This window comes from Harpia harpyja, chromosome 1 (assembly GCF_026419915.1).
Source record: "Harpia harpyja isolate bHarHar1 chromosome 1, bHarHar1 primary haplotype, whole genome shotgun sequence".
NCBI lineage: Eukaryota > Metazoa > Chordata > Aves > Accipitriformes > Accipitridae > Harpia > Harpia harpyja.
In genome coordinates, this window is record NC_068940.1 from 49,059,066 (window position 1) to 49,203,244 (window position 144,179).

General features: G+C 41.3%; 1 protein-coding gene across 1 annotated transcript; it reads left to right on the top strand.

Annotated features, from left to right (window-relative positions):
- Nucleotides 1-32,443: 32,443 nt before the first annotated feature.
- Nucleotides 32,444-99,210, top strand: SEPTIN7 (septin 7; the record flags this gene model as incomplete). The annotated part of the gene is made up of 14 exons (XM_052810814.1): nt 32,444-32,470; nt 35,424-35,526; nt 71,144-71,250; nt 77,584-77,684; nt 78,323-78,457; nt 81,478-81,595; nt 83,438-83,530; nt 84,751-84,847; nt 86,970-87,021; nt 87,947-88,072; nt 92,611-92,631; nt 95,383-95,518; nt 97,504-97,643; nt 98,185-99,210. Coding segments are annotated over 14 exons (1,296 nt in total), but the record flags the coding sequence as incomplete, so codon positions are not given.
- Between the last annotated feature and the right edge of the window lie 44,969 nt (nt 99,211-144,179).

Consider the following 144,179-nt stretch of genomic DNA (forward strand, 5'->3'; position numbering starts at 1 on the left):
TTTTAAAAGACGTGTCAATTTAAAGGATAATGAATAAAGATATATGTGCCTTGTTCTATATTCCAGAAATGAGCAGATATTCAGAACAGGGAACTGAATAAACCTATTGCTTCACATCACTTTCCATTCTTCTTCCATAATTTTCACAGCCAGAATAGCTTAATGGGAAAGCAACACAGGTCAACAACATAGCAAAAAGCTGAATGTCAGATGGTGAGAAAAAATCAGCAGTGGCTGTAACATTATCAAGAGAATCAGAGGCTTGAGCTTCCCTGAAGCAAATGGTATATACAACCAGCTTTCACAGCATTTGAACTAGGGGGATGGCTGATGCAAACGAAGCAACGCAAAATGAAGTTCAAGTAAAGACCTATTGCCAAGGGGTGGAAGGGTTTAAGCACAACAGACACCTCAGCTTGACAACGTAAATTCTGCAAAGACTCAAACAGAGAGGGGCAATTACTGCCTTATGTTCCAGTTCTAATCTTAAATTATAGGATAGTTTCTTAATGAGGGGGAACATTGCCAGAGACAGCTGTGGTGGATGGAAGGGAACACTGATGTAATTACAGATCCTTGCACATCGGTGACAGAAGTTCCCAAACTCCAAGGGGAAACACCTTCATAATGTTTGTTTTTGCAGAATTGAATAGCATTCTCAATTTGCAATGGAATGGAAATGTTTGAGTATGTGAGCCCTTAAACCAGATTGCAGCTACGTGGTGCATGTTAGGAGCTACACTAAACTGGCAGAGGTGAACTAGTGTACTGGGATCCTCACTCAGACTGGAGGTACAATAATGATGGTCAACTAGAGAAATGCAAGATACAGCAGTAGCAATCAAGAGAGAGAAAACAAATAAAACAAGGAGACAGGTCTTAGGCAGAACATCTAATATGGCAAAGTCAAAACAAACTCATTCTCTTCTTTCAAGATTACTGCTAGCAGCAAGGGCATGGAATGTTTCATACACTTTCTTATTACACAGAGCATGTTACTGGAAAGACCGAGAAAACGATTCTTGATTTAACAGGAGTTTTTTGCCTTTGTGAGCTATACAGAGACAGTGGTTTACAACATGCAGTCTACAGACTCCTAGGGTTCCACAGATGACTTCCAAGGGCTGCAGAAGAGGTAACTGAGGAACACACTGTTGTCTTGTCCCTATCCAAGGATCTGCATCTCTTCTGCAAAGTTTATAGGGATCTACAACTGAAGAAAGCTCAAAACCACTGCTTTTACACTATTACTATTACATGAAAAGAAATCAGTGGTATTTTTCCAATTAGTACTTTCAAGAATGACTCAGCTCCTAGTAGCATGATGCATAACTATATTTTCAGAGTAGCTCTGCTTCAGCCAGTATACAGAACAAGAGCCGGTCATGTTCAATGATTTGTGTTCTCATTGTTTAATGGGGCTTCAGATTTTACTGTGCTGTATTCTTTTATTTTGCTCTGAAGGAAGAATTGTTTGTTCCCTAAGGTACTTATTTACTGGCATTTAACATTATAAAATCTGAGTACTTCGCAAATATTTTTTTTTTTTAAACAAAACTCCGAGATGAGTGGATGAAAAATTGGGGGAAAGATAAATTAATTTTGGCATCCAATTTGAGATATTAAAACTTGATCCTTCTAAGCACTTGACTTTTTTTTTTTTGGTGTACACAAAAAACATAGCTCCCCATTGACTTTAGCTAAAGCTCAGCACTTTCTCATGTCAGGCATCACACTAATCACCAGGGAAATGAGGAGCTTCCAGGTAACCATATGTGAAGTTTGCCTGGTGTGCAAGGAGTTCTGGAGCAGTGGGAGAGGGTCCAAGGCAGCATTTAAACCCCAGGGGCCATTTATCCGGACCACATCTTCTCCTTGCCCTCAGCTTTAAGTTCTGTACCTCTGATTGAGCCACTCCTCACCTCTGCTCTGTAAACTTCCCACCCAGTCCTAATCTTCTTGCTCAGCAAGTCCTAGGCCCTAGCAAATCCAAGATAAGTGGACTGCAGACATCAGCCCCACGCACAGCTCATTGCTGGGACCAGCACCGTTATCCTCTCCCTGTCTTGGCATAGCTGTCCCCACCACCTTTCTCCCTTTCTCCTGTGCCACCTCAGCCAGGTTCAGCCCCAGGCTCTGCTCAGGGGTACTTCCCAGGTCCCCCAGCACTGATGCTCCCTTCCCAGCTCCCTTCCAACTTCTGCCTTGCAGTTTGCTTCAGCACCAGTGTTCTCTCCCCATCTCTGCTGCAGGTTTAAACCTCTCACCCTTCCTTCTGCCACCTCCAGGGCCAGATTCCACCATTCTAAGGCTCCTTTTCCCCAGCAGCTTCCCCTTCACCCTGTAGTGCCAGCCAGGGGATGCTGGCTGGAAACTAGTCTGTGCCCCCAGCTCAGTTCAGATCTCAACATAAAGCGTGACCTGCCACAGAGCCTTGTAACAACTGTACGGGGGAAAAAACTATTTTAAATTTGGACTGGGGTGTGCTCAAGGCAGACAAAATCATCGGGGAGGTTAGCTGCTAAAATTGTAAAGCTTTCTGTTGAGCATGTGTGAGCTACAAACTTTCAAAGGCCTCTCTCTGCCTGACCTAACTGCGGCTGAATTTGCTGAAGGAGTGTAAAAAGAGAGTGCCCTTTCTGCAAGACCGCTTCCTCCCTCCTCCCCCCACACCTCCTGACTGCAAAGGCCAAATCCTCACTCCAAACCCCTTTGACCTGAGCAAGATCCACATATCACTTTTATCCTGTATCTGAAAAGCACAGCCAACTTACCTAGTGTAGGTGTACCTAGTGTAGGTGTACCTGGTACAGCCAGATGGCTCTGAACGGCTCAATTCTAGGAGCTGAATTCAGAAGTTGTAACCAGCTGGAAACAGGGCTTTGTAGTGAGATGTGCAGACAACTCTAATAATACCTGGAGCCACCAGCCTCACCTACAATAACTGATTTCATTTGGAGAAATCTATACAAAAACTGTTTTGGTGAAGCCTACAGTAAACAGGCTTTGGTTTTATTCTCCTACTCCCCGTGTTGTGACAGATACAGCCTGACATCATTGTAATCTGGGAACCAGATAGTTAGGAGAGGAATTGCAGCCACACCAGCACCTAGCTTTCATCTGACTTTGTGCTCTTTGATCTCTTTAGCTGGCTAATTAAGAAGCTTGAATCAGCACCCTGCCAAAATAGGTTGTGCCTTTTTCCGTATCTGTGACCCTCAGAAAGAGCATCCAGTGTACTCACATTCAGTAAGAAATGTATTATTTGTGAGTCTTTCAGCTCTGTTCATTTAGGTGACCATATAAATGTGTGCTGTGTTCTACTATGGACCCTCCTCTTTCTGTGTTTCCTATTTTAAGATGAATTGGGGGGGGGGGTGGAATATAAGCCTTGACATCACATTTTGCAAAGGAAGCAAATGCACTCCTCCCTAAAGTCTAAATGAATGGCCTTTTAAGGTGACTGCTGAATTAAATTCCTGAATGATGAAATCAACAGGCATGAGAAGGCTCTTATTTCCGAAAAAGAAAAAAGCTGCAGGGAAAAAAACCAACCAACCAACCAAACAAAAAACCCCCAGTAGTGTGATTGCAGGGCTGAGAGCTGAATAGGAGCTGTTTACACTGACTCAATAAAGATACTTTACTCAGCTTTGGTAGTAATGCAGCTTCACAGGCTGAAGGGAAACAGGGATATACATATTCTGAGCCTGCTAAGCTTCTCTAATGTAAGACATGTGCATTTAGTTGAAGTCCTGAAATACTTCACTAAGAAGAAAGATGATCAAAACCCCAAGCACATCTTTCTGTTTATCATACATGACATATTTCTGAAATACTTTAAGCAGTACTGTATGCATGTCTGTAAGGTATGCAGCTAAACCCCAGTTTCTGCAAAGACCTAAAATACCCTTAAAAATAATCTCATTAGGGGAATGGGGCACGTCTGGACATTCTCAGGACAGAAGCTCTACCCGAGCACAGCCTGTTGCTCCCACCCTTGCAGGGGGAAATCACAGTGAATCAAACCACCATGAAACACAGAAATGAAACAATCTCCCTGTAATCTTGAAAAAAAGAGCCAGAGACCTCCATGAAAGCCATAAATTCCCTAGAGCTCAGGAGGTCACTAGTGGTTGATTAACACTACCTAAGCACTTTTCTATCATTTTTCACAGGGATATCGCAGAAAGATGAAAACACAATGGACATGAAATCTAGTTCCAGATTTTTTCCTCTCCTTATACCTGCTGCCCCAGTGTAACTCCAAAACCTGGATCTCCACCAGACTCTCCTCCATAACATCTTCTGATATTGGGACTTCCCTTGTGGCTGGATTGTCAATAGCAATATGAGCTTTAGGGCAGGAGAGGTAGTTAGGCATTGGTATTTTTTTTATTACTACATCAACCAGACTTGCTTTAAGTAAGGTTAGACCACACAGTGATAAAACACTGATGTCTTATCTTAACTGTTCTCAGTGTTGCTATAGGCAATGGTGCTACACCAGAGATAACTGAATGTTAGGGGAGGGTGGCTATTTTAGACAAGCCTACATCTGCAGGAAGGAAGGGAATGTGACACCTCTGTAGGGATTTAGCTTTAAGATAAATGAAGCAGAAGGCAGTGATTTTCCTTTTTTGAATGTAATTCCTCCTACTATCACGGATCTACAGGTGGTAAATGAATTACTTGGACAGTTCAAATAGGGAATGAAGAGGGAGCTGAATGATGACTTGAAGACCTTCCATAGGTTAGTCACTTCAGTGGACTAGAAGGACGTTAGGGCCAGATTATCACAGCAGGCAGGGGAACACTGAAGTCAAAGCTACTTTCTGTGCCATCTGGAGCTAACCCTGAAGGATGTCTCAGCAGGGGATGTGACAGCACTATACTCTTTTAACTTCTCTGGTCTTCTTTGCTCACTCTACTAAAAGAATTCTGAGTTTTGGACCCTACGTATATTTTATCCATAGCAACCACAACACTTCCCTCAGATTTGCTAAAACACAAGTCTTTAATTTAGAATAAGGAAGATGGATCTTCGCCCTGATACTTCTACTTCTGAGCCTGACTGAAGTTTAGAAGTCAGCATCTTTGTCAGCATCAGGGCTTCCTGATGGCCCTTCCCATCTTAAAGCCTCCAAACTCTGGCTTAGCAACCCATGACCTTTGCAAGCAATCACCGGGAAAGCGCTGAAGAAAAATTGTTGAGTGATGACTCACTCTACCACAGTTTGGTTGCTTTATCATTTTCTAATGCTGCTGATGGGAAGATATTTTCTATTGTGAGAGGCTTGTTTTCCTGCTCCATAGGAACAATGATCCATAAGGATTTCCTGAGGAGTGACTTCTCCTTAGAGTGTGTGAGATTTCTTGTCTCTTAGCTCCTGGAAGGCTAATTGAATTAAGCATCACCCAGTTACTTATTACCTTCCTGTTCCCTCTCACCTTTTCAACACCTACTTTAATGCAGACGGCTCCTCATAGGACACAGGCTCTGGGAAACAGGGTGTGACTAATGAAAAGCTGTCATAAATCAGCATTGTAGGAGGAAACACATAGGACCAGGCTAGAGCAATCAGGGGCCACATGTGGACAACAGTGTGGGGGATTGCACATGGAGGGGAGCAATGCTGCGGGTTCAGTCCTGGCTCTGCTGGCCTTCGGTGTGAACTCCAGCTTGGAACGGCCATAGCTGATGACAAGGGTTACAGCAGAGGACTTCTTTCTCGTCTGATCAGAAACAGCATTTGGGGCTTCTTAAGAAAGCAAAGGCGCAACAGCAGTCAAGGTTTATCTGCTTGGGCAGAAGGCCCAAAGCCACTACATTCTTCTCCGTTTATTTACAGCTATCAGTGAGGACTCCTCTCCTCTGATGATCGCAGATTGTAATGTTTCATTGCAAGCACAGCTGGCTGGTTTGGGCAGCTTACAGGCAGAGCCGCACCTGCTAGACTAGATGCTAAGAAAAAAGACATGTTCTGACAGATACAGGAAGATTGTCTAATCAGTGATGGATTGCATGGCCAAAAGAGTTCGTTAAGACCATCCTGTGTGGCCTCCTGCATTGACCATCCGTTGACTCCTGGTCGGGTGACAGAAAGTCTTTTAAGATGATACCAAACTTACAGAAATGACTCTGATCTGATGGTGAGTATGGGTAAATATGTGTGTGCGCCTTGAGGTTGGCAGGGTAGAAGAGATGTCAGTCACTCATAGCTCGCTATTGTCCCTTTCTCTGCTCCCAGGAGGCTGGGAGAAGCAGCTGTATTGCAGAGATGCCAACCATCAGCAAAATACAGCAATTGTTTGATGAGTTTAATGCTCTTTATCTCCTAATTTATTTACCAGGGACCAGTTGTGTAATGCTTGGTGAATCCCAGCTTGGTGAGGAGAAAAGTCTTAAAAACACTCTTCCATTTGCTAATGTCTTATTTCTTAATAAAGTGTTATGTTTTAGAAAATTAAAGCTTTATTTAAAAACAACAACAACAAAAACTGAGGGTGGGGAGGGAAGGGACAGACAGGCAAACTCCGGAATAGTGAAATATCTCCTCAGCTCACGCTGAGAGAAGACAGCAGCAGGTACATGGGAAAGCAGGTCGGCCGGGTCTCATCTTTTTCTAATTATTTGCCCCAGCAAGGATGGGATGCCATTGCCCTGGGAGCGTACGGTCCCTGCCCCAAAGACTCACATGCTGAAGGGTGAACCATCGCTTTGTGTAACCGTATCTGAAGGAGTTCAATCTGATCTCCTATACAAATGCAAGAAAGCTGCTGGCTTGGTATTTGCTAGCTCAGGTATTGCTATCTCCTTCATGTTTACGTACAGGTATCTGTAATGGCTGGGACCCCACGGTAAGCACTGCCAACCTCTGTACCAAGAGGAATTAATTGCAGGATAGGGGCCTGCTATGGAGCAGATGAGAGGGATCTAGAAAAGCGCCGGAGGCCAGACAGCATTAGATAAATGGTAGTGAGAAAGCCTGCACTAATAGCACTAATGTAGCTGTGTTTCCTGAAAAGAGTGCAAGAAATTCCCTAGTGTAGACATACTTCTTGTTGGCCAAAAAGCATTCTGAATTCCTCAACAATCAGGCAGGAAGTGGTAAAATCTGTCAGACAAAATGACCAATATGTTATTTTTTCCAATATCAAAAATATATTTTAGGTCATAACTATTAGAGAAAAACATTTTGTGGCCAGATTTATTTTTTCAGCCACACTAAATTTGTCGGTGATATACAGCAAATGGAATTTCTGCACACAAAAATGTATTTTAAGAACTTTGTTTCAGTCCAGATCAGTACTTTACCTTAGAGGTGCATTATGCATAAGCACTCGCTGCTCTTTCAAAAATTTACACAAATAGAAATTATGTTTTAGTATTTTCCCAGTCAAGTAATCAGAGAGAAAAGCAGAATTATAATAACCATGGGTTTTGTGCTGCCCGTAAAGAGCTGGAGTTTTTATAACAAACTGACACAAAACATACAAGGTAATTTCTGATTTTATTTTTTCACTTTGTGTGATTACTTTTGTTTAGCTTCCTTCATGACTGAAGTCAAAGTGTTGACTCTGTATCACAACGGGTCTACAGTCTTGTACCTAGCTTGCTTTGTTGGCTGTTCTGAGAACCTCCTACCAAGATTTCCTGTTGTATCCATTTTAGAGGAGCTCTGTCTTTTCTCTGATGAGTGGAAATTAGTAAGACCCACCTGGTGCTGCTGCCTGAGTTCAGTCAGTAGAGTCACACTGTGATTCCTTCCAGTTTCTTTGCTTGTAGATAAAGAGGAAGGAGGATGCTAGCTTAATAACTTCTCCCCATTGTGCCCCAGAGGTTAGGCACCTTGTCATATACAGATGTTATAAAAAATGGAATCATTTTATAAATAAACTGTGGATTAACAGCAGTCTGGATAAATGTATGCTTTGGTTCAAGACTGATGTATTCTGTTCTTTGAGAACATTCTCTAAATAAACTGAATGTTTCCATTTTGTACTTTGTTATGATTTATCACATTGTGGTTTATGTAAGTCTTTCAATGCTCTCTCTTCCATTTGCTGAACTTTAGATATGGAATTAAAATATCCTTGACTGCACAGTCTTCCCTCTGTGTTCGAAGGAGAAGCCATGTAGCTATCACAATGGATTAAGATGTCCTGCTTTAAAAACCTGTGTCACTTTTGCAACTGTGTGCATTTATGCAACAAGACATCAGTAACTAATGGGTCTAAGACATTAAGTTGAATGGACACTTTTTTTCATAGCTGTGGTAATTATGAATACCCTGAGAAAGGCTTCTTTGCCAATTGTAGCCCAAGAAAATCAAATACTGTTCTCTTGCAAAAAATGCTCTGCAAGTATTCAGCCACCTTATTCCATTACATGCCATTACAAAAAGACAGCCACTTTTCTATTCATTGGAAGTTACATGCACATACAGTAGATCTTTTGAAGGTCCATAAATGCTGCTTTAGCCTGCTTTCTGTCAAAGGCATGGCCTCAAGCTAAGAACCTTCTCCATCTACCTGCTATGGACAACCCATAGCACTAATAGATCCATAATCATAAAAATTCGATGATCCCCAATTCTTTCATATAGAATTACAACAGCCACCTTTGCTCTCTGGACTCAGCCACAACAGAGTTGTGGGGTGATCCACCCATCCATGGGGAGAGGGTTTCTTTTGGGGGACATCTCCCAAAACATCAGGACCAAAGTCTCAAATGTGCCCAAACCAACTTTTTCTAAACTAGGGTTTTCCAGGAAAGAATATTGATGGTGTTGACGTATATTCACAATAAACACCTTCTGCTGTTACCAAACATATCAACTCCCATTTGGTATTTAGTTATGCCTTAAACCATTTATTTACTGTCTAGTTATGATTCATATAACTATATATTGCTGCCAAGTGAATTCCATTACCATGGGGATATTTGCAGACATTTTAAATAGTTGAGATAAATACAATAAACTAGAAAAACATCAAGAAATAGATTGATATAAAATGGGAGATCACTGGCTCGTAAACTGGAATTAAACGAATGGAATTTTTGGACCAACTAATCACCACAACAGTAACTGCATGAGCCATGGAATAATATGCTACAGGTAGAACAAATACTATGATTCTTTTTGCAATAAAAGTAGTCAAAACTCTTTTTAAAGAAGGATAACATAGGCAAATATTTGCTTTCTACACAACTGAACCCTCTTTCAGTAACATTCAATTCTTCAGCTAGGTATTTCAAAGAAATAAGAACACACAGCAACTAGTCTGTAACTGAGTGTCATGTCCAACAGACTATTTCTATCACAGTGTTTTTGGTGAAGATGAGTAATATCTGAAAACAGGCATGGACATTACAAATACTCGTGTATTCCTAAAACATGAAGTCATGCAACTAGGCATTCCATGTATAAAAAAGTGTGGTTTTATTTAGCCTATTATATAACAGAGGTGTTCCCATGCTCTCTACAGAGCACACGATTAGCTATCAAAAAGTGCTATCAATGTATAACCAAACAGTACATGCGCCACGTATATTCAACCACAGGTTTTAACCACAGTTTTTACAGAACATTACTACATTAGACCGTTAGGAAAACAGAGAAGAAGAAATGTGGGCAAGGAGCTTAGGAACACCCTGGGTAGGAAGAGTCCACACTGCTAGTTAGTCCAAAAAGGACATTTAATGACCCCATGATCCAGAAGTGGGAAAAAACTGTCATTTCATAAAACATATCTATGATATTATGCAAATAACCCCCAACCCTAATTTTTCTACACTAACACAGATTATGTATTTTGCTTGAAAATGTATACACTGAAAGAACTGAGCCGGAAGTTTGGCTCTGTAACAAGCACATAATTTCTTGAAAAACTCTCTAACACTCTTAACTTTCTGTTAGTACAACAATACAAGAACTTTTATCTGGAAGACCGAGGGTATGTCCTGGGTTATGCTAATGGATCTACTTTGAAACAAGCTCTTGAAATATTCTTGGCTTATACAGTGGATTCATCATCAAAAAGACCATTATCTTCCATTATGAATCCCAAACGTCTACATAACAGATTCTTTCAGAACTGTGCTCTATTTCTAGTATTGCTCAGTCATCATAGCAAAATCACTAAGTACTGTTCTCCTTATGTAAAAAAGAAGTTCAGCATGATGTAATTCAGAATACAAATATGAAAAAGTAATCTGAATTAAGTTTCAGCGTTTTTCTTGATCTACGTTTCAGTTTTTAATTTTTTCCACATTAGGCACCTATAGCTTAAGTAACTGGATTGAAATCTAATGTATTTTGGGTATTTCTATACTGTTACATTCATATTTTAGCTGTTTGTGGTTTTCTTAGAAAACACAGTTTTGAGGATTTTTTTGATAATAGACAGATTTGACTGTAGGAGATTGTATAACCCTTAAAACCAATTGCAAAATTCCCACTGTCATCAGTGGCAGTAGGCTTCAGTCAGTTCCATGTGTAAACAGACACCAGTCCTTACACATGGCTTAAGAAAAAATTGGTTTTGCTTTTTACTTATTGGTAAGTGTTTAATATCACCTTTTGTTGCAAGGGACAAGTGAGTAGCTCTATCGGACTAACTGGAGCTACATACCTAGGTGTGTTCAGCTTAATGGCTGCCGCTAGATAAACTATCACCAAAGTCCAAAAGACAGGTACAAATAAGCCATCCTCTGACAAAAGCAGGAGATAAAGCCAAGCAGTGAACTGTAAAGATTGTATTCATTGATTCTAGCCCAAGGGTTCCACAACTGTTTTTAGGTTGGAACCTAAAGATCAAAAGCACATTGAATATCTGAAATTGAGAAGTGCAATTGAATAGCTGAAAAGTGACTTTCAAGAAGTGTAGGGTGGATGTTCTGGTGCTGAGGCACCAATAATTTTGTTCACACAAAGCAGCTGGTCACAAAAACAGGAAGGATGGTCTGACTACCTTGGGTGAGTTACATGTGTATGCATGGTAGATTAGACCGGTGTGGAAGTTCAAGTCCTCCTCTGTGAAGTGCTGAGCTCCTGATGGTTGTGATAAGCAATCCATTTTGCTTAATTGACTCATTTAATTGCCAGGTGCAGCCTCAAAGGGTGGATCTGGGAGCTCAGTCATGTGCAGGTCAGAAGAGTAAGTGCAGCAGTGGACTCAGGACCTGCCCACCCAGAGGGAGCAGGGTCCAGGCTGGTCCGACTTGCGGTACGAAGGGAGAGACTTGTCTCTTTCGGATGAGTTTGGAGAGGACTCCGGATTGTAGGTAGCCCAGTAACCATGTCAGAAGCTAGAGTCACATTTTCACAGGTAAAGGAAATGGAACAAAGTGACAAAGTGATTAAAAAGCCAGTAAGTAGCACAATCTGCAACACTTCACTTCAGTTGTTCAACATTTGTACCCAAGGCCTTGATGTGGCATACCGCTACCTCAAGTCTAATGTCAAGTACTAGGCATACTATCGCTTTAGCGTTTGCAAGGGCAAAGCCCGATGCAATGTTCCTAGGGTGATGTAGGTGTCCTTTAATCAAAAGGGGACAACTGGAAAATACAAAGCCGGACTGCTGGGACTGCAGTGGCACAGGGTACACAGTACTCCTTTCCTATCAGTACCCGTCATTGACTTTACTTTGGAGAAACAATGTTCCAATATGAGTGAAGAGAATAAAGAGCTGACTACTGTACATACAGAATTAATCTGTTTTCATTCTGTAATATTTTACTATTATTTATTCTATAATATTTTATTTCTGGAATTAAAAAAAAAACCCATCTAGCATTTACATTTTAAGCTCATGAATTCACTTTAAGAGAAATTATTTTTCTTTTGGAGGGCATAACTCCTTTCCTTAAATAAAAAAAAAAAGTAATAAAATGCCACATTGCATTACATGTCAAAGTATTTTTTTTCCTAATGTAATATGCAAAGTGTGATGGCAGTACCTTACGCTATGCTAGGAAGCGCTTGCTAATGTAAACAGGCAGTAAGCCCAACTCTCTGAAGGCCCTGCTCTTGCAGTGGCGGCAGTATGAGCAGACCCTTTATGCCCACCGGGCTCTGCTCAGACACAATGGTTCATCAGTATATGTTTGGCTGCCGCACTGGTTATTAATGTTTTCACATCTGGGTATATAGAAAGCCTCTTAAGGATTTACTGAGACCTGCCCAACCCCAGTGGGGTTTACTTATTAACAAATAAACAAACGGAGAACTGGAATTACAGGACGCATGCTGCACACAATCGCCTTGCTCCTGGTCATCCGAGCAGCCGCTGCTGCTGCCTGCAAGCGGAGGGGCAGAAGGTTGAGAGGGCCCTTTGCTTAAGGCTCAGGAAAAGGCGTAGGAAACATATCTTTCAATCTGTCAGCCCACCGGCTTGCGTCTGTGAATGTTGTACAAATAACATATTAGATGGTGCGTTTTTCAAATAGTTTAACAGTACTGGAAATCTGCTGTTTCCCAAGCCACAAGTCCTTCACCAGGATGAAGGAAACTACCATGAAGGTTGTCTCACCTCACTTAAGGAAGTAGTTGTTATTGGTATGAGTACATGACTAAGCGTTAGGCTGCCTTCCTGCTTCTACTGATAGAATATTCCCCGCTACACAACTATAACTGCACAAAGCAACCATTTTCTACCTTAAACAATAAGTGCATGTGTGTGCCTCTCACAAGGATCACATCATTGGGTCGTAATCTATCAAAGCCTCTTTCTTTAGATAATTGAAGTAATGGATGTATACCAGGACGATACAGTAAACACACTACAAAACAAGAGATGCTGTATTTTTCCCATAGCAATCGTTCAATAGAAGCCTGCGTTCATAACTTTTACAGCATTTTATAAGCCTTTGCTGATGAATATACCTCACTCTTATTGTTGCAGAGCATTTTTTTAAACAGCAAATGGTGAGACTTAAAAGGGGGCCAAGAGGTATACATTTTATGTTGCTTCATTTGCATATTAGTAGAATACTGTTGTAGGTGGCAGCCAAAGACAACAGCTGTGATGGCAGCAGCAACAATAGTTAGTATAGTTGGTTACTGTGCTGCTTGTGAGTTTGCCAGGGTTTTCTGTTTCATGACAGCCCTCCTCTGCATACAGAAAAGCGCCACAAATACAGGCCTGATTCTGGAAACCTTTATTCAGACAAGTGGCCCTACTGACTCAGTATGTCTCAAAATAGGAAAGGGTTGATAGACAAGACATCAGGGCCCAATGAGATGTGACACCTGATGCCTCATACTATTGTTAGCATTTGTATTACCATGGTGTTGGGCCGTTTCTTGTACTAGCGAACAAAGCAAAATGGCAGCATTTACAAAAAGATCATCCAATGTAAAGGGCAACAGATGTCAAAGAGGCAACAAAGTACAAGGACAGGAAACGTTTCTGGTCAGCGTGACAAGCAGTGGTCAAAGAGTGGTCCAGATACTGGTAGGCATTACTGCAAAGCTGAGATTTAAGGGTGGGTTTGAAGGAGGATACTGCGCTTATTATTCAGTGTTGAGCATCCTCAGCCTCCTATCTTGCAAGAGCTAGATTGTTTACAAGAATGGGAGTTTAGGACTTCACCCAGTTGGTATAATGAAACTGGTTGTTTTGGCAAGGGGTTGCTTGGTATGCAAAGATCTGTTACACCTGCACAGCAGCTCAAAAGGATGCTGCATACATTGGACCAACTGAGCAAGCGCAATTCGGTCTGGAGATGTACCACGTGCCCTACAAACCCAGGAGTTATTGGAATTGCCATGCGCAAGCAAGTCAACAGGGTACAAGCACAGTAATTCCACCACATCCCATGCTGGAGCTAATGCTATGTTCAAATTCACCTAGTGAGTCACGTCTTCTTGCATTAAAAAAAACCGAAAACAAAATAGTCTTCATATGTCTCACCGGCAAGAAGACACTGAAACTGGCTAGGCTGGTTGGGAACCAACCTGGTGGCAGCCCTAGTTAGCAGACTTTGTAAATAAGGTGAGTGGGTTTTGTTTCTGTATCTGAAGACAAGGACACAGATGGGTTCTGAGTTATGGCAGGTAGCCTTCTATATTTGAGTTTGCAAAGCTTTTTATTAATTTCACAAAAAGTAGTCACAAAATTGTATCTTCTTTCAAAAGAATCAAATAAATAGAATCTAAAGAGTCTTGAAATTTACTTCTTGAGTTCAGTTTTTTAAAGTTTAGTGACAGACTTAGTGAAGTCTTTTCCCTTTGAAGGAAGAACAGCAGATTGCTACAGGAATGGAAAAGTTTGGATTTATTATATTGTACACAGAACACAGCATTCTTCAAACCTCAGGGACCCATTTGCATTTGCTTTATTTCTTCTCAAAATGAACACAATTTTGCAGAATCTTCCTAACCCTGTAAATTACCGTATGGAAAGAGAATCCCCCGCCCCCGCTATTCACAACACAGAAAAATAGGACATTAACCTCACATAAAGCCCACTAGCTTGCATCTTGCTTCCTCATTAAGGCTGTACCAGTTTTGCAGTTAGATTTCAAAGCTGCAAGCTCACTTTTGTTTTTCCAATGATCAATCCACAAAGTAATGTCTTACTTAAAAGGAAATTACTTAAAAAAGCATCATTCCCTTTTTGAAGATATCCCCATCAGTCACATACTATTTTCTCAACATTGAATATCTGAAAACAAAGGTAAATGGTTTTGGGCTATTTGAAGCCCTTACTACAAGACAGAAAACAAGTATGATTCGTATTGTTTGTTTTCCCACAATGTATTTTTATGGGAGAGCTGCGGGGACCATATTTTGTATTCAGTGAACAACTTCTGCGGTGTAAAATGTCTCTTTTTGGTATTCAAATAACCATGAAAGCAATGTAGCTATATTTCATTGCCATGGACATTACCACCTAAACCAACCAGAATGAAAAAAAAGGTTATTTCTTACTTCATCCATTGTGACAGACACAGATTTATGAGATAACATTTGGCAGTCCTGTGACCAAAGATAATAAAAATCTCTTTCCCTTGGGCATCCGAGAACCACAGTACATTGTAACAATTCCAGTTCTTAAACAGCGCTGAACCACATTGTGCAGGGCTGCATACCTTTCTGAAAAGATGATGTGTTTTCCTTGTTGTCATAAAACATATTTGTTCATCAAACGCACCCCAAAAAAAGAAAATCAGACATTAGACAAGAAAGAATTGGATGGAAACGTGTAAGAAACAAGGACAATCTTTGCGTCTTCATTGTTGCTCCTGTCTGCCTTGCTAGGACTCTACCTACAAAAATACTGCATTGTTGAAAGTTTCTCTTTTGCTGCTGAAATGAAAATTGCTATTTTCATCCTTCTAGTACCAGCGCAAGCTCTTAAAATGTACTTTTAATAACGGCAGAAACAAGTTATATCATAGGCACAATAAATTTATATATTTCTCCCTGTTTGCCAAGTACCTTTCCCTACTAGGGAAGTGTACTGTGCCTTGTGTGAAAGAAAAGGCAAGGAACAGACCATACTCGGAAATCCCTAACACAAAATAAAGTATGTTAGGTTTCAAATCACACATCATAAATACAGGTCTCCAGTATTTCAGTTTGGGCATGAAATATCCCAGAGTTTAAAAGGCTCCAAAGATACCTGTCTCAAACATAAAAAGGAAATACAACGTTGAGAGCTGTACTGGAATAGGAAAGGCAAAAGTCATTTTTCCACCTCTCTTGGAGTCCATCGTTTTCCAGTGTCACTTCTTTACCTCAGCGGAGGTTTACCCTGGCTCACAGCAGCGTTTCAGAGGAACCAGTTCAGTGTCTTGGGGACGGTAAGGCTTGCCAGTGTAATTCCCAGGGCGTGGAAGCACCCCTTGGGCCTCCTAGAAGGATTTTACCTGGTGCCTGTCAACAGCTGTGTTCAAATTTTTTTTTTTTTTTTTAATGAATTCTCATGCCTTTTGGGGGACTTGGGCACCAAATTAACACATGCCGATGGCAAGAAAGATCAGGCTTCGGGCCCATTTGCAACTCTGACGGTGGGAAAATGACCGCCTCGCCAGCGGCTGCCTGGCAGAGCCCACACCTCGCCGGAGAAGGCCAGTCAGAAAGCCCCCAGCGTCCTGCGGGGAGAAGGGCCCGGTCCCCTCGCCCTGCCGGGGGCGGACCAGCGTCTTGGCCGCGGGGACCGGCACCCGCGGCGGGGAGCGGCTCCGTGAATGAGGCGGCGGTTATGAACGGGACGCAAACGCCTCGTTCGGGGGCGGGCACGCCGGAGCCGCGGCGAGGGGAGAGCCCGGCGTCAACACGCCGCGGTGGGGCCCGCTCAGCCGGGCGTAGGGGGGAGGCAGAGGGACGGACGCCTGACCGCCCGCCGCAGTGCTGCAGCCCGAGCGCTCCCCGGGGACAAGGGCGGCTGGCGGGCCCTCGCCTCAGCGCCCCCGGGCTAAAGGCGGCCCAGGGCCTGCCGCTGGGCCCCAGACCCCCTGTCCTGCCGGCCTCTCGCACGCCAACTGTATGAGAGGGCGGGCGGAGGGAGCGTAAAGCGCCGTAGCGTTCATTGGGCTCCGCAAGGCGTATAGGACTAGCGATGTTCCGAGAATAGCCCCGCAGAAAGGAAGGGGCGTTGTAGCCACCTCGCTCAGCCTATCGAAGTCGGTGGCCATCTTTGTTTCGGGCAAAGCCCCGGCGGCCGCTGTGGGGCTTTCGCGCTCCTGAGCGTGCCCGGTTTCAAAATGGCCGCCGAGCGGTCCTTTTTTTCTCTGACACGGAGCGGGAGAAAATAAGTGAGATCCCAGGCTGGGCTGGGAGGGGAGTGGTGGGGGTAAAGACGTGGGGACCGCAGCGACCCCACGCTGAGCGGAGGTGCCGAGCCGGAAGCCACCGCCGTTGCGTGCTCGGGGCAGGCGGGCAGGGAGCGAGCGTGTGAGGAGCGGGGCGGAGGCGGCGACGGAGAAGGAGGAGGAGCAGCAGGCGGCGGCGGGGTGGAGCGGAGCCGAGCCGAGCCGCTAAGTCCGTCCGGCCAGCAGAGCGGGCGCGCGTAGGCGCTGTGCGGAAGAGCCGCGGGCCCTCGGCGGAATCGGCGTAGGGGGCGTTGGAGAATCGCCGCGGCGGCCGCCGGGTTGGCTGGCGGGAGGCGCGCGGGGAGGAGGGGGCGGCCCGCTCGGTGCCGCGGCGGCTGAGGGAGGGAGGGGAGGGCAGCCAGCCGGAGCCCAGCGTCAGCAGCGGCAGAGGCACCACCACCGCCGCCGGCCAGCGCCATGGGTGAGTCTCCAGCCCGGGGCCGAGGCGCGGGAGGGCCGTTGACAGTCCGAGGCGGGAGCCTGCGGCCGTGGGGTCTCCATAGTGGGTGGGCTGGGAGGCAACCCGGGAGGAGCGGGTGTGGGGGGGAGAACGGGACAGCGGGCACCTCCGAGAACTCCCATCCTGCTGGCGGGGACCGGCTGCCGGGCGGAACGGCGGCCCCGCCGCGGGGCCCCCCGTCCCTCTCGCTGCCCCCCGCCTTCCTCCTCCTCAGATGTGGCTCCAGCCCCCCTCGCCGCTGCCCCCCCCCCCCCCCCGCAGTCACTTCCTGCCTCGCCGAAATTGTATAATGCCTGCGCCGAGCCGGGGAGCCAGGCGGCGAAAATGCCGGAGATATTTCTTCTCCCTCGCTTTCTCCCCTTCCCCCCCACCCCGTCCCTCCTCCCCTTTTCTCCTTTTGCGCCCAAATTTGGGAGGGAGGAATTCGCTGCAGGAATTAAAGCAGCTTTCAAATATGCGGGAGAGGAGCGGGTGGGACTGAAATCACGGCGGCGGGGGGAGGAGGAGGAGGTGGAGGAAGAAGAAGGAGAAAGAAAGAGGAGGGGGGGGGGTGGGTGCGTGTGTGGCAGCGGGAGAGGGCCGAGGGCACCCTTCCCAGCCAGCCGCCTGCCCGCCTCCGTAGCTGTCTTTTTTTTATTATTTTTTTTTCTTTTTTTTTTTTTTTTAATCCCTGGGGGCTTTTTCGGAGGGCTTTATGCCGTTCGGGTCTGGCTTTTATTTGGCGTGCGCGGGGCTGGTCGCCGCCTCCGCGGGGGGGCCCGGTCCGTGCCTCCCCCCCTCCTCGCGCTGCCCCGGCCGACTCTTGCCTCTGCAGCAGGGCCAGGCCCTCAGCCGGTCGTTCTCAAACCAAAACGGAAAAAAAAAAATTAAAAATTACAATTTACGAACGACTGCCCCAGAAATCTGTATGAAATGCTTTACGAGCAGTTTCTGTGTGATCCCCTCGTTTAGCCAGCTAGTGCTGCAGAATAAATTGGAGGGTTGCTTAGTGTTTCAGGAGGGTGACTGGGAAAAGGCGTGATTATGTACAAAGTTTTTTAATGGGCAACTTAAGGAAAAGCAGCTAAACTTATTTTAGCATGAAGTTGTTGACTTCACACTGAACCAGTTATGTGCAAATGTAATTCTGTGAAAGACAACGTTCAAGAATCTTCTGCGTGCCGTTTGTGTGCCGCCTCCTGCAGATGAAAAATCAGTGAACAGAAGACTGTCAGAAGTACCCATTCGCTGAATGTTTTTTCTTGGCTATTGGAGCCTCCCTCTGACTGACAGTGGCTTTAGGTTATGTTCAGTAAAAGAAATGTTTCTGTATGTAGAAATACCTATGAACTGTCTTAATATCGGGACCAAAAAAAATGTCAGCTTGTGAGAATATGCAGGCTCAGCTCCCATGAAAGTTAGACGGACCACTGCTGTATATCTTGGCTAAAAGGTAGACCATACCTTCTTGTGCAAGATTTTATTGTAGTGTAGTAGCTTTTCAGTGCTAAGTGATAACTTAATTTCTGAGCAGAACTTCCACTGAGATATCAAACTAATATTATTGTAAAGTATTTCTCCTTTGTAATTCTGTCTACATATATTTTAAAGTTTTTGCCTGCTGAAGTGTTAGGAAATTGGGGAAGATGTGTTTTTGTGTAGTGTTTAACATCTTTCACTTGATACCTGCTTAGTTTGTAATGTTTGTGTCTTGTTTGCTCTGTGAGATTACTAGCATCTTTGGTTGGTGACTTGTGAACGTAAGAGCATTATTTCGTCCTGGATTTGGATGACTGCATTTTTTTTTTTTAAGCTGACAGGTGAATAACAAAAAGCAATGAACAGAAATTTTTCTTAGAAGAGCAGGTTTCAAAAAGCCATTGCTTTAAAGGTCAATTACTGCCTTGTCTGTGTTGAAACCTGAATTGAAATGCAAGAACATCACCTACCTGTTCTGCATTTGCTACTATGGAAGAAGAAAGGGTTGCTACTTAGTCATTCTGAAATTGAAGCAAATGCACCCAGGACTGTGTGTATCAGTCTGTGTGCTGATAGTAACTCACAGCATTTCCTTCAGTTTACCCACAAGGACAAGCAACTAGTCTCAGTTAAAATGGTGCTTCAGATGTATACTCAGTGTCACAAACAAATGCGTGTTTGTGTATATATGGATAAAAACTTGGTTGTTTATCTTATGCAGGATTAAAGGATTAGATTTGTCTTTGTAAGCTAAAATACAATATCTTTTTGCATAAAAATGTCTAAACACGCACAGTAAAACTACCTTTAACTGGTTGGCAACTGAGTGGTCTTTCATTACTCTCTTCCATGGGTCAGGCTCATACTTCTTGTACTTTATTTTCTTCAGTTCTAGTAGCTCGATGCTGCTGTGGTGGTGTTTTTAATACTATCTTAAATACCCATTAAGGCAACAAATAGTTATAAAGTACAATGGCTACAGATTCAAAACCTCATTTTAAACGCAAAGTCAGTGAAGGAGAATTTGCCTCGGAGAAGGTGTAGGAGAGAGGTTTCTACTCAGAACTGTAGTGTGACATACATTTTTAGCTTTAATTTATTGCCAGACTATTCACTTAACCTGTCTAGACCAGAGATGCGTATGTATGAGCGACGTTCTCTTTTCTGTAAGTTGGTGCTCTAGCTCCTGAAATAAGCTAGTTAATTGCAAATGTGTTCTCTGTAATTAGAATGGCATTTAGTCACCATTTAAGTAGTTTAGTTAAGTCTCGTTTAAATTAGTAATTCATATTTGGGGTAGTGTTAAACTGTAGGTGGTCACAAACTATTCCCTAGGAGAGTTTGAATATCTTGAACTGATGTTTATAGATAGATGTCTTACTGAGGTGGGGATGGTGGCATAGGTGAAGACATTTCTCAACTGCAAGGGCTAGAATCTCAGTTCACAGAAACCAGTGACTTCCTGCTCACCTTGCCAGAGTGAGTTTCATGTATGTCAAGGATGAGTCAAACTGAACTTTAGTTTAATGGTCACATCGTGATAGCTCTGTAAAGTCATCAGGTAGCTCTTTTCTATTTGTGGTTGGTGTTTTGGGGTTTGGTTTTTTTTTTTTTTCCCCAGAGGAAAGAATCTGATCAATATTTACTTACGTAACTTACAGTTTTGCCTTCTGCTTTAGTTTAACGCAGCTGCCCTGCAAAACCAGGTATTTGCTGCACTGCATGAGCATGGCTGTGTAAGTTATGATGTTCTTTGTGTTACATTAAAAATCGAAAAGTAACCAGTAGGCTCATAAGCGCTTCAGAAGACAATATGTATCCACTTTCCTTTTGACAGAGTTTGAACTAGAGGTATGTAAAACACACGCCTGACTAAACCTTGTTCTGATGTACATCCTGGACTTCCTTCCCACAAAAGCCACTTAATCTTACTTCTGCTTTTTGTGCATCAGCGCTGTTCCGTGCTTCTAAGTGCGTCTTGCAGAAACCTGCCAGTCGCGGGCCAACTTCAGTGTCTGGACTGGCAGTGCTGCTGCACAGAGCAGTGCACTGCCTGGTAGCCCTTCTTAAAGCCACTTATGGGGAATCTCTTCTTCAGTGGCTCTAGCTCTGTATCTTATTTTCAAATGGCTCTTTGTGTGGCCATTTTCATGCCAGATTTCTATCATTTAATGCAATGATAGTTCAGAATGCATTTGCAAATAATTTTGGAAGTAGTGTTACAGAACAATAACACTATGGGTGTTACATTCAGAAGCACTTAAGCAACTAAAATAAAATAAATAGTTCTGAATTCTAAAATAGAACTGAATTATTTCTTAGTAGCACAGAAGATTTAGAAATTTTTTTTTGTCAACATTGAAAATCACATCTCAAGATGTAGGTTTTTTAATTGCTTTTTTCCCCATTTTACACTTAATGGTTGTGTGCTTTTTGTTTGGGTTTTTTTAACCTGAATAGTAAAAATGTTAGGACTTAGAAGCAGGGCGAGGCTTGATTAAAACATTAGGGAGATTTCTCCCTCCTTTGACCCACTGTAGCTTTAGGGGGATCAATATTAAGATACAGCACCTAGTTTTGGCGTCAGCATTTTTTAAAATAGAGCTTTTTAAATGGAAAGATTGCATCATACAAAAGATGTGAGACCTGAAGAAAAAAAAATTGACTTTAGACTTGTCTTTCATTTGACCACGGAAAAGTCCAAGGGGTGACAGTGGTCTTAGAAGCATGCTCTCAAAGGAGAGAATATCACATACTAAGCTTTTTCCAGTCCTTTGGGGTAAAGCATGACAGGAACAATGACCAGAAAAAGAGAAATGCAAACTAGATATGCAAAGCATGCTCTTCAATGTTGTTGGTGAGTTTTGAGCTACAAAGTAGCAGTTTATCAAATTCCAATCAAAATAGTCTTATTATATGTAGAAATCAGTCTATCGTACAGTAATGTTATTACAAAGAGACCTTTCAGAAAGGCAGCTGAAGTCATTGATGGCAGAATTTCTGGTGTGACATTTGTCTGAAAAAGCATTGTAGGTCATTGCAGTTGATGCTGAGAAAAATGTAAGATGGCATGAATGTTGGTACTGGTGCCAGTGGTTATCACTGTATTATAGGCAGGCAGATTATTAGAAAAATAATGTAAGAAATATCACCTCTTTTTATATCTCATACATTAAAAGACCATTCATGTAATGATTCAAGTTCAACTTCAAATAAAATGAAACTTGACCGAGTGAGGTGGTCAAAATTGCCAAGAATGCTTAAGTTAATGTTAACATAAAGCTTAAATCAAACCTTGTCCAGTGTTGGCCAGTTGGATTGTTTTAATCTCATGTATGTGTAATTCTTTCACAGTTTGCAGGAAATTTTAGTATGCCCAAATTTAGCATTTTTAGTATTTTCAAACAGTATCCTCTGCTTTCCTTTTTGTTCTTTCTTAAGAACCTTATCATGTGATTTCATAGCTTATGCTGGTATAACTGGACTGCAGCTGAAAAACACTGTCTTGAATGTGTGTTTTTCTCTTGTCCTTTGTGTTACCTCTAATGTTCATATGCTGGTGTGATTAGATGAGCTTGCTGATGTAACAGAAAGTTAACGTTATGGTAGAGTGGTTTTCAGCTGGATATGTGAGCTGATCTGGCTTGTTCCCTAGCTGTACACTTACCAGAACTGATAGGAGGGAAGCCTAAGCTCATCTGCAATGGTACAGTTGCTGGGTGAATCTGTTGGCCAGCTGCTTGAAAGGAGGCAATTCTGCTGCTCTCCCCACCCTTGCAGCGGTGCCTCTGACCCAACAGTGAGTCAGTTCATAGAGCTCAACTCACAGGAACCGCCTGTTTTTTCTTCCTCAAGATTATTTTTCTTTCTATCAATTGAGCTCCCTGAACCTTTCATATCATGGGATCACAGAAGTGTTAGCATGAAAAAATAAAAGCAGGCGTGCTCTAGGAAAGACATGGAACTTCAACCTACCGTTTTGGCAGTAGGCAGGTAGCTTGCGATCTTGGTTTAGTGCCTGTTTTAGGCTAGTGTAACATGGCACTGCTGCAAAGAGAAGCGAGTTTGATTTTCTGTTCCCACCCAAACACTGAGTCTTAACGTAGGCTGAAAGTTGTGGTAGTGTGCCCAAGGCAGCAGAGATACGTGGTAGCTGATCTAGTTGTACAACTTGTTTATTTCCACTCTACCAGTGGTTAAGATAGGGAAAGAGGAAAACCGTATCATGTTGGAGGAATCAATGCTAGTGGTTAAGAAGGTAGTACTCTCCCCTTGCTGCTGAGCTGGTGACTTAGCTGAGGATAAACACAAGTGGGCAAAGTTTAATGGCTCTTGTTTCAGCTGCTATCATTTACTCCTTGGGCACTAAATGGGTGAGATGACTTGCTCTTTTTTCATCTGCTGTTGCATCATTACCTGTGATGTTTGTGGTAATACTAATATTAGCATTTGGACTTTCTTGAGTGATATGCAAAACTAAAGCCCTGACTAATGATGGCTGCAGAAATTTGGCAGTGCAGAGGGTCTTGTAGTCCTGACCAGATCCTAACTGTGATGATATCTTCAGTAACTCGAGATACCAGTTTTAGCTGACTTCTTGTCAAAAACAAAGCAGTTCTGAAGCATTGAAAGCTGTTGTTGGAGAAATGTAATTTTTCTGGAAGCTTTCTGACAGCAGACATTTTTCTGGCTGTGCAGTCTTACGAAGACTCACTGTAGCTTTTCAAAACGAGAATGCAAAACTCAGAGTATATGACTCAAAATCTGAGTTCCAGATGCTGGCTTAAATGTAGTTGAATGCTTTCAAGTTTGGGACAGTGAAAATTTCCAAAGTAGAATGAGGCAAACAAACCCATCTTCTTATTTCCACCATCCTTTCCACCCCCTTTTCTGGAAACAAACACTTTCTAATTGTAGCTAGTAAAGGTATACCAACAAACCAAGAGATTCAAGATTAAATGAGTTTCCTCTTGGGAGGCTTTGCCAGATTGTGGGAAATCAAGGTCTGAGTAATCTCTTGATGATGGGTAAAGGGGAGCCATCCTGTTGCCTTCCTCTGTGTTCTTTATTTATTTTAGCACTTAGTTGAGGGAGAACTTACAGAGGAGAGCTGCTTACAGACTGCTGCAGTATTAGTTACTGAAGCTCATGATCATCTCCTGCTGTTCCGCTGTGCCAAGTATTGACCTTCAGTGCTCTTATTTGCAATTCTGTGGGCATCTGCAAACCTGGAATTTTTCAGAGCAGTGCAAGGAACCTGCAGTTTGTTAAGTGACAGGCTAAAGCAATGGGGAACAAGACCTCAGAGACTGGGGCAAAAACTAGAGGATATGGTTGTTCAGTCTTTTTTCAGATGTTGTAAAGTTGTGGACTGTGAATAAAAGGAATCTCCTTTTTAATCAGTTAAAGGAAAAATGTCTTAATGTTACAGGTTCAAAACACTACTGAAGGCTAGATGCTTGAAAGGAGGAGAAGGGTAGGGGTAATGAGCCCCCATCTGATAAAAATTTGGCAAGGAAAGCTGGGAATTTCAGCAGGGAGTTTTTTCCTTACTAGCAGTTTCAAGTTTAATTAGCAAGTTAATTTTTGAGCTGGTTGGTGTTTTTTCCTTTTTAGGTGTTTAACAGGGCCTCTGTAAAAGGTCTGTAAGATTTGTTGTGTTCTGAATCCTTAAACAGTTGAACTTTTCAGCATGTGAGTTCAAAATTGTATCAGTACTCAGTATTTTATGCAGACCAAGTTAAGTTATTTGAGTGTTAATACCTTAGTAATGAAGGGACACTGAAATCTGTTTTGTCCAAATGTATGCAAGAGTTGGTTTTGGAGAAGACTTTGGAAGCGGTTAAGACACAGCTTCTCCAAATAAATGTTCAATGAATGGCCTCTAACCTTGTCACTGAATTAATTTCACTTGGCCGTAGCTTTATGTCTCTGGCTTCTTGCCTAGCAATATGCCTGCAAGGCATCCAATATCCCCTTAGGTAAAGGTGCTGTGGGTAGCAACAACTATCCTGGGTTTCCTGTTCTTTTGAATTGTGTTTCTGGCTGTGAATCTTGGCCGTCAAATACTCTGGTGTGGCAGAAAGGTATGGAGAGGATTTAACTCCCATGCTAAAATTTAGCAGGGCTGATCATGCAGGATAGCTGCTCTGCTGGTATACATGTTGGACCATGTAATGCATGCTCTTCACAGCTAGCCTCGTTACTAATACAAAAAACAAAAGCACTTGGGAAGTTGAGAAACCAACAGATTGGGTGCTGTTGATCAATGGGATGGTTTGCTATCGAGCTGTGGCTTCAGTCCTCACAGTCTTTAGTTTTGTCATCCAAGGCAATTAGACCACTGGTGTCTGGATGCTCTCAAATGGTTTGCCTTCCTCTTTGAAAAATGTAGGCAGTAAATGCCAAGTTAAAAATTAATTCCTTGACATGGAATAAATGAAATCAGAACTCAGGGTTTCTAACTCCCAACTTACACTACCGATGAGTGGTAATTATACCAATTGTACATTGTAATGGTCTTAATATTAAACCCGGATGATGCATTTCTTTATCAGTATGGACCATTCTTTGTATCAGTTGCCATTGCAACCCGCAGGGAAACAATCTTAAGTTTTACTTACTATCTTCCTTACACAGTAATTATAAGGCGAGTTATCTTTCTGTGGTATCTCTCTAGCTTAAAAATAAAGACAATTAAAAACAATGCAGCCAGCCAGCTGTGTTTCAAAATATCTAAGTTAAATGGAGAGGTTTTTATTAGTTGGCCTAATTCTTTAAAATAGCACCCGTGTCTCTCTTTTAATCTTCTTGGTCTCATTAGAATTCTTTATATTATAAATACAAAACTCCTCAGACAGTGTGGAAATAGTTAAGAAGTAAAATCCTGTAAGTAATTTAATAATATTGTTAAGGACCTCTCCTGGTAGTGTTTGATGGACCTTGTAGTATAAGTATTGAAACACAAAAATAAACATGATTTCAGGGTATTCTGAAAATTCAGTTTATAATTAAAAGTCTAACTTCTGTCTTCTAGTGTCATTAAAATATGCTGTCATGGGGGGAAATGAATGCTGTGGAAAAATACCTAACCTGCTTCAAGTGATTAAAAATACAGTAATTTAACTTTGAACTACCACTGTGCTTTTTTTCATAAAAATGTGTTTTAAATGATTAGTTGATAACAGCTTGTTAATGATAGTCTCAAGATATATTTTAATTTTTCCAAAGAAATTGCTTGTCTGAGACAAAAGGATCAGTGCTTTCAGAAGTACTTGGGTTTCATGTTCTGGGGTGCTAGTTCGCTACAGCACAAAAATACAATAAACCTTAAAAGGCAAGTGAGCGGGACATGTCTCTTAAAATTTTAGCTCAAAATGTCTTTCTTGGTGAAACCTACAGGGCTTCTGAAGGCTTCTATAAGTCAGATCTTGAGATGTTCAGCATAGAAACTAGTATAGGAAAGAGAGAGAAAGCAGATAGCTTCCATATGGGAACAAGTTGCATCCACCATACAGAAGTGTATGATAAAAGCCCTTCACTCTACTTAATTTAAATGAGAATTCCTCGTGTTAACAGAAGCACCAGAGATGAAATACTCTACTTTCTATCATGATTTTAAGGAGAACACACTTCACTTAGAGCATGTTGAACATACGTGAGTATTTCTGCATGAGTGATTCACCTCTCATTAGCATTTCTGTGTTCAAGAAATTTTACTAGATCTGATAGAAGCCCTTTAGGCTAGAAATGTAACAATACTATTTCTTGTATTGCCATCCTTACAGCTGCTTGATGAGGAGAATGGGGTACACTACTGGGGAGGTCACTTCTGTTGGTATCCAAGGCATAGAACAGAAGGGAGCGCAGAGTGGACACCTGCAAATGCCTTTTTCAGAGACCCTTGGTTGAAATACTGCCAGTTGGATTGCAGGAATCTACTCTTCCTGAAAAATTAACTTCTGTGCTTGGGCAGATTAAGATGCCCTTACTGTTGCTGTTGCTTCACCCAGAGATTTGGGGTGGGAGAGGGAGGGAATAATTTGGTTTTTTGTTTGTGTTTTTTTGTTTGGTTTTTTTTTTTAATGGGTCTAAACCTATAAACTGTAATTTATCACCACCTGCTAAGTCTTTGTGTTAACTGACCAATCTGTTTGCAAATTTTGAAGGAAAATGCAATGTTAATGTGAACCTGAAGGAACTGAAAAATGCTCAACAGTAACTTAGATTCAAAGGAAAGGGCAAAGGAACTAAATGATACATTGCAGCATGATACTTTAATGCGTCTTAACACTTACTATGCTTTGTTGCTTCTTTCTACTATGTTTCCAGTGCTAAGTAAGACTCTTGAAATGGTCTCCAGGTTGAGGCACTAACCTACTTTGTAGAGAATTTGTTTCCTTAAAAATGGCTTAAAAAAAAGTAGTGTGAGAGAAAACTGCCTGAAAGTTCCAACCAGTTTTTTTTTTTCTTTTCTTTTAATTCTTCTTAAATCTTTTCTTTACATCTCTTTGGGAAACTTCCACAAACTAGACAGACAAGAGACGTTAAATATGGAGTACAGATACTTTTTTATTTTGTTTGGCTTTTTTTTTTTTGCTTTCCCTTGGAGGTTTTGTATCCAGGAATCTTGCTTTTTTCAAAATATTTTTCCTTTGCATCTTTCATCTTCAACCCTTGGTTCAGTACTTGTATTGGAATAAACATTCAATGATAGCAAAACTGAGGAGGAGGAGTTAGGAAGGAAGGTTAAAAGTGGTGATAGACGCACCAAGTGATGTGTGGTTGATGCTTGATCTGCTGCTGTTCCTGACACTAGTTCCCCAGCTGCTGTTTTGGTGACCTCTTTCTGTAAGCTTTCTTATCTCCTGTGCCATTTCTTGCTGTAGTTATTTTGACCCCTACTTTATGGAGTGGAAGATAATCAGTCACTTTACTGTCAAATTTGATTTCGAGTTGGTCATTTCAGTTCGGTGCAAGTTGCTACGTGATGGTGGTGTGTGCGCTGCTTTCTGCAGGCAGACCAAGGCTGCTTTTAAAGCCAGAATAAAGGGGAAAATGTACAAAAAGAACAAGAAGCTTTAAAACTGTATTCTTGTACTTTGAAATTGTCTTTAAAATGCACAAATAAGGTTTACTTTTTCTTCAAGGAATTAGTTGTCTAGCTAATTCTAGTGAAGGATGAACTGTTACGTAGAAACTGTCAATATGTGTGGCTGGCCTGAATGTTTTGTGGAGTCAACACGGGTAGAACTTTTAATATTGTATATTTTAGTTATACAGGCCTGTATTTGTAGTTTGATAACTCCCTCCCCCCACACCCTGCCCTTTCTTTCCTGCCCTCATCTATCTATAATTAGTTTTGTTTTTCTAAATAGTTAACTGAGTTCATTTTCCTAGTTCATTTTCCTGTAGTTGTCTGCTTTCTTGCACTAATTTGGCTGCTCTAAGAACTGCAGCACTAACTGTTCACTACAGCTGCTGCAGTCTGTGCACAGTTTGCTCAGGCATGCCCTTGTATGCTGTATGCTGCCTCTGAAGGCTGGCCAATGTCTTAACAGGCAAGTTAAGGTTTACTTGTGTGCCTGCTACCTCCCCTTTGTTTTTCTTCAGAGTTTTCTGCTTTCCTTCTGGACATGCTGCCTGTAGCTCAACAGATGGACTATGCTGTCTGCTCTTTCTGATCTTTACAGTGCAGAATCCTTCTTGTAGAACCATTTTGCTCTTAGACCTCACATGTGTTTCAGCACTATCTTTTAATAAACCAGGTGATAGTGTCTGGCACAGGAAAAGAGAGAGTCTAAAGCTCACTCCACTTATACTCACTGTGCCCAGTGAGATTTTGAGGAACAGTTGAATTGAAAGTGCATTCAGTGGATCAGTGACTGAAGTTACTGATTATCGACTTAATCAGCTTGCTCCTAGAGACTGAGAGAAATAATTGTGCTTATGCATTGAAAGGTGTAGGCAAGACCCTAGATTCACACTTGGAAGCCAAGTTATCTTATTATAAAAGAAGGCTTTTAATAGGTTTCTGCTGTCTGCAGTTGATGCCTGTTTGAGGGAGTAAAAGTGCTGATTTCCTTTCCATCAGTACTAGACTTCTACCATGCAGATTATAGCAGATGCTACTGACCCAACAGATGTTTTCACTTTACTTTGGATAGTGAAAGGACAAAAACGTTCATAGATGTTCAGCATAAGTTTAACTTTACAGCTAGAGTTGATGAGTTTCCCCTTTTATATTGTTATTTCCATACTTTTTAAATTCAGGTGAGGTTTTTTTTAATATGGATTGCCTATATCTTAGTGTTTTTGGGGAAAAAACCTTTAAGTTAAGGTACCATCTATTACATTAACAAGTGCTCAGGGCTTGTAGAAGCATTACTACACTAAACACTGCTACCTAAAGCTCCGATTTTAAGAAGCAGTAATAAAAACTGTCAGTTGCAAGACGTATGCAGTTGCTCTCTGCCTCTGGGATGTGGCAGGACAAGATAGGGATATGTATTAGCTATATGTTTTTTGTATTGCCTCCATATTGACAGTTGGAAAAAATGCAGACTTTGTTAAACTTTAGAAAGCTTTTAGGGATTTTGAAGATGTTGGTAAGGTAAATCCCTAGGCCTTCTCGCAGGTTTTGGAGGCTTCTAGATACTGGTGTGGAGACTTTAAACAGCTAGCACTGTTAGAAAGAAGAAAATAAACAAGTTACCACATCAGGTATATTGGAAGAAATGTAAGTACACAGTGTTTTATAGACTAGTCTTTCTATGTAGAACTAGAAATTACTAAACTGATCTTACTCATAGCATGGTGGTAGGAAATTGGATAGAAATACTGTGGCTAAAGACTATGCAGAAATTAGCTAAAAGTTCTGAAGATGGTTTTAGCTTTATTGAAATTAGTGTTAGAGCAGGTGCAAATTCTTATGTTTTGGTGGCTCTGACATCTTTTCAAAGTAAACTGTGTTTAAAGGAAACTTGCCCTATGTCTAGATATCTTAGAAGAACCAATTGACTCCATAGCAAATGTAAATTGTAGAAAAAATACCATGTTCAGAATGTGTTCCCTGTTCCAAATGTGTGAAATAAATTAAAAATGATCACCTTTTATTTTCATTGTCGATGACAAGAAACATCACTATCGCATGCCTAATGCAATGGGTATTTGCCCTATCTAAGACTGTTTTATGTTGCTTATAGTTGTGGTCAGATTTCAACAATTCTTGGGTTTTCTGTGATGCTTCTGGAGGCTTTTTAAAATAATGGTTCCTAGAAGGTCACTAGGGAAAAAAAGGATTGTGTTTCTTTCTCTTTGAATAAGTTTGATTGAGAAGCTCCAAAGCCAGCTTTGACTGGAAAGGACAGTGACTGCCCCCATGTCAAACTGCTTTTCTGTTTTGTCTTTTTTTCTCTCCTGCTGTCTTAGTTAATATTTGCTGCTAGTTTGGCTAGGTCATAAATCCTTGAAGAGTTTTCATACCATCATGTAACAGGCTGCTGGTTACTACCAGTGCACAGCAGCTGTATTTTGCTGTGTAGAGCGTGAGCTGAGGTCTGAAGTTCCATGTAGTAAAGGTAAAAAATGGTTTTAGCTCACCTTGGACTTGCATCCTCTCTTGATCAGGGGGATAAGGTATGCTCTTTTGTCAGGCAGTGAACCTTATTATGTCAGAGACTGTCATCTTTTGGCCCAGATGGTAGTACCTGAAGAATGACTTTAGATTTATCATTCCTGGACACAGTCAGCATGGAATAAAGGAGAGATGTAAATTATGGTGATTGGACAATAACAAAGATAATAGACAGACTTGATGGAAAACAAGGAAAAGAGGATTTTTTGATTGTCAGTGTTCTTCCTTAAAACTCCTTGGAAAGCCACTGATTGTGCCTCCTTTCTCTCTTTTTGCTCATTTACATAGTTACAGCAGCTTGCTGCTTGCTATTAATCCATCGGTTCAGATGATGGATCTAAAAACACCAGCTCTGCAGCTGGTTTATGTGGGCTTTGACATTTTGCTTGGAGGAGACATACACTAAAGTAACATTGAGTGCACAGAGTGGATGCATCAAAAGTCAGCTAAGGCCAAACTTATAATTGTATGTATGGCTTGCCTTTGTTTGTGCTAACTTAGAGCAGAGATGATGGACAACTACAGAGACTTAAAAATGTTAGAAGACTTGATATAAAATGATAGCTGAAATGCAGTGTAGGTGAATGTAAAGTGATAGACACACAGACTGCTTTCGTGCTGTATGCTCAGTGGTAAGCTGTGAACATCTGTTAAAGCTCAGGAACAAGGTCTTGGGCCTGTGTACAGTTCACAGTATTGTCAGCTCAGTACTTGGAAGTAGTCAAAAAAGAAAATTGCGTGTTGGGAATCAATAAGAAAGGGTCAGAGAATAAGAGATACCACATGATCAGACTGTGGATCTGTGACTGTTTTGCATCTTGGATACTGTATGTAGCTCTCACCCTGGCCTCTCCAGACGAGTACAGAGCTAGAATAGTGTTATGGAAGAGCAGCAGACACAATCAGAGGCACGAAATGGTTGCTTCTCAATGAAGTATGCTAGATTATTAAGGCTGTTTTCCAACACAGGTAGTACTGTGCAGCAGTTAAGCCAACAGGTGGGGATTTTGAAATTATGAAGTCCTCCCTTTAACAATGTACAGGTAATCAGAGGGAGTCCTTGCTACAGGGGCTTTTGTGGATGCTCTGTTTACGTGATGCTAAGAAAAGTGTACGAGTGCATGGAAGACAAATCAATCAAATGCTTTTAAAGTGCATAAGCTAGACTGCTGGCCTAGAATGTGGTACTGAGATTTTTTTTTTTTTCCTCTTTTTTGTGTGGGTGTCTTGAAATACTCAAGTATGGGAAGATGTTTAGTGAAAACCAGAAATCTAAAGGGTCTTTGTGATATGGGTTTGTAGTTAAAGTATTTTAAGTGCCATGTTGGTGAACTAGCATAGGTCTCTTGTCATCCATTTAGGTGATGCTGAACAGACACTTGACTTGTGCCCTGTAATTTGTTCTTTATTTTCTGGCTGTTAACCATGTCAGTTATGCCCAAATTTGCAGCAGTGCTCCAGTGCTCAGTATTGCAAATGAAGTGAATTGACACTGTTCCCTGAATGTATAAAGTGACATAGAAATGCAAAATCCTGAGACGCATTTATGATGATGATAGCTGTGATCTTTGTACCTTTCCACTCTAAAATAAAAATATTGTGCAGTAGTGTGGGGAAATGAGATTACATGTTCTGGTGAACACCTCTGAAGAAAATAAATACCCTTGAACCTATTACAGGTTCAGATAGCATATGGTAAGCAAAAAGCACACTGAATAACTAGAGTAAAAACAACTGTTGAATAACTGCCTATATTGATCATTAAATGGCGTGGAGGTCATGTAGTGTGTTATCATGAAATGAAGCTGTTGTATAAACCAAACTAAACTAAGATTACATAAAACACTACGCTAAGCATACTAGATGGAAAGTATTGTGGGTAAATTTGGTCAAATGTAAGTAACTTTTTCTTTCTTTTTCCTTCTCTCCTTACACTGCCCCTGTTTTTCTTTCTGGATTGTTGCTGCACTTGTTTGGACTCGTTGCTCCAATGGTTCAAATTCATCGGTTTACTGGACTGCTACTGGATGTATCCTATTGATACCTTCAACACTGGAAATGATGGAAATGTGTTGTTTACAAAGTAGCTGTAAGTATTACTTTGATACAGATGTATTACAGCTATTGTGGAAATAGAGGAAGCATTAGTGTTTTAGTAGGTGAGCTGAAACTGAGCTTAGGTAGCAGCTGTTTGAAAATCAGGAAGGGATAAAAGTTAAGGGGAAGCTATTGTAAGTATTAGAAACATGAGATCTCACCTGGCACAATGATAATACAGTGAAAGTCAATGCTTCAACAAAAAAAGTAGTAACTTCTTTTAAAAGCTGTTGCAGGAATTTAAGAAACTCAATTCCTAGTTTGTTTCAGTGTGTTTAGAAGTAGCAAGTTATGAACAAATGCAACCATTTAAAAATCAGTATGTTGAGAGCTTCAATTTTAATCGATATTGGTATACCAGAAATCTGAACCTGGCATCCGACTTCAGTTTTTTAAAAGGCTCTTTCCTATGGAGTATAAATGATCACATTAAATACAGCATTAATGCCAAGTGTAACATTTCATACATCCTTCTGGTTAGTAACACTTATATTTCATTATCTAAATGGGTGTAAATGCTATAGACCCACTTAACAGAGCAAACAACCTGCAAGTTGCCATCTGTTCTTGTTTAGCATTTCATACTCAGTGTTCTTAAAATTCTTAGTAGTAAAACTATGCTAAATGTGGAGCTATATATGAAGGGGAAGAGAAATAAAAATAATTTAAAATAAGAATTACATGTAAACCTGTTCTTTTAAGCAAAAGAAGTATTACCTAGATTTAATGAGGGGGTGAGCTGTTTCTGGTAAGCATGACATACATTAAAAGGTATCTAGACATTAAAAGATACAGGTGGTTGACAAGTAGAACTATAAGGAGCACCTGACTGTGATGACATATTTTACATCCGGTAGCATGAATAGCAGTTGCATATCCTTAATAGTTATTAAGGACCTGCACTGTTAAAGAGCTCTTTAATATCTTAAAGAGCACCCACCTACATGTCATATAATATCTCCGAAGCATTGGCTCCTGTTCAGGGTTTTAGATTGTGATAGATTGTATTCCTCACATGTAGTTGTAGTAATAGATGGGAAAAGTAAAACAGTCTTTGGATTTTTAAATTCCTGGCTGATTTTTTCCAATATTTTGAAAACTTTCAGATGAGACTATTGCTGCATCAAAGGCTGAATTGAAACAAAAAGAATCTTAAAAAAAGTTCTTGATGACACAAGGCAAACATTCCTATATTTAGAGAAGTGATAACATTTGTTGCATTGTGTGTATTTGAACTTGAAACTGTAACACCTAGCTTTAGCTGGCTATCATTAGATGTTCCTCTCTTATTCTGTATGAGTTAATGAGTTCAAAGATTCTGCCTTTTTTTAAACTTGAAGGAGAATTGATGCAGTGTATTATCACTAAATGAGAGGTGATACTAATTTGCAGTAGTATTAAATCTATCTTTTTCAAAGTAGTCCTGCTAAGTTTGGACTTTTCAGACTTATTTAAATATGGTGATAGCACCAGTATAATATGTCTTTGCAGTGGTGTAGCATTGCTTGAGAATAATCGTTTGTTTGCCAAATGGAGAAATCAGTTATGTGACTTAAAGCAGAGAGTCAATTCATTGATTAGTGCTGTTGGATTGCAAAGAAGCTAGTTATTCTGGCATTCGGTGCTTTAAAAGGGGAAAGGGATAGTGTTTTACATCCTTGCAAGGAAGGTTTGCTTTAATTAAAAAAAAAAAAAAATTAAACTCTAGGAGTATTACTGTAATAAGTTTATTCTGTCAATTTTAGAAAAAAATATACAAATAAGCACGAGTCAACCACATACCAAACTTAAATTAACCATACTCTATCCCATATACAGAAGTTCTGAGGCAATAGTGCCTGTAGTAGAACAGATTTTTTTTTTTTTTTAATTACTTTTTAGAATTCCTCTATCCTCTTGAAGATAATCTTAGGGAGGGGAATGTAAACTTGTAGACAGCGCTGCAGCTCTGTGGAGGTACATAACTCTCAAGCTCTGAAATTGAGGTAGTATCAAATCACATCCTCTCAGCTTTGGATGGATGTAAAACCTAAAGGCTGAAATCATTGCTCCATGAGAAACAGTACCTTGTATTGCTTTGAGTAGAGTACTCCGAAAGTATTTTCAGATTCTCTGTAAAGCAACTAAACTGTCTTGTCTCATAAGACAATCCTCAGACCTGCTGTGATACCAAACACGTTTCTTGGATTCTACTGGAAGAGCAGTTTAAAAGTAGCATGGCTGGTCTCTGAGGATCGCCAGGTCTAGTACAGTGAGGGAGAAGCATTTTAAGCACCTTCAACATTTTCATTAATGTGGTGAGAAGTAATGGCTAACATCCAGAATTCTCCTCTCTTTTCATAGCAGGCAATGTTCTGAATAACTTCTTCACAGTACAAGGCAACTGAAGTTTTGCCTTAATGGAGGGTGTGTTGCAATGCATGCTGCGTTAGTGTAGATCTAGATTTAACATGAAGGCCTCCAGTTGAGTGACTCGGAAGTAGAGGGCGTCAAGTTAGTCCCAATCATATTGGGGCAGTACCACCATGACTCTCGGGAGTATAGGAAAGCTACACTCATACTACTTGCCTGCATTTCAAATGGGCATTGGAACAAAGTTGATTTTATTTTAATCTGTTTGTGCTTGTACGCTCTAGTGCTTGCGCAGTCATAATGTGGTAATTGTACTTGCTCAAAATACTGTTAGCATAGCTAACTTTCTGTGCCAGTCTTTTGGCTATCCAGTCAAAAACAAATCAATTTTTCTTATTTATTGTTGCAGTTCATTGGACTGTCTTTGATGTAGACAGCTTAGGTTGTTGAGAAGTTGGGTAGATAGCACCTTTCTACAAATGTGAAAATGAAGTGAACATGTAAGTGACTAAAAAAAAAAGACAAGCAAAGTAAGAAGTTACAAGCTTTTCTTTTAACTTTTTTTTTTCTTCCCTAAATATCTCTTGCCTTAGCAACAGAAGAACCTTGAAGGATATGTGGGGTTTGCAAATCTTCCAAATCAAGTTTACCGGAAGTCTGTGAAGAGAGGATTTGAATTCACACTCATGGTAGTAGGTAAGTTTCTTTCTTTGTTGTTGATGGTGATCATTAGAAGTATATTGACGTAGTTCTTAAAATCTATGATGATGATGTAAATATGTTTTGCATGACCTCATGAGAAAATATGGATCTTCCACTTCTAGACTGTTAAATCTAGAGTGTTTAAAAAGAACATGTTGTCTGATATGCAAGTAGATGAGGAGGAGAATGAAGAATGAGAACTGTATAGTTCATACAGTCTAAGAAAAAAGTTTGGTGTGGATCTAGTTTAAAATGTGACTTGCATGTGTGACATAATAGAAGTAATTTGAACTTGGATTTTCATTTGAATAAAAAATTTGAACTGCTTTTATAGTTGCATGCAACATGGCAAACTGGGATCCAAAAGTAAAGTTGAAATCTTTCCTTGCACATAACCAGGCAGCAGGATCCTGTATATCCTGCATTTCTGTGGCCACAAAACTGTGCTATAAAATCAAAGCTTTAATTTAAACAAACCTTTCTAGTTTGTATGGTTGCAAAGGAAAGCAAATGTAAACAGTGTGTTCCCTATGGACTAAAGAGAATGGGAAATTCTAGTTAGTATGGATGAATAATGCCATGCAGAAAGGTTCATTCAGGCTTCAGTGATGACCTAAATTGTCATCTGTCCTTCTAGGACATCAGATTTCCTTTTTTTTCCCTCTTTTGAGTACTTGTATGATAGTAGACCATTATTAAGGTTGGGTATATTTGTATGTAACTGATACGTATATGCTGGATATATGACCCAGTTTTGACATGCTAATCATTAAAAATAATAATAAAAAATGTGTTTTATAATTGCCGGCTGTCTCTTTGTTGATATCTACCTTTATCTTTTGTAATTTGGCTAGCTTGATAAAGCTTTGATGTTTTGTCATCACTACAGTGAATATCTTGTGCAGTTGTTACGTACATGTAGCATGTAACATAATAGTACTATTGACAGAGTTAGAAATCAAGGTCAAATTGGTGAAAACTCATTGTAGATCACTTATAATCTTCTTTTGATTACGAAGTGAGTTAGAATTTTAAAATTTGAGGGTTGCTTTTTTCTTTTGGAACTTGATTACAGGTTCCTTTGTAATCTAGCATCCAAGTACATAATGAATTATTTGGTACAAGACTGTTTAGTCTTACCTAAAATTTGGTTTTTTGCCATCTGTGGGAAAAAGGGAGGAGGAAGGGAGAGAACTGTCTTCATAAAGTATTATTCCAGAATGGGGTATAATTTGTACTTCCAAGTTTCATTCTTGCAAAAAGCAAGTCACTTAAAGCACGAGTAGAGGATGTAATGATGTATTAGAACTGGAGAAAGTGCGTAAAATTACCCTGGTGTTCTTACGTTTGCCTGTAGTACAGTCTAGTGCAGTTGCAGTTACGAGAATTGTAGAAAATTGTGACTGTCAAGAAGAAAAGTTGGTCCAAAATTAGATTGAAAATGAGATGTTGATCAGAAAATTTTGTTACTAGTTTTACGTCTAATATTTTAGTATTTAATACTAAGACTTAATTAATTTGCCATTGTACCATTGTCTGGAAGTTTACTGGGGGAATTGGCAGTAGTTTTCTAAATTAAAAATGCATCTAATTCTCTCCTTCCAACCCCCAAGTATAGAAATCAGATACTTGAAAGTGAGTGTTTAAATAAAATGATGGCTGATGTTTTAGTACTCCAACATCTGGGGAGGGTCGGGGGGGAGAAATGATTGTGTTTCAAAGTGATGTGCTTGGTAATAGTATGCCCTGAAAAAATGTGTCTGTTTTAAACATGAAGATGAAGTAGTTTGTGTATTACTGATCACTTTTGTTGGTAAACATTGTAATGTAATGTGCAATTAGATTCTTGGAATTGTAATTATTGCTGCGTTCATCCTTTGAGATACTGTACTCTGACTTGGTTTGAGGTCTTTAGCTGACATTATGGTACAGTTCTGTAATAGCAGATGGAATTATCTATAATCTACTTACTAAAACTTAAAAGTTTTAGAATGTAGTGCTCATCTGTATATGGTCAGTGCTGGCTGAACAAGAATACTGTATATATCATCTCTTGGAGATAATGTAAAATACTCTCTCACTCTTTCTACTACCAACAATTTTGTGTGCATGGCTGCCTTCTACTGTAGATTGCACAATTACTAGCCTGCTGGCTATGCTTTATTTATAGGTACTTCAGTGTCATTGAGTTACCTGTTTGTTCTGAAATGAAAAATGAGAAAAACAATGCTTGTGGTTGCTAAACAGGTACAAGGAAGAAAACAAATCGTGTTTGGGATGTGCAGTCTCTGTGTCCAGCAATTTTCAGGTGTCTGTGAGGCTTGATATTGCAGCTAATGCATTTGTACAGAAACTACTTTCCAGCTGTCCATTTATTATCAGTTAATATGTATTTTTAATATATATATAATATATCAGTTAATATATAACTGGAATTATCAGTTAAACTTAATAGATGCACATGGTGTGGTATCTGGCTTCTTTGTCTTGAAATATGTAGTACAAAAAGTCACCAGGTCAGTGTTTTGGGAGGGACTTGCCCATATGGTCATACAGCTGTACTGACTGTTGTAGAAACAAATCAGTTTTCAGTTTAACTGTGTAAGATATTTGTCACAGAGGAAGTAGTAAGTACAGCATCCAACAGATCTGACATTGTTTCCAATAGGAATTTTTGCAGGGAGATCAGTTTTACAGAACCTTTCTTGTGCATAAGACATGATGAACGTACTCCCCAGGCTGCTGAGTTACTATCATTGCCCTGGAGATGATTGGGCTGCCCATAGCAGTGTGTGGTGGTTTCCTGCGCTTCTGTTATGCCAGTGGAGTTGGAGAGAGGGCTTTTGTTGAACAGCCTAGAGCATGGTTTCTGGAGCAGGTTCAGGACATAGGTGCTCCTTATCTAAGCTGATCTGAGCTGGTTGGGGGCATTGCTTTGGGAGTGGCTCCATTTCAGCCATGTGGGCAGCGCTCTGTCCTGTAACTTGCTCTTTGAGTCAGGACTCAGTAAAATTACTTTATTTGAGGCCTATAATGCTAGTGAAGTCTTTTCTGTAAATACAGTTGCTAATTTCCAGGTGTTCTGGTGTTTACATTAAAGGTAACTAAAGGGTGAAGTGTTTATGAACTACATACATACAAATCTGAAAAGTTGATGTTAAAGTATCCTTTTATATTTAATGTTTTAAGAATAATTGAAAATTTAACCTTAATAGGAATGGGGGTTACTCTATAACATTTAGCCATAATAAACATTTCAATGTTTATATCTCATTAACCGTATTTATATTTTCTCTAAGTTGTAATGGTTTTTTTTTTTGGTAGTGTTTCTAAACTTTTCTTCCAAAACTGAAGGCTGAGATAGCCAGCCCTTTGTTTTCCTTATTGATCAGTTGTCATTGGAAAGTGATTTGTTTTTAAAATCTTCATGAGACAATGAACTTCATATTAGTCATATTCTAAAAGGCTAATCAGTAGTTTAAATCACGCTATTTGTGAAATGACTTGTTAGTTTTTATTCTACAAAATCAAGCATTTCCTCTGAGGATAAGACATAAAGTAGGCAGAAATATGCATTAAACTGAGGTGTATTTTTGATGTTTTCAAAAGATGACATTTAAATAGTGATTTAAACCAACTAATTCTACCTCTGAAATATTAAAGCTCAACAGTATTAAAAATGCCAACTTTGCCTAGGTAGGCCGCTTCCTTCATAATCTTGTGTAATCTCTTCAAGTATAAGATGTTGAAACACTTGAGAACCCGACATAAATATTTGGTCTGTTTGAAATACAAAGTGTATTCTCTGCATTTTTCTGCTGTATAGGTTTTTTGGAGGAAAGTACATGCTTAAGTCAGATGCTTAAGAAAACTTCCAAAAGTAATACTACTATGGGTAGTAGCTCACAAATTGTGAAATTGTAGTTATGTCTGTTTATTAATATAATTACACTTAAGTAGTGGGCCAGTGTTTTTGTTTTATTGTAATGAGGCGTGGAACAAAGAGTTGCTTTTTCATGTGTCCTTTTTCTAAGCACTGAATCAGGAAATCCTGCTTTTGTTGTTGTTGCATTGAAATTATGCTGGTAACATGATTTGAACCAACACCCAAGTAGATGCAAAGTCATCATTTAAAAAAAAAATTCTTTTCTCCTATAGACTTTATGTACCTAAGAACAATTATTTGGAGTGGCTTTTCTTAGAGCTATATACTTGAAGGTGTTCTGGCTTCATGAGCCTTATTAGAGGTTAGACTCTTAAATTTTATTTTACTTTATTTTTTTTTTTTAAATCGTCTGATTTGCAAAGTGCAGAACACTTACAGTCAAGTGACTTTGCAGAGGACAGTTCCTATTTCTTGAACAACTGTTTGGTAGCTTTGACTCTGAAAGCTGTTTTGAAACCTCTCCTATAGTAAATTGTCTGTTTTGTTTTCTAATTGTCACTTTAGCCTTGTAGATCACCTGTAGATTACAACTTAAAGGAAAAAGTCATGCAGTATTGTCATACTGTTTCATTTGTCATTCTATGCACCGCTCAAATGTTTTGGTTTAAACATGGCTTTTTGGCATGGACACAAAGGAAAGGGCTGTATTTTGCAAGATTCAAGTTGTGTTAAAGAAAAAGCACACTCTGATTTTAAAACACTCGTATTGTTCACTGGAGAAAACTTGGTCTGCTTTAATACTGGTATCTTCTGGTGATGGATCATGTTCTGATTAGAATTACTCCTTTCATTTGTTCACTTTCTGGGGCAGTTTATTCATCGTACCCAGGAGCCTCAGATGCTCACAGCTACTTGTTCTTTGCTAGTCTGATATCCTCCTCCCCCAGTTTTAAAGCCACGAACAAAATCATTAAGCATATGGCAGGGTAGGAAGAATAATTAAGTGAAAAATAACCTGTGGATGGGCAGTACAATTTAATAGAAACCATTTGGGGATGTCGCCAGTTCTTGTTGACCTGCTGTGATTTGAAATCCTTTTAATTAAGCCTTCTGTAGTGTCCCTACTACCACAGTATCTTGAGTATGTGTTTGGCCTTTGGTGTGACCTTCATACTTGGCTTCATAGGATCAGTGAAGTATCATTGCTGAGTATTTGTTGCCTAATTTTGCCATTATTTTAGAGGTCTCTCGGCTCTACTACCATACAAATATAGCTTAAATTAAAACATGCTTTCTTTTAAACCTACTTGAGGGGGAAAAAAAAAAAAAGTGAATTTTGACCTTTCCAGTCAGTTGTTAGCTTCCCTGGGCTGTATTGTTGCATTGTTGGTTATGGAGCTTTTCCTTGTGTATACAGTCAGGGGTGTATGCTGGCATACATATCTTAGAAAGAAAAAGCATATCATGGCAAAGAACTAGCAAAGCCTTTTTTATCTATTGATGTGTCCTGTCTCCTTTTCCCCTGTAACTTCACTTCTTCAGAATACCTCAATTCCCCTAATTCTCTCATCCTTTGAAAACTGTCCCGTGTTTCATGCTACGACCTTGGCTGCAGCCCATTTTGAGCTACTTACTTACATGGTGGCTGACTGTCTGGCCAGTACTGCTGTGCCAGTGGGCTAGGGCCAGATTAGATAGCAGTCCTTCAGTTCCCAGGGTACTCTTTTGGTAAAGAATAGTAGTAGTCTGTGTTCAACTGTTTTGTAGCAGATGTGGCTCCCTTAGGAAACTAGATTTAAAAAAAAAAAATAAAAAAATTAAGTTGCAGGTATTCTGTTGACAAGATTATGAGGTTTCAGTGAAGTACAGAAATCAGAAAAGTTCCTTTCAAGACTTCTGTAACCTTAAAAAAATAATTTACTGCCTTTCATGTACTGGTTCTGTGGATGTGTGTTCCAGCGATGCTGTCTACAGAGTATTAAAATTGATAGCTTAATACTTACATGTACCTGATGGGGATGCCAAAGCAAAATATGTTGAATTTAGGGGAACTGGCAGAGATAGAAATGAAAGTAGTAGAAAACTAGTGGAACTCAGAATGAAGCCGGGGTATTCCTAGAGATGACACATTCCTCTGGAGTAATCTGTATTGATGGAGTAATGCCTTACCAATAGTGTATCCCTCCTTTTTGTGGAAAGAAGTTGATAAAGGTTTTTTGAGAAGGCAGAACAGAAGAACTCTGAAGATCTTTCTGTGGAAAAGAAGTGAGTATCTCTTCAAGATGTGAAAGGTCAGTAAACTAACAGTGAGTTTACTGGCCTGCAATGCATAATTTTCCACTGAGTTACTTTAAGGTGAGAGCTTGAAGTATAGATTCATGTGACTACTTGGCCTCAGTTAGAAAATCTTTTCTCATACTTCTTTGTTGGTTGTATGGGTGGTTTTTTTCAGGTTTTTTCTCCCCCTCTTTCTTTTGTAATGCAATGAAATACAGTTTGCAGTGTGCTTGTTCTTCTTGCCTCTTTTGTGGTATTTTACTGTGCCTTTTTCTAGTGTTGGGGGAAGAAACCTGCACAAAGTCTAAAACCTGATGGATGAAGAGAAACTTTTTACAGTGTATTATTGTTGCAACTCAGTGTTGGAGAAAGTCAGTTAATCTACCTATTTGAGCTTATCTAGAAACCATAGCTCTTCAAATGCTCTCACAAGTTGCTCATAGTGTAGTGTTTTTTGATCACTCAATATAAAAAAAACAATTTTTAATCTTAATTTTTGTTAAGCTTGTTTTAAACATTTCCTTCACTGTGTAATAGCTTAGACTTGTACTGAAGGATGCTTAAAGACTCTAAGGGGCAGAACTGAAGCTGGTATTTAAAATGATTGCTCTTCAATTCTCAATTTTTCATTGTTTGCAACTGCAACATTAATTGGGATTGTAGTGCTTACTGGACAACTTTTAAAGAGCCTTTGGGTTTTTATTTTCTTTATTAACTGTATGGATGCAAAGTTTCTTGAGTAGATTATATGAAAGCCAACTTTAGTATGGTATCTCTTACTGGATGCTTGCTGTCATATGAGTCTTGAGTTCTGACAACTAACCTTAAGTACCAAGTATTATTATATTAAAATATTGCTTTGAAAAATTAAGGGAAGGTGTGGTGGGTTGACCCTGGCTGGATACCAGGTGCTCACCAAAGCTGTTTTATCACTCCTCCTCCTCAGCTGGACAGGGGAGAGAAAATACAACAAAGGGTTTGTGGGTTGAGATAAGGACAGGAGAGATCACTCATCAATTACTGTCATGGGCAAAACAGACTCAGCTTGGGAAAATTAACTCAATTTATTACAAATTAACCAGAGTAGGGTAATGAGAAATAAAACCAAATCTCAGAACACCTTCCCTCCACCCCTCCCTTCTTCCTGGGTATAACTTTACTCCTGGATTCTTTACCAAACCCCCCCAGCGGCACAGGGGGACAGGGAATGGGGTTTACAGTCAGTTCATCACACGTTATTTCTGCTGCTTCATCATCCTCAGGGGGAGGACTCATCACACTCTTCCCCTGCTCCAGCATGGGGTCCCTCCCACAGGAGACAGTCCTCCACGAACTTCTCCAACGTGGGTCCTTCCCACGGGCTGCAGTTCTTCATGAACCGCTCCAGCATGGGTCCCTTCCACGGCGTGCAGTCCTTCAGGCACAGACTGCTCCAGCGTGGGTCCCCCACGGGGTCACAAGTCCTGCCAGAAAACCTGTTCCGTGGGCTCCTCTCTCCACAGATCCGCAGGTCCTGCCAGGAGCCTGCTCTAGCGCGGGGTTCCCATGGGGTCACAGCTTCTTTCGGGTACCCACCTGCTCCAGCGTGGGGTCCTCCATGGGCTGCAGGTGGATATCTGCTCCACCGTGGACCTCCATGGGCTGCAGGGGGACAGCCTGCCTCACCATGGTCTTCACCACAGGCTGCAGGGGAATCTCTGCTCTGGCGCCTGGAGCACCTCCTCCCCCTCCTTCTTCACTGACCTTGGTGTCTGCAGGGTTTTTTCTCTCACATGTTCTCACTCCTCTCTCCGGCTGCCGTTTTCCGTCTGTCCCAACTTTTTTTTCCTTCTTAAAAATGTTATCACAGAGGCGTTACCACTATCACTGATTGGCTCGGCCTTGGCCGGTGGTGGGTCCGTCTTAGAGCCGGCTGGTATTGGCTCTGTCAGACATGGGGGAAGCTTCCAGCAGCTTCTTACAGAAGCCACCCCTGTAACCCCCCCGGCTACCAAAACCTTGCCACGTAAAGCCAATATGGAAGGTTTTGTAAAGCTTTGGTGGTTGTATTTAAACTAATCTAAACTTAACTGCTTGTGTTGGCAGCGTTTTGGCCAGAGCCTAATTTCTATTTCAAAATTCTTTGTTTCCTGGCAAAGGTTTTTGAGGAAAGAGACTTCTACCTAAGCGTGTGTATGTGAATCCATAATTTGGCAAAAATCTGCCTGTAACCTAATTGGCTTTTATTTCTTTAAACAAGTGATGATTCTCTTGGAAACATTTTCTTTTTTCTATTTCATATATCATTTCCTTGTCAGGCTCGTAACAAATTGTATGAATTCTTTTACTTCAATCTGTATTTAAAACTGGGTCCCTAATAGATGAATTCAGGGAATTTCATGAAAACCATCTAATGAGATACCATTCTCTGCATTGTGTAGGTCTCATCTTCACTGTCTTTTTTTAAGCTTTGCGGAGTTTTTCAGTACTTACCTACATAATTAATCCTGTTGCGGTATTAGCTGTCTTCAGGCCAGTTGTAACTTTTGCTGTGTTTCTAACTACATAAATAGGTGGTTTTTCTTATCCTAGCTTACCAGTTTTTATTTTATTTTTAAATAAAAATGTCCTTGCTTATTTTACACATCTGAATATGTGCGCACATGCACACAAACACACAGTTACTCTGTTGGTATTTCATGTATTACAGTACGCTGGTTCATGATGGTGAGATCAGCCTTTGAACCTGGTCCTTGTTCCTGTTGGTGACAGGCTTGTAGGTCACAATTTAACTGAAATGAATGAATCTGGGGGTTTTGATGTTACAGTAAGAATAATTAATCACTGCATGATGTTCTTGTTATGCTTTTGTAGATGCTCAGATGTAATGGTGTTTAATGTAATGTGTGAACTTAAACGTGTCTTAGAGAAGGTACCTTAACTAATGGATACATTTTACTTCTTAAATTGGTTATCAAGGTGGCCAACACTTATTTCGATTCTACCCTCAAAAGTCAACAGATGTCCTGAGCTGCATTGGTAAGGTGTGAGCTAAAAGTTGCACATCTTGTAAGCAATGACCTGTTAGAAGTCACACTACTACCGTTTCCAGTTCCTTAGCCCTGGATAATCAGGTGCCAGTTTACTGCAGGCCTGGTTTTGGGACCATCTTTGCTACAAGCCCGGGTCGAGATTCAAAGTAGAAGTCAGGTTTTTTGTATAGATAAATATGCTGTATGAGTTGAAAACTGCTTCTTTCTTCCTGTTGGCTGAAAATGTTAGGCTTGCCTGCTGTATCAAGAAATACTGACAATTGCATGAATGAATAGGTTAATACTGTAACCAAAGTGATATTCTTGGATGGAGTATTTGTGGTCTAAATATCCAATTGTAGTTAAGCCACTGTGACCCATTAAATGTGACTCTTCTGACTCAATATGCTTGTTTTCCCTCTGGCTGATTTTGCAATGGTCAGTTCAGATCTTCACTGTGAAACCATTTGAATATGTTAAATTTTGTTCCTTTTCCCAGTGTTTTTCTGTATGTAGTATGGCTATTGCATGTAACTGTTCCGTTTTGGTTTTTGGATGTTTTTCTGTTGAGCTTCTGAGCACATTTACTGACAAATTAGAGTTTATACCATACTCTTGTCTATAATTTCTTTTATTGAAGAGAATGAACATCTTCTAAGAAGAATTTTTTCTCACTTCTGTTCTGGTGTTGTAGTCTGTTTTTTCTAGTCATTTACCATAATATAATACTTAAGGCAGAATATTTAGACTTATTAGTGGTTGGAGGTGAGAAAGGCTGCTGAAGCTGACTGTTTCATCAAATTAGTTTTTCCGTTTGTGTTCTTGTCAGCCTTTGCTTCCATCCCAATTTTTCACTGTAGGTAGTCTTGTTATGCATACCAAGAGCATAAATGTAAGAACTCTTACGCTCTATGTTGGAATGGTGCTAAGTTTCTGTCAGTGTCAATATAAACTGTATTAAGTGTGTAATGATGCTATTCAATGTAGTTCCTTCCCTCTATTAAGCTTGAAGTGAAAGTTTTTTGGAGGGTCCTGACTTCCTAATTTCACAAGCAGTTCTGGCTTTGTATCACTGAAGTTTTTGACTTCTATCACTGATGAGGCTTTAAGCCAGAAATTATGCTGATATCTTATAACCGAAACTACAAGTGTGTCAAAGCTAATGCAAAGTGCATCATTCTGATACTTGTTCGTGAAACTTCTGCTGTGAAGGGTAAACAAGTGTTTTTCATAGGGCAGACACTTCTCCAGAAGGGCAGAAATGGTCTGCAATTTAAGAGAATTAAACTCTTGGCCTTGGGCAAAATGAGAATCAATGCAACATAAGGACATAAATAAATGCGGGACAGATAAGGACAGCAAGTGTCAGTTCTAACAGCATCTGGCTCTGGTAGTTTACTGCTTGGGATGTGTGAAGTGGTACTGCTTTCTATGTAAGGTGACAGCTTGCTTATTTGAAAAGAATCTGAAGCATTCCCAGGTAATATCTCTTAACTGCAAACAACAGTGCTTTTTTAAATAGAAATTTTGCAGTCTGAAGTCATTATATGTAAAGTTTTGAATTTATGGGCTAATCCTGAATCTTGGGTCCATTTTCTATTGCTAAGTCACTTCAAAAATAGTAATTCAGTGGTCTGAAAGCAGTTGTTGGATATCTGTGGAGCACTTTGCAGTACAGGCTAACAAGCATTGTGTTAAAATGAAAAACTGTGAAACAAACCACTGCTGAAAAATATAATTATCAGGTAAGCAGTTGGTGACACTTCATAAGCTTGAATGGCATGGAGCACAAAAGAGAATTCATTGTACCTATGCATCGATTATTATTACTGCCTTGATCCACATTGCATATGTCTTTTATCTTTCAAGATAGAAATGCTATGCTTTGTATTCAAAAGCATGGTAGGGAACCATGTGTTTTAGAAGCAAGGGACATTGATCTTCAGTTTGTTCCAGTGTTTTGGAACTTGCTGTCCTTGATCTAGTCTCATTTAAGACCTGTATTTTTTGACCTTAAATGTTACTTGCCAGTGATATAACAAAATGTTATGTTCCACTGTGATGGAAATGCCCATTATCAAGGCTCTGGTTGTTGCCAGTCAGACCAACAGTTCACTAAATTAAAGGATTTTGAACTATTGCACCAAATGTAGTTGGATTTGTATTCTTTTAGAGTAATCTGGTTTTTGTTACAAATGGGGTAATCTCAGGAATATTCTGAAGTTGTCTCATGAAAGATCTGAATAGTTCACCTGTGATACAATATTCTGGTAGAGAGCTAGTTGAGCTTTCATCTATAAATATCTCCTCAAACCCTATGATGTAAATCTGTAAAACATTTACTTGTATCTGTATTAAACTGTGATCCATTAATTTGCCTTCACATCTACGTGATTTTTTCTGATGAGGAGCTATTGTTAAATTTTCTATCCCACGCTGCAGAGTTAAAAGGGAGCTGTAGGTTTTCTGAGAGTAAACTTTTTTGTTTGTCTTTAAAGTCAGCAATTCTCTTTTACCATCTGCTCTTCCTTGGTTTAAGGTATGAGAAAGTTTACTGTCAGTTTCCGGTTATTTCTGCTTCACTGTTTTCCTTATTGGCTATTTATATCTGCCACTGATGAAGAGGATTTGGTTTGCTTTCTTTTTTTCACCCCCAGAAAATGCTTTACATGACAAGTGGCACAGTCTGTCTAAGAGGCCTTTGAGCAATTGATGTAATACCCTGAAGTAAAATACCATTGTCTTCATGTAGGATAGCATAAGTAACAGAAGGAGCTCTTTAAGACAAGCTTGACTCTGAACGTCAGTTTTCTGGGGTCTTGGATAATGTGTGATGGTGTTTTGCTTAATGACCTGTAGAGAGGTTAGCAACATAAAATAGTATTGAAGTTTAATTGTAATTATTTTTAGGGGGATTTCCCTTCTGAACTTACTACATTCTGGTCACCAGAATTCTAATCTTGTATCTCCAGACTTCTGGCAAAAGACTCAGGGAATGTAGAAACCTTTGAGATGGTTGCACGGGTTTGTGGCTAACCATTCTTCTGTGCTCCCAGCAACAGAACTGAAGTTGTGAAAAGAAATTTTGTCATCTCTTTGTAGACTTTTAGTTTATGGCACTCCTTGCTCTGAAAATGCCAAAGGTAGCCTTGTTAGTGCGAGTCTTCTGATGCAGAAAGAAATAGCGTTAAATAAAATTCCAACCACTGTGTTTCCATGTACTCTGAAGCATGTGTGAGGGGACTAGTGCAGGGGTTAGCATGAGCAGGACAAGTGAAACCCCTTGTCCCACACACCAGGTATGTTCCACAGCACTACCAGTTGTGGTCCCTTGATTAACTTCAGTGAAACTCTAGTGAAGTCAGACCTTGAAGAGCATGATCTTGCCTGCTACACCAAATCCCCTCCTGTATGTAGATGACTGTATCAATAAAAATAGCATTTTTACATTCACTTTTCTGTAAAGCTGTGCTGGAATTTTTCCATTTTTGTTCTTTTATGGTCTAGGGTGCTTGCAGTACATAAAATTTTTATTTGAACGGTTATTTCAAGGGTATATTTTGTCTCCTACTTCTTCCTGAGTAACTGAGGCTAAAAACCTAAACCAATTACCACTGCAGGGAAATGTCTTCTATCAGTGATTTTGCAAAATCAATACCTTCTTCTCCTACAATACAGGTAGAGCTTAATTCAATAATGCATGTTACTTATTACTTTGCTCAATGGACTAATACAGTCTAGTGGCTGGAAAACTAAATCCATGTACTTTTCTTACAAGGAAATAAATACTGTGTTTCTGAAATACAGTTCTTGCTCTGTGCATTTTGGTCTTTTTACCTGCTGTTGTTGAACTGTTTAATAGTGAGGTCACTCTATGATCAAACATTTTTAGTGACTGAATGCAAAGAAATGAGTTAAGACTTGGATGATTGGGCCAGATTTTAGCCTTAAGTATTCCTTGAATTGGAACAATTTGGCTTGAATTATCAAAGCTATTTCAGTCTATACAATATGTAAAAGGATTGGATTTTTATATGCTTGTGGTTTGAACTGAGGGCACTGTCTAAATTTTTATTTGACTGAATTTATCTGCTTTGGTCGATTTATGTCAAATGGCAAGCATTCAGAAAACTGAGTAAATAAAACTGACTCAGATGAAGTGTTTTATGAGCTTTGCAGATACTTGGACTGCTTGAGGTTCTACTCAAAACCAGCTTCTGCTTTAAGTAACAAAACCATTTATTCTACAACTAATTGCAAAACATTTTTATACACCTGTCTAATTAGAAAGAAATTGAGACCTGAAAGATCAAAACAGCAACTCTACTACATCAACTCTGTAATCAACAGACAAGCTTCTAGGCAGTGTATATATATACATATCTTCTTGTCCCTCAGTTTTGGCACTCTTCTGAAATTTTCTGTGTGTCTGGTTTTTTACTAAAAATAAACTCAGTTTCTTAGAAGTAATTTGCTTCTGGGGCACAGCATAGAATACTGTAATTGTATTTTCTAATGCCTGTTAAATTGTGTTGAGTGGCTGACTGAGACCAGGCAAGGATACAGACAGCAGCATAAGTAGAAAATGCAGGATATCAGAAGGAGGATCAGCATAATGACAGTAGCTGAAATCATGACATGGCACTATTTGGAGAAAGCAGGTATCTGCTTTTGTCCTCTGTCAAAACTGGGTATTGGATATTGGGTTAGATAAAATAAGCTAGGTCCCATTTTGAAGTCACAGTTGATGACAGTTTATGAGCGTTTCAGGAAGGTGCTGGTATGGAGCGTTTGGTCAGACCAAAGGTTCAGTACATAGCTTTTATTGAAAAGGCTTATTGAATTCTTTTAAAGTGTTAGTGAGCAATTGTCTCACTTTATGTTCATGGTGAAAGAGCAGTTGTGTTTCAGGCTAGATTTTTTGGTTTTTTTTATTTTTCCTTGTACTTGGGATCACACTTTATACTGGAGTTTTCTGAAAGGTCTTTTGTATGTTACCTATGGCTATGTAATATCTGGGGAAGCAATGTAGGTTTTAAGTGGAAGAAGGCAAGGAAAAAGCAAAATCCTGAGTTTGTGCACAACGATGATTCATTTGTCTGTATGGTTTAGATGCTAGATAGGAGTCTTTACCATTCAGCTTTCTCATTTTACTATTTAGGCGGTTTCATTTTCCCTCAAATAAGGCTGAAATACAAAAATGCTTTTATACCATTTCAATAAGAAGTAGAGTTCAGGAAGTTGTAAGACATTGACAGTTTGAAAGGACTTGGAAATCTTTATGAATCTAATACCCTTTAGAATTTGTCTCTGGTTAAATTTGTGTCCTGACATGCTTTGCAATTGCTAATCAGGTGAAGTTAGGCCATTTTCAGTTTCTCATTAGCCAGATACTGTGAATATTTTATTAAAAAGTAGGTTTTTAACCAAAGATTAAATAGGGTTGCCTCAGATAGAAACTAGCATTTGATTAAATTGCACATAATGACAGTTTTTATTTGAAGGACACTAATTTGAATATGCAAAGTGTGAAGACCTTTGTTGGTGTATGTCTTTTTTAATAAACTGTTAAAGAAAAGATCATTCAATTGAGTAAACCTGTAGTTGATTGTCTTATTCCTTTAGCATTTTAAAACCGATATGTTTATTGCATCATTTTTTGTGCCATTGGAAAGCAGGGCAAGAAAGGCTTCCCTGTTACTAGTAAGTAAGATGAGCTGATGGCAGATGCAAAGAATTTTTTGTGCTTATTCAAATAAGGTTATGTTTGTCAACATTGTGTTTTTACCAGTTTCCTTAACTGACTGCTGCTGTCAACTTAAAAAAAAAAAAAAGTAAAATCAATTTCATGAATGTGGAATATGATTAATATTTAAATAAATAGTTTATTGCAATGAAATAATAATTCAAAAAGCCCAACAGCCATGCTTCACTAAGGATATTGTGTCCTTGTTTGCATGTTTCTAAGTGGTTTAATTTGGATATACCTTTCTAAGGTTAGGTTATCCTCGACTTGCCAAATGCAAAAATAAGCACTAAGGTCAGGGCCCTAGCCTCAGTAAAGATTAATCTTTACTGACTGCATTTTGTGGTTTTGGGGAGGCATTTTATAACTTGTTCTATGTGCTGTTCTTATTCATGCTTTATGGAATGCTCCCTCTTGAGAAGTTGCCCTCTCTCCCCAGTTAAGTGGTTAAAGGTTTAATTTGCATTTTCATCCATATCCTTGGCTGTAAAACTTTCAATTCTGCATAACCACCTTCCCTATCCAATCAATAACAAAGTGGTGGGATTTTTTTGGTTTTTCTATTTTCTGGTTAGTTTTTTGTGGGTTTTTAATAAGGAGGAGAAAGCTGCTTGCTAATTGTCTAGCTACTGAGAAGTAGACCTTTGCAGGTATATTAGAAGAGTCAGTACTTCCTAGAAAAAGCATCACATCTTAAAAGCTGGGGTTTTTTTCTTCAGGTAGACACAATGTTCTAACACCACCCGTTGTCAATGTACTTTAGAGGAAGCTTGAGGCTGACTCTTATTGGATAAGTATTTGAGAGCCTTTAGCACTTTTAACTCTGCAGAAAAGATAAAAAATTAACTTTGACACAGTTAGAAATATTGCGATTGTGGTATCTTTGAGAGGTAGATGTATATGCCAAATTTAGGTTGGCAGTAATTGCTCTGTATTTCCTCTCTTGAGAATTTCCCCATGAAGTGTCTCTTTTTTTGAAATACCTGTTTTTTTCATGTAAGATATTTCTGGTGCATATACTAGTACTGACAGTATTGTCTGAGTGACATGAACACCTCAATAAATATTACCTGTTTATTATGAAGAGGCATAAATACGCAGCTTCTCTTACTTGTAATGAAGGGCAGTCTCAATTTGCTGTGTAAGATTCCACCCTGGCCCCGCCCCCCCCAGCATTTTATATAAAGTCTCTTCAAGCTGAAGTTTTATGATAGGTTTTGTTACATATAGAACAAAAGGATTTAAAAAAACTCAGCTGGGTTTTCTTGATAACAGCGAGAAGCTTTTAAATGAGGTGTATTTTTTTAAAAACAAACAAACAAAAACCCAGGAGAAATAAACAAGTGAGAAATTCTAATTTTCCAGCTAAGAAGACTAAGATAACTAAAAAGACTATCTTTGTTTCTGTAGATGATCACATATGACTTTTTAGTTAAATTGTGCCTTGATTATATTTATGCTTCTGAGAATGGAAGATCAAGGGCCATATCTTACATGCCTTTCTACCTGTTTTGTTCAAGCTGCTGTGTCATAGTAGTACTGCTGAGTATGTTTAGCATCCTTACATGTCCAGTAAATTGTAGAGATCTTGTTTCTGATGTTTCTGGCTGCAGCTTTTTTTGTTGATGTACTTTGGACCCCTTCTGGAAGGCTTTTTATTACTTGCTGTTCAAAAACATCTTTAGCTCTTTCCACATATTCTAACAAAGTGACTTGTGTATGTCAAAACATATGTATAGCTTCAGAGTTACCTGCTTCTAGAAGCAAGCTGAAGCTGTGGTTCTTGAAGCTATTCTAGGAGCAAGTGAGGACTTGATATGCTGCGTCTGAAGGTGGGAGAGTGAAGGTGAAAACAGAAGACAAAGGAAACTTCTTGTATTGCTGTTTAGTCTTAAGATGTAAATTTTGATTTGCAAAAATAATTAGTAATTGAATTTCCATGGATAAAAAGGTGGAAAAATATGACTGGGACATATATTCTTGCTGTGTGCTGCCCTCTCAGTTCGAATCCCACGATTCAGATTTAGCATTGGGTGTTGCTGAAGAAGTGGAAACTGCGTGGCTGGCTGGTGATAAGGTAGGCAGGGACAGCAGAGAGCTGTGGTTCATGGAGAAGTTTCCTTGGTCAGATCTGCTAATAGAGGTGAATTTCTGTTCAGCCTCTTGCAATATGCCACAGGAGGTTGTTGGACAGTACCCCACTACCCACAAGGATTTCTCTTACCTCAAACCTGCTGAATACCACAGCTTTTTGTGATCTTTCTTTGAGGTGACTGAAGTCCTTGCAAATGAGGATAAGAGGACATATTGGAATCATGCAGTTGAGTGAGGTGGAGGTGGTGTACAGTGTTTCCCTAAAAGGTTAGGGTAAATGAGTTGCCACTTGACACAGTTTGTTACAAAGATCTGTTAGGGGAGGCTTCTTGTCTGGCTAAGTTGGGCAGGTTACCGTGCCTTGGACATTGTGCATAGACACTCTGTTCAGAGTGAGTGCAATTGCCGATATTCCACTTAAGCTTTTGGAATTGGTCTGAATATTGTATCATGGGGCCTTTTTATAAGCATAAATTCTTTTCCATATTTCTTTCATCAGAAGCTTTTCTGCCGTTTTTGTTACATGTGAGCTCATTGGGTGTTTCCTCTTGAAGGCTTAAATGTGTTTTGGTCCTGCCCTTTCTGTCATCAGAGTATCACTAAATACATTAGGCAGTCCTCTGGGTAAGTCTTTTTTTTTTCTGACTTACATGATTCATGTCAAAGAAAGATAGGCATCTTAAAGGTTAAGTGCAGGATTAGGTCTTGCACAGATGTGGTGGTTCATTTGTTCATGGTCCGAATCGTGCTATGGATCTATTGACTCCTGCCATTCTGAAGGATTGTCTCGCTTTTTGCTTTGTAGCTTGCTGAGAAGCTGGGTCAGTTTATTGGCTTCAAAGAAGGGTGTTTGGCACAATACTTCAATCTAAGTCTCCATCTAAAACTATAGATCGTAACAAATCAGCTCCATCCAAAACAGCAGAACATACTGGTTTTCAGAGTCCAGTATGGCTGTAAAGAATGCAAAAGAATACATGGAAGCTATTCCAAAGCTCTTTGCCGCCTTCAGCTATTTTGAGACATTTCATTTCATTCTAAGCTAGTTAGAGACCTTCAGTATAGGAATATGGATTTTATATTTTTTTTATAAATAAAGCCTGGATATGGAAATTACAGTTCTATGTTTTGTCTGGTTTTTTTGTAAGAGTCTTGCAAAATAGTGAAGAAAACTTTGAATACTTTAAAAAAAAAAATTCCCAACAAAGTGTAAGTTTTGCTAAAATGCAGTAACATTTTACCTTTTTTATTTGTGTAGATAAGTTGTTGTGTAATGCTGTTTTTGAAAGTTGGTGTGGGTTTTTCAGTGGGTTTTTTGTTTGTTTTTTTTACCATGTCTATATTCCCTGTTGGCCATATTTGAGTTTATGCATAGTGACTATGACTTGTACTATGTTGATAATTTAACTACTCAAGCCTTTTGAAACTACTCTAGCTTGCCTTTCAGAACAGGCTTCTTAGTATCTTGGTTCTAAGCCTGCTAATTAGCAGTTAGCCTTGGTCATAAATCAAAACTAAGCACTGTTTGTGTATGCTATGAACAGGATGAGTTAATAGAGCTTTCTGTCTTGTTACATGGATGTTTTTCTTGGCACTTTTTGTTTGAGGGTACATGAAAAGTAGTAGTTTAATGTTGATCCTTCTCAGTTAAATGCACTGGAGTTCTAAAATAGTTTTTTTTTTTATGTACGCTTTGGGTCCAATAGTGCTTTTGGAAAGGAGTGAAAAAGATAAGGACAACTTTAAAGCTGCAGTGGTGTGGGTGTTTTGGTTTTGTTTTTCAGTAATACTGGTTTATTTAGTTTTACATAAAGCTTGTATGTGAAAAGGTTCTCAAATATGTTGTTTTCTATGAAGTCTTATGAGATCCAGTGCATAGTGACACATTCAGGTAGGAGTATGTTTGCTATGTACTGTGCCATCCTTCGTTTTCAGAACTGTGAAGACAGAGATTGCATTAAGTTTCCCCCCACTATGATCCAAAGGTGCTCAATTCATTTTCTTGTCAGACATTCATATGTACTTGCCAAAATACTACTCAGAATAGTCTAACCATATTCTGCAGCTTGTTGCTGCCTGGGTCAGTGGACTAATGTTAGATTTGTAAATAAAATGTATTCAGTGGGTTATGAAATCTCTGAGAGTAGGAGTGTGGTTGCAAAAATTGCATGGTTTTACATAGTCTATTTCAGGTTTGTTTTCTTGGGCAGGATTCCCAAATAGAAGGTTAAGAGAACTGATTTCTAGTCCCTGTTTGATAGTGGAGTCAACTGGTTGCTCCCAATAATTATATTCCACTTCCAAGATACCAACATTATTATAATTTTCAGCTTTGACTCTGGAAGGGGGAGCATCTCTGCTATTCTGCGCGAATCCTGCTGCCTTGGTTGGCAAACCACCACCAAGTTTTGGTGGGGTTGGTGAAAGTGGCTGTTGACGCAGTGGGGGCTGCTGTAGGTAGTCTGAGGGGATGAGGACTAGAAAGTACTGCTCTGTTATAGAGGAAACAATGCTTCTGTGCTTGAAGGGAGAGGGCATAAACAGACCAACACCAAGGCTCTGGATAAGAAAGTTGGAGTCCAAAAGCATTAATACAGATGTGTATGAAATATAAGGAAAAAACTGGTTTGGGTGTGTTCTTCTCTTGGTTGAATAAAAGCTTACTTCCTCACTCCCATCCCTGGGTGTGGGAAGACAGACCCTTAAGTTTTGAGGAAAAGGAAAGTTTGTTTCCTTTCTGGATTGAATGTAAATTATACCCCTATAATTGGATAGTTTATCTAGGAAAAAGCTTTTAGATAACTAAGGCCAGCAACACTCATGCGGAAGAGCCCCTTGAGACTGGGGAAGTATTCTGCATTTAGATTTTAAAATTGGTGCTTTTATAGCCTAATTTGGGATTGCAGATGTCTGTGTAAAGTATCAGTGCTGTTTTTTCCCCATACCTTTTGTCTGGCACCAGAACACTTGTTCTTCCTTATGGGTGGAACACTAAGTGATCATGCTGCCTGTTGTCAGTTTCCTTTTACTCTACCACCTCTCACTAGATGACACTGGGGCATCTTGAAGAATTTCAAAAGGTGCCAAAGACTAGAAATGTCATGTAACTATATAGAAGTTGGGTTTGCAAAGTTTTTATAGGATTGTTTGACTTTCTCTCCCTGGGGGTCAATATAAATAAGCTTTTTCTATTCCACAGTTGGTGTTAGTTGGCTGATTAGTTACCACAAGTGTTACTGGCTAGCAGGTCTCACTTATGTTTCTGGTCTGACAAAACAGCATGCTAGATGGTTGCATCTACAGGGGAGTTTTAGCTCTGATCGTAATTCCATTCTTGAAGTGAATCTCCCAGTTGTTCCCATTTACTGGGCTTTCATTCACATCGTGGGGCAGTCTGGCGGAATGCGAACTTGGTATCTTTCAGAAAAAATACTAAATCAGAAGATTCTGTCAGGGATTACATCTAGTAGTGTCCATTTGCTAATTAGTATTCAGTCTGTCTGCCTTGAGGCTTACACTGAGGACGCTTTTCAGGAAGAAAACAAGAGAGGGAAGAGGACTGAAAGAGGAACCTGCACTAACTGCCTGGTGGGAAGTGATGGCCACTGGTGTCTAGAAAACCAAACTTGGTTCTGCCAGTTATGGAACAACTTGTACAATAATAATGCATAAAATTTATAAACATTTTTGTAAGTATATACTTGCAATTAAGCCTGTATTAACCATTTCCAAATTAAGACAATTTTTCTGAGCATAGCTGTTGTTCCAGTAAAAGTGTAAATGTGGCCTTAGGTGTAGTCAAGTCTTAATTAGTTCTCGTAGTACAACTTCTTATGCAAATTTTGCAGTGTTTGGCTTTTCTTGTATGTAGGAAGTAGTTCGTATTTTCTGTGAAGTGATGCTCATTTCTTTAAAAGGAGAAAAAGCAAGGTGTCTAGTAGCAAGTTTTAGAAGTTTTTTTTGCGTAGAAACTCTGAGAATCCGTAAAAGCACATGACACATTTAACATGCAGGCTGTAAGCTGTAACTTAAACATTGCAAGTTAAATTGAATTAGCCACAGTAGTTCTGACCACTTTTTACAGATGGATTGCTTTGTCAATTGTTGAAAACTTGTCAGTGGTAAAAGCTTCAAGCTTGTTCATCTTAATTCTGTAAATGTCGAGGTGTTTAGCACAGACAGGTAGCACTTGAGGATCTGCAGTGGGCTTGCTGAGTTTGCTTTTCCTAATGAGGAAATTAGCAGATAGTTCTGTTTCCTCTTTGGATGGTGGGTTTTTAATGATTCCCCCCCTCCCCGTTCCCATTTGTGACATTTGAAGATGGTCAGGCATGTAGAAGCACACAGGAATGTAGGTATAGTGTGTCTGGAGTAGACTTGAGTGGCTTCCAAATGCTTGCTGAGTAAAGGCCAATAGTTGTAATGATTTCTAAGATCAGGAAATTGATCCTAACAGCAAAAAGAAACCAGTGAAATCTCTTTAAAATCTCGTTGGTAATAAAGATGTGACCAATGTTTTTGTGCTTCTGTACAAATGCTGTGAAATCAATATAGCTTTGAGCAAATCTGACCTGATTTGAAATAACAAATTTAATACTAGAGAGTATCTTGCATCTGCTATCAGAGGAACTATAGCTGAAATGACCTTTATTTCTTAGTGTGCTGCAGACATTACTGTTGTCCAATCCCTTTAAAGATCTTAATGTAGCTCTTTATGGGCTATTTATATTTAAATAAATACATAACAATTAAAAAAACCCCAACTATACTTTGGGACTGGAAAAAGCCATCCAGGTCAGTTTATCTGGTCTTCCTCACTCATGGTAACTAGCCCTTTTAATCATTGCAATGAAGCCTTTCAAATTAAAAAATGCTGTGCCCCCCCAGCCCCAAAACCAAACAACCCCAACCTCGGCATATGCATTTTGCTGAAATACATTCAGTAGGCCTGGTACAAGGACTTCAGAAGCGACTGGTTGAAATACTTCATTTTTAAAGAAGTGTTCAACTTAAATCTTTGTTGAATACATTTTAAATGACTGCTTTCAGAATCATAGCTAGGTATGTTTTAGGAAATACGCTAACTTTATGTCCAGTCCTTCAGGATTGTTTTAAGTAGCAGAAAAGACACAGGTCATGGTTATGATCAGGAGAGGGGAAGCCCTTAAATCTAAGAAGAGACAAGTATGCATCTCATTCTTTTTGCAGGGAGTTAGAGGCAGGAGGATGCTCCTTTTCCAGTAATTAGGAAGTTAGCTAGTACAGAAGGAAAAAGTACAGCGTCCTGATAGAGATGGCAGTGCTGCATCTCCAATTGAGGGGGTGGAAGATATTGTGAAATGTACTCTGGTGGTAAAAGTAGCAAGTTATGTCCAATTGCAAATAAGTCTGTTGGTTATTTCAGTACCTGCATTATCTCTGGAGCAATTTAGGCCTATAATTCAAATGAAGCATTATTAGAGATGAGTGGGGAGAGAAAAAAAAAACAAACCAAAAACCCTTCATGGAAATTTGGAAGGAAAGATGATGTTTTGGAGGGGTGGTTCTGACAACCTCTACCTTTATTTTACAGTATAGATGAGTTTAGATCAAACTTTAAAAAGCAGTTAACCTGAAATGCATACTGTAAAGAGGAAGTTTGTTGTCATTGTTTATGGTGAGTTTATTTTTGGAAGGAACATTCTTGGGAGAGTAGAGGCTTATTGATGTACACTGTATCACAGCTCGGTGTAGCACAGATTTTTGCTGAAGTCTGAATCTTGCCTAAAACCATTTTCCACAGCTTTCTGATTGATTTTTCTGTAAGGCTATTTCACTCCAGCATAATTGGATGCTGGGGTGACTAGTACTGTTCTCCTGGTATCACACTCTATTTAGGACTCTGCCCTTGCTTTCTTTCTGATTAGTCTGTGTGGCTTAAGTGTTTCACTGTTGAGAATTTTTGTTCAGAAGCAGCATAGGTTTGGGCTGCCTATGTATTTTTGAAGACTGTCTTCTCCAGTTCCCCTCATCCCAACCTCAGGTTTTCTGTTGATTCTGGAGTGTGTGGGTGTTTGCTGGTTTACCTTCTGATGTGTATTGATGTTTGAGACACTTTACAGTGCAACATTTACTGAATCTGCTGGCTTCATCCTTTTAATTCCCTACCTTTTAGGCTGCTTCAGTTAGGCCTTCATTTTTGTGATCTTGATTTGGCTGTTGTCTTGCCTTTACTTTTGAGAACAGAGTTCCTGATAACGCTATGGATATTCACGTACAAAAACTTGCCCTTTTTTTTTTTTACCATACTAATTTTGAACAATAACTGATGTTACTGGAACTCTAAAAGTTGTCTGTCCCCTCTCCCCCCCTTTACAAGGATGTTGTACTACACAATGACCTATTTTAGCCGTAGCATTTGGAAACAGCTAGGAAGAATCCAGACTTGCATCTTCCTTTTCAAAAATATTAGAATCAATGCAAATTCCTTGGCAGTCATTGCCTTAGCCATGACTCTGTTTTGCAGTTCTTGACCTCATTTGGCTGCTTTTTTTTCATATCGATACCAGTCGATTTCTTTAACATGGCTCTTTTTCCGCTGGCCAGTCTGATGTGGCAAACTGTCTTTTTCTAGTCCTTCTCTGATCATTTTAACGTTGGTAGATCTGTAACGTGACCAGCATAAAGTTACCACTGGAAAATAACTAGAGCTTCTGTCTCCAAGATTGCTGGTTCCTTTGAGACGTTTCCCATTGGAACGTGGCAAATACGATTAGCGTCACAGATGTTAATGGATAAAACACTCTACAGAAAACCACTTTTTTTAATGTGGCACTGGAGTCACTGTTAGACTTGTTTATTTCAAGGTTTATGTTTTTTCTCATTTTTTCTAGCTTTTCAGTAATCATATATCTTTAAAACCTGTAAAATTTAAATGAGTATTTTCATTTCAGTATTGTGTGCTTGTCAGCTTTTTATCCCAAACCAGGTTACAGTGACTTTTAGGAAAATGAGACTTGAGTACTTTTTGTTGAGGTGAAGGAAAAAAAAAAAAAAAGGAAGAAAAAAAAAAAACCCAAAACAAAAACCACCACCCAAAAACTTGAAGGATTTTCTTGCTTAATGAAAAACAGAACAACGTGAAGGGGAAAAAATTAAACCGTGCATTCCATATGTGGTCAGCCTCTTTTCTGCTAGTTTTTCTGTAGAGCTTTTTTTTTTTTACTGAGTTTTGGGGGGTTTTTTTTGGTTTGGTGGTTTTTTTCAGATTCTGGAATTCCCTTTTCACACTGTTTCTTAATATAGTGGACAACCTTTTGAAAATGCTTGGGTGGGAAAGTTTGGTTGATGTAGAGGGTGTCAGTTGTGTAAATAAGAATACAGAAATGATTCTCCATAATTTTTTAAGTACTTGAAGAGACATACTGGCCTCAGTGGCATTTATGAAGTGTCGTTCTGGTTTGATTAGGAAAAACTGTGATCCAACAATAGCAGCTGTTCCTCTAGGCTGAAATTCAGATTTTAACCTGGCCTAAGTCTGTGCTGCTGCAGAAAGCTAATAGCACTAGGCCCAAATTGGGTTAGTGTGCAAATCCAGCTGGAGAGTTTTCTGAGAGCTGCAAGAAAGGTTAGTCTTCAGTCTGTTTGTAGCATGGCAAAAGAAAAATCTTGTGTCAGCACAAAGAAGGGGTGGCATGGAGGCTGGGATTTAACTTTTTTGTTTTTTGGTGGCAGTACTGGCTGATATGACAGTGATTAGGCATTTGTTTCAGAAACTTGTCAAAATGAGCTTCAGTTGCATTGAAATAATGCTTGCTTTTGGCTAAAAATCTTCAGTATTATAATTACTGACTATACTGTGGTGGTTGTAATGAAGGATCTGTGTTTACGTCTGAGATATTTTTCCTTGAAGAATTTTAAGACTTCCATAGTTGGAAGAGCAGCTTATCCCATAGATACCTTCATACTAAAAATACTAAATGAAGCTATGCACAAGTCAGTCTTGTAGGATGCGATTGAAAAATATTCCTAGGTAAATGCTTAAAAATTGTATTTTGTGGATTCTGTATGTGTCTGAAATTCTTGAGAGCTCAGGGGAAGAGCACGACCTGTAGCACTGCTCAGCTGGAGTCATGCATCAGATCAGCTGATGTTAATGGATGTGTAACTACACTTTGGCAACATGCTTTTGAGATGACACTTTTTTTGAAGTGCTGGTTGTTGCAGCTGCCCAATGTGATGTAGGATGAAGGCAAGTCTTTGTTGCTCGTTTTAAAAAGAACAGCTTAAAGTTTTGTAAATGACACATCATTTAGCACACATACAGTCTTGTTTAGGATGTGTGTTTCAAATGCAACATTTGTGTGGTATGGAAATCTTATTTGTATGTATTTTCAAATGACTCCACAAGTTTTTATTAAATGGGGAGCTTTCACATGTGTTGAACTATAAATAACTAACATGTTAATCAGATGTATCTTATTTGGACTTCTGTGCATCACTGAAGCTTTTTATTTTTTTGTAACATCTCACTAGTAGAATTACTATTTTAGTATGAACAAGTATATGATATACCACTTCCAACAGCAAACTTGAATAGGAATCTGGCGATTACTCAAGCAAATTCTTAAACATGGCACATGAGGAGTGGGAAGCTTTTTGCTGTAGGAGAGCAACATGAGACTTTTTAAATTCAGATTTTGAAGTTCAGATAAAATGAAAATCCGTAGTACTGCAAAGGTGGTATCCTCATATTCTAACTTATGGAATGTAGAAATTACTAGAATATTTTATGTGCTGCTAGCCCTACAAAAGCAAGTAACTTTAAAATCCACAGAGGAACTCGGAGCCTTAGAGTAGCATAAATGTTGAAGTAGGAGATGAGGTGAGATTTTGTGATATTTTGTATTGAAAAGGCTAATTTAAAGGAATACCATTACACTGTAGTGGAGGAGAAATTGCAAGATTTCTTATTTTTTAGGTCTTGGAGGCATACACTGCTGACAAAAATGTGGAATATATACAAAGTTGCTAATTTAGAGGAACCTGACTATTGGCAAGTATTTATTCACCATTTTTCTGCTACATCAGTGCCAGACATAGCAGAAACCAATAGCTGACAACTCAGCAGATGTTGAGAGAGAAAAGAGAAGGTTAGATTTTCACTAATTTACCAAGTCAGGTTTTTAGTGTGGGTTTTGTTTTGTGGGGTTTGTTTTGGTTTGGTTTGGTTTTTTACATTGCATGTGACTGAATGATTTAAGAATTTATGTGAGAAAATATTTTAAGAATTATGTTTTGTATCTCTTCTGCCTAAATTCATTGTATATCATCCTCACCTTCTGTAAAGGACAAACCTGTGACTGACCTGATTCTGTGTCCTTGGCTCTGGGCTGTGTCTTCCCTAGCTGGCAGGAATTCCAGAAGGAGTCCTGGTCCACCTCCTGTGTCTGTCCTTCACGCTCATCTGCTGCAAAACATAGCAAGCACACTAGACAGGTCTTAGGATATCACCTTATCATAAGACCTATCCGTTTGCCTTTCAGCTTTGTAAATGTATGCTTCTGTTGTCACTACAAAAGCGGCTCAGTTTTCCTTAAGTATAAATAGTGGTGGCAGCAATTTGGAAGCAATGGCTTAGCACTTAAGCAAAACAGTTCTTCTCACCATATTAAAAAGGGTGTAGTCTTGACAACACAAGCTTGTTCCAACCTACCTCAGCCTTTGTTAGAGATAAAATACCCATTTTTATGACTACAGTGGAAGCTGTCTTAAGGAAACAAAAGCATGTAACTGCTCCCAAGTAATTGAGGTATCAAATCTGTGTATTTTGCCAAGGTTGCTTAGAATTGGCAGCAGTGTATCCAGCAAAGCACATCTCTGCAATCCTTTTGCTCCTTGTTTGACACTAGACCAAATATTGAAAAGCAGAGTTATCCTAACTTGCAAATGGCATTGCCCTAACTTTTCATTCCTTATTGCCACAAAAATAATATCACTGGGGTAAATTTGCAGAATTCTGTCATGTTATCTGTATCTTTCTCTTGCCACTTGTGCTGGTTAAGTGTCTTGTCCTAACATAGTTTCCCTTGTGCTGCCTGCAATAACAAGTACTTCCAAAGACATTAAGGAGAGAAGGCATCAAGAGACAAGGTATAAGGTGTTGAAACAAATTTTGACTAGCACTAGAAATCTAGTTCAGTCCTCTGACAGATTTTTGTGGATTGACTTAATAGCAGAATGTCCCACATGGGATATTTTGAGAGCACTCAACACTTACTTCCAGTAGTTTTTATTGTGTTTGTGCATAAGTTTTCAAGGGAAGAGCTGATACAGTGTTGAGTAAGTCAATCTAGGTGCTCTTTGTAGAGTTCTGTAGAGACTCATTAGTTTCCATGTAAAAAAAAAAAGTTTTCTTTTTTTGTCCTTTTGAAATTTTCTGTGATATTCATGCCTCAGATGTATCAGTTGGGTGACTTTTTTGAGTAACATCCTGCCTAATGTGCTTCACCTTTCTCTCCTTTTGCTCGAGTTGATCTGTAATACTTCTTGTTCTTAAGTAGAATGTAATGCAAGCTATACTGTCTTTAAGGTTTTGACCCTGTATCTGTACCAAGTATTTTAGTCTTAAAGATTAAGTAAACCCAGTCACTCTTTTGTTATTTTCTTATCAGCATGTAGATAGCTGTGTGGGTTTTATTTCTGCCAGAGTAATGAAAGATCCTACTGTGACAAATTAATCTGTGATAAATATACCTTTCCTTCTTGAGTCAGCAAATGTTAGAAATTATGTACTGGAAATGCTGTACAATTAGTTGTAAACAGTAATGTATAGATGACAAATTTCATGTTCCTATCATCTTTCTCACTTTTTTTACTTCTTTTTTAAAATTCATGTAATTGGGGAATTTAATCAATTCGATTTGTTACTGTATATGTCTCCAGAGAGTAAGTCCAGCTCTGCAGCTTTCTCTAGACACATAATTCTTCCAGACCAAGCAGTGGTAGTCTCAGATATATGCTTTCTTAGTCTTAGAGACAATCCTTCCTTCTTTAGCATCTTTCACAACTGTTTTTGTTCCTGTTGCTTTCATTTTGAAGCAATATGGGTTTTTTTTCTTCTCTTGTGAAGGCTCGTTATTTTGGCTTTGTCAAAGCCTGTGAAAATTCAAGGTATATGCTGGTTATGACATTTAACCATAAAAGATTTGTTGTTCTGGAGCTCTGTTGCTTCTGTCATTTCCAGTTGAATCCCTTAACCCAGTTATTTCACAGATAGCTAGTACGTTCAGATTTCCCACGTACATCAGTTTTGACAACTTCTTGTTGCTTGTCATGTCTCTGAAACTGCAGTGCAGTATGGCCACAACTTGATCAGACATAGGAGTTTTCTTTTAACTAATACAGAAAACAAAGCAAGGTAAGCTTTGGCAAGCCTGGGCTGCATCTGCTAATTGCATACTTCTAATTCCATGCAAGCTTGGATGCTGAAGCCCAGGTTGTCACATTTCAGCTGTTGCTGGTACTAGATATGGGTGGACCAATGCCATGGGGTGTTTTTTTCATCTGTAGTCATGTTGAAGATCTAAAAATGAAGAGAAACTTGTGATTTCAGTTCCTTGGTTTTACTAGACTAGAACTTTTTTTTTTTAAATGCTGAAAGCTTGCTTCCTTTGCCTCATGTTTAATTAACATATCCTATTTTAAATGGCTACTTTGCAGACATGCTATTTACCAGGAGCAAAGCCTATATATGTAACTAGAGCAAATGTGACTTTCTTCGTGAAGTGTCACAAAATCTTTAACTTGTGAATTGTTGGTGGTTGTTGCAGAGAAGGGGTCTAGTTTTAAAAGCAGACTTTTACATTTACCCTCCCCTCTTTTTGGAAACCTGTAGATTTGACTTACCTCATCTGTCTGGTGTCTTCTTTCCCTCATTTTCCCATCCTCGAGCCCCTGATGACTTGGTTTGCTTCTTGCCTCACCATGCTGCATCATGAATTCTAGTGCAAGTGGTGGGTTGGGAGTGCTATCTAGAATCTGTTGCAATATTCTTCTGAAGTACTTCCCTTCCCTGCTTTTAATGGCTTTTCTGAATTATTTAAATGACATCTGTGACAAGAATGATATGCCAAGAGTCTGTCCTCAGTTATTGCACTTAAAATTTAAATTTTGCTCTAAGAAAGCTTATTAAATTGTCTTACTGTATACTGAATGCTGAAATTTTGTTGCTGTTGATGCAGTTGCTGATAGGCAAAAATGAATTCATTGCTGGTAGACTTCCCTGTTACTCTGTTTTGCTAGGATCAGCTTTGTGGCTCTAACAGAAGTTACTTCCATATGCTCCAAATTCAAGTTGTGAAATGATGGAGCTTTGGCTCTCTTTCCTTTATAAACATCTATGAAATACAAAGTTGAACTTTTTGCAAGATTTCACATAATGCTGTCCTACATGGAACTGTAGATATGTGGGAGCAGCTGTGTAGCATGGTGCTGCTCCTACCCCTCCTCCTGATTGGTTTCATTTGGATGTTCTTGTACATTTATCCAAATATTGGTTTGTATTTTGTAGAGCGCTGAAGACAGGAACTAGCCTTTATGAAAGCTTCTAAAATCAGACTTAAAATTAAAAGCATCTTATAGTCTCTGTTTCTGTGGTCATCTATAATGACATGGCAGAACATCATTCCCCCTTGCGAGAGGACGGTTCCATCATACCATTTGGTGTAGTTAAGGCTCTATGATTATTCATGTAGCTTCCCTTCTATATAAAAGCAAAAAACTGTGTGTTATCAGTGCCATCAAAGCCATTGCACACTTGCATAAAGCTGCAGGTGCTGTTGTACACATAAACTGTGAATTGTACAAGGATGAAAGAAGATGAAATGCATTATTTTTTTATGTCTTCTGACAAGCTTTTTACCCCTCTGAGTCACCAGTATCAAACTGATGGGATTATATTTTAAGCAAAAACTGTCACAATAATTAGAATTTATGAAATGGAAAAAATTCCATGAAAAAACTGGCTCACCTAAAAATAGAATACACTTTGATGTAAACGTTCTGTATATGTAAGTTGTGAAGTACAGCAATTTTCTGTTTAATTCGATCCCTTTGTAATAACTCTTTGGGGCTATCAAATGCACTAAAAATCTCTGCCCCCTCACATCAGAGAAGAAACATATTGTTGGATATCTTCATTCTGATAGATCAGTAAAGCAATTGCAGCTTGTGTTTGTATCAAGTAACTCTAAATACAGACTTCTACCTAGAATGCAGTGGAAGCTTTGAAAAAAATTGTGCAGTTTGTAGAAAACCCATTTACCCTGGGACATTAGATGTTGGTGGCTTGTCTCTAATAAACTACAAGCCCCACTGGGATGTTACCTTCTCTCGCCCACCAGAGTTGTTAGCAGTTAATGCATCTTCTGAATCTGTACTTCCTACTGTTCTTGGTTAATAGATACAGCGACAGAGACTGGGTCATCTTCTTGGTGACAATACATGAAGCATACTTCTTTGAGCAATTTAACTGAAGTCTTGGTTTATGATGCTGTGATCACCAAAAGCGTTTTCCTTGCACATGGGTGGTTCCTAGGCAGTCTTGTAGTCCCACCTGGAGCTTGGGAAAGCAGCTTGAAATTCCTAAGTAGAGATAGCATGTGTGGTCACATTCCCAGCATTGCAGTTGACTGTCACAAGGCATGAGCATGAAATACTGTTTGACTGGTAGATAGCTAAGTAATTGTCAGCAAAGAATAGAAAAACTTACGGTGAATTCTGCAAGAGTAATTTCTTTCTCATTTAATGAAGAGGTAGGAAGTAAAACATGCAAAGAGCACACTGAGAATGTTCAATATTGGTTAGTGATCTTGATCACTTGATATGTTTAATGAACTCTCACATGGGGTCATAAATCTAAGATTGTACGTCATGCTTTTAAGTTCAGGGCTTGGATTTTAGAAAAAAAGATCCTAAAAATACAGTAGAAAACCGATCCTGGATTTTCAGAGTGGCGTCGTAGCTAGAAGATGTAGTGAGGTGCATTATCAGGAGATGTAATATATACAGGAGAAATAGTAGTCTCCAACAGGAGTTGCATATAAAGCTGGAAACTGGGTTGGACTGGACTGCTTGTCCATTTCTGTTGTAGGTATTTGAGTTAGAATGGCAGAGGCTGAAAAGTTGGAGGAGATTGGAAATATGCCACATTCTCAACGTGCCACAATAATGAATGGTGGAAAAAGCAGCTTCATTAAGATTTAAGGATAAAAATCCACTTCTATTACCATAGGGAGGAGATGCTTGCCATTTAAGTTTCTTTGTAGTAATAAAGTCATAACAAGAGCTGATGGATAGAAGTTGAACTGAAAAAAACCCCCATGTATTGAACACTTGCAATTTTAGCTGCAAGTAGATTTTCTAACTGATTATCACAGATTAGGATTTCTGGTTTGTTTACAGGGAGTAATTTGGAAATGAAAGATTTATGTAGCTCAGTTGAGAACAACCTGAATTACTTATTTTTCATTTCTGGAGCACTGCTTTCCCCCCGTTCCTGTGGATTGCACTTCATTGTTGCAGTTTTTCAATTGTTAATCCTCCATACTTATCTGCTTTAATATTATTCTGGAGACTATTTACCATTATTTGCAAACCATTCTAGCGATTGCTAGTGGTCTGTTCTGACCCCCCAAAATGTGTTTGAGATAGAAAAAGCTGAATGTGTTGGATTGGTTGTTTTGTTTTGTTTTTTGTCTCTCTTCTCATCTTACAGCTAGTCTCATATGTCTAGAGAAAAAAGGGAAGTACTTGGTCAGTGTTTTGTTCACAGAAGAAGAAATTTTTCTATCCAAGGTTAATTTTAAGTGATGTGCCATGGGCCACCTGTATAAAGATGCTAATTGTCAGCAGGAAATTGTTGTGTCTAAGTGTATAAGAAAAGCTCCAATATTTGTACAGCCATTTAGAAATTCATAGACTTGAGAAGAGTTGGAACTTCTGTTAGTCATGTAAGGGCTGACAAAAGATTCTGTCCTTTGCAAGACTGACAGGAGTACGTTAGTGGAAGTACATGCTTATTTCTACCAATGAGAGTGGCCAGCTCCATATATTTGAAAGTGACTATAGAGGAAAAATAGCTTGAGAAAATGCTGAAATTTTGAAACTCTAATTTGCTGATAAACATGAGACACAAAATAATGAAGAAAACCATATATTTAAGAAGAACTTGAAGCATATATGAAACATTTAGTGGGAGAGTGAGGGCAAGGTAAAAACAGTCGCTGGATACCAAAAATAAACTCTCGGATTCAGGATTACCCTGCAAAGTCAAAGTATTTTTTTTCTTTTCTTTTTGAAACAAAATATTTCATGCTGAAAACAGAAGATATTTCTAAAAATAACTCACTCCAAATTAGGAAGCTAGATCTAACTGCATCATGATGCATTGAGTGATTGGAAGTTATTACTACTGAAATGGTTCTATTATGTTGAATCCTTATGCCACTTTATGTAACGGTGAAAGGGCAAAATCTCATCAGAAATGCTTGCGAAGAGTGGGAAGATGCATTTTTATTTGGGGTGCATCTCTCTTTTTTTTGTTGTTTTGGTTTGGTTTGTTAAGGCAAAGTAAATTCCACTTGTTTTCCCTGTTCTCTTGTGTTTTGTTTGTCATATTCACAGCCCATTGCATCCTTGGAAGCTGCATTCCCAGCCTTTCCAGTAGGGAAACCTTTCAGGTGTATTTGGGTTGAGCAAGGTTCTACATGGAAAGAACAGAAGGTTTTGTTTGTTGTGGTTCCCCCCCACCCCACCCCCACCCCTTACCATATTTCTAGTTAAGATCAGAGTATTTTAACATGTCCAAATAGGCTGCTAGAATTGTTCCAATACGCTTGGTTTCTATAATTCTGCTTCCCCTGTAATCAGCAGAGAAATTCCTCTTTGATTACAGTGGATGCAGTATGACTCCCCATAGTACAGTATCAAATGTTCCAGTTATGTTTTTTACCTACAGTTTCAGTGTAATTTGTTTTATTTGATATTATAGCCTTTTACTACCATCATAGGTGTTGACTGTTACATGGTCTAAGGCACAACTGCATCCAGGATTGGTGTATTGATGCTAACTCTTACATGTAATACTTAAATCACTGGTAGCACTTAAGCAGTCTAAACTGTTGTAATCTGCACTGGCTGATTAAAGTTAGGTTAGCATGGGTGGGGGTATCTGGGAGGCTGGGCACCTTTGGGAACAAGATGGTGCATAAATACCCTTAGCATACTTATCTTTTCACTAATTTTGTCTCAAAAGTGCCTTCCCATCTTTGCTACTGTAAGGTGGAGGGACCAAAACTCAAATCTATTAGGGCGTAATCAGGAACTACTTGGTACCACAGCTGCAGGAGCCATCTAGGGGGAGCTGCTGGTTTTCCATCACATCCTGTAAAAGCTGAAAATCTTATTTCCATATGTTGAATTTCAAGGGCAACTTGACAAGCGCCCGTGGTTTTCGGGAGAAGTGGTTGTTCTCAGTGTTTTCCACCTTAAATTCTGTATCATGTTAAGACCAGCAATAACCCTAATAGAAGGGAGAAGAAGGGACAACTGTTTTTGTATATTGAAGTAGCATCTGATATGCAAATCTTTCTTCAATAGTGCAGGAGAGAGCTTTTTGCGAGATTATGGTCAACTTAAAAAGCGATGTTCACTGAAAGGATGTGAATTGTACATTGCAAAATTGGAGCCCTCCTCTTCAGGGGTTCAGTAGGGTGGATTAAAAAACTCTTCAGTTTAACTGGAATGATATGTGCACCTTAAGCAGAGTAGTGAGATGGAGAAGGTTATGCTTCAAACTGGCTGTAGCTATGAGGTTGGAAAGCTGTGCTTTTCAGAAGCTTCTTTCTATTGCAGACTTGGTAGGGAAGCCTCTCAGCTGTAGGTGACCCTGCCCTAAAGATCTTGCAAGTGCAGAGTAGAAGACGTGTGTCCCTTAGAACCAGACACTTTTAGGCACTGTATTTACCACACAGTTCTGAAATGTCTAATGCATCTGACCACAGAAAAAGGCAGATTCTGCAGTGGTAGTGATGAAATGCTTGTCGGCAAGCCTGTCCCTTCTGGCTCACATAATAGCTGTTGTGTTGGGGTTAGTGTTCCCAGCACTGCTAACTTGAGTGCCACAGCCCATCTTCCTGGCTGTAGCCAGACCCTGCTTGCAGCATGAGTTAGCTCATCAGTCGGACAGGGTGGAGTTTGAAGAACAAGCACTATTAATAATGTAGGCAGCCTGCGGGAGCTCTGGTTGCAATGTTTCATCAGCTGCTAATCCGTTTACAGTATATCTAATCAGATTGCTCTGTTAGGTGCTGCAGAGACTTTGAGCTACACCATTGTAATCGAGATGGCTGATGTGTATAAGCTAGCTTGTGTATGAAATGGAGCCAGCTATTACAGCTGAGACAAGGTCTTGTCTGCCGCAGTTCATAACTACTTTCTGTTTTGTAACTCTCAGTTACTTGCATTAACCCAGGACGTTTATCTGAAGACAAGTTGTGAAGCTTTCTGAATTTTGTCTTTAAATCAACTGGTATTTGGGGATGGGGAGGACTAATGGGTAGGTTTTTTCTTTTCAAAGTGTGGGTGTAGTGCAGCTCATTCTCCTCCCTCAGTGAAAGTATGTCACCAGTGGTTTGCACCCAAATTCATTAGCTTAAGAGCAAATTTCTGTGTGACTGTTTCTGTTTAGGTCAATGTACTAACAGCACTGCATATGAAAACTTAAACAGAAAGCATCATTTCCATATACTTTTTTCCTTGGTTCTCATGCTAATGTGAATTGTTGTGTTGAAGTAGTTTCTTTACAATAGAAAACTAAGCAGAAGACTTGTCTTTTTTAATACTGTAATAAGTAGTTGATGTGAAATTCTTGCTCCTGTCTCTGTAGAGCTGTAAATGGGAGGTAATCTTTGCTGTGGGAGTTGTAACTGTATTTGCTTGGATTGTCATGGCAGTAGTGTCTCCAGATTCTTTAGCAAGGCTGACTTATTGTTGCTTATGAACAAATTACCAAAAATACCAAACAAAATCCAATCCCCCTTCCCTGCCCCAACAACAACAAAATTCCCAGGCAAACCACATAGTTCTGAAACTTCATTTTAGCTCTTGTGGCTTTAGTAGTTAAACCAAACTAATCTCAATCTCTGTTGTCTTCCCCCCCCCCCCCCCAACAATAAGACTCTCAAATAATACTTGAAATAAAGGAGATAACTTAGTCTGCTTTGGCATTATGATAGGAAGTCATACCAGGAAGACAACTTGTTTATAAAGTTTAATGTGGGGTAATATCATCTTTGTGTGTTGTAATGGGAGCAATGGAGAAGTACTAAATGCATTCAGTACTTAATGTGATCAGAAAAATGAATGTCTATAGAATCCAGCAGTGACAGATTTGCAGGGTTTTCCTTGAAATGGGAGAAGATGATAGATTCTCAAAGTGTTAGAGTGCAGTGTGTGTTTGCCGGTACTATGTTTCAAGAGTATTTGAAATGTAAATCTAAATGTTTATACTTGGTATGATACTTCCAGTTTCAGTAAAACTGTTCTGTTTTCTTCCAGGTGAATCTGGACTGGGAAAATCAACGTTAATCAACTCATTATTCTTGACAGAATTGTATTCCCCAGAGTATCCAGGTCCTTCACACAGAATTAAAAAGACTGTACAGGTATGTCTGGGGGAAAAAACCTGCAGCTTGATCAATGTAACTTGCAATTTAGTAATGTAAGGTGATACAGTTGTCACATAAGCATCTATATTTCAAGTAAGTTTAGCCAAGATGTGAACCACTAAGAAATATTCAGTCTTTCAGTGTGCCTTAGCTATACAAAAATTCCAGGCTCTGAAACTTTTAGCCTGTTGAAGTGTGGGAGCCCTGAAGTGAAGCACTTGGTGTGCTGCCTGTACTTTAGAAACCTCATATGGGTACAGTCCTGTTTGGACATGGAATGTTTTATTATCAATTAAAATATTAAGTATATACATAGAAATACGTAGATGTACACTAGAACGCTTGACTGTTTAAGGCAAGCTTTTAGGAGCTGTGTATTGAAGGATTTGTCGTAAGTGTAAGGACCTACGGTATAAAAGTATCCACCGGTCTTCTGCAGCGTGTATCCTTTGTGGTACATTTTTTACCTATTATAAGTTGTTACTCTGAAACATATCAGGGACTAGGGTGAACCTGGCTGCTTTTAAGCACTAGACTTACATAGGTAAGAAGGTGGTACTGCAAGTGCATGATACAACTAAAATATTTAGTCAAAGACTAGAAAACTGAAGTTGATCCATTTGTTTTGTGTCATAATTTGCTGCTGATCAATTCTATCTTAAGAAAAGGAGCATGCTTTTTGTATTATAAAAAGGTTATTAAAACCCCCCCCCAACTTAGTATTAAGAAATAATTAAATAATGTTGTAGGTAGTTTAGGAAATCATTATGTTTCAGTGGGGTATCTTCTGCCTCCACAGCTGAGCAGCTGAATAAGGATGCATGAGCTCTGTTCATCTCTCTTAATGTGTGTCAGATGCTTGTTTAAGATTTTGGTGAAGATAGCTTGTGATAATCTAACTTCATACAGATGAGGGCTGGGGGTGCTCACTGTTGCTGCTGTTGTCCAGGAGAGTTCCTTCAGCTGTGAAATGACAGTCTCAATCACTTCAGCCACAGCTGAGGTGGTCTGTGCAATTACAGAGTTGTCATAAAGTGATTAAGCCTTGTGTTGAGTTAGGAGGGTATGCAAGGTGCTAAACAGAAGCTGTAAAATTGAATGCTTTTTTTATTCAAAGGAATTGAATAACTGTGCTCCAGTGCTGTGATCCACTGACCTTACTGTTTTGTGGGGCTTTTGGTTTGTTTTTGTTTGGGGTTTTGGGTAAGGCTTTTTTAGTCCAATCTCAGAACACTGAATAATTACCACAAGGCCAGGAAAAAGTTAGTTATGTTCGTACTAAGAAGGTTAAATGACATTGTCAGTTAGCTTAACATCAAAGCTTTGAATACTAATAAAAAATAATGCATTCGTTGCAGAATATCAGCTTTTTAATTTGGAAGAAAGCTTTTGAACAACCTGAGTTTGGTTAACAATATATTTGGTTTTTTCTAAGCTTTGGTCATGTCTATTAGGCTATTTTATCAGTTTAATGTAAAACCATAGTGACTGACAAAATGGACTTAAAAGCTTGTTAGCAGGGGTATTTGACCATTATTTGAATTAGAAGGGTTGAATTTAGGTACCTGTTTCAGAGAGATGTTAAGTGGGATGGAAAAGGTGTGCAAATAGTTAAGCTCTGGTATAATATACTTATTAATGAAATAATTAGTGACTGTTGGAAAACTAAGTAGAAGGGTGACTTTTATTGGGAGAGAGATGTGATTTCATTACTGTTGATTACACATTGGTTTAGCAGAAGCTAAACTAATTTAGGTTGTGTTCATTGGATTATAGTTTAAATAATGGGGGGTAGTATTCCCTGTCATTGGAAGATTTTTTTTTTTTTAATTGGGAAAAATCATAGGAGGAATTTACACACACACTAATGAAAAATATAACAAGGCATCTTTCAAAGATAACTCAGTCCCACCCTGGCTAAAGGTGGATCAGGGTAAGAAAAGTTAAACTAAAACTGTGTGTGGAGCTTCTGGAATCTGAGTTAAGTGCTTTCATCTGTTAAGTGGCAAGATTAGATGAACTGTTCATCCTGAATTTTGAGTTCTTCAGAGGTGGTTTGATTTTTATTCTTTTACTGGTTGAAGAAAAAACCCCATACTTTTCAGGAAGTTTCACTTAATTGGGGGGGGGGGGGGTTGACATGTAAAGCTAAAAAAAAGGGGGGGGAGGGTGGGGACGGGGGCTTGAACAGAGCCCTGGCTGAAAAGCCATTGCATTTTTTCCTACTTCCACTGTGTGGGCTAAAGCCTGAGGGTGGCCGAGAGCTAGCCAAAACTATTTTCAGTAGTGAATTGGGGTCTGTCATGACTTAGCAAATAATATGATTGGAAATTAAATATATTTAAAGACAAACTTCCCCCTTAGAAACTATTGCTTACTTTATCTAATGAGTATTTTTTTTTTGTTTTAGTATAATTGTAGTGCAACATTGCTTTGCTTTCAGTTACTTGTGATGAATGAAAACTCAGTAAGCATAGCATTTTAAGATGGAAACAAACTATCTTATTTCAGTGTCAATGTCTAAATGAGGATAAATTTGTTTCCCCCTACAACCTTGAAAATTGTGTGTGCTGGCAACTGGGTATGATGTGGAGGTGATTCCAGTCAAATATTAAATCAAAGAGTTAACAGTGGCAGCTATTTGGATCCATGGAATTTGTGCTCTTTGCCAGTGTAAACCTTTCTAAGTTAAGGATGTCAAGAGTTTTGCAGGGTAGAGATGAGGCAGATGACCAGAGTATCCTAAAATCTTGGTGGTAATAATCGCCTGCACTTATATGGTGTTAATAACTTAATAGTGAAGAATTATATGAGAGTGTCTCACATAAATAAATACAAACTGTGGTTTGGGTTTGAAAACAATTGCAGTTGAAGTTGTTTTGTGAGGCAGGTCCTTTGTATTAATTTTGTGGAAAACACAGAAAAGCAGTTAAAAGTGATTTGATGTCAGATGAATTCAAAGAAAACTTCTTCAGAAATGATGGGGCATGAAATGTTTTATCTGATCATTATTTGACTATCTTAAATGGAGTATGGTAAAGGTTTGTTTAATCCACTAAAAGTAGTCAAGCTGTAACAAGCATCATGTCATGAACACTGTGTAGCAACTGCCAGGGAGACCCGTGTGACCCAGTTGACTGGAGTGCATGGGAAAATGGCCATTTGGAGAAGACTTTTATTAAAAAGTTTTAAATTCCAATGCTTGAACTAATGTTTTCCATGAATCCCTTGGGAATACTTGTAAATCAGATGATGGGATGCAGTTGGATGCTTAACTATGAATGACACTAGTTTACAGTGATTTTCTGGATCTTTTCCAGATGTTGCTACTTTCTGTGCCTTTGACCATGTATGGACACATCCATTTAGGTTAGAAAAATGCAGCTTTACAGAGGCTTTATGGCAGGTTCTTCACCTACTGTCTCCTACCAGTAGTCTCTACTGCTTACAATATATGGTGGATATGGTCTGATTGTCCAAAACACAAGCATAGGGCATTTAATTTGATCAACTAATGTTTCTTGTTCTGTAGGTTTTCAAAAACCCTGCTCTGATAGCAAGATACCTACATGAATTTATGAAAAGTAAGAATAAATTTAAATCCTCACCACCCAGTAAGATATTAGCATTGTCTGCAGAGATTCAGTTACTGCAGGCCATTTGTCAGAAGGCGACTTCACTATTTCAGCCACACTTACATTTTACAAGAATAGAGAATTGGGGAAAAATGTTTGGTGTGGCATTTCTGAGGATCTCCTGACCTTCCTCTTCCTTTGTTATAAACACACATTCAAGATAATGTTTTATTAATTGCTTCTTTTGTAAAAGCATTCCACTGTGAGTGCTTAATATTTTAAAGGTTCTTGGTGGGAATTTTTGTGCTGAAGAATAAAGCTGATACCTTGTAGCACTTGGTAAAAGTACAGCTCTTAACATTATCATCTCTAGTTTTTTGAAAGTGTTAGGGGTTTCTTTTACTTGCAGAGAGCTTGGTTATAGGAGGGCTTTGTGGTTACTATACTATATGCAAGATAGCAAAAAGAATGTGAGCAATCAGAAGTTAATCTCCTGTGTGCTAAAGCTTGTGAGTAGTAAACTCTTGGCCAAGTTGACTGTGTGGCTGGGGATTACTATCTTGAGTTCTGGCATCAATTGTGTACAATAAAATTTCTCTATAGGACTCTTGAGGGAGAAAATACATTCACCACAATTAAAACATAAGTTTTTAAAGCACTGCATGTATTCCTAGGTTCTCATGGCTTTGGACTGGACAGTTTTGGAAGGCAAGGAGTTGTACAGTTAGTGAAAGGGTAACCTGGTGGTGTCTTAGGCTGGTGTGTGTACCTTGGGGTGATTTTTTTTTTTTTTAATTTCTTTTTGTAAAACCTTCCTAACCTTGCAGTAAGGCCAGCTTAAGTAGGAGATTGAATTGGGTGGCCTTGAAGTCTACCCCAACCTGGATTCTTCTGTGACTAGCATCCAGGTAGCCCAGTGTTGGGGACTCTTGTTTTATGAAGCTGCCTTACTTACATTTTTTTTGTCTTTTTGTTAGGTGAGGAACCAGCTCATGATGATTGCATGCTGTAGACAGACATACTGTAGCTGAGTTAATTTTTTGAGACCTAGCAGTGAAAGGGATTGATCTGGCTCAGATAGGATCCCTACTGATGAGTAGATAAAAATAACATCCTGCATACTCAGAGGTTAAATACAGATCTTTCTTTGCAGTTAGTTACTGTTTTCTGTGTTTCTGTATATTCTGTTCTGAATTAGAATCAGTGTTTTGCTTGTGCAAGAGGTATTTAGTTTGACTTTCTGCAGAGTGTTAATTTATCTTGTAGATTTACATTGCATCACATAACCAGTGATTGCAAAGTGTTTACAACAATGTTCAGGTGTGGCTGTGAGAGAGTCTGTTTTGCCTATATAACTAGGGATGTGCAAGCACTTAAGCAGCATTGATAACAATGCTCATTGATAACTCTCTCAAATCTTGAGCTGGTCAAGAGACCATCCAGACCGGATTTATCATCCAAGTTTCTGCTCTCACTGAAAGTTCGTTACTGAATGTTCTTGCAGGTGTTCACCTAGTTAAATACAACTTTCTTTTCTCTCCCCAGTTAAGGGTTCAGGAGGCTTAAGAAATGTTTAAGCAATGAGCAACAAAGGTGCATCAGTGTCTGCCAACTCGCGTGTGGCTCTGAATAAATGCCTTGCACAGTTGATTTCTTGAATCCATGTCTAGAAAACAGTGTCACTAGTAATTTAATGGAAATTGTGTTAATACCAGGGGAAAAAACTATGATTAACTGTGTGAGCAATTGGAAAGAGCCAACATGCTAACATGAGTTTGTAATTTCTTACTGTTGCGGATCAGACTGATACGACAGTGGTGTACAGCACTTTCTCAGGCAGATACACCTGACGCTGGCATTATCAGTAATTACTGAGATATTAGTAGACTGGAGGAGGTAGCAGTCCATTTGCTGTTTAGCCTAAATTTTCTGTTATGACATGCTTAATCTGTTTGATGACAACTGACTGAGCTGCGCTGCAGATGGGTGGTCACAACTCAAGGCACGCATTCCCACGCCCAGATCTTGCATCATGGCTTGTGCTGGTGCAGCTGCCTTCTGAGCCAGGTTTCCATCAGTGACCTGAGCTAACAGGATCCATCCAATCCATTATCATCATGTAAGGTCTAGCTTAGACTGCAGCTAGATTGTATTACTTTCCAATACCAATCTTGTTTGTAACAGGAAACCATCACATCCTATGATTCCTTTCCCAAGCATTATACTAGCTGAAGAATAAATGTATTCTTAAAAATACATAGAATTAGAAATGTAGAATCTAAGGTGCTTGGGGGGAGGATTAGTTTCAAAAAGTGTAATTTTTCTTGAAGTGACCAAAGTTCACAATTTCATAAATGTATCGTGCCTGGTTTATCAGAATGTCTGGATATCTCAGAACATCTCTCTCTCTCTCTCTTTTTTATTATTATTATTTTTTTAATACTGGCATTAGTATTGTTGGTTAGGGTTTTTCCTGTTTCAATAGGAGTTAAAATATTAAGATATTCTATATACTTAAATGGGTTCTTTTATCACTGACTTCATTTAAATTATGACCCTGTTTTTTTCTTTAAAAAATAATTAATGATTATCAAATTATTGGGCTTTTATAAGCAAAACATGGACCCTGTATCCCTCTGAAGCAGAAAAGTTAGCAATTCTTTATCAGACTTCTTATTCATTGAATGCTTTTCCCAGTTTTTAAGATGGGTGACTAAACTGCTAAAAAATTAATCTTGCCTTATTCATTTTACAGGTTGAGCAGTCAAAAGTTTTAATCAAAGAGGGTGGTGTTCAGTTACTACTTACAATAGTTGACACACCAGGATTTGGAGATGCTGTGGATAATAGTAATTGGTAAGACATTCTTCGCGTGTTCTCCCACAATAATTCTGAATTGTATTTTGTGTGTGTATGAGAGAGAATACCTTGTGGCTTTTTAAAAAAAAGCACACTTTGATCTTCAGTTAAAATATTAACGCTTTTAAACTTTTCAGTTAGCTGAAAACCTTAACTACTGTAGTTCCCAAGTACCTCTATTAACTCAATTGAAATGCTATCAGCTTTTCCCTTTAAAGTGAATGGAGCCCTTGGCTCTTTATCCACATATGCAGTGTGCAGAAATGACTTCTGTGCTGTCACAAGATGTGACCAGTAAAGCATATTCCTTTAGCTACTGTTCTTACTGTTCTTAAGTGTTCTATTTAATGCTATTACAATGAAGATAATTGTGTTTGAAAGGTTTTTTCAGTGAACTCACAGATTGTATCTTCAGAGCTATGTAACTCGGTTGTATGTTGAGCAGCTGGTCACTTAAAACGTGCTGTCTTGAAGTCTCTTAATCTAAAAAACAGCCACCCCACCCCCAGCACCCCGCCACCCCCCCCTCCAAAAGCAAGCCATGGGGAAATAGTGTACATCTATTTCTTAGCAAAGACAGACTTTTTTACATAAATGATGTAACTTACAGGTTTTTATTCATGTAACCTCTGCAGTTGGCAGCCAGTTATCGACTACATTGACAGTAAATTTGAGGACTACCTGAATGCAGAATCTCGAGTGAACAGACGTCAGATGCCAGATAATAGAGTGCAGTGTTGTTTATACTTCATTGCTCCTTCAGGACATGGGTTCGTATTAGTGTATTGTATGTTTCCTTTCTCAGTCTTTTATCTCAGATAAATATCCAAATTTGGCATTCTTAGTTATGTAAAATTCCAAATAGGATTTTCTTAATGGCCTGCAGACCATGTTTAATTTCAAGATGAGCTTACTTTGGTTTGTCAAACATCAGCAAGCCAGACAAGTAATAAGTTAGAATACCAGAGAACGTGATTGCACGTTAATTACATAACAAGAAAAATAGTATTAGAACAATTAAAAATACACAGGTGTTCACAAGTGCCAGGTCTATTTGTGATCTATGTCTTCTGTTCACACACTACTGTTCAGAAGGAGAAACAGTTTCACACTCTTAAGCAACAGGATTTTTGCTTTCTGCTCTTCCTCCCTCCCTTTGATTTTAATGATAATTTGAAGATGGGAAGTTTCATGCATCTTTATAAGCATGCTTTAATTCACCTGGGGTGTAATCCTTTGTCTAGTGACAATTCCAATATAGGCATTCTGGATTTTTTTCAGTTATACAATCTTCTACCCCTGCTTAGTTTTTAACTTGATCAGACTTCTACCTAGTGGTAGAGAGGGAGAACTGCATTTCCAGGGTGTATTAGATGTAGATTGACTATATCTGAAATTGGTTGCTTAGTATTTTATCATTGTATTATGACTGGTTACATTTGTCAGAGACTCTTAAGTTATACCTTCAAAACCAGAAGGAGGAGAAGATAAGTAACCTATTCTATTGTATAGGTCAAAACCAGTAAAACTTGTTGAAGGGAGTAATGAAGGAGTTCTGAGGAATATTCCTCAGGCAGTGAAAAATGCCAGCTGTTACACTTAGCTTCTGTAGCTAGCATTGGAATGGTTCTAATCACTTTGAACTAGACAGACACTTCGCAAATTTGGAAAGAAATATTGGGGGGTAGAGAAGAGTTTTTCTTATGTAGACTTATCTTAATTAAACATTTTGTTGTTCCATATCCATGTCTGTAATGTCAGTTTTGCTCAACGTGCGTGTCAATTTTAATGCAAACACTTGAATCCTTGGCATACACTGTTTTACTAGTGTGCAAAATCAAAATGTCATTCAAATAAAGGGAAGATGATCCGTTCCTTGTGTTAGTCAATCTTTTTTGAGCTAACTTTCAGATTCTTCAGAAAACATGTGTCTTCCTTCCACACCCCCATTTTATCCGTTAAAACTCTCTAAACCAGTGGGAAGTACAAATTGTTTGTAAGGAAAAATAAAGGTAATGCTTCAGATAAATTAAGTTTTGGTCACTAACTTTGTAAGACTGAAAGCTGGAAAAGTGTGTTCCATGTGAAGATATTTCATATTCTTGAGGAAAAAAAAAAGTTGAGCTAGGTTTGCATAGTGTTTTTCAATTACTGGAGTAAATGCTTGGAATTGTCATCTAATTAAGGAAATGAATGGAGCACAGAGAAAATTGGTGCTGCTGTTAGCATTCATTTCCTCTTTTAAGATACTGTCTTCTCTGAAAGGACATTGCTCACTTCCTACCTGGTTTTTGCGGTGGAAGCAGTCTTCAGTCATTTTTCCTGTGCAGACAGCCGCACCAGTTGAGTAGTGTACTCTTCACTCTTAATGCATGATTGTATTTACATTGAATTAAAGCATTTGTAGGTGAACTTACCTCTGTTTGTCCTTATGACTTAATACATTTGTAAAAGCCAGCTTGTTACAATTTATAAAGAAAAAACAATTTGCAGATTAGGTCCTTCCATTTAATGCATCCCACCATTTTTAGCTGGTATCCCCACAGACATCTGAACTGATGGGTTAGTTTGTGTGGGGGTAGGGGGAGAGTGTGAGGGGATGGGAGACGCCTTCCAGGTAAGTGAATGGGGTGATAATGAATTGCAGCCTCTTTCTGCAGTTCTAGGATCTTTACATAAAGGCTTCCTGCTTTAGTCTCCACTGTAAACTCAAGACCTTGAGATGAGCACTGTTGTGGTTCTGAACTATTCTGCTTTGGCAACTGCCCTTCAACCTGGTGTTGGCCTAGGTAGCTTTTTGAAGCAAGGAGAGGGAAAGCATATTAAAGTGAATAGGTAGCCAAACCAGTGCTGTTAATCTAAACGTGCATTAATGTTAGCTATTTAATGGAAACATGTTGAGAAGCTGAGAAATTCAGTGGCAGGTAGAAAATGTTAAAGTGAAGTGTTAAGTATGTGTTCGTTAATGTTTTCTTTATTCTTTTATATATGGTTTGGAGAAGAAGCTATATTTGAGTACCAAATGAATCTGGTTTTAAAGTTCCTAATCCTAATTTCTTTTATATGAGAAATAATCTTGTTAAATCCTTCAAGTGAATCCTTTAAGCCTGACTAAACTTGCTATAATTCTGAAGCATTAATGCACCAAAACTCTGTGGCTTTACTTTAGCAAGCAGGAAATATTGACCACTTCGATCCCATTGATGGTTTTATATACCCATATGGTACGTGTTCTAGTTTTTGTCATTGTCATCCACTTTTATAAAGGTCTTTTTGTTATACATAGCTATTTAGAGATGTGATATTTCTACTTCATTTGTACACAGGCCACAGAGTTGACTGTCTTCAGCAATCTAATTTATAAAAAAAATCTCACAGCCCATGCTCAGGAAGAAGCATACAAGTAAACATGACTTTCAGAAACTGAAACTGCATATCTGAAAAGAGCATGATTCACAACTGTAAACTCTTACCAGTTGGGCTTTAAATGGGACTATCTTCCAGCTAGTGACACAGGCTCTACTACCTTTATAGGAGAGTTCTTATCACTTGCTTGAATGTAGCAGAAGTCTTATGACTACTGGTAATATTGACTTATGACTTACTCCTCTGGTATTACACAATTCTAGGAGATTTCCTGTAGCAGTTGCAGGTAGCCTTTTGAATTTCATTCAAGCATCTGTCACTCATAAATCAGTGTCTTAAGAGTAGTTGTCAGGACAAATCTCAAATTATTTGTACATTCTTGTTTAAATAATATAAATTGCAAGGCTCTAATGCTGTCTTTCAGACTTAAGCCTTTGGATATAGAGTTTATGAAGCGCCTGCATGAAAAAGTGAATATCATTCCACTTATTGCCAAAGCAGACACACTTACACCTGAGGAATGCCAACAGTTTAAAAAACAGGTGAGTTGAAAGATTAGTATTTACAACATGGGGTAATTTAGTAAGTTGATCCCTATAGAAATGGTGAGATTTGACTTCTTGCATGCAAAGTTTAAACCCTGAAGCAATGACTTGAGACAGCAAAAGTAAGTAATTTATATCTCTAGATTTAATTATATTTCTTGGTGAAATAATCTTGTTTCTATCCTCAGGGGAAGAGGTTTCAAGTATAGTATGATTCTTGGCAAGTGAAATCATTCACTGCTGAGATAAAAATCAGTAAGGGAGGAAGGGAGCTCTCAAGATTTAGGTGCCTAACAGAAGTTGTGTATGTTTTAAAAAAAAAAAAAAAAAAAAAAAAGGTATTTAACAGTATCACAGTATTATTGATTGCATTGTGGTATTCACTTTCATTTTGGTGCACTATATTTATTAAAGATGCCTCAGGTATTAGATGAGAATCAATATACCTGTTGTTTAGTCTTGTGCTGTGGTAGTGCATTTTAAAGATGGTGAGAGAACTCTAACAATGATAGAACTGATATAATTTCTTTGTATTTGTAGAATAAATTTGGTGTTAATGTCTCCAAGCAGTTTGTGTTTTATTTCAACTACACGATCAGAGTAGAACATTTAGGCTTTGCTGTATTATACGAGGAGGATAAGGAGGACCCAGAACAGGACAAGACAAGGCATGAAATTTGTTTTATTGAACTGTGTGTAGTCCTAGTTTAGAAGAACACAGGTTCTGAAAAGAAGTCGGCATTAAGTGATGTTGTGTGCAAAACTCTTGATTTAAGACTAAAAATTCAAGGACATTTTCTGCCTTGGAGAAACTTAAGCAAGGTGCTAGACACCTGAAGTCTGTTTTGGTTGCATTTCTTGGGGTTTTTTTGACGTAAAGGGGGAAAAAATGGTAGAAAACAGAATATTTCTTAATGTATAAGCAGCTTTATCAATGAGTTGATGTTAAATAGAGGAGACTTTCCCAAGTCAAACTGCGAAAACAAGTACTTGCATGAATTGGAAACTTATGTTCTTACAAGATTGCAAATCCATGAACCAGAAATATTCCCCAGGGCTCTTCAGAGTAGCTATCAGCAAAATGGTTTAATATTTTTCCGTTCTACAATTCTGGAAAACTAATCAGCTTGTTTTTAAAAATACCCTACAGACAAATTGAGCACCAAAACAGTACAGTCTCGTTTTTGATGACGCTGTCAGTTATTCTTAAATTTTCATTAGTGCTTGCAAATATTTTTCAACACAACTAACTGCTGGAGTCAGTCCATCAGTTACAAGCTCTATTAAAATAGGCAGGTGATCCTGCTTCAAGCAACTGATGCTCAGGTGAACTAGAAACAGGAAAGAATAGGAGTGACAGCAGTAGCTATTGTGGGAACTGAAAGGGCTGAAGTATGCCTGCAGTTATCTATTCAAATCTTTTTTTTTTTTTTTTTTTTTAAGGTACTCAATTGCGGGACTAGTCAGAGAATTTAAGCTGTATTGTGTTAGTTCTGCATGTGCAGGTAGAATTCCCGTTAGTGTAAATCTCTGTTTGCCACGTTGTAGGAAACTGATGTTCATTTTTGCTGCCTTGTATTGATGGATAGTATTCTGTTAGCTGTAGGGCTCTGGCCCTGATCCTATCTTCTCCTGGCTAAGGAGACACGGTCATGCTAATAATCCCTTGGGGTCACCTGATGGTGTTAAACATGTGCAAGTTTTGTGATGTAACTTAGTCACCTTAACATGCAAGGATCTTGCATACCAAACAAAAGGAGGAAGAATCAGATTGCAGCAAGAAATAGAGTTATTACAAATTATTAATTCCTCAAACAAATAACGTATTTTTGGTTTTAGATAATGAAAGAAATCCAAGAACACAAAATTAAAATATATGAATTTCCAGAAACAGATGATGAGGAAGAAAATAAGATTGTTAAAAAGATAAAGGTAAATAATTTTCTTTTGGAAAAACTGCTTGGGGGGGGTGGGTAGAGAGTGAAAAGCTTTTTGTCATTAATGAAGAGCCCACCAAAATGTTTAAAAGATAAAAATTGGATGTAAAGCTGTTCTAAGAGTCACTGTTCCTCAGCAGAGGCAATGAATGACACTCTTAGATAACTTAAGTCTTTTAATGGCTAAAATTCAGAATAAGAGCACTAGATCACATGTTCATTTAATAAACTCTGAAAAGATCGCTTTCTCTTTATTCCCATCCCTATTTGACTTTTATCCACCTACCACATTTTGTTTGATTTTGAGCTTTGAAGGAGGCAAGGGTTGTCCTTTTCAGATGGAGGTGTGCAGTGGCACAGAGCGTGTGTTACAGTTAATAGCTGTCTGACTAGTTGATATACTGAAACCTTAATGGAGAGGAATGACTAAGAAAATCAAAAGGACTGTTAGGCTGTTTGAAAGGCTTTTTCTTTGTTTACTTGTGGTTTTGGTTTGTTCTTTTATGTTGGAGTCCATCTTGTATATGTTTCTAGAGCCTTGCTTCTGTTTGTTCAGTAGCTTTAACAGCCTGTGAGAGCTTTTACATTTTTTTGTTACTCTGGGAATCACTTAGGATAGATAAACACAAATAGTACAAATGGAAGATATTCTGGGACTAAGCCTAAAGGAGAAGAGCAGAATAAAAGCAAGGACAAAAGTCCAAAATACTTAGCTTTGTACACTGTTCCTTTCAGCTACTTGAAGCAGCTCTTGGCTTCTTTGTTGCTTGTTACACTGGAGGGATTTTTGGTTCAGCTGAAAACGAGAACTTGAAGTAGTTCTTTGCCAAACCTTTGAAAAAACTGGGTACAAGTTCCAGTCCAAGTAACAGTCCTTGTAGCCAGTAGGAATACGAACTGATAAATAATTATTGTGCAATTGAGTAAATAGGAAATGGTTTGCCTGTTGCTTAGCTTACTAAGTAACAGTAATGTCTGTTTCTTAACTAGATTTACAGAATACAACAGTGTAAGGAATTTCAAAGGGGTGTGTGTGTATATATGTGTCATTAAACTAGCAGAGGTCAGTAAATATGACTATTCTTGCACTTTGGGTAAGCTGCATTGCAGTGTTATAGCACCAAACTAGCTTACGTCAAGTTTATACATGGGCATGCTTTCAGTATCTTTTGGCAGTAGAAACTTTTATTTTTAAAGTAATACTTTATCTTGTAGGACCGTTTACCTCTTGCTGTGGTAGGTAGTAATACGATCATTGAAGTCAATGGCAAGAGAGTTAGAGGAAGGCAGTACCCATGGGGTGTTGCAGAAGGTAAGGCTTTCTTGTGATTTTTTTTATGTATTTAAAACTTATTAGACATTAGTCTGTTTTTGAAATGTTTGAAATGCTTAATTTGCTCTGGAAATTTATTGAATATACCATTTTGTTATTCTGACAGTCTTGGAACAAGGTAAAGGTTCAGCAACATGTAACTTTGCAAGCAGATTCCTGTTGAAGCTTCACTGAGGAATTGTAAAACCTGTAGTAACTTACTGTAGTTAATGATGAGGCTTAGATTACAACTATTTGCTAGCATTCTTATTTTAATTTTCTTCATATAAAAACTATGTATTTCTTAAATTCTTTCTAGAGTATTCACATTATAAATGTTAATTTGATCAGCTTGACTAGCATAAATTCAATTTAAAAATTTAAAGTTCCTGGAAGAATTTGTGGTTTTTTTCCAAAACATCTGAGTCTTAATTTCTGGGGTGTAGCAACTGGTAATGAATTGAATACTTTTGATGTTTTTGGTTTTTTTTTTTTTTTCTTTTACTTCATTTAAAATTTGCTTTCTACTGTTATAAAGGCTTGAAGATAAGTGCTTGTTCTTCTGGCAACCATTGCTTGTGCTTTAATGCTGTTCACTTATTTCAGATGGCACATGGCATGGCTTGCACCATGCTGTATAGTGAAACAATCACTATTAAACTGTTTTTTCATGATCATTGGACTTTTTCCTTGTAGTATGTGTGTATTGAATAAAGAGAAGATTATTTTTTTCTCACTATTTCTGCCTTCCGAGGGGAATGGACTATAAATTTGATGCAGTGTAAAATAGACAAAAAAACCCCCAACCAACAAGCACTGTATGGACCAAAACTTTAAAGAGAGATGCTGTAGCACTTTGAAGTGTGTGTCTGGCAGGAAGTGAGGTTTGGCAGAAAATAAAAACCAGCTGCACCAGAGAGGATCAAGCTTTATTTAAGGCTTTTGCATTAGCATTTGAAGATGTACAAAATGGTGTTGGTTTTCTTTATTTTAAAACAAACTTCATAAATGTTTCATGCTCATGTGATTGTACAACTTTTGGAAGGGAAGAACTAGCCTAACTAAAAGGAACCTCTTTAAGTGGCTTTGAGTCTGTCAACTAAGGACAGAACACTTGGACATGATGCTTTCTTGGGAGTATGACTTCATGTACTATCTGAGTGGAACTTACCAGTTTGTGTAAAACCATGGAACAAAATAATGCAGGAGTGCAGATACAAGATGAACACACAAAGAGGCTATGTGCTTCATTTTTCTGTAGGATTCACTGAAATTACTTGAGTTATTTTAATTCCTTCATCCTGTTTTTCTTCCTCCTTCACATGAAAATGTCCATCTCTACTTCAGGGGCACATTGGAACCTGCCTTGTGCCTTTCTTTTTTGTGCACTAAGAGCTTTGTGTGTTGTCTTCTCTGTCTGCATGCCAGAGAGTTCTGGGGTGTGCATTTTTCTCCAGTGTTGTTTCATTACCTATCAGGGAAATGCCACTCACAGCATCAGCCTCTTCTACAGTAATGGGATGATAGGCACAGTGGAATAGGTGGCATGTAATGACAGCTGCCAATGCTCTGTTTTGGTCCATAGGCAGGTGCATCAAATTAAATATACAGCCTTCCTTTGCTTAGTTAATAAAGAACTCAATCCACATTAAAATTAAAATGAAGACTTTTGCAACTCATTTGGTGGGGCAGGGAGAAATAGATTGCATTAAGTCAGTCTTCTAAAGGTTTTGGATATAGCTGGATCCAGACTCTGATGTCTTTAGTGTCTGATCCTTAATTATACAACTGTGCTGGCAGGGCCTCCAAAGGATCATAAAGTTAGTTAAATTGGCAAAACTGTGTTTCTGTTGTGGTACCTTATTCTGCTGTACTGACTTGGAGTACAGTTTGCCAGTATGGCTTAGGGGAGCACAGGAACTTTGCTGGTAAGATATATTGATAGAGTTATATTGTTAATGCTTTCCTACTGTTAACACACATACTGTTTGAGTAAGGAAAGACTGGAAGTAATCTGTTGTTGGAATGAACATAGGAGATGGGTGACATCTAAAAGCCTTACCTCTGTGTGAGGCACATATTTTGGTTGGTATCTTCCACAAAAATTTACCTCTCTTTGCAGTTGAAAATGGTGAACACTGTGACTTCACAATTCTGAGGAACATGTTGATAAGGTAAGTAACTCACAGGTAACATTAAGTTTTCTAGTATGCCCGAGAGATTGGAAAGTCACATATTGGGAGAAAAAAGGATTTGAGCTAGTGAGTTCATATTAATCCCCATATTTTTCATTGTAAACAGTATCTTACACTTTATGATATCTTGTTTAACCACATATTTAGCAAGCAGTGGTGGTGGTGATGATTTTTTTAAATAGTTCTCTTTACTTTCTGATTACTTGTTCTCGAAAATTATGATAAACCATAGGAACCTGAGTTGTCTGCTAGTGCTGATGTGTACTTAGTTGTAGGCATTTTTTTTAAATTTTCAGCGCTGCGGTTGTCTAAAGCAAGACTGCCTGTGCTTCGTTGTGTTAGGCGCTGAGTCCTACACTCACAGCAGTTCAGTAAGTGACGTCTGCTGTAACAACTGTTAGTTTGATTATTAACCTTTGTTTTTCTCTAGGCTGATGATGGAAAATTATTAAAGGAAGCTAATGTAAAGTTCAGGACTAAGATACAAACATTTAGCTTTTGCAGGCTTAAAAGATAGAAACTAGGAAGTTTTGGCTTGTTGGTTGTTTCTTGCCTGACATGCTTTGGCGCACCTACTACAGTAGTAATACACAGTTCTCATAGCTGTTCTCCAAAACTTGCAAGTTTATCCACAGAATTCAAAGTTTCTAAATATCGGTCCTGTAAGTTAATGTTTGGAATACTGCAAACTTGAGATAGTTCAGTGCAAAATAATCTGTTATTTCTGGGACTTTGCAGTCAAGACAGCTCTAATTTAAATGGAAGAATGACAACATTGTGGGGAATGGGACATTAATGGGGGGATATAATTTAATTAAGTCAATCTGCAGTATGAACATGGACTGATTTTTCAGATAGTATCTTGTATTTGTGCACTAAGATGCTAAATTACACTTATTGACAGAACTCATATGCAGGACCTAAAGGATGTCACTAACAATGTACATTATGAGAACTACAGAAGCAGAAAACTGGCAGCTGTTACATACAATGGTGTTGACAACAACAAAAATAAAGGGCAGCTAACAAAGTAAGTTCTTGCTAAGGTTGTATTGCACTTTAATCATTTTGCTCTGGTTTTTGGTTGATGGTTGGTTTTGTGTGTGTGTGGTGGGATTTTTTGTTTAGGGTTTTTTTGGGGGGTGGGGTGGCTTTGTATTTATCATCCAATCAGTTGCCTCTTCACTGTGTTCTGGTCTGAAAACTGTATACCTCTTGTTTATTTATGATTTGTTTTTTTCTGTTTCACTGAGGTTTACACTAGTTTAACTGAACATGTTAAATAACTGGGTTTTAGTTAGATTCAGTTCTGAAGAGAATCCTTACATTTACTATTTCTGTTTGAGTTTTATTTCACTGGTACTTATTGCAAAGTTTTTGCGCATTAGTGTTTCTATTTTGGTTTATATACTACTCTTGGGATTATTGGTTCTTTTGGCATGAATGCTCAATATTCAGTGTCAGGGATGTTTTTGAGAAGAATGGGTTAGTATTTGTTTAGAAACTGAAAATCCAGACCTGCTACTGTCATCTTTGAAATGCTGCCCTGGCTACTTCTATGGTTGCTTATCATGGCAGGGAAATTATTGCACCATCTTTATCTTTTGTGAGAGGAGAGTTGCAATGCAGGGCTTTTTGGTTTTTGTTGCTGGTTTGGTGTTTTTTGTTTGTTTTGTTTTTTTTTTTAACCCTAATATATAGTTTTCATTACCTCTGACAGCAAGTTGTTTGTCCATCTGATGAAGTTATTGGAAGATTTAAAAGTAGGCTCTATTGTATTCTGCATTGTATAATGCTATTTGAGAATAGCTATGCTCTTAAATTTAAGTATTTTTCCTGCTCTACATGTATCAACTGTATCAACAATAATTAGTGATTAAATAATTATCAATTAGTGATAGTCTTATTTCTTTTATTTGTACTATATTTAAATACAGATTTCCTCAACCAAAATATAGGGTACTATTCTGTTCAGCTAATGATATGCCAAATTACAGCTGTTCTTCCTGAAAAAGATCCCTGAAATTAGATGGAAATATCTGCTATTCCCATCCATATGACAGCTACAAAGCCATTTTTCACTAAAGGAGTGTCTATTCTACACTATCTTAATGCTTTGAAAGTGGCTGTGAGGGAATGATTTAAGTGGACGTGATTTTTTTCACCAAGTGTGAGCCTACACCAGACTTCTCTGCTCAGCATTGACAAAAAAATGTAACAGTGTATGTCAGTTATATCAACTCTTCAAAAGTGTACTTAAATTTAGGTAAAGTTTGTAGTGAGGTCAAGTCTTAAAAAGAATAGTTTTCAAATATGTGTATCCATAACACAGTGGTTACTTCTTCTCACTGCCCTGTTTCCTGCCATCATATTATCCCTGACTTGCATCTCAAGGCTTCTGAATGCATATAGCAAGTATGTTAGAAATACTTCTCAAGCTACACTTGTCCTCATACTACTACAGTGTTGATGGTAGGGAGGGGAGGAGTTTTAAGAACTAAAATTACTAAATGAGGTAGTCACTGTGAAAAAATTGCGGAGAAGGGGCATGGAAGGTAGTTTGCACATTTGAGAACAAAGCGGTGCAGGTGGGCACATGAGAGCAGAAAATGTGCTTGAGCGCAAGAACTTGAGCCATCTTTCTCTTTGCTGAGGTGATGGTGTACTAATAGTAGTGCAGAACAGAAAATTCTGCATTTCCTCCAGGACTTCTAACTTGCTATTTCTATACTTTTTACTGTACTATTGTTTGCTATTACTGTACTGAAAAGTGAAACTTTTTCATTGTAATTTTGGATATCGGAGGAAGTTGTATAGATTTTATTTTTTGTGTTGTTTAATGCTATTTTTTTATACCTTTCCAAATCTGAGCATGTTTTCATTAGATTTTGAAAAAATCTTAATTTTAGTGATAATACTTTCACCATTTTGTTTTGTGCCTGCTTAGATTTCTGTTAGTCTGCACCTACAAACTTAGTCTGTTACTTAATCCAAGTAAGGACTGGTTATTCTGCATTCTTCTTAAAAAGAATAATGCAGTGATTTTTTTTAACATTATTTTTTATTCCTATATTGCAAACATAACAAGATGTACTTTTGTATAAATGCATCTACCAGAAGGTTTCAAACCTCTTTTTGCGTCCTTCATTCTCCCACTTGCCCCAGTCAGTTGCTGATAGCATTGCTGAGATTTCCTTTTTAGCTAGAATTTACAGTAAGAGTGTCTGGAATTACTCTGCTTTCTGAAACATGCTTACTTTTGCATCTCCTGCCATCTCAGATCACTGTGCTGTCCCACCTGAATACTTCTAGGTAAACATGCCTTTTGGAACAATTTTTTCTGTAAGAAATCTGTCGCTCAGAACACTGCAGTACTGCAGCTTGGAGGTGAATAAATACAACTGGCACTCTTAGCTTTCAGGTTTTCTTTTTTTCAAGAGAAAAAATAAATTATCGTGGTTTGTGTGATTCAACCATGGTGAAAGATGAAAGATGGCAAAATGTATTGCAACCTTGTAAGAAATACTTCGAACGTTTCCTTAGAGTTTGTTCCTCCATACATAGGATGACTTAATAAGTAAATAAATAAAATTTTTGAATGCATGTACTTGTTATGAAGCAGCTGATGCTATTCTTGTCTTGTTACCTTATCCATATGTTGAGTTGCAGCATTTTTTTTAAGCTTTAACATGCTTTTTTGGCTGCGATGTGTTTTCGTAGTTTTGAATCTAGCATAGTTGAAGCAGCATAGAAGGAATTTTCCTAATAACCATGTCTTCCTGGAAATTAATTGAAAGAGGGAAGAACAGTATTAACAGTTTATCTGTGCATCCCCTTAGGAATTTTATGCTTGCCTGCTTGCCTTTTGTAAGAAGTGTCTGTGTCTCAAAATGGAGCGACATTTGACTTTGTCCTTTGGAAATCTGATTCTTTCACAGGAGACAGATCCTCTGTCTCTATATGAGAATGGAGACGTGCTCTGATGCTATCTGGTAGTATTACAAGCATACTGTTAAACACAAATACAGCCTCTGGCTCTGGAAACTCCTAAGCTGCTGTTCTTTTGTAAGCTGGAAGGGTAGACTTGAGAGGAGATGTACATGCAGTGGTTCTGGCACTTTTCCAAAAGTATCTCCTACTGGCAGCTGTTGGAGACAGGACTGACCTTTTGTACCTTTAAAACAGCTGTATTTTTATGATCTTAGCAGGTCTTTGTTTTTCATGCAACTTGTTAACATAGTTCTTTGAACAAGAATGCAAATGTGAAAACAAATAGAAGTATGTGCTACAAGTTTTAATAATGCTTTGCAGATGAATTGAAGCAGTTTCTTCTATCTAGTGGATAATTTTCTTTCTGATTTGTCTCCTTTGATTCAGTGAAACTCTAATTGACTGTTCTACAAGTAACTTGTTGACCTAAGAGCAATCCAAAGCATGTATTTTCCATGATTATGTAGCTTTTTGGTATTTCAGTTTTAGTGTCTGATTTCTTCAAATTTCAACATCATCCCAACCATTAAAAAAATAAAATAAAACGTCAAGGGTAATCTGCACATGTATGGATAACTTGTCTCTTCAAACTATGTGGTAACTGTAATTTCACACGTGTACTACGTGACGTGAGAAAATTGGCATTTGCTCTGAAATTTAAAATATCTAATTTGAGAAATCTTTTCAGTTTGCTGTATGAAGCTGCTATCTTCAACGAGTTTAAAAGTAAAACCTTTTTTTATTGAAAGCCATATTGTACACTGCAAAGATAAGCCTTACCCATCTACTGATCTGTTCAATAACATGTCACACAGGGTAACAAAATACACAATGCATAGGTCCTTTTAACTGCCTAGCTTACACTACTTCAACTGCCTTCGCCTACATTCTTAGCGAATTCTGTGAAACGGTTCTAATGTTAAGCCCATCTTACTGTGTGGTGAGACTTAATACCAGAATCTTCTTTTCAGACTTCCCCCCCCCCTCCCCCCCGTTATTAGTGAAGTGCTAACACAAGGCATGCTGGGGTTAAGCATTATGCTCTGGGGAGGTGACCCTGCAGCCCAGCCTTCTTCAGAGCTGAGCTCAGCTCAGCTGCCCGTGAGACCTCTGCTGGCCTTTGAAGTCAAGTGCTCCTTTTGTAGCACAAGAGCATTTGGGGGTTTTTAATACAATGTGCTTTACTAGGTGACAATTTTTAAATGAACGGATAAGCCTCCATATGGCATAGGTTTCCGAAAACTTGTTTAGAGCAAGTGGTTGTTCGTGTCACTAAAAATATTTAAAATCGCTTTAAAAGAATGAGTATTCTAGGGAAGCTATTCCTGAAAGTATCTGCACATCAAACCTGCATTAATATTTACATGGTGTAGTGATTTACTAACTGAATTTGAAATAAATATAACAAGCTTTAACTAACAGTCTTTCCTTTTACTGTGAAAATTTTGCTTTTGGGAGAGCACAAAATTAGTTTTAGGAATCTATTAATAATGAATTTACTTTTTTAATTATTACATTTTAGTTTTGTGGTTTTATTTAAGCATGCTAAGCTAAGCCTCTGTATTTTTTGTTTTTTAGATTTGACACAGTTGAAGGCATGTAAGTGGTCATTTAAATTTTTCCAAAAAACTTAAAGACAAAAATTTTATAAACACAAAAAGGGTTTCACTGTTTAATGTTTCAAATTTAAAACAGTTTCCTGTTATCCTGCTCTTGGCACTGGTGTTGTTTTTTTTTTCCCCTAGCAGGTTTGTTTTTTGTTCTAAAGCTGTGCTAATGTAAACTTTAGGAATTTATAAATACTTTCAGTGACAAATATCTCTGTAAAAATGCATCTTCTTTAGAAACTTTTTGGATAAGCCTCAAGACAAATTCGGTTAAATTTCAACAATGAGTAGGAGTGCATAAATTATGAAATTCCCCCAGTTTCTCTTCGTAGCTCCATCATCTTTACATAGATGCTTATAAAGAATTAGTGGAATTTTCATCCTTATCTGTAAATTTACAACTCTTCATTGGATTGGGGAATTAGTTACTGTAATCTTTTCTGACCATGGTTTTATCTTATTAGTGGCTCGCAGAGGTTCCACTTTGTGCATATCTAGAATAATTTTTAATTTTTGCAGATTAATTTAGAGGACTGTTTTAACATACATCCTGTTAAATTAGTTAAATGTTTTTACATCTTTGTTTAGTGGTTTTGTTTTTTTCCTTCAGCTCTTTTTTTTTTTTTGTTCAAGTCCCTTGTATAGTTTTATCCTGAAACATAGGATGATGTGCTTTTACCCACATCACGTATTTAAGACCTAACAAAACCAGTTGTAACCTATGTTGTAAAGCTCTCAGCTGTAAATGCTCACTTGTTAGTTTATCAGATTTTCTGTGCAGACTGATTTTTACCACTTTCTCAAATACAGCTCGCATGACATCCCCATTAGATTATTAGGTTGTCAGTAGATGGGATGGTTCTGCTCCCCTTTTGAGCCTGTAGAAACTGCAGCAATGATTCCTCAGTATTCAGATCTACTTCCTAGGTTAATTTTCGAAGAGCAGATACATTTGAGAACTTTACACTTCTAAAAGGTAACAACAAGAAAATAGTCTCGTTTTCACAGCTGGTTAGCTTCCACAAGTACTGCTACTCACCTCTTCTTTCATTTTCTTATTTTTGTGTATTATTGTACTTTACCTGTAGTTAACCTTCCCCCCCCCCCCCCCCCCGCCCCGACAGAAGTTGCTAGCAGTCAGCCTTTTGAAGGGCTAAAGTAAACATTAGGCTGAGGCTCAGTTTCAGTATATTATACAGCATTTTACTCACCACTCCAAGCTCTGCAACTGTTAGTTTGGATTAATTTTTTTTTTTTAAATAGAAATGCCATTTTCTTCCTCCTTGCCCCCCACCAATTGTCACCCTTAAAATACTGGTATTTGAGGAAAAAATTCATACGGCCTTGACTTCATGTGACATTGATTACTTTCACTGTATGGTTAGTTGGTAAAAATGGGCAAGAAGGAAGGATAAAATGAGCCATTAATAGTCAAACCAGATCTTAACTATGATATATAACCTCCATTCCTTTAAGAATCAGTGGCAAATTCTGAATTAAAATAGATGTTGCTAATTATGTTTCAGTCATCACTGAAGGTTAGTCAATTCTTTTCTCCTTTTAGAATGCTTTTCCTGCATGATTTGAATCAGAACAGGGTTTTTTTTGTTTGGGTTTTTTTTGTTATTTTGTTTGGGGCTTTTTTGTTCATTTTTTAAGAAATTAAAACAAAAATATTATTTTTGATAGGGCTTAGGCTTTCTACCTCTATTTTACAATTTACTGGTCTGAGTGACTTTTGCATACATTACAGTAGATACCCTTTGCTGGTTGATTGTAACAAATATATTCAGTTCTTCATTTTTACCAATACAATAGTTAAAACTCTGTCATTTAAGCCGTACATACTCAAAACTTAAAAAAGAGGCCAGTGATTTGTTTTGATTGCTCTTTATTGAACAGCAGAAAAGTCTCACGAGACTCTTATGTAGCAATCATCACTAGATCAAAATCATCCTGATTTATTGGATATTTAATATGAAACTTGCTATTTAAAACTTGTATCACCATAACGTTGATAGCAGGCTTATACAGCTTTAAAGATTCAGTAGAATCCAGGAAAGTAGTTACCATAAAGTGTATAGAAAAATTAGAAATAATGTACATTGGTTTTGTACATCAAGTTTATTAATAGCTTTCTAAATGGAAATATTCCAACTAACACTTTCATGAAATCCTGATGTTTAGTTGCCCGAACCTTTTTTTGCAAAGTTGCTATCTCTTCAAAAGTATCACCACAGCGTTCAACGCAGTTGTAATGTTAACTTACTCTTGGGCTCACTTTGAACAGTGAATATTTAGAGAGGAAATGGGGCTTTTGTCTGCAGTGCTCTTAAAACTTTTATTATGTCCATTCATTTTTGTATATATTTGAACGGGAAAGAAAAAGACACCTGAAGATCACTTGGAAGATGCTAATTTTTTTTGTTTTAACTTTGGTTTCCTCTCTTCCCATGACCAGGTTCTACTAAAGATAGAAAGTCAAGAATTTCTGTTAACCTAAATGTAATGTAATTCAATTGTGGGGGAGGAAAAGATATTGTATGAAATGTCTTTCTGAAGAAAGCTTAACTAAACAGTTAATATAATAATGCAAATTGAATTTAAGCTAGCAGTGCATACAGCAATGTTATTTATCTTATAATGCTTCAGCATTTTTATCTTGTTTTTTACAGATACCCTAATGTAACAGACAGGAAAAAAAATTCTTATTAGCTAACTTCTTCTTCTGGATTTATGGCAGGAGCCCGTTGGCACAGATGGAGGAGGAAAGGAGGGAGCACGTAGCCAAAATGAAAAAAATGGAAATGGAAATGGAACAGGTGTTTGAGATGAAAGTCAAAGAAAAAGTTCAGAAACTGAAGGACTCTGAAGCTGAGGTACTCAAAATGTCTTAAGCCTTAATATGCTTGAGGCAGAACAAGTGTAGGGATGGCTCTTTTTGCCAAGACTTTGCAACATAACCTCTGTCTAGGAATTGATTCCATAGTTAGGTTTTATGTTTAAAGACAACTCAGTTATTCTTTCTCAACTTGTTGTCTTTGCTGAAATGGTATAAGCCCAAACTTAGTTTTAATGTTCACATGCATTCTCTTTTTATTTTCACAGTCACAGTATGTTAAAATACTCCTTAACTTTCTTTCTCACCTTCTTTTTCTCCCTGTTCTTTGGAATATTTTATGCCTGTTTTCTTCCATATGCTTTAAAAAGTTCCTGAGATTTTCATGGTTTACATAAGCTAATGTAGTAATGATAACTTGCATTGCATATTAAAGAAGCAGTTCAGGAACTTGATATGATGTCTATAAGAAATCATTTAAATGAGAATTACTAGACTAAGGAAGAGGCAAGGATATGTTGTTGTCAGTGTTTTGGTGTCATTTGAACATACATAAATTTTAAGGATGTTCACTTCCAGGTGAAGTCCTTCCAGTGAAACTTTTTTATGGGCTGCAAGCAGCTCTTGGAGTGATCTTTTTAAGAGACTACTATAAAATTATGTTTAAATAGAAAATTAATTTTAAGTTTTGAGAAGGCAGCTTCTCACAAGAAGCCTAATAGAGAACTTCAAAACTGTCAAAGTTCCTAAAGAAAGTTTGGCTCCAAATTTGAGGGAAACTGTGAGGAACCCTGGAAGGGTAGTTTAAATACTTGGCAGCCTAGGCATTGTAAGGAGCCAAGGCATACTGGATCAGAGGAAAAAATACATCAATCTAGACCCCCCCCCCCCCCTTTGGAGAAGTGAATGGATAGAGATAAATGCTAGGATACACCAGTCAGCAATTTGAGGATTGCAAAGCTAGATGTTTTATCTGGATCACAGTGTTTAATTAGTCACTGGATTTATCCTTCCTCAATTTCTGTCTCAAATCTTTTTGAACCCATTTACACTTCTGGCCTCCACACTCTCCTTGTTATATGAAAAACAAAGAAAAGCCTGTCTTATTGCTTTTCATGTATTACCTCATGACTTCTGAGCGAGTGCATCCTGTGATACCAGTTTTTAAATGTTCATGCAATTCATTCCTTTTTTTCTTCACAATTCATGACTTCGTAAACTTCTGTTACATTTTTCTAAATGTAGAAAAGTAGGCAATAGACAGTGCCTGAGTATAAAGCATTTTAAAAATCTGTAAAAGGAAATACATTTTGAACGGTTTGTGTAAGACAGACTTGCAAGAGAGTAAGGAAGGAGGGAGTTCTATTTAACTCAATTAAAAAACATGTTACACCAAACAAAAGGAATCACTTTTCCTGACAGTGTCTCCATTCTCAAAACACATTTGTCAGTCTGTCCCATCAACTTGCAGGAGAGACTTCTTATACTGTTCTGGCAGTGTAGGCAATTCACTTCAATAATACTAATTCATTTAATTAGTGAATAAATTAATCCACATAATGTTTTCCCAAATAGATCCTTAATATACTTAATACTATAGGATGAAATAAACACTTGGGTTTTTTTCCCTACACACAGTCAAAGATGCTGCTAATTTATGCATTACTGATACTCAAATGCTCTGCAATTTGCTTCTTAACATTTGCATCAAATATCAAATGTTCTTGAATTTCCTTTTGTTTGCCACATGTGTAGCTGCTTACAATCCCTATGTGTAACTCGGGCAGCATTTGGGGTGTTTTCTGTCAACTCTAAAATGAGGCTATGGGATTAATACCCTTTTTGTTTTCGTTACTGGCAATACCTATAACCTTTTGAGTTTTTGGCCTAAAAGTTACTTTCTCTGAAGAGAAAATATACTAGTATATTTTCTTGCATTAGTGTAATTGCTGATGTTTGTTACTACAGCTCCAAAAGTTGCTGTGTTTTCTGTGCTTACTGACTCTGCTCAATAACGTTCTATAGCTTCAGCGACGCCACGAGCAGATGAAAAAGAATTTGGAGGCACAACACAAAGAATTAGAGGAAAAGCGTCGCCAGTTTGAAGATGAGAAAGCAAACTGGGAAGCTCAACAGCGTATTTTGGAACAACAGAATTCTTCTAGGTAAATTGGTGTCTTGTCCTGCAGTTCACAGTAAATGTTCTGTAGCTTTCTGCTAAAAGGCAATTTCTGTGGTAACAATGGTCAATGGTGGTTGACCACTATGGAAGTATCACTTAAAAGCCAAGAAAAATCTTGAACTGCTTTTAGTTACAAATGAGCATATGTCAGAAATATTGGAAAGATTATTAGCTTCTAAAGCAGAATTTAATCTCCATACATAATTAGATCTATCTAAAAAAAATTATGTTGTATCTGAAAGCTAGATTGCATCAGACTTCTGAGGGATGAAGAGTTAAAGCTTTGAGAATGAAAGTATTTAATTCTCCTAGTCCTTGGAAGGGGAAATCTAGTGATAAATGCATTGCTTGACTTCATGTAGTATAAATACTGTGTACATAATAAGTTTCATACATTGTATTTCAACCAGTAAAGCTTTATAAAACGCATATTTTAAAAGATGTACATTAGTAACTTTTTTTTTTTTAAAAATCAGAGCATGTATGCATTATTTAACAAACTTTTTTTTTATATATCGTTTTAGAACCTTGGAAAAGAATAAGAAGAAAGGGAAGATATTTTAAAGGCATCATTTTGACCACCAGTTATGTATTAGTTGCCAATATGCCAGCCTGGACATCAGTGTTTGTTGGATCCGTTTGACCAATTTTGCACCAGTTGTATCCATAGTAATGGATTTAACAGCATGACAAATTTTTGTTAATTTTGATGGAGAATGAGATGCCTTGAATTGTCTAGGGTGTTGTGTACTTGGAAAAATAACAGCTCTAAGTACCTTTTGTTTTCCTTTCCTGTTTTTTTAAAACATGTCATTTTAATGCAAAAGAAAACATTTTACTGTTGTACAATCATGTTCTGGTGGTTTGACGGTTTACAGGATATTAAAAAATGCAAGGACTCTAGACGGTTTTTGGTGAGGATAAATTGCCATAATATGATGCGAACAATGCTTCTCTATTATTATAATACAAGAATTCCATTCAGTGCAGCATATACAATAATGTAATTTAGTCTAACACAGTTGACCCTATTTTTGACACTTCCATTGTTGAAAAGTACACATGGAAAAACAAAAGTTGTAGGCTTACAGTGCACCTAAGCTTTTTATAACAACCCTTTTATGTTTTGGATTCTTTGGATATATGCTATTCTCATTTAGTAACTTCTTTAGCCAGAAGGATCTCATTACTGCTTCATTTTTTGTAATAACATTTAATTTAGATATTTTTCCATATATTGGCCCTCCTAAATAGAATATAGCTTCTTTCATATGGTAGGAACCAGTGAGTAAAACTTTCCTTTAACTCCCTTTTTACATTTTATGGTAAGTAGCAGGAAAACGCATTTATAGGTCATTTCTAGACAAAATTGTGGAGTTAACTACCAACCTGTTTCTACCTGTGTGCAGTCTTTCTTTATTTTACTAGAAATGGGAATATGGCCTCAAGAAAAACATCACCATTTCGCATTTAGCTGTATTCATATACTGCATTTCTGTATTTTTGTTTGTATTGTAAAAAGTCACATAATAAACAATGTTGTGATGTAACATGCTGCTGTGTCAGAAATTTTAAAGTATTGCTCTGGTAAACGTTTGAACGTTCTCTCTTCCATCTGGACTTGATTGACCCATGTCTTTGATTTGTCTGAGGAATTAGTTTAAGGTATAGAAAGTGCCTATGCATTGTGGAATTGGTAGGCAATCCGGTTTGCGTGGGTGTGCTCGGTATTGGCAGAAGGAAGGTCTGCCTTGCCCAGAAGAGGGCACCAAGTGCCCGCACAGGCTGTGCTGTGTCCTGCTGGCTCCGGTTATGGTGGTCACTTCAGCCTTCTTGCCAAGGTTTTTTGTATATCTGGGGAGGTGGTTGTGTAACAACACGTTTGCAGCCTCGTCAGGTACTTATGTTAGGCTCGTTGGCAAAGGTGAGGTTTTTTGTTTTGTCATTGGTTTTAGTTAATTGTGTTAGTTCTAGTAAATGTAATCGCCAGGAACTTGATATTTAAAATACAGCCTGTAAGTTGTTGAAAAATTGATGGGGACTTTTTATGTATGTCTGCTGTGAAACAATGAAGAATGTCTCATTTTTTGTAGGTGTCCCATGTATTATGCCTGCTATCACTCCTGATTCCGTACATTTTTCTTTTATGTGAATTATGCTTATCAGAAGTATCATTTATTCAGCTAGCTTCCCAAAGAAATGAAGACATTTTCAGTAGTCTGTATAAAGGCCTCCTTATAACTCATTTCAAATATACTGCCTATCTCTTTTCAGAGAAGACACTGATTAACAGTAAGTGGACATAGCTTTCCCTTTCAAGTAAACAGAATTGCAAAATCTGATCTTTTAATACATCACAGAGGATGTACACTGCCTGCATCTGCCCCTCACCCCCTCAGGTTTCAGTTTAATTCAATAAATTGAATAATGAGAAGAACAGGCAAGAGTTACCGTCTAGGACAGAAGCTGCAGATTCTGAATTGCTTTTAGGACTCAACAAAACTCAGGATATACTGTCTGTGGAAATGCTAGTGCTTTAGCGTTCCCATTTGCTCTGAAGCAGAGATTTCATTTATCAGGAAACTTGTTTTAATCATGCTTGTCTTCTTTCTCCCCATTCTTATTCTCTATCCTCCTACACACTTACTCAGGATAATCAGAAACTAGTGTAAGCTCTTGTTAGATCTTGTGTATGAGGGCACACAGATATTCTATAACACAGCATTTGTATTTGAGTGAAAATTTAGAGCATAGAGAAATCAAGTGTTCTAAGCTCTCTTCTGACATGGAGCATTGTCCTTTTGGGAAGACTTTTGTTACCTCTTGTTTCTTAAGTGCTTTGGCTTTTTATGGTAAGTTTGGGCTGCACCAGAGGAGTATGAGTTTGCCAAAAATTAGAATTCTTTCAGACTTCCTGCACTCTCTAGTTGTGGGGGCTTTTTTAATTTAAAAAAAAAAGATTTTTTTAAATTGAGAATAGGAGGCGTGAACCTGTGCAGCTTGCCATATAGTAGCTGTGTAGACAATAAAAAAATTTGTAAGCTAAGGAGGTACTATGATAGAACCCAGGATTTTTTTTCTTCCACTTGAATAAATCATAATTTCAGTGTGTTATTTCTGTGAAGTCAAAACTCATTTTACTTGCTGATAGATGGGTACTTAAATTTCCCTATATTTGTGTCACAACTCAAAGGACATGCAGCAGAGGTTTTGTGGTGTGTATGCTAGTTGATCAGAAACCTGTTGCATCCAGATGGCACTGGACAGTACTAGACTTGTCTCATTTCCCTTATGGTGTGCTGTGAAACATCACTTGCTCTACTGAGGCACAAATTAAGAGGTTTTAAAGAGCAGTTCTGTCCATCTGCTGCATGTTTCTGTAACAGTAGTTGTTAGAATTAATATAGCCTAGTCTTCAGGCAGTCATGAGGCTGGAAATTTTGCTACTCTGTTTTAGAATGAAGGATCTCAATTCTGCTTAGGGTGCGTTCTGTTAAAGAGGTAGTGAGGAAGGGAAAACAATCCTGGTCCTGTCGAAGATGGCACTGCAAACAGTCCTGTGGCATGCGCAACCATACCAGCCCGTACATTTATAGGGGGGTGGGGGTATATTTATTTTTATAGAGAGAGAGATATGAAAATGCATCTCTTTTTATATATGAAAAAGTGAATAAAGGCTGCAAACTTGGGACTTTCTTCTGATGTAAAAGACATTCCTGTATTGGGTTGCTTATCTGGGTGACCACAATTCAGGTTTCAGCATCGTAAGTATCTGGATGCTAATATTGCTGCTTCCAGCATGAAATACGAAGTGCCAAGGTTTGATGGAGTGGTGTTGTAGTTCTTTTGGTTTTCACTGCAGTCTTCCTGTTCGGTAGTCGGTGACCAGCTGATGCCCTTTCTGACTCCTCGAAAGGCCACATGTTGGACCTCTTGAGTTCAGGTGACCTTGTCTCACCACAGTACTTGTGGTCTGGCTGCTCAAGCAATACCAAAACCATTCCTCAATTTGGCACCCCAGGGAGTGAGGCAATCTACATTTCCCTGTCATAATTTCCAGAGTAAGCATAAAGAAGGGATTCTTAATTGTTTGAGGATTGGTTTTGTCTTCATTGATTCAAGAAACCCCTCAATCTGATTTAAATAAATGGCTTAAAATGTTAATGCTTTTAAAGGTTTCGATACAAATAAATTAATACGGAAGTCAGGAACTGGGCTGGATTACCAGTTCATGCTTTGGAAATAAGCAGAAAGTGTAGCTGAACTTGTGGAGCAAACCAGTATATTAAGGGTTCGCCTTCCTATCTGTGCAGTGTTGTCAAGCTTCGTTTGACTTTGGGTAGTGAGGGCAGGCTGGTTTACATGCCATGGGTAAGGATATGCTTTTCCCTGAGGGTTAGCTGCTGAGGTTGCTTTTGCATACAGTTCTTGGGTTTCCTGCCAGCTTAACCTTGATGTTTACAAGCCTCTCTTAATGCAGTTTACATTTCTCCACTGCCAGCATCTCTGTTTCCTGACCTTACGCTGTTCAAGGCTCAGCAAAGGCAATTATTCCTTTCTCCACAACCCATGCCCGCCTCATCCCATGTTCCTGTCGAGTATCCTATCGGGTGGCTGGTGGGTTTGGTGGCCAGCCATCGCGATAGCCTGCCCCAACACCAGGATCTGCTGTGTCATGCTTCCTGAAATGAGCTGCCTGTACCAACGCTGTCAGGAATGGAGCGCTTCTGAAGCTTTGCACCTGTGTTGTGGTTTTGCCCACCCCGCCTTCCTGTTGCCACATGGTTATGGTTACTTCTCCCAGGAACTACTCAGCTGTTGTTCTTGGCAGCTTCCTTTGCTTCCAACTAGTCACAAGTGTTCATCTTTAGAAATGTACACTATATCCTGGTAAAAATGGCAGAGGTCTTCTTCAGTGGGCATGAATGGGATTCCTCCCCTGCACCCAGATCTAACCACCTGCTGATGCTGCAGCAAAGCACTGTTCCCATCATCTGGGTTTGTTGATACAGGTTGTTGGCCATCTTTGGCTAGGGATAGCAGCGAGGGAGCACAGTAAACAGAAGGTCTTTCCCTTCCTATGGTCACCAGGATATACAGCCGTGAGACTGGAGAGTTTGATCCATTCATCAGGTACCCACAGCTGCCTGGGGCATCCCTGTGTGAGCAGGAGGGGATGTAGGAGGGCACCTGTGACTATGTCCCACCCCTGCAAGTGGGCTGGGATGCCAGGCAGTGCTGCTGCAGAGGCTGCAGGTATGAATAATCCCTGTGTGCTGCACCCTGTTTTCTTCTAATGAGCTTTTAAAAGTGGATGATGGAGGGAACAGATTTTCGAGTAATATCATGAGAAGAAACTGCTGACCTACATAGGAAAAACAAGTAGAAATCTTCATCCATTTCCCTTATGATTGGGAAGGCAGCTCTGGTTCCCTTTCTGTAATATATCACCTCTGCACTGTGATCCAGAGACGTCTCTGAGGCAGCCAAGATGTTTGCTTTGTGCAGCCAGAGCAATTTTTTAATGAAGGTGATCATCTTTCAGCTTGCCCTGGGATACCTAGACCATATAAGTCAAGATAAAACTGCGGGTTTGCCTTATTAAGGGAATATTATTCCTCTGACTTCTCTGCCCTCCCCCCCTTAGTCTGGTAGCAATAATCTTCATGGAAGCCAATGAAAGGAAATGGAAAAAGCAGTCATGTTGCAGGGACCAAGGCAGATTTTTGTAGTTTATCAATATTACTGACAAGCAAGAGGAATCCCTTCTTTTCTGCTCTCAAGAGCTTCTCATTTAGATACCTTGAGAATAATTTGCTCCTCTCCTTTGGGAGCTGCTGAATCCCTTCTCCCCAGACTTGACTCATCCATATGGTTCTCACAAGCCTAGTGTGATGGTGAAATTTTGAAATCTTTGCTGATTTGAACTTCACTTATGCCTGAGGAGAGGTTGTTAAAATTCAGAAACAATATGATATTGCCATCTTCTTGCCAGCAAAAGCTGCCCTGGTCTGTGGGCTTTAGCAAAGATTAACTGGAGCAGTGTGAGAACACCAGCACACCACTGGTTCCTTGCTAAGAGGAAAGTTTTACTTCATATGTGCGGAGTCTGAGAACTGTGCTGACAGCATTCAGGCTTCCACCTGGCTGGTAGAGGCCTCTGAGAACTTGGGAAAGTCACCTAAATTGTAGTTTTCTTCACTTTTCCATCTGAAAAAGAAATTCTGGTCTCCCTGCAGAAGAAAAAAAATATCTTTCTTCCAGGGGCTGGAGGCAGGGTCATGAGTCTTAGCAAAATGGAAGAAAGGGGGTTGGCCAGCTGCTGTGGCTAAGTGTCTTGCCACCTGGTACGGCGTGAGCTCCTCGCCTTCCCTCTCTGCTGCTGCTTTGGTGGTTTTAGACCCTGCATGGAGCTGATTCAAATCCCAGAAAACTAACCAAGAAAAGAAGTAGCAGTGTAATTTCATCCTGTCTGGAGACCTTACAGAAAGTAGGTTCAGACTTTGCATCTCCATTCCTGTGCACCAAACCCTGGTGGGGTTTCTCCCCATCCATCCATGGATGGATGTAGCATAGTCACCATGTTCTTGTCCCCTCCCCGCCACAGCGCTGCTCTGGCTGCTCAGCCCTGTCCCCAGCTCTGTCCTGCCATCCCCTGCCCAGCATCACCATCACATCTGCAGCTGAGGCTCTCTTCCAGATGGTTGTAATTAATAGATCCTTCCCCAGAGGCATTTCACTGGGGGGGAATAGCAATCCAGTGCTGCTGCTTCATCAGCTCTGCCTGCAGAGCAACCCAGGCTGGTTTTACTTCATTTCTCTCTGACTGCCAAGCCATGGTGTCACAGAAACATGGGCCTTTTTATTTAATCCTGTACAAAGAATGTACACTCTAATCCTCAAGACTATGACCTAAATCTTTGAATTGCAAATAAGGGCAGCAGTTCAACACCTGTTCCTAGTCTGTTTAGGTTATGCACTTTTTACAGTGCTTTAAAAAGAATTTTAAAAGCCCCTTCTCTCTTGAATTTGCTTTTGGGTGCCCAAGGTTTGGCCACACATGATCCTCATTATCCCTGAAGATTTGTACCTTGTACTAAGAGGCACCAGGGAAGAAGTGGTAGCTGAGTGCCTACCTGGGCTCCTCTGAAGGCTTTGCAGGTGATGTTTGCTTGCTGTGGTAGCCCACCTGATTTGCAAACCTGGTTACAGAGAAGAAACTGCAGAAAAGGGAGTGTTTTGTGGTCTGTTGTGTTTGCCAGCAGTACGGTGGAAGAGAAGTTGCTGACAGCTGAGTTATACAAGCGCAGAAAACCAGCTTTTAGTCCCTGGAACATGCAGTATTCTGCCCCCCTACCCCCCGACTCCAACCAGGCTTATCGGGCTGCAAAACAGTTCCAACGCCAGAAATGACCCAAACCCCGGGGAAACTAATGTCTGCCTGTATTTAAGCAGCAGGTGGCAACATCCGCTGCCTTATGAAATTCAACTTATGGGTTCATGAAGGGTTTATTTTTCCTTCTGGTCAGGCTCTGTTTGCAGCCTCTGCCTTTCTCAGGAGCACCCTGTCAGTCCCTCTAGAGGAAAGTCTTCAGAAGCATAGTGGGGAAGCATCTTGAATTTAGTGCTATGGTTCCTGTTTAGAGAAGGTGGTTTTTTTTCCCTGTTGCTCAAATGGCTTTCACTGCGTATAACCTGAAGTGAGTCAGTGGTGTGTGAGGGTGTGCAGGAATGCCTCCACATGTACTGACAAACACTTTCCCTATGTGGTGGCTTTACTAGGTTTGGAAAAGATGCAGAAAAAAGCTTTCCCTGAATACAAGGATGTGCATGGGTGTGCGTTTTAATGGCTTCTCAATTGGGCAATTTAGAAAAATATCTCTGCTTTCCCATTCCCAGCATTTCGCTGCAGGGCAGCTTGGTGACCTCCAGGACTTTCCTCCTCCTCATCCTGCCCTTGTTTCCTTAGTCTCCTGCTTGCCTTCCCCATGTCCATGCCCTGCTCCTCCAGCCCTGTCCTCTCTTCCTCCTGCTCCTACAGCGAGTGATGTGTCTGTGGGAGAAGACCCCATAGAGCTGCCTCCTCCCCACGCATCCTGCTCTTCTCCTCCACCTCCCTGTTGTCCCCTCTGCCATTCACCTCATCTCTCCTCTTCCCACCATGCCTGTAAAAGCTCCTTGTACTGAGGTTTTTGTTGCTCTGCTGAGTAAGGGAATAATGAGGAGAAGCCATGTGGTAATTGCCATGCTGGGCAAGCAGCGTTCAGCCCTCATGCACTCCTGTTCAAGGCTGTTCCACATGCACTTCAGCTCTCCATGTGCTTTCTCCAGTCGTTGGATGCAGAGACTGCTCAGCTGTCCCATCTGAGACTGGCTCTGGTCTATAGGGAGAGGTGTCCCGATGCTGAGATGGGGCGTAGCAGAGCTGTAGTCCCATGCGTTTGGGATGCATCAGGTCGCAAGCTGGGTATTCATCCTGAGTAAATTTTAAAAGCATGACTCTGTGTCGTGTTGCCTTTAATGGTGCATCGAGTTTCTGGTTTAAAGGATGTTGCTGCTGCTGTTCTTTCTGGCTCCCACCACTAAATCTCAGCATCCTCCTGAAGTCTTGCATGGGCCTTAGTGGGTCGCAAGCAAAACACCTTAAATATGAATTCAGGCTTTACCTTGAAATATCCTGGCAACCCTGCTGATGTTGCAGCTGTTAGACCTGAGATACACTGGCTCCACCAGGCATGGCTCTCCAGCTTTTCTGCCATCCTTGGGACCACAAGCTCTTAGCTAGTCCACAGCCGGTAACTCGGGAGTCTTTTAACCTCAGCATCTGAAAAAAATGCTGTAAACTCATTGAGCCACTTCACTGTTTGTTTCTGTATGCTTAATCCACTTTTAAAGCCTAAAATTATGGCACTCCTGGCATAGGAGGAATACAGGCAAAGGGACCAGGGTCCAGAGTTGTTTAATGGCATGGTTTCTAATTAGTCAAAGAGAATGCCAGTTAAATTCTTCTATGTGCTGCCTTCACCTTACATCTGTTGTTCTTCTGAGGTATATTCAGTCTCTACTGTCTAGCTCTTCCATGCCTCTGGCTAGCAAAAGCAAAATAGTCATGGGTATGAAGCACGAGGTGGCTGATGATGTCCAAAAATGCAGTGATTTTTAAACAAACAAACAAACAAAACACCCACCCCCCTCGACCAAATCCCCTTCTGATTGTAGTGCGATTCTGTCTGGCACTTCCAGATTTCAAATCTGTGAGTAGCTGCTTATGGTAAAGAAGATGAGCTGCTGCATAGAATGGTGCAAAATCCGCATAGTGAGGTTGAGTTCTAAAAAAACGGAGAAAAATGTTCTGTAAAAAAGAGATTCTGTAAAGTCATTTTGTTTGGGTCGTTGATGGATAATGTTGAGGGCCAGAGGTAAGGTCACATTGTTTTAAATGCAGAGGAACTACCAAAATAAGGAAGCCTATTATGGAGAAAGAAGCAGCCAGCAATTTAAGTCAGATCACAAGATTTTGGTACAACAAAAGATAATCTCTGTAGCTGTGCAGACAGTAAATGCTAGCCCAGAAACTCCTGGAGACTGTTGAAGAGGCACACATGACACCGATTTAAAAGATACTAAAATATTTCTGTCCATAAAGACAGATGGCCAAGATGCCTGAAAGCCTGGGGGATTTCATTTGATACAGGTGAGAAGGCCAGTTTATTAAGTCACAAAGTGATTATAAGTAGTGGGGTTCATTATGGGCACTGGCAATAGGCATGCTTTCACCTTCTATTTCACCTCCTGCTCTTGTCATGGTCATCGTTCTGGCATGTGATTCATACTGCTCTTTGACCAGTTTTCCATTAGCCTCAAACTCTTCCTTTTAAAATCTGGTCTTACCATTAACATTGTTTTTCCTAAATACCAGGTTTACGTGTCTTCCTGTCTTTCCATCTACAAGGACAATCCCCACGTGAAGCTATGGAAATGCAGTTGCATGGAGAAAGCATTGCAAGCAAACAGTCCCATTTACTTAGAAATTCAGTTTTCCATGACCAGGAGCTTAACACCTGCTCCTTCCTGCTCGATGATTTCAGCTCCTCTGCCATGTGCTCTTCCTGCACCAGAATTTGTAATCCATAGTCCTGGCTGGATGTGGTGGTCCCATTTGTTGGGAGGCTGGAGGAGCTGGATCGAGTCTGGGCAGAGAATGTGACCCATGCACGTCTGCCTGAGAAGCCAGGCTGCACAGGCACCTGAGGGCACAGAGAGGGCTGGCCACTGTCTTTGCAAAACCGCTGTCTGTCACCTTTGGAAGGTCCTAGAGATGAGGAGAGGTCCCAGCGACTCAAAAAAGGCAAATGGCACACCTGGCTTCAAGAAATGTTGGAAGGATCCTTACGCAATTCAGCGAGGACAAGTGCCAAGTGCTGCAAGTGGGAAGGATCAACCCCTGACAGTGATACTGGGGAGGGACTGGTGGCGAGCAGCTCTGCAGGAAAGGCCAGGGGGTGGTGGGACAGGAGCTGAGCGTGAGCCCCCAGCGTGCCCTGGCAGTGATGGGGACCTGCAGCATCCCACCCCTATGGGCAGGAGCATGGTCCGTAGGTCAAGGGAAGATGTTATCTTCCTCTCCTCGGCACTCGTCAGACCACGTGTGGGTACTGCGTCCCCCCAGTACCTGATGGATGTCAGTGAACTGCAGCGAGTTCAGGGGAGGCCCCAGGGTGGCTGTGCAGGTGCCCAGGAGGCTGTGCAGGCTCCGTCCCTGGAGGTTTTGCAGCCTGGCTGGATACAGCCCTGAGCATCCTGCTTTGAGTGGGAGGTCGGACCAGAGACCCCCTATGGTTCCTTCCCACCTGAATTATTCTACACCCCTTGGGTGGCTTCAGTGGCAGTGGAAAAGACAAACCCCTGAACCAAACTGGTCTGAAATCTACAGCCACGTGGAGCACCCCAGACTGGTGAGAGCATCACAAAATGCCAAGAAGGGACCACCTGACAGCATTGCTGCTGCCCCTGTGTGCACTTAAAAGAAATAAAAACCCCACAGAAAATGTAATTGCCTTATAAAGGTATCTTGTGACTCAGAAATAAGGATTTTTAATGTTGCTTAAAGTGCTAATCGAGACCGATGTCTCCAAAACAGCAAGTTGTTCTGTATGTCTTTATTTACGTGAGCTTATGTAGAGATACTGTGTGGTTATACATGGGATATAAAAAGCTGGCCCTGGTTTTGCACAGTGAACGGGAATGTGCCTCAGTAGCTGGCATCCCCACCGGCCATAGCCTCGTCCCGTGACTGAGATGTGTTTCCTGAGCTCCTGGGGTAGCTCTCAGCCTTTTTGGATAATTGCCTCATTACCGGCAGTTTCTCCCGGTTTCCTGGGGGAGGTTTGCTTGCATTTGCTGCTTCAATTTCTCCCACACCACTGCAATGCCTTGCAGGTGACCGACACAGCAGCCACCCCTGGGGAGGGCAATGCCCTCTGGGCAAGCCGGGGCCACGGCTGGGAGAGGAGCACAGGATGGGTGATCGCAGGGTCCCTCCCCTCCAGACCCCTGGAGCAGCCCCTGAGCCCCTTGGGTGGAAGGAGAGCACAGTTGTTCAGACCCTCCAGCATCCACAAGCTGCATCTCGGGGTATTTACGTCACAGCATCCGAGCGGCGCTTGTGCTTAGTTCCTGCGGAAAGACAGCTATGTTGCCAGATGTTACAACTCCAGTGACCTAATTCGGGATCTGGGGGCTGGCGCCTGCCATCCCTGCTGCACCTTCCGGCGTCCTGGAGCAGCAGCCACGGGAGGCAGGAGCTGGCTTTGGGCCTCTGCAGAGCACCTTGTCCCTGGGTACCGCTGTGCCTGTTGGGTCTGTATGGGGCAGCGGTGCCCAAATTTGCAGCTGGCAGCATCCCACCTGCCGTGTCAGCCGTGCTCCAGCCCCGGCTGAGCACTGGAGGACAGGCACACGACTTGGTTTTTGTCGCGCTGAGCCAATTTGCTGCACGCCATGAAAAGATGGCATGCTGGGTTTTCATTGAGGGCTGCTTTCCCAGAGGAGGGATTTCTGTCAGGGATATTAACTCCCTGCTGGTTCAAGCTGAGTGCTTCGAGTGGCTTTCACTGTTGTCTTAAAAACAGAGATATCCTTATGAATATATCCCAAAGACTGAAAAGGTCCTTGTTCTCCAGCAAAATATGTCATCACCCATGCACCAAGAACCATCCTTCCTACCACAGCCTTGCTGGCATTTGGCTTCATCCAAAGGAGAGTCAGGAGGTTGCATCCTTTTCCTCAGGACCATCACTTTGTCAAAGAAGAGTTTGGGCTCACTAAAACCCCAGGGGATTTCACACACCTTGGATTTATTTTGATGCCTCTGAAGAAAGCCGATGAGTTACATCCCTCTGTTCCCGTGCACATCAGTCTGAATGGGCTGGTGGCCAACCTGGGCCAGGTGGCACCCACCGAGGAGTAGGTGTGCAGGTGGACTTTCAGACTTGGCCTACTTACGGATGGCAAGAAGTTGATGAATAAGCTATGCATAAAGTGCTACCGATCTTCTCTGCCCAAATTGCATCCAGGATCATCAGCTCAAGCTCTGAGGTGCTGCCAGGGTGCAGTGGGCTCGGGGAGGACTGTCACCGGCACTGAAGTGAAGAAGTGCTGCTGGCTTTCAGGCTGATGTCTCTTCTGACACCGAGCTGAACCAATGCATGGAATTTAAGTCTCTGTCACATGCAAAATCACCTGTTGTAGTGAAAAGCTAAAGGCTCTGCTTCCTCTTAGCTCTTGTATGACTGCAATTTATTTCATTTTCTTGGGAGGAAAGGAGTGAACTATTGCTTTGGCCCAATCCCAGTCTCAATGATGTCTCTTCTGCCTGTGTGGGGAGCCAGCCGAAGGTAATTTTTCCTTCTGTACTAAGGCAGGGTACTGCTGCCACATGTCTCACTCTCTTTCAGTTGCCCCCTTTTCTGTGTCACCAGAGCAAGTTACTTCAGACCAGATTTTCCAGGTCCAGAAATGCTGGTGGATGAAAATAATCAGTGTGATTTTCACCAAAAGCTTGGCTAACTCAGGTCGTGGATTGTCACCGGCAGGTGTAGGAGCTTCCACACGTGCTCACCTGCCTTTTCCAGGCATACAAAACCCTGCTCACCCCTGAATATTGATGCCAGCATGCCAGGGATGCCCACGGAGATTTTTCTGCATGAAAAGCAACTTGGACGAGGGAAATGCCTGTGAGGGTTCCAGTGGCTGTCTGGGAGGTATCAGTCCTGCAGAACCTCCCCCCGCAAGGCATGGTTTTCTCTGTCACCCAGGGGAGGGCAGCAGCATGGGGATGGGGAGGCTGGGTTCGGGTTGCTGAGTGCAGCCAGAAGTCCATCCCCCTGTGTCTTATTCACTGGTTTTTGGCCAGCTCTGCATCTGGCTGGGTCCTCAAGAGCCCAACTCTGGGTGTGGGGGCTCGGGCATGCATGGGAAAGGGCTCTGCACAGCCAAAGAGCTGTGGCCAGCCTTCACGTATTGTTTATCTGAAAAAAACCAAACTATGATTTTGTGTTATTTTTGCCCTCAATCCACATTTGCTGTCCCTCCTAATCTTCTTTGCTGTTGTTTACAGCAGCACTGGGGCGGGGGAGGATTTCAAGCACACAGCTGTGTCTCTGACCCCAAAGACTAAACCCGGTGGAGAAATGTCATGGTTGGTTCAGCCACAGGGTCCCTGGGTGTCAGGAGCTGGAAATCGGCAATCTTGGCGGCAGGCCCGGCTGCTGTTCCTGGCTCACGGCAGCCCCCGTGACCGGCTCACACTGTGGAGGCACCAACTATCCCACCTGGAACACCAAGGAAGGAAGGTAAAAATACCTCCTCAGTCACATGTTTGCGAGATTCCTGGATGGAAGACGCTAAAAATGGCACAATGGTTTTGGACAGGTCAGGTTTCTTGGCAATGCTGTTAGCAATTAGTTTGCCTCCTGGTTTTGCACCGAAATGGAGGCGTGGGGTTAGTGCTGGGGGAAAGCAGCGCTGCCCTGAGGCTGTGTGCCAGGACCTGCACCGGGAGACATGCCTTCTTCCAGCTTTCTTCCTGCCTTAATACATCCTGTCAGGAGATCTTCGTGACCAAAAAGAGTACCTTGAAATCATGAGGCTGGCCAGAAGCAGAGCAGAGGCAGGGCTGGACCAGCCCCCACTGGTCTAGGACACCAATGCTTTATATGAAAAAGGGTGTTTTAATGGTCAGAAATGGTCTGAACAGGCTCTTGCCACACATATAACAAAAGGAAACTTCCAAGGAAATAATATAGTGGGGGAAAAGCTGGGTTTTTTCCCCACAGGGCAGGGGAGGGGGGAAAGACTCTGCCCTCTCAGAGCTGATGGTACTTTGCACTTTCCTGAAGCAGCACATCAGTTTGGGACCACCCCCCCCCCCCCCCCAGGAGATGCCTGGGGGCGAGGGAGAGCTTGGGCTGCCCGGGAGGAAAGATGCTCAGCAAATGCAGAGGTTGCACATCTCTGGGATGTTCCCTAAAATGAGGAAAAATGAAGGATGCTACACCCATTACAGGCAAACCCAGAGTAAAAGTTCGAGAAAATCTTTTACGTGGGAAACCGAGAGCGTGGTATTGCCTTCCTGTTGTATAAATAGTCTTTCGTAAACAACGAGCTTAATCCACATTTACTTTAGCTGCAAATACTTTCTAAGAACACTAAAATGAAGATGGCAGAAGGAAAGCCAGCCTCTGAAATAAACAGGAGGTAAGAGCAGGCAGAAAGACTTGCATGATCCCGCTCCGATGAGTTGCAGGAGCTGTTGCAGGCAAATGGGGTGTCCCACAGCCCCCGTCCCCAACTTGTCAGCTCCCCCCACGCACATCTGTGCCAGGGGGCTTGTGGAAGCCTGGCTGTGGGCAGCGCCTTTGGGCAGCTGCCTTTGGCCAGGGGCTGGATGTGGCAGGGAGGCCAGGCACCTGAGTTGAGTAGGATAAGTCCTGTAAATAGAGCAGAAAACCCGTTGTGGCCTTGGTTTTGCTTAAACCCGGCTCCCTGCAAACACTTGCTCTGGCTGCTCAGAGCCCTGCAGCAGCCGTGTTCCTCCCCAGTATAAATGCAAACAGATTTGGTAGGTGCTTGGCCAAATAAGTGCTGAAGCAGTTGGGTTGTTCTGAGACCTCAGAGGCTTGGCCATAGGCAAGAGGCATTGTCTCTCACCAGTGCTGCTCAAAACCAGTAATGGCTGTTGAACCCCCCCAGTGATGCTGGTGCATCTTCTGTGGTCACTTCCCCAGGCCCAACAGGGAGCACGGAGCAATAAGAAGCGTTGGGAGGCTGATTTGTTAGTGGTCAGCTTCTTTTTAACTTCTGGAAGAGGATCTTGGCCCCTTCCCCAGCTGGGAAGGCAGCAGAGCTGCAGCCAAAGAAACAACACAATGAACGCCGTGTCCTTGGCAGCTCTGGATTTTGAGTTAGTACCTTAGGGAGGCATCAGCCTGTGAAAAACACCTTTGAAATCCAGTTGCCAGATAACCACTGGGCGAAGAAAGATGTAGCTTGGGCCGCCTGTCTTGGAGTTGTGTTCCAGGGCTGCTCTCCACTGCTGACCCTCATCCAGCTGGTACGCAACTCCCCTTCAGTGAGCCAGTGGTGTAGCCGGTGCTGCTGCTCTCCTGTCTCCACCACCTCCTCATGAGCCAAGCTGGCTGCTCTGCATGCAGGGAAAAAGGTCTCTTCTTCCAGCTGAGGTGGCTGAGATACCCATAACAGGGCTGGGGGGAGACCCTGACCCCACTCTGTGCTTAGACGTGAGGTCTCTCGGCAGCACTTGCCCACGTTATCTTAGCTGATGTGCAAGCATGGGGGAAGCCAAATAACTTTAAAAATATCTGTCTACATACCATGCAAAGTTAGCTTGCTGCTTTCTGGGAACAGCTGCTGCAGAAAACTGTCCATCCCAGGGAGCCACTCTCACAGCGCAGGCATGAGCCCAGCGGATGGGAAATCACAGGAAGGAATAGTAAATGATGAACCAGCACCCTTCCCGTTTAATTTTAGCAGCAGCCAGTGGTGTTTACAGGAATTTCTTCTTCTTCCTCTGTGTTCCTGTTGACTTCCTTCTTGATGATGTTATGGCTTCAGTCAGCGTGACCTGCAGGCAGATGAAAAGCAATGAACCAGCCCTTGCCTTGCCACAGGGAGGTGTGGGGCGAGGGGCTCTGGCGTGGTTAGTGATGTGGGTTGCTTCGGTCTTTGGGGTGCCTATGCTTAGCCTGACGGGCCTGATCCTCAGTGAGGCCGATCACAGCTTTTCTCAAATCAGACCCTGCTAAGAGTTCAAATCATCCCCCTGAAACTGTAAATGCTCCCAAATCTCCGTCCCCACCTGCCCGTGAGAGGCAGCGAGCCAAAGCGAGCGCTGGCTGCAGGAGCGGCTCATGTGCTGGCTCTCAGTCACCCGTGGCAGGCGGCAGCAGGGGACAGATGCTCTGTGAGGATGCTCTCTCCAGGCACAAGTGGAAAAGCAATCACAATTTTCTGATGTGTTGGGCTCTGCTGGGAGGCTACATGCTGCTTCAGACCATGCATCTTCATTACTGTTTCATGGCACAGCCTGTTTAATTAGCCCATCAGCTCAGCAGTGGGAAAGGGATGGCATTCCCAAGCCTTGGACATCACCTTTCCTGATCTGAGTGGGGCAGGGGCTCCGCAAAGCCTTCAGGCACAAGAGCTGGCAGGCAGCACACCAGGCAGTGTCCCACTCTGTCCCATGGCAGGATGATGTTCTGGCTATCTCTTCACCGGCAGACAATAGCAAGCCTTGCCTTCCCCCTCTGCCAGCCCCCTGCCCGCTTCCCCTTTCCCTTCTCTTTCTGAGGCAGCCTTGCCCCATTAGAAAACCCTCATACACCCATCCCTGGCACAACAGGGCATTCGAGCCCCTCCTCAGAGCCAGGGGGCACGAACTCCTCAGCAGGGCCACCACAGAGGGGACAAGGCTGCTCTGGTTATGCACCCATGGCCACCCTGCACCTGCCCACAGGCCTGGCTGGTGCAGGCAGGGGGCTCAGGGCAATCACTGCATGCAGGCAGGGTGAGGAGGCCAGCACAGCAGCCCTGCTCCCAGCCCAGCATGCAGATCTCTCTGCACAGTGCCGGTCATGATTTACCATCGCATCTATCTGATTTTACTGATCAGGTAACCTAGGGTCACCTTGCCTCCCACTGGGCTTTGCTCCAGAGGGGACGGGTGGAGTTACAGCAAGGAGAAACCCCATCCCATCCCCCTGGGGCTAGGGTACTCCCTTGCTGCTTTCTGTCTCAGGGCATCCCCTCCTGGCACAGACATCCCAGCATCTTTCTGAGGTGGTAATTGTGAATTACTGCTGACCTCCATCAGCTGGAACTTATTTCCCAGCAGCTGCCAGTTGTGGGGTCAGGTTATATAGGGACCTGAAGGCCTCCTCCTAGGTAAGGGAGGTTGTTTTTAGTGCCATGGGCAAGTTTTCAGTTTGCTCAGCATGCTGTTGTACTGGGGGCCTCAGAAGAGATCTTTCAGCATCCGAGAGCAGGGATGGCAGGTAAGTCACGCTGCAGCAAGTGGGGGTGGGGGAGAAAAGGAAGGTTTTAGACTAAAAATGTTGCTTCTCGTGTTTATTCCCTATGGACTAAAACCTAAATTTTTAGATGCTTATGTTCCTGCTTTAAATGCTTCTTTGTGAAAGATTTGGGGTCTAAGCTGTTGTTTTAAAAGTCTTCATGCAGTGTGTTTTACCTCCTAAATGTGTCTGGGGGGTTGTTATCCCTCAATGGAAACCAAAACACAAGCAAATTATGGGTCTTGGTGGTAAAATGAAGAAGTGAGGTTTAAGGTTTTAAATCCCACCTGGCTGCGGGGCAGCTGGCATGCAGCTCTATGCCTGGCCTGTGGGGAGCAAAAGGGTTTGTTTGGGCAGCCATTGGGATGGAGGGTGCAATGGGATGCTTTGTGGCTCACCAGGAAACCATTTCAGACAGATGCAAAGAGTAACAATTTTCTGCCTGCAAGAGGGGCTGAAAATAATTGTTCAGAAAACAGCCTTTGGGGATGGATGGGAGGTTTCTTCATGTGCCAAACCACCCATAGGAATGCAGCGTGGCTGGAGGAGTGTTTGAAGAGGGTTTGGCAGCACTCCTGAGTGAGGGGTGTGTGAGAAGCTGCATACCTGGATGCATATTTCTGTGCAGCTGAACTTGGGAAGCCACTGGTTCATCTGCTCTGATGACCTGGCCCAGCTGATTCATGTGGCTCTGCAAAATCCTGGTGGCTTGTTGTCCTCTGGAGGCTTCTTTCTCTCTTTTTTCTCCCCAGTAAACTGGAAAAAGAACAGGTTCCAGCACAGTGGTTGGAATGGCAAAGGGTGGGTCAGGGCCCCTAGGTGGGATTTTGGGGGTGAAAGTCATCTGTGCTCCTTGTCTCTTATCTCCCCATAGATTGTATGGGGAAGGCATGGCCATGTCGTCATGCCATGAATTACATGTCCCTTGAGTAAATCACAGGGTATGCCTGCAGTGTTCAGCACAAAAGATCCTCTTACCGGTTTGAGCCTTTGGACACAAGCAATTGTGTTGGTGTTGATGGCTGTGTCCCTCCAGCTATTGAGGTTTTCATTCACTAGGCTTGCATACAGCTCCTAGATACGGGTTTTGGGTGACAGTTTTAAGCTGCTTGTGGAATAGCAACAACTTCCAGCTACTTCTGGTATTGCATAGAGTGAAAAAAGCCCCTCTTGCCCAGCCTTCAAGGAAAGAAAAGGGACCAACAGTTTGTCTTTTATTCAAACATTGCAATGGCAAAGCTCACTGCTGCAGTAGGCAATGCTTGTGTGCCTGCCCTACTCGCTGGGGGACAAGGGCACATAAGAGTCGTTTCGGTGGGACATGCTGGGCAGGTTACTCCCTTTCCTTAAAGTGGTTTTGGGATCATCATGTGGGAAGTTGCTACTGATTTGAAAGCCCTCATACTGAGGTGAGTCACCTCCTGACCGAGCAGGTAATGAAATGAGATGACCTCAAGCCTGCTCAGAGAGGCTGTGACCAAAAATTGCCTCACCCGTCATGCCCAGGGGACTTCTGCTGTCCCCCTCCCTACAAACAAGTGCAGGGCTCCAGGCGACCTCGCATCTTCTTAGGAACAATAATAGCAAAACAAGCTCCCCCCACCAACAGTCTTGTCTGGGCAAGAACCAGAGTCTTTCCCCATCTGCCCCGCTCACTGGTTCCTGGCATCTTGTCTCTTTTCTCACAAGTGAGCTGCACAGACTTGTTTTTCAGAAAAAAATGGTGTGTTGTAATTTTTTTGGCAAGTGAGGCAAGTTCTTTGCAGTTGTCTGAACTTTGCATTTGTTTAAGCAATTTACAGCCATGTCCCTCAGAGGGGTCATTTGTCCAAATAGCTGTGGGGTCAGAGAATAGTGCTCAGGCTCTCTGCTCTTGCTTCTACCTGGGTATTGGCCGGCCATGGGTGATGCAAGATGAGCTTAGCTTCACCCTGTTTACTTAATGAGTCAATGAACCCCATATCTCTCCTGACTCCTGGGGTGACCTTTAAAATGAAGGCCGGTCTCCCAGCTGCAGGCAGCAGCAAGGAGCCATGCCTCCGTGCCCCCCACACCCCCGCAGCAGTGGGGCAGAGAGCCTGGTCCTGTGGTCCCAGGGAGGGACAAGGTTGTGTGGTGACCTGTGCCCAGAGGCCTTGTAACAGTTGTTTTTTATTCTAAATAAAGCTGCTTTGGAGATGGCAACAAACAGTGCCATCGGGCACTTGCAGGTAGGAGAGGCTTGTGCCAGAGCCAGGACTGGAGCATCTCTCTCCTTGTTCCCAGGACAAGGCTGATTTCCTCTGGGTCTTGTGACCCTCCTTGTCTCACCCAGCAGCCTTTAAAATCTGGAGGAAAACTCTTTTATCCCATCCTCCAGGCCAGAAATAAAACCTCTGCTAAGTGCATAGGGATACTTGGGATGGGGCTTTTTCTGAGACCTAGGGTGAGAGACCAGGTGAAACATCTTTATCTGTGAGATGGAAATATCAACTAGCACAGGCGTGTTCACTATTTATAGATACATAAATAATTGCTAATGCTGTTGAGCACCATTACTACTTCCTAGAGGTCAAGCATCTTTTCACCCACAAAAGAACTGCCTCAGCTCAACAGCATCTCTCAGAGCATGCAAGCAAGACTCTTGTTTGCTTGCAGCTTATAACAGCATAAGCTAAGTGTTTAGTGGAGCCCTTATGATAATGACTTCTGGGCTTAAAATAAGAGGGAACCACCTGAAGCTAGCAGGCTATGCTAGCAGAGAACCCCACAGCTTTGATGGTGCAATATGCCTTGCTGGCTGGTGAGAGACACATTTGCTGGGTTGGCAGCCCCTGTGCATCCCAGCCCTGCTGCAGAACCCAATTTGGGGGCTCCGTTCTGCAGCTGAAAAGTGAAAAACTGGCTGCCCTGACCATTGCCAAGCTGCTCAGCTGATTTGCATGCCAAGGGGACATTGAGCTTCCCAAAAATACCTTAAGTGCATCTCTCAGCAGCCACCGCAGGGAAATGAAACCTTTCTCAGACGCCTACACTTCCACATGTATACGTACGTGCGCACATGTGCATCTCCTGCCTGCTGCAACAGTGAGCACCCCAGCAGCATGGGCTGTGTGAAACCTGGAGCCGGGCCTCTTGCTTTCTGTCGGGACAAGCCCAAATTTCTGCTTTGCACCATGTCAGGTAGCACTTCTCCCCTGTCCTGCTTGGGCACACAAAACCTGTGGTGCATGGCAGGGGAGAAAAATCCGAAGTCCATAAAACCCTCCCAGCTGGCCAACACTCTTTGCTCGCAGTGCAGCTCCTTTTTGGGTTCATGAAGCAGCGTGGTGGCAGCATCTCTGCAGGTACCTCTTTACTGGGGCTGTGTGCCATCTGCAGTGTTACTCCCTATGTGTTTTTAGGTTTCTCACATGGAGCCGCACAAAAACAGAGGCACAACTTCCTTATGGATGTGCTAAACCAGCAGAAGCTGCGTGGGCCATTTTGCTCTCTGGAAGTGCCCGTGAGATGCCTGTGATGGGCAAAGAGGAATTTGGGAGGTGTTGCTGGCTCTCATGGGACAGCCACGACAGTGCTGGGGAGCACACAGAGCCTCCAGTGTGACTCAGAGTGTGGAAATAGCCCAAACCACTGGCTGGGTGAGAGCTCAGACTGCACTATGTCTTGCTGGGGCAAGAAGGAAACAATGTGAATGCTCACCTCATTAAAGCCCCTAGAAAAAGTCCCAGATTTTTTTTTCTAGCAAGAGTGAAACCCTGATATGCAGAGCACAACCCCAGCCTGGCACATTGCCCAGCAGTGTATTTGTGAGCCCTGAACTGGCAGGAGAGCCCCACTCCCCCAGAGCATCCCTCCATCCAGGTGCACGGTCCAGCTGGGCATCCTTCCTGCAGCCTCTGTACCACAGACATGTACCTGCAGCACTTGACTCCAGACCTCTAGCCTCCCACATGCCACAAAAGGGAGCCCTTGGCTTTGCCAAAAAAATGATCCTCTATTCTTGCATGTGGTAAGCTGGGGTTTCTGTTGATGTGGCTGGTGACTCATGAACCTGTTTTGAAAACTGTGGCTGGATTAGCAGTGAGAGGCTACTTGTTCTTCTCACTTGTCCTTTGTGCCTCATTTACCATTTCATTGTCCAATCTGAGGCTTTCTCTTTATTCCCTCCTCTTTTCCCCCATGCTCAGAGCCTTTTGCCCCTGTCTTCCTGCCTTGGCTTTACTTTGACAAATCTTCTTTACACCTTGCACTCTCATTTGCTGACTCTTTCACATCATGCCCTGGGTCATTCCAGCCAAAACGCAGTTTGGGGGCTTCTAGAAACCCTTCTAAGAAAAGAGAGAGGGAGCCAGGGTGCATCTGTCCAAACGCACGCACCACCCCACAGACAGTCCTGGCAGGGAGCGTAGGGCAGCAGATGCGGCAATGTGCTGCCAGGGCTCTTGGGGAGGCTGAGGCTGGTTTGCTCATGTGGGGTTCACTTGCAAGCACCACCAGGCTTGCTCTGCTGAGGGCAAGTTGCTACTTTTGCTCCTGCCTGCCCCCCTTGCCACCTCCTCTGTGCCAGCAGTGGTGAAATGAGCTGCTGTCTAGTCCTTCAGATTTTCCTATGTGTAATAGTATGGCAAAAAACAAGCTATGATGTGATTTGGGAAGAGGAATCAGACATTTCTCAAGCAAGTATTGCAACTCCCCTTCGTGAGCAGAGCTGCTGGTGCCCAGCCAGCGCCACGCTGTGTGGTTTTCTACATCAGCAGAGCAGGAACGGGAGTGGGTTCCCAAAGCGCTGCCTCAGGAAAAATTCACATGATTTAAAGAGAAGGGGGTGGTAGGTAAATGCAGTGATGCCTCTGGTGCCCACAGAGACAGCAGCAAGAGCCAGCCCATTCTGTCCCCTCTCTCCAGGACCAAAGCCTCCAGATGTCAAGGCATGTTCTCTATCAATGGCTGAGGCATGGAGGTGGTTGCTTAGGCCATCATTGGGACCCCGGGGCTCACAAGGGTTCCTACCTCATATATACCCATGCTTGAGGTCCCCTAGAGTGAACAGAGAACTGATACTCTTGCAATAACCTGGGAGGTTGTTGCCCTTGGTCTGAAGCAGGGTTGTGGTCAGCTGCAGATGTTGAATGAGCTGTTCAGGAGACAAATGTGCCATTTGGGGACTGGCCAGAGCATTATTTGGCAATTATGCAGTGAAAGTTCAGCCCTGCAGAAGGTGGTGCATGACTGGCATAACCAAAAGTGCGGGGACAGCCAGACCCAAAAAGCGTGGCTGCTGGAGGGTTTTCTCTGAGCGCAGCTGGCAGACCTCAGACAGCTCATGTTTCCTGAAGGACTGGATCAGAAGTCGTGAGATACTGGATCTGCAAACATGATATTGAGAAGCAAAGGCCCTTCTAAGCTAAATAAAGCTGTGAAAGAAGCTAGATGCCCGTGTTACTGCAAGGTTTAGCGAGCTTGTGTTTCAGGAGTCCTTATTTAAAAAGCCACGTGCTACCCTGCCTGAGCAGTAAGTTAGGAACGCACCAGACCCTTGCAAGGATGACCAACCTATATTACCGCTGCTACTATGATTATCCTCCATAGTTACTAGCCACGTGTAGCTCTGCAGCAACAGAGCTCGGAGATGTTGCGAAAGAGGAGAAGCGTGTTTCACAGCTGGGGAAGCCAAAGCAGGCAGGAAGGCTGGTGCTCGAGGGTCACCAAACTCATCTCTCCCATGTCTTCATCCTCTGCTGGCTGCTGCACTAAAGCAAGAGCAGCTTGTGTGTGTCATGGGAGCAGAAGAGTGGGGCAGGGTATTGATGCATCTTAATTAACAGAATTGACCGAGTTTCTTTGCTGGCGTTGAAATGTATTCTTCACATAGCTGTGCTCTCTGCATTGCAAAATGGTCGCCGCAGCTATTTTTATATGTGTTTTCCCAACCGTTTTTCATTTTTCTGTGCATCTGCTCCTCGCCTGATCTTGCTGGGTAGCCAGGAACAAGGATTAAGTAAGGAAAGGGAAAATTTGGGCAGCCATCTGGAGTCTTTCTCAAAACATTAAGCACCCCCTGAAACTTTGATCTTTTTGCAGTGTTTATGCTGGGCACCCCCTTTAATGGCATAATCTTAAATCACTGCTCTCTTTGGAAAATGAAAGCCAAGCTGTGGTGACTAGCAGAGGTGGCTGGCAGCAGGCATGGTAACCAGTGCAAACCTCCCTCCAAAGCCCCCGCGGCCCCTCTGCTTCTCCAGTTTTCTCCTTGCTCTTCTCCATCAGCTGCTGCATGGAGGGGTGGAGGTGGGGGGAATTGGATGTAACCCATTTAATCTTAACCTCCTTGCTCAGAGCAACTCTCCAATGTGATGACTCACTCTTGGCAAAAGGAAGAGCTGTGCGATGAAGGGCCTTCCCATCTGTGCGCCGTGTCTCTGCAAGGTGGGAACTGGGCTTGTGTTGGGAGGTGCCACCTTGCAAAGCTCTTGAGCTGCTTCTTGCAGGGAAAAGCAACCCTAGAAGTAAGGCTGTGCTACCTCTTTCAGAGCAGAATGGCAAAACCCAGACGGGCCTTCTCCCTCCCTCTCATTCTTTTTCCTTGTGAGATATTTTGATCTCTTGGGAGCAAAGAGTATATAATATTTCTTCAGTGTGATGGCCCTGATGTGTTTTGTGGCTGGTAGATCTTGACACCTTATATGTGTGAGCGAATCTACCCGTCACTCATCCTGGGCAAACATTTCCCAGGCAAATGTTTTTGACGCAGGCTGCCTTCAGGCACAGTGCATACCTGGGTCCCCTCCATAGCTAATGGGGAGATGCTCCTCCTGAACATGATTCCTGCTCAAAATCATGCTCTAATCTTTTTTTTTTTCCTCTTCACAAATTATAATCTTTAATAATAATGACTAAAAATAATCTCTAACAAGAATGTTTAAATCATTGCCTTGGTCTCCTAGGCTAAATTCAGCCTCCATATATTCAGAAGGTGCCCTTTAGTAATTCAGTCCTGGAGAAGCGCTGGTGGGAAGCCATTGCAGCAGAGACTGTGGCACAGAGCAGAGCCACTGGGGTCTTTCTGGTACAGGGCGGCGGAGATGCTGATGTGCAGATAAAACTGTGTGGCAAGAAAGACTGAAGAAGCTGGAGGTGGAGACTGGTTGTGTGGCAGTAGATAACTCTGAAAATTGTTTGTGGAGTGTGGAGAAGCTTTGGTTTTAAGCAGCAGTGGTGATAGCCGAAGAGAAAGCACTGGACTCTTCTGTGCAATTCTGTCACTGTCTGACATTTGATGGGGAAGCTATTTCTTCACCCAGCCTGTATTGCCATCCAGGCTCGGACTTCAGACTTAATTCAGAGTGAGTAGGAAACCTAGACAAAATGCTGAGAGGCTCCTTAGCATAACCCTCATCTTGGGTGAGCTCAGAGATGGACTTCCCGCCCCCCCCCGCACCGCTCTGCCTTTTGGGGCTTTTTTGCACTCCCTGTGGGCAGAACACCAGTGTGCTTGGGTTGCATTCTTCCCTCGTCTCTTCAGAGCTGTGCACAAAGTCTGGTTTGTTTCCTTCAGACAAAAGGACAAAGAAACTAAAGTTCCTCAGCCACAGACCATATACAGTGTCTGTCAAACTTAGCTCTTCCCTTGCTGGTATTTCCAGTACTGCGTTTGGGCTGGTTCACAAGCCAAAGCTTCAATCTAAGCTTTGGTCCCAGAGGACTTCAGCAGTTTAATTTCTCTTCTCACTGCCTCAGAGGGAGGGAATAAACCCCCATCCTCTGAGTGCTATGCTGTGCAGAGCTCCCCATGTTTGGGATGTAAAGACAGGAGGGTAGCACGTTTCTAAACTCAAGGAAAGAGTTTGGAAAGCACAAAGCGTTGGCTTGACTCTGGTACCACCAGAGTCAGGTGTAAAACTCCAGCTGACCTTCCTGGAAACAGCGTTAGGCCAATGCCCAGCAGTTTTGAAAAATCCCACTCCTTTAAAACAGTCTTCACTGTGGGCATCTCTGATCATCATGGAAAGTCATTCGAGCCTTTCCAGTCTTACAGCAGTAAGCAACATGTGGTCCCCATGGTCATGGGAATGCTTGAGGCTGGTGGGCTTATGTGCTCGTCTCCATGCAGCGTGGCAAGAGCTCAGCCCTGGATGCTGCATGGCTGGTGGGGCTGAACAGGCGCTGCACAGAACCACTGCTGAGGCTTTCTGTGTTTGAAAGAGCATGGAGAGTTTGCTGTATGGCCCAAATCTTCCCAATAAATATCAGGCTTTCACAGTAGTGGGTTGCCCTATGCTTTTGTTGAACATGCCTGCTTTTGTGTGGGATGGGGATGGTCTGAAGGTGTCCTTCAACATGGCATTTCTATTGGTAGCAAACCCACCCAACAATGCAACGTCTAGAGCAGGAAGGAGAAAAGGGGAAACACTGCCTATGGTTTTACTGGGCTTTATTTAATCAGAAATGATTAATATTCCCCTGCTGCTATAGCTCCTCTGGGGCTATTCCTCCCTGCCTTGATTTTCATTTAACACGTTTTTAATGGTCCTTTTTGTGTATCTGCTATCCACAGCAGAAAGGCACCGCTGCAATATGTAACAAATAGGCGAGTGTAGAGAGGGGAGAGGAGGAGGAGGATGAGGATGGAGAGGTACAAGCACAGATGCCTTTTCAGCATGCATTGGGTGGCTGGCTCTGCTGGAAAAGACCAGCTGGCAGGTAGTGCTGAGAAGCTGGCAAAAGGCTTGCCGCATGGTGCGCTGTGTTGTAAGCCAGCAGGCAGGGAGTTGGGAGGATGGCAGGAATTTCAGCGTGTCCCAGTTGACATCTGGTGCAGGGAAAGAGTGGAAGGGGAGGAGGGAAAAAGCCAGTCTGATTTCTCAGAGTTAGCTGCCAGCTGCTTCTTCGCCATCTTGCCAGCTCCTAGTGTTCAAAGTCGTGAGACAGCCCGTCCTTTGCCTGAAACTGCAAGAAGTTTTTACACCATAAAAGCATCCTCATCTCTTCAGCAAAAAAAGCAATAGCAAATGCCTGGCTCTTTCTGGGGTGGGGCTAAGGCATGTTTTCAAGTGCTGCTCTGTAAGTGGGAGGGCCAGAAATGCAGGGGTAATGAGCGAGAGCTGATGCCCTCCCAGAGCTGTCGTGGGGACCAAGCCCCCGCTCCTGGGATGCTGTCTGTCAGCCAGGGAGGCAGCACAGATTTCAGGCAGTATGTGTTGCATTAGTGTCCAGATCCTCCATGTTTCCTTGGGATTTTTTGCGTTTGGAAGGCCCCAACCCAAAAGCTTGACATAGTAAAACTCCTAAGTCATGTATGGATGTATTCCAAGCTGGGTTGAGCACGAGAAATGTGGCCTCACTTCTGCGCTACTAACACCAACACGAGTTCTGACCGGGTTGTGTGTTTTTTCTGTATTAAAATTTCTCTTTGCTCTCAACGAAAGCTAAAGAGAAGAGGACTGGGGTTTTCATGTGTTTGGGCCTACCTACCTTGTTGTATTTTGTTTCTTCACAGTAAACACTGTGCTTGGTCAACTGTTCCTGCCTGCCACTGCCTCCTCCTCATCTTATGTTTCTAGCACCTGCTAGCTCATCCAAAATCTGTCAGCAGAAGTCCAAGTGCACTTCCTGACCTGTCAGCCCACCCGAAACATCCTAGCCATCCCAGCTGGTTTTCCTCGACCTTCACCCAGGGCTTACCGGAGCAGATAAATCTCTTTCTGTTGATGACAGGGCATCTATATCTATATGGGACACCTGTGCGTGCCTTAAAATTATTAGGGGGGGGAACATTGGCCATGGGGAGAAGAGGGGTTTCTTGGTAATTCCAGGAACAGTTCAACGTTGCAACTCTCTCTATTTGGAAAAGGCAACAATGGTCAAATTGGTGCCCCCAGCAGAGGGTTGTTAACAGTGTCTGTCTTTGCCCTTTCCCACTCCCTGCCAACGGAGACAAGACAAGAGGGCTCTTGATCCTCATGTGCAATCTGGGTCCCACCTGCACCTAAAAATCTGTCGATGTTATAGCTGTTTCTCTATTGGTTTTGTTCCTCTTCCTTCAAAATGTGCTGTGTTTTAGCAGATGCATGTGTATGTTACAGACCACCTTTGTATACAGAACTGAGCTGCAGACAATATAACAGATCTGTTATGCAGATACTCATACCACTGGAGTATAAGGCAGCTTTTGAGAGGAGAGTCACGAAGAATATCTTGGTGATAAACCTATTTTGTAAAGGATTTGCAGCTGCCTGTAAGAAAACCAGTGGTAGCCTTACGTTTCTCATTGATTTCTGGGCTGAAATACGGAGCAAAGATTTTGTTCAAGGGACCATGATGTTTATAGTTGTTGGCTACATACTGAAAACCAAGCCTATTTGGTCATTCATTAACCAGAAAGAAGCAAACAAAATAGAAGATCGTTCATTCAAGAGGCAGTTTATGCTCACTGAGTTGAAACAAATGTCTTAATTTCATTTTGTGAAGTAATTTTCTAAGCAATTACTTTCATCCTTAGCCCTTGTAGTCATGATATGCTGACAAATATTTTCCCACAGCCCAGGTAATGGCAAATGGCTTTTCCATAAAACCCCACCCGGTCTTCTGGGAATCTTGTTTTGTGAAGAGATGACAGTTGAGTGAAATGTGCTTCCCCAATCCCTTTTTCCAGTTTTAGCTTGGTTGGACGCCATCACTGGAGAAAAGAAAGAGAAAACTCATCAGAGTTTAAGAATCCATGAAGACACATGAGCTTGTGCGATAATGAGTGATTCAGTTTAATGTGGTTGTACCCACCAAAGCTACCTATTGCTATTCTTGTCAGACCTGTGGGATGTGGGAAAAGATTTGGGGTTTGTTAATCTGTGTGGAACTTGTGCACTGAAGAAGGTCTTGGAGTGTTGAAGCACTTGAGCATGTTCATTGACTCAAGTCTTATTAGTGAAAATATGTAAGGCTGTGTCTAATGTCAAGGTGGACTCCACAAAACATTTATTTCTAAGAAATCTGACTGGGAACCTTTGGAAACCCAGAATCCCTGTCTGTAGGGAGGCCACTGCAGTCCTCTTGGTTTCAGTGTGATCATAGGCATCCTTAAAGGTAACCTTGTGCTCAAGTGCTGTGCTGGGTCAGGGCTCAGGAAAATGCAGAAGAAAGAACATTTTTATTTCTGAAGACCTGTTGCTACTAAAGACCTGTTGCAGTAGCTTTTACAGGGAAGATGCTTGCAATGTGTGTTGTATGAAGCTTGTGGGTATGGTAAGGAAAATGCTAGTTCTTGCAGGTGAGATGCCAGTGTCACCTAAGAGATAGTGGCCTTGTCACAGGCAGTCTGTTGAATGTTGGTTGTATAATAGCAGAGGCTTCTTGTAGATCGCACCTGTCTTTCAAGAAGATTAAATATGGGCAACTTTTGATGGAGTAAAGCAGAAGAGAAACGGTTGGAGGCAGCACTAGTAGCATTTCACTGTGTAAATTTTAATTTACTTGATTCTGGGAAACCACCAGTCTTTTAACTGTTGCCTAGAGGCCGGCAAGGACTGTGCCCGAGGGGTTTGCAGGATTCCTGTCTTACGTTTTAATGGAGAAAAATTAACAAATAAGACAGTCCCTAGGTATTTCTTAAGTTTGTACTCATGAATAGCAGCTGAAGACAAACATCTTGGTCTCTTCCTGACATTTATGGTGACGAGTCACCTAAGGAAGGGACCAGCCCCATGTCAGCTAACTCTGCACAGGCAGCCAGCTACTGGTAACTGCTGCGAGCCAGCCAGGATGGGTTTAATCCGATGGCATGGGGAGGGGAGGTAACACAGGCAGTAGGGTTTGGGCTCCTTGCTGAGGACCCCCTCCTGCACAGCTCAGCTCTGGCTGTGCATCCCCCACGCTCATACCCCAGCTTTTGCCTTTGGTCCCACTAACTACAACCATTGAGTCACTCTTCCCCCCCCGTTCCCCCATGCCTGGCAAACTGAAATCAGACAATGACGACTCTAAGGGTAACAGAGATCTATTTTGGGGGAAGCAGGTCAGATGTGAGCGTGAGCACATTGGTTCCCTGCATGCGTCTGCCATGGCAGAGCCCATGTATGGGCTGACATTTCAGTGCATCCTTTTTATGCTGCAGCTCAGACAGCGGGAGAAGTATTTATAAACAAAAATGCAGATCGCATTGAAATCATCCTGTGTTAAGGAAACAAACACTTTTGCCACAATGCAAAACCAAACATTTGCTCAAGATTTAGGATTCCTTTCCCTTAAGCTATCTGCAAGACACAAACTGACTTTTTTCCTCCTCTTCCACTGATTTCCTCACTGCGGTCCTGTGATACATTGGATGGAGAAATGTTTGCCATAGGTAACAGTTTCACATTTTTGCATTTTATAGCATGCCAAGAATTTGATTGCTGAACATTTCTTGTTTTGAAATGTCAGGCATGTCTGTCTGAATTAACTGACTGCTGCTTGCACTGTGAGCAATGCCTATATTTTGACAACATCTCTACACCGAAAGAAAAAAAACCAAACAACCAAAACCAAACAACAAACCAAGCTAAAAATTACCCTGGTTGCTAAAAATACTGTGGACAGGAATAGAGAATTCACCTCACTGTTCTGCAGACTCACGTGTGCTTTGGCTTTATTATAGGATCGGAGCTGCCAAACTACACCGAAGGCTGTGGTTGAGTTTCCGTTATAAGTCTGCTTTTTGGCTTCTCCCCAAAACTGTGACAGACTTCATAGATGCTGCAAAATCCACAGGTAGGCAGCCTTTAGGATGAAGGGGTGGGTGTATGGGAGTTGCTTTGCTTCCTGTAGCTAAATTTTGAAGCGGGGTGCCTGGAGCAGCCCAATTATGGGGAGCATCGTGCCCTTGTGTGTGCCTTCCTGGTGGCTGCTGGACTGGGGACCGACTGCTGCTGGCCACCTTGGCTGGGAAGAGCTGCTTGGTACTGGAATGAGGGATGGGTTTTGCCTGTCCCATGTTACACCCCTCGCTGTGCAGAACCATGATGGGAGAAAAACTCGTCTGAAAATTGCACTTTGTCCTACCAAAGATTTTTGTCCTACTTTTGTCCTCCTAATACTGCTGAAAAGGACTAAGAGGCAGGTGGGCCAGAAGAACCTTTTGTTGAAGGCACTTAATTGGGAGTAGAAGTCAATGACAGCATTAGCATTTAATCCAAAGCATATAGCAAAACAAAAAAAACCCCACCCGTAAAAATCCTGACCCTTTGTTGCCTTTTCATGTGAGAGAAAGTTGAAGGAGTAAAAGTTTCAGGACAGCACTTCCAAGCAGGGCTCCCTTCAGGGTACTGTACTGGGCTGACACTGCCTCATCATCCTTCCAGCTTTCCCTTTTTTTTTTTTATGTGGTTTTATTCTTCAACATGCAGAATACATTATTTTGCAAGAGCTTCATCTCTAAAAAGCAACAAGTACGCTGAAGCCTTGCCTCAGCTGGGAACAGCTCTGCCACTCCGAGTTATCAAACTCCATTTGCAGAGCATGCACCGGGAAGGGAAGCAGCAATACCTGAGGGGACTAACCCAGATAATTTGAACAGCACTGTCTCTTTTGCTACTAGTAATGAAAAACAGCTGCTTCAGGTCATTACTGTAAAGAGCCAAGCAGGCAGACAGGTGCCATCAGCTTTCCAATGCTAAAACTGCACAAAGAGGCCAGCTTGTCACCCTTGCTTGCACCATCGTGTCTCTTGGTCAGGCTACATTTGCAATGCATGAGGGATTTGAAACACCTTGCAGCTGGTGGTAACGATAATAAGGCTAATAAATAGACTGGTCACTTGCGAAATGATCATTTGTTCCAAAACAGTCCTTATTAATAGCACAGGGATGGCGATGGCCATCTGGGGCTTCAGCTATGCAAACTGCTACAAGAATTTTCTCAGGCTTTGCTTTGCTCTGTGGCTGACAGGGAGCTGTAGCTGCTACTGGTTTTGTCCTAGGCCAAATGGGTGCTAAAATTGGGGAATGTTTCCTTGGTGAAATCTATTTCCAGTTAAAACATCTATTTGTTGCTCTGCATATTTCATAACATGACCACGAAAACCATGAAGGAGAATATTGACCCCTTGAGTAACACAGCTGACTCCAGGAGACTTACCCCCTTGATGAACTTGGCCTGCTTTATTTCTTAATGGCATTTCAGAGCTAATTAAAACCCTCCCATGCAGATAAGCAAGAAGAAGAAAAAAAGGAAAGAAAATTCCCCCAAGCCTCCCCCAAAGGTCAAGCGATGTCACAAGCTGTGATGAATAGGTCCATTTGTCACCTCGGGTGTGAGGCTATCCAGAGCTGTGACATTTCCCTGGTAAAAGTCAATAGCAAGTCCTAGATTTGTAATGCAGTGTGCAGTTTGCCTGCCTTTTCTTTTTCCTTCCTCCAGTTCCAGTTTAAGGATGTGATGGCCTGTAGCAGTCCCCATCTCTGTACCAATAACGTCAGCTGGTTTCATGCATGTGGGGTGCGGAGAGCTGCAGGACCACCCCAATGAGACCTGCTCTATCTGGGACATGGTGGGGGTGAGGGACCAGCTGCTAGGAGAGGGCAGATCTGTGCCTGCAGTTTAATCGTGGATGCAGGCACCATTATCTGCCCATGCTGTGTATTAGCAACAGGATGGAGCCAGGGCTGCTGTCTTTGTGCTCGACTCTCATTTTCCTCCAGGGCAGAGATGCAAGCCAGAGAGCCTGGGGCTGTGTCTCCTAGCCTTCCTGTGGTTCAGAGCAGCTGTGTGTTGGGATGTGAGCACTGGATGCGCTGGCTGGGTGCTTTGGCATATGTGACCCAGGCACCTGGGAAGGAAACCAAACCAGCAGCCGCCTCCATGTACACATCAAAACCAATCCGGCCCTGTCTGGGGTGGCCCAGACCAATTCTCAGTCCTTGTGGCAGGGGCACGCAGTCTGGGGGACCAGATCAGACCTCATCTGAAATAAAACCTCTGAACCGCTTACAGCGCGGGGGCACCAGCTGCTTTGGTCCATTGACCCATTCCTATCATGCTGAATTACTTGCTAATTATAGCCGGGAGGCAGACCTTTCCTGCCCTGCCCTGCTGAGCTATGCCAGTCCTCCCAGCAAGCCACTAGTAAGGTTTACTGGTGTCTGTTACCATTGAGTGCCAGGACTTCATCCTAGCACACAGCTGGCTCCTGCTGCACTATGCCAGCAAAGTCCTGTTACAGTTAAAGCTTGCCAAGTTTCAGTTTTAGAAGCAAAGACTGAAGCTGTGTTGCCCTCCTACATACCCTGCTTCTCCCTGGGATGTGGCTTTTGGGGTGCCTGAAGAGGTTCACAGGGAAGCAATGACACAAAGGGAGACCACGCATCCCCACCACTGCTGGTACAGGAGTGGGGGTAGGGGGGGAAATTCAACAGCGAGTGAGTCATGTGCAAGCAAATCCAGAGCTGTTTCACTGCCCCCTTCTCAGCACCCTCGGTGACTGTTTTGGGAGATGTTAAGAAGAGATGCAAGCTCTTCTATAGTTGAAGTCAAAGCTGCCTGCCAATAATAGACATGTTCTTTCTCTTCGGTTTACCCACACAGGTTGATCTGTGTTTTTTATTAAAAAAGATGGAAGGCATTTTAAATTTATAATGATTGAAAAAAAATAATATAACTATTCCTTATGTTGTTGTTGGGTTTGGGGGTTTATGCGGCTCAACTGTATTTTTGGCTTGGCTTAGAAAGTCCGAGCTTGTCCGGTCTGCTTTTGTTGGCCTTTCTGAGAATACATGCTTGGTACACAGAGGGAAAAATTAACAGCAAAATGTAGTTTTCCCTAGGGTTTCTGAACCAGGAAGGAGAGCCTGTGCTTTGACCCGACCAGTGAGAAGCAGGTTAGCTGCTGTGGCGAGCTGGCAAGAGTCAATAGCTTTATTTTCCCTTTCTTCTGTGGCTGCTGCCTCTGCCACAGGTGTAGGGAGCTGCTTTTGGGCACACAACATCACTGAGGGTTGTATGCAAATGGGTACAAAAGGTGAGTAGATGGGAGCCTAGGCAGGGATGAAGGGGATGAGAGAAACTGGGGGCTGAGGACAGGTAGGTGAAGCGAAAAGGAGGAGATGTGGTAGGAGGATAAAGAAATGGGGACCTTGGAGCTGCCTACCCTGCTTTTAAGAAGAGGCTAATGGAGGTGCCAAGTAGACAGATATATGCAGAGAATTATATATAGACACACCTACAGATGCACACAGATAAATGTCTCTTAAGAGTTTATAAATGATACAAGCAAAATGTATCTATATACACGCACATCATCTAACACCAAATGACTTCTGAAATTGGTACTTGTTAGTGCTCATATCAATACTGATCTATAAATCCAGCACAACAGATCTGTTGTTCTCTAAATAGCTTCTTATTTTGACCCTGTACAACATTTGCAAAAATCAGGAGACAAAATGTAATGTAGGCAAGTGAAGCAAACTGCATAGGAAGAGAGATGAATGGTGCCCTACAGGGCACATGCTGGAGGAAATTCGACGCTTGCAACTCTATCTCTGGCTGCTCTGAAGATGAGGTCTCTAATTGCATTAAATGCTTTGTGAGGGAAGGACCCATTTGGGACATTAGCTGTGCACTTTAGTCTTCGCCACTCAAGTCTGTTTTCTGGCAGCACACCTTGTTCACCTGAGCATCCCCAGGGATTAGAGAAATTAAAATTATTGGGGGTAAAAAAAATAGCAAAAAAAAAGAAGAAAGTGCTGAAGTGCTAGCTGGGCTGAATGCACTTTTCAGATATGCTCTGGTGTTTGCTGACAAGGAGTTATGTTAGCAAAAGGTGAAACAAGGGGGCCCAATACTGGTGTGGGGTGCGTACTCTGCAGAGAGATCCCTGCAGCAGGGGTGAAGGCATCCCTTGCAGGGGGTACATGCTGCACCAGAGCATACATCCATTTGTAATCAAAGGACAGCAAACTCAGTGGCATTTGAATCTTTTTCACAGGATCCAAGGAAACTCCCAAGCAAGTAATAAGTTACTACTTAAAAATTCAGAGGTTTATTATTTATTGCATGTGTCACAGTAGGATGTCGGAACTGTGCCAGGGCCCTCAGCAAGCAGAAGAAAAAGATGGCTTGTACCTCTAAGAGCTTATTTGGGGGTAAAAACTTACTGATATATGCAATGTCACCTGCAGAGCGCCATGAACCCCTAGAGAAGTTTAATCCCTGTGTGTGCAGAGTAAGATGCTACAGGAAATGGAAAGTTTTTCCCTAAGTTTTCCTTAAGTCCCACTTTCTGGGCTATGGAAATGATGTGCCCTGGGGACATTGATTCTTGGTTTTGACCAAATGGTTTCACAGCAGTGCCTGAAGCAGGGCCTGGAGCTCGGGGGATGCCCCACACCAGGCTCCCCCGCAGAGGGAGAAGCCTGTACCTGGGCACAGGTATCGTCTGCAGCAGAGCATGCGCTACGATTTGAACTGGTTTTGCGTTGTTGGCTTTATTTTTTTACAAAGAAACACTCTGAGGACTTTTTTTCCTTTTTTTTGGTCAAAAACCTGGGTACTGATCCTATACCCACTTCTGCAGAGAAGAATCCCAGTGCTTGGCTGATGCCTTTATCTCTTTACCAGCTGAAGGCAGCAGTAAAACATTGAAATTAGACTGGAAATCACAGGGTAATCCTGATACAGCATCCACCTGTTTGTCACTGAGATAATATGGAAGTGCTTCAAATAAATATGAAAGCCTTCTGGTCTCTTTAATCCAGTAGCTTCAGACTCTTTCAATATATTTATATATTTAATTATTTTTTTAATGCCTGCCCAAAACAATGTCTCCCCTGTTTTTGTTTTTTTGGCCATGGGTCATCATTTCCCTTTTGGCTTGAGAAAGACTGATAAGACATCAAAAGCTGGGCTGCAGCCAGGTAATCAGGTCACCGAATCAGGCAAAATTCAATCAAATATCTTTTCGGTCAGTGTCACTCTGGCCTGAACAGCTGCTGGAGCCACGGCTGCCTGGCAGCTCTTGTACCCCTGATAAGCTCAGGGCTGCTCTGCATGCAGTTTTGGCATCCATTTAACTATTTATGTCTTGCTGTGTGCATTTTGGTGACAGGCTTGCCTTGCTCTCCTTGCTCCCACACCAGTGGCTGGCTGCCAGCATGGTCCCCATTTGCGCTGCCCCATCTCTGGTGTAAGTGCCCATCAACGAGTCTAAGGACAGGGTATGCACAGGCGTTTTCTGTGGAGTTCATGGCTCTCAACTGATCTTTCTCATGGGCTATCTAGCCATCCCTCAAATCCTTGTGAACCAATGGGGTCTGTACCATTAGGTGCCAAGAGGCAACGTAGTTTGATGAGGCTTTGCATGAAGGACTGCTGGTTTTTCATAGAATCACAGAATGGTTTGGGTTGGAAGGGACCTTAAAGATCATCTAGTTCCAACCTCCCTGCCATGGGCAGGGACACCTTCCACTAGAGCAGGTTGCTCAAAGCCCCATCCAACCTGGCCTTGAACACTTCCAGGGATGGGGCATCCACAACCTCTCTGGGGTAACCTGTTCCCATGCCTCACCACCCTCACAGTGAAGAACTTCCTCCTTACATCTAATCTAAATCTACCTTCTTCCAGTTTAAAGCCATTACCCCTTGTCCCATCACTACATGTCCTTGTAAAAAGTCCCTCTCCAGCTTTCCTGTAGGCCCCCTTTAAGTACTGGAAGGCTGCTATAGGGTGTCCCCAGAGCCTTCTCTTCTCCAGGCTGAACAACCCCAACTCTCTCAGCCTTTCTTCACAGGAGAGGTGCTCCAGTCCTCCGATCATTTTGTTGGCCTCCTCTGGACTCGCTTCAACAGGTCCATGTCCTTATGTTGGGGGCCCCAGAGCTGAATGCAGTACTGCAGGTGGGGTCTCATGAGAGTGGAGTACAGGGGGAGAACCACCTCTTTATTTTAAACCTGCCACCTTCACTTAACATCCAGAAAATAGTAGTGAGGGGGCTGCATGGCTCATGTGGCTCAACAGATTTCAAAGCGATGCTTTCTTTTGCTGTCAATAACCAAGTTTGGCTCTCTAGACTGGCCCTGTCAGGAAAATTAGCTTCTCCTGCTAGCGTCTAGTCCAGAGCCAAAGCTGAAAGATGAGACAAGTCAATTTTCCACTGGGTGCATCTTAATATTTCATTGCCAGCTTTGCACAAGCTGTGCTACCCCTGCATTATAAAATGGCATAAGAAGAATGCAGATCCCAGAAACAGGCATTGTTAATTTACATCTCACAAGTATTGTTTGTCAAATACAACTGTAGTAATTGCTTGCTTTCCATTTCTAAAATGTGCTAGCAATGAACTGAAAATGTAATAGGATACATGTATTTGGCAAGTTCTTTCCAAGGTTTTGTATCCGTCCCCACTGCTGGATTCAATTACAAATTATTTGAATTTTTCACGCTACATCTTGCTTCTTAAAAATGTCTCCTTTCAAAATCAACCCCCCCCCCCAAATAATTTGTGAAAACACTCAAGGTGTTTTAAGTTTTATTCCAAAATTTTTCATGTAGTGTGAAATCGGATTTTTTGGTAAATAGAAAATGTTGTTCTTGTTGGATTAAAACATCTCCAGCATTTCTGGTTAAATGGGTATGTACTGAGCCAGAAGAAAATGGAATTAATTTCCTAACATCCTTCTCCTCTGGTGCGTTGGAATAAAATAGCTGGTTGGTATCCAGCTGCTCTGCCCATCGCAGCTTGAGCACTGTCCAGACAGATACTTTCCCAAATTAATTCTCGTAGCACCCACTGGTGAAGAGAGAAAAGCAGAAGCCCATAATTAAAGGACAGCTTTTCTAGGGCTTGAGGATCTTGCACTTGCAAAAAAAGTGGCTGCTGGGATTCTCAAAAGCATTATAACTTCTACTGAAATAGATAATACCACTGGGAATCGTGGATTGGGCCATGTGGCTGTTTATCGCAATTCCCTGAGTGTGGCTTGGAGGACATCGGAAGAATTACAGTCTGCTTATCCTTCTGGTTTTCCTCATTAGTCAGGCTTTGAGTTAAGTTTCTTTTCTAAAAGTTGTTGTTTTAAATGAATGAAGCAGTTGTTGCTCGTCCTAACTGATTGTATCAAAAGTTAATAGTGCTAATTATCTCTCTCGTACCTCCTTCCTATTTTTATCCGCTGCTGTTGAACGCAGCAGAGAAGACATCAGATGAAAGTCCCACAATGTGGTGGATTTCTCTGCTAAAACCTCTCCTGCACAGTGAGGGGATTAATTGTAGGTGATGTTATTAGCTGTAAATCCAGGTCCCCAGGCTGGCTCTGCTTCAGTACGTGACTGAATGTTCACTCTTCCTGCTCAGTAATTTCTGACTAATGCCACCCCACCCGTTGCTGATCCTCTTTTATAACGGGCTGTCCATCAAGGCAGATCTGACCAGCGACCTGCATGATGGAGAAGGCAGTGAGGGTGTTTGTACTCTGCGCCCTCAGGGTCTGCATCGGGGTGTCTCTCCAGCTGTGGGCATGCAGCACAGCTGTTCTTATCGCTTGTCTTGGTAGCCCTTCCATGCTTGGTCACCACCACATGTGCCTCACAAAGGTTGCACTGCTATGAAAACCTGTGCTTTGAGTTGAACACATTTCTCCTTTACCTGTTTCCCATCACTGGCAGATTATATTTTTAAAGGTCATGCAGGCACAGAGTGAAATATGAGCATCCTGCCTGTTGCAGCTCCAGGCTGCTGCTGGAAATGTGTAATTCCTCTCTGGGAAAGGCAGGGAGAGGGGTGGGCTGGGGGAGGGCTGCAAATTTCCCCACTAGAAGCACAACTGCTTGGGAGAGAAAATGCAGGAAGAAGAGAAGAAAAAGAACACAGCAGCATTGCAAAACGTAACAGTCCTGCAGAGACAGTCACTCCTTGTTCAGCCTTCATTTGCTGATTGATATCACTAGTGCCTCCCTGATGTGATATTTAAGTTTCCTACAGCACTCTGTGTTCATACGCCATGCATTTCTATACCATTTATCTTTGCAGATGTGGACACAGAGGCAGTAAAAGGTGAAATGCCTTTGCTAAGGTCATGGAGCAGATGTAGGAATTGGGAACAGAAGGTGGTTTCTCTGATACTTTCTCCTTTGAAGCAGGACAAGGGAATGAATTTTGACCAAGACCCTCCAGATGGTTTTAGTGGGGCCAACACAGCAGCTCCAGCTCCGTTAGATGCTTCCCACTTCCATTGTGCATCTTTCTGAGATGCTGTCGTGGTTTAACCCCAGCCAACAACTAGGCACCACGCAGCCACTTACTCACTCCCCCCCACCCAGTGGGATGGGGGAGAAAATCAGGAAAAGAAGTAAAACTCATGGGTTGAGATAAGAATGGTTTAATAGAACAGAAAAGAAGAAACTAATAATGATAATGATAACACTAATAAAATGACAACAGTAATAATGAAAGGATTGGAATGTACAAATGATGCGCAGTGCAATTGCTCACCACCCGCTGACTGACACTCAGCCAGTCCCTGAGCGGCGATCCCCCGCCCCCACTCCCCCCAGTTTATACACTAGATGTGGCATCACATGGTATGGAATACCCCGTTGGCCAGTTTGGGTCAGCTGCCCTGGCTCTGTCCTGTGCCAACTTCTTGTGCCCCTCCAGCTTTCTCGCTGGCTGGGCATGAGAAGCTGAAAAATCCTTGACTTTAGTCTAAACGCTACTTAGCAACAACAGAAAACATCAGTGTTATCAACATTCTTCGCATACTGAACTCAAAACATAGCACTGTACCAGCTACTAGGAAGACAATTAACTCTATCCCAGCTGAAACCAGGACAGACGCTGAAGGAAAGGTAAGAGTAAGGACAGTCCCACGGGCACAAAAAAGGCTATCATATGCATCTGGAAAATATAACCTTGGGACAAATGTTGCAGGGCTTACCAGTCCCACCTGAGCCTCATGCCAGGCAGGACATGGGGTCCCACGTGGCACACAGGGGCTCTGGGTGTGGGATGCATCCAGCATACACCAAAATACTCCAATGGACAGATTCAGAGAGAAAAAGCTTTGAGATTTCAGCCTGGTAGCAGCAGCAGTTTGCCACATCATGAATTTACTCTAGTAATCTAGTAACTCCTGCTTCAAGGAGCTAAAAGTTTCTGGTGAGATCTTTTTGCTGCCAAAGTTCAGGGAGAAGGAGCACTCCATCAGCCCAAATGGGGTAATCCCTGATGGCCATTGTGGGCTGTGGTGGAGGAGAAGGATTTGGGTTTGCTCGGGTGGAAAGTGAGCTGTTATGGGGTGAGCAGACTTGATTAAAAACCAAAAAATAGAATTATAATTTGTAATTTTTTACAAAATATTTGAAGAATTAAAGGAAGGTCCTAATGAAAAATGAAACAACAAGGAAAATTAAAACTAAGTGTTCACGGAATTAATAAACATTGGATAAAAATGAGAAAGGTCTTTGGTTTTCCTCTAAAAAAAAGCATGGATGAGCATGAGGTGGGCAAAATGAACGTGCCTTAAGGGGAAGGAGCCCTAATGCCTGTCCCCCTCCAGCCCTGGGCAGCCCCAGACCCACCACCACAGGAGGCTGAGTCTTCTTCCTCCCGCTTCAGCCCGAGAGGGAGGGAAAGGCACGCCAGTACTGGGATGGTCTGGGATGCCTTTATGGCCAGCTGAATCATGAAATACACCTTGGTTTTTGCAGCTAGAAAATTACTGTTAAATTTTACCCATCTGACCCACTGGATCAAATCTCTTGTGTACGCAGCTACTGCTACTTCAGCTCCAGGGGAGTTTTGCCACTTTACGCAAGCAATGATTTGGGCTTGAAGTGTGTATTGATTGTGCCCTTTTGCCCCAAGTCCTATATGATCCAAGCCTTTCCATCCACGCAGATTCCATAAGCTTTGCACTTTCTTCCTGGACCTTATTTAGTACAATTCTCAGATTTCATCTCTGGAGGGAAGCAATGTGCATGCTTACATAGGTATGTACGTAGGCTTACTTTGGTATGTAATTAAGGCTGCTTTTTTCTGGTCTGTGTTGTTTTGGAAGGGGGTTAAGATAAACCATATCTGGGCTGCTCTAAAACACATAGAATAAGTATTCTTCTACAGTTACACCAGTATAACTTTTATCCATAAAATTGAACATATTTAATATAAGTAGCAAAACTTTCCCAGAGAGCTGAGCCTTTGGTGTATTCCTCCCCAAGGCTGCCCTTCAGTTTGGTTTTTTTTTTTTAATTCAAAGCTGACACATTGATGTTTTGGGGCACTAGTGAAACTATGATGAAAAGAAGAACATGGAGAAACTCTGTTATCAGACTGACCTTTCCTGGCAGAGACTCCGAGTGACAGAGGCTGGAAGGACTGTCCCCGTGGCTTTGACCAGCTAACTTCAATGGCTTGAAACTAGACTTTTTCGCACAAATAATGGGAGTAAACTCGAGCGCAGGGAAACCAGCAGATATTTTTCAGCTCTTTGATGGGAAAGCAGCATTCAGGCATCTCATTAAGCACAGGGATATTTTTTGTGTAGTTTCTGTCAGACGTAAGGAAATTTGTAAAATCTTGTTCATGGATGCATAGGGCAGTATGCAGGAGATTAAAAACCAAAAAAAAATAGAGTAGCTTTCTTGCCCTGTCTTGTCTCTTCTAACTATAAAAATGTGCAAAGGAGAGCAGGTAGAGAGTTGAAAAATGCACCCAGGGCTGTGGGGATGGTCACACAGCATCTGCCCCACAGTGTTGACATCAATGACTAATTATTTCTCCCTTCTTGTCTCACTGCTGTAGTTGTATAACAGGACCAATATCTGCCTTGGGAGGTCACTTGATGTGGCTTCATAGAAAAAGGACTGCAAAGACATCAGTGGTGTAGGGCTTTCCACATTTTGGCATGTTTCTCAGTCTGGTCCTTGGAGTTGCAGGAGGCAGAGATGTGTGGCTGGAAATCTCAACCTGCCCATATCTCTGGGCTGTCTTTGATCCCTTAGTGCTGCACCATGAGGTTAAGATCTACAGGCTGAACACGAGTCTTAAAATAAGCTGTGATTCCATGGTTTGTAGATCAGGTTCCCTTTAAAACAGGGTAAGCCATAAAGAGTTTTAAAAAGGAGAGAATCTGCCAGATCAGGCAAAGCCAGCAAAGATTTATAACCCAGTGATTTTTTTAATTTCCCTTTGTTCCTATGTTAAACATTTTTCCCTTCCAGTCACTTTCACTGGGCTACCAGTGCCGAATGGAAGGAACAGAAGCACTCCAGGGGAATGACTGGCAGTGGTCTGAGTCTTCCTTCACCTTACACATGCTGAGCTTAAGAAGTGGTGGCTTTCCATGACGGGCCTCCTGGGTCTTTCAGTTGGGTTCAGAAACTCATGTAAAGCTCAAAGAAGAATGCGGGTCTGGAAGATATAAAGCAAGCTGTGTAAAAACAGGAGTGAGGTGGAAGCCACCCAGCTTTCTATATTTGGAAATCAGAGTATCTGCACTCCCAGCAGCTGTGAGTAATTATACTATATGGGGAAAAAACGACCTAATGGGTTCCAGCTTGCCTGTGGTGGCATGGTGCTTTTGAACAGCCAGGGTACGAATGGCAGCGGCTCCAAAATTTCATTTACATCAGAGCGGCCAGCTAGAAATTTGCAGGATGTATTAATAATGTACAGCCACATGCTGCCAAAAGTGTCCACCCGTCTGCCCCCCACAAAGAATTGCTGCTTGGAAAGTCTCTGTTCGCCTCTGGAGCAGGAACATCAGTAACGTTTGCTGCTGCTGCTGCTGCAGTTCTGTGCTGAGCCCATTCTCACGTCTTTGATTAATGAATTGTAGGACAACTTTAGTGGCATTGGGTTTTTTCCCCTCTTGGAAAGCAAGTTTTCAGTTCCCACTGTGACCTGCCATACCTTAAAATTTCAGGAGGCAAAATACTAACAAAAAAAGGAGCAATGTGTATTTTTGGGGGATGTCAGTGTGGCAGGTTGGGGCCAGGTCTGTGGCAATCTCATGACCACTACCATGCCTGAGATGACCGTGAGAGCTGGGATGCCAAATGGCATTAGGAGCCCAAGATCTCTGAGGAACCAAACCCTAGCTGCAAAGGAATGGCTCTGGGCTGGGGGGGAAATAAATTTAAAAATCCCATCTAGCAGATCACCAGCTGCAAAAAGTCAGTGCTGAATTTTATAACTCCCCATGAAAAAAAAAAAAAATCTTTTAAACCATCATAAATCGTATTTGAGTAGGATCTGCATGATGAAAACAATCAGTCTGGTTTGCCCGAAAGCTGGAAGCAAATCCACAGCCCCATGCAGCAACACCCTCTGCTCCTGCTTTCATGTTCTCCTGCCTCCCCACTCCTATTGTGGCAAGTGACGGGCAGCATCAGCCCCAACCCCGTCCAGCTGCCAGCCATGGATAATGCAGGGCTTTATTTTATTTAGTGTGAATGTTTCTGGTGTTGAGGACATTAAAGTGAGCTCAAATGTAGCTCACCCCCAGCGCTTGCACAAGGGGATGCTGTGCCCTCAGCCTCCATCGTTAATGCTGCTTGCACTTTTCGGACTACGTTATCTGCCCAGAGCCACAGCTGACCCAGATGCTGACAGCCACAGGTCATCCTTTTGCTCAGAGCTTATCATCATCAAAATCTAGGTGATCAGGTGCTGGAGAGAGATGCGCTAAAGGATCATCCTGGCTCCAGAGAGCCTAGTCCTGCTCTTCGGATTGTTGCTGAGCTCCCCAAGTCACAACCCAACCCCTATAGCCCTTCAGAGCCTGTAGCCAGAGGCAGGATGGCTTCTTTCACTCCCGTAGGGGGAAGGCAGCCAGCCTGCGGTCCTGCTCCATCCCCCAGGGCTGGAGTGGCGTTAGGAGCCCTTGGGCCAAGCATAAGGCTACGGGTAGCTGCAGGAGGACACATTTAGCCATCAGAGCACTGTGGGTCATTAGAAAAGCAAGTAGGACTTTAAATATAATGGAGCACAAATGTATGGCTTAAAATTAAATGGTATGTTTTTATCTAGGAAAAGGTTAAGCCCCGGGGAAATTAACTGGGTGAAAAGGGAGGTATTTAGGACAGTTAGTGCTGAAAGCGGATTGGAGAGAAGAATTTCCTACCTGCCTAATGAAACTTTATACACTGCCATCTGCCCAGGTAGACCCATATTTCAGAGAAGCGTTAGAGACCAGACAGACCTCTCTTTTAACTTCACTCCAATTTCTTTCATCAGACATACAAGGCTCTAACAAAATATATTTTGGAGAAAAAGATCTCTGGCATGGCAGAACTGAAGCAAAATGACTTCAATTTTTTATGGCCTATGTTTCTAAAAATATAGATGACTAATAGAAATCATAAAATATTCACAAATTCAGTAATCCATGTTTACAGATAATGCTGAATTACATCTGAAGACATTTTAAAATGGGAATTTAATGGATGTCTTTGAACAGAACAAGCAGGTTTCTTCTCCTCAGCTTCAGTCCTCAGAGGATGAGCTTTGGGGAACCACTAAAGCCCATCATCATAGCCTCGCCGAAAGCCACCATGCAGTCCTGGACAGCGCATCTCGCTGCGGCCGTGGAGCATCTCCTGTGACAGGAGCTGGCTGGTGCCGTACCACATTGGTGATTTTGGCAGCGTGCAAGTTTCCCACTATCCAGGAACGTAAAATAGCATTTTCCTTTTCCGCACCAGCGGATGAGAGGGTCTTGTGCCAGGGTATCAGCAGAGGCTAGATAGTGGCTTTGGGAGAGAGAAGAAGCTCTGAGGTCCCTCTCCATCCCTGCATGGGTTGTCTGGCCCTGGGGTTGGTGTGAGATGGGAATGGCTGCGTTCCCATGGGGTCCCTGCTGAAGGGTCCCAAGCAGAGGCATGTGTGCAGCTGGCTCTCCTGGGGCAAGTTCCATTTCAGAGCAGAAAGTGCTGACCTGGACTTGAAAAGCCTGGAATTTGACATCCAGTTCTGTCCCTGACCAGCTGTGTATCTTTAGGCAAGTGGTTTCACTTCCCCATAACTCAGTTTTCCACCTGCAAAACTTACCTGACCGAGTTTTGCATCATGAAGAACTGCCCAGAAGGTACCTGTGACTTGAGAGTGGGTAAGCAGCCAGCACTGCCCTGACTCAGGACACCGTGGGGAAGCAGGCTGGCCCGGGACTGTGGATGTTGCTGGGGAATAGTCTCAGAAAGACTGATTAAAAAATAACAATGAAAAAAAAGGAGGAAGTCGTCTATGGTGACAGCATGGTTTCATCTGCTGCAGTCTCCCAAAATCCTGGTACTGAAAGTAGATATTTAGGAACACAGGGCTTTACAAACTGCTCAACATGCTTTTTGAACAGGTTTGCCAATATACCTAGCTTTCAAAATGTTATATATTATGGTTTCTATGGTGGTTCATTAATCTAGATTGAAAGCATGCTCTAGCTAGAGGACAGACGATGATCCAGGGGTGAAATAACCTTCCCTTCTCCTTCTGAGAGCCAATATGTTTTCCACAAGGCACAGGCAGTTAGGGGTTTATTAGACTGTTTCTGTCTTTCCCCTCTAGGCTTCTAATTTCGTAATCATTTTCATATTGTTTGCTTCATAGGCTGGGTACCATTTTCCCCTGCATTCTTTTCTCCCTTTTTTTATTTTCTTACTTTTTTTATTCCACACCTAGAAATGCATGAATCTGAGCCAAACTTTCCAATCCATCATACCTGAGGGGATCTGAAATGAGGTCAAACAAGTTCACCCATCCCTACAGGATAATCCTGCTGCTCTGCAACGTTGCTCGATGTACTGCAAATGCTACAGGCTCCTGCTGGAGAGGAGGCATGCTTGCAGGACTGAGGAGAGAACTGGGGACGTATTAAATGGAGACAGTCCATGCACAGGAAAATCAGCAGCAGTCCTGCTGCTGGGGGTGCGTGCTTTAGCCATCCCCTCTCTGGGAAGGATGTTGTGTTGGACTTGCAGTAAATTTCCTTGCAGTAAATCTGGAAACGACATTGCTGTAGCAAACCAGTCAGCTGGGTCTTAATGTTTGTCACACCACTGCATGCCAAGGTCATTCAGAAAGTCACCGGTGACAGATGGGGAAAAGCAGCTCTCCCTGCTTCAAAGGCACGGGCTGCTGCCATTGGAGCTAGTTTCTCTTCTTCACGCCGGACCTCAGTGCTTGCCGCCAAGCATGAAGGAAAAATCTGCAAACTAAGTCGGCGTTTGCAGTTTCAGAACATGAAGAATAATTTCCTTCACTATTGCCAAGGCAGGACTGAAAGCAAAGAGCTGAATGGCACTGACTCCCCCCCAGCCATGGACAGCAGCAGGCGCTTGCCCCTCTTGTTCCTTTGGAAGATAAGCTGTTCCTGATGCTGGGTGTTAACTCCTTCTGGAAACACAGTGTCAAAGGACAACTGCAATATGCTGACAAAGTCCAGTCCTTCCCTTGAGAAAATACCTAGCACTGAGGAGAGCTTCATATTGCACCCGAAGCAATGCAGCAATAAGAAACATGCACTGGTTAGAAGAGACCTTGATGTTGGATGCAGATGGACAGAGTCAGGGCTGAGGCTGTCTCAGAGGTTCCTGGTAGTTTCCAAATACTCTCTTAAAGAGGCATTTCCACCCCCTTTTGGATGTCCCTCCAGGCCCAGCAGAATCCACCACCCCCCCTTCCTCTTCTGGGTTACGCTTCCCCCATGCCTTCTTAGTGGGGCTGGTAACACTGCTTGTGAGGACATGGGTACCCATCCATAACAGTGACGGGAGTTAAAAATAACCCCCCAGAAAAGTCTCTGGGGAGAGGGAGGCTAATGGAAGATTTGGCACTGAGACTGATTATCATAAACCAGTTCTTATTCACTCTTGGGAACTGGAGAGGCCTCCCAGTCTTTTTTTTTTCCCAGTTTTTCCTTATCTTTTCCTCCTCTTCTCCTTCCTCCACCCCTTTGGATCTGGAGTGTTTGAGAGATAAGGCAGTCGC